At 43.1% G+C, this 136,763-nt stretch overlaps 2 protein-coding genes across 7 annotated transcripts in view; both read right to left on the bottom strand.

Moving 5' to 3' along the window:
• Nkrf (NFKB repressing factor) overlaps positions 1-8,496 on the bottom strand; it is a 13,877-nt gene extending 5,381 nt beyond the window's left edge. Inside the window, exon 1 of the mRNA XM_051178396.1 lies at positions 8,228-8,496. Coding sequence (XP_051034353.1) covers positions 8,228-8,496 — 269 coding nt within the window. The remainder of the gene's footprint in view (positions 1-8,227) is intronic.
• Positions 8,497-16,204: 7,708 nt separating this feature from the next.
• On the bottom strand, positions 16,205-88,967 carry Septin6 (septin 6). 6 transcript variants are annotated; one of them, XM_051178405.1, is made up of 11 exons: positions 88,567-88,966; positions 73,400-73,514; positions 64,393-64,588; positions 49,075-49,261; positions 44,965-45,126; positions 39,615-39,711; positions 35,499-35,667; positions 32,225-32,357; positions 27,782-27,972; positions 24,435-24,479; positions 16,205-17,211 (listed from the first exon to the last, which is right to left on the bottom strand). In XM_051178405.1, the coding sequence occupies exons 1-10, from the start codon at positions 88,594-88,596 to the stop codon at positions 24,476-24,478; spliced, it is 1,284 nt and encodes a 427-aa protein (XP_051034362.1). In that variant the 5' UTR covers positions 88,597-88,966; the 3' UTR covers positions 16,205-17,211; positions 24,435-24,475. The 6 variants fall into 6 exon arrangements, with proteins under 6 accessions (XP_051034362.1, XP_051034359.1, XP_051034361.1 ...); XM_051178404.1 differs by lacking the exon at positions 16,205-17,211 and adding an exon at positions 17,403-19,530; XM_051178403.1 differs by lacking the exon at positions 16,205-17,211 and adding an exon at positions 20,333-20,754.
• Between the last annotated feature and the right edge of the window lie 47,796 nt (positions 88,968-136,763).

The following is a 136,763-nucleotide window of genomic DNA, read 5'->3' as shown; positions in this document are numbered from 1 at the left end:
CCAACCTAGCCAAAATGGTGGGCTTTGGGTTCAGTGACAGACCCTGTCTCAAAAAATAACTAAAGAACAACTAAAGCTGACACTTGACATCCCACCCTGGCTTCTGTGGGTTCATTCACCCACACACATAAATGTACATGTATATATGTACACACACACCAAGTATAGACAGATTGCAAATGAGTACATAGAAGGATGTTTAATACCACTAGGTACCAGGGAAATGCAAATGAAAGACACCACTGACCTATCACCAAATGCTGGCAAGAATGCAGAGAAACTGGATCTCTCAGACATTGCTGGTGGGACTACAACATGATAGTTCCTCTAGAAAACAATTTGGCAGTTTCTAACAAAACCAAACATTAATTATCACATGACCTAGCAACTGTACTTTGGGGCATTTACCCCAAAGAAATGAAAATTTAACATTCATATAAAAAGTTGCATATGAATACTCACAATATCTTAGGCTTAACTGTAATCTGCCCAGATATCTTTCAAAAGGTGAACACTGGTTAATACTCTGGTACAAAAATATTAGAAAAACTACATAGCAACAGAAAGAAAACAAACCACAGATATAGGTCACAGTGAGTGTGTGTGTGGGGGTGCTAATTATTTTAAAAGAACTGGGAATACTAAAGGTCTTCTTAAAAAAATGTATTCCAATTGTTTATGGCTGACTGCACACACCATGGTACCTGCTACATGTGGTGGTCAGAGAACAACTCTGGAGTCATTGTCTCCTTCCACTTTCATGTGGGTTCCAGATATCAAACTTAGATCATCAGGCTTACGCGGCAAACACCTTTACCCACTGATCCATCTCACCTGTCCAGAAATATTAAATATATTGACTATAGTGATAGATTAAAAACCCCTGCAGTTTTGGGGTGTCACTTAGCGTTGAAATGCTTGTGTAACGTACATGAGATCTAGGTTCCATCCTCAGTACCACAAGCAACAACAACAACAAAAAACTATACATAATGAAATACAAATATACAAGTAAAAACTAGAATGACTACCTTGCTCATTGTTTAGCCTTGATACAAGGGAAGGGGCTTGGTCCTGCCTCAACTTGGTATGCTACACTTTGTTGACTCCCCCAAGGGAGGTCTTATCTCCTTTGAGGAGTGGATGGAGGGGGTGATATAGTGGATAGGGAGGGACAGGAGAAAGGGAGGGAGGGGGAACTGGGATTGGTATGTGAAATGTAAAAAAAGTTTTTTTTAAAAATAAAAAACCAAAAAACAAAAAAATAAAAACTAGAATGAAATACAAACATACAAGTAAAACTACAGAACTCTGAGTAAGATCTGTTGGTGATGACAACATCATTATCCTAATTGTGGTATTTTATCATCATTGAGGGGAACTGATAGAGCACTACTGGGCTGTGTTTGCTTTATTACATTGATTTTTTTGTGTCTGGAGATGGCTGCACATGCGCTGCATTGTGCATATGGACGTCAGAGGACCACTTGTAGGAACTGGTTCTTTCCTTCCACCTTGTGAGTCCTGGGGACCAAACTCAGGTTGTCAGGCTTAGTGACAAATACCTAAGGCATCTCACCAATTTTGTAAGTTTCTTGTCATTTTTTTCCCACCCACCCCATCTTTCTGTTTTGAGACAGTCTCAATATACAACTCATATGTATCTCAGGCTAGCCTCCCATCTTAGCCTTCTGAATGCTGGTATAGGTGTGACCACAATAGGCTAGATTGGTTTCTTGATAATACAATTTTATTGCATGGCAATTAAGAAATGAGCTCAAGCAAAGTTCTGTTAACATGAACACCTGCTTACCCTTCCTATTTTCAGAGTCTTCCTTGGCCTAACTGGTACCATTTGAGAAGAAAGTCCTGAAACTGTACAACTGGCACAGCTTTTCATGAATACTTGTGAAGTTAAAGATTAACATCTTCCACTTTCAGTGCAGAAGGCTCCATAACCATCAGATGGCTTTCCTTGTAAAGCACAAATCAAAACCTAGTAGTTTTCATTGACAGATTATGGGGAGCTAGCTATAACATATATTTCTTACAGACAACTGCTATCACAGAACTTGAATACCAAGAGTAATTATATTTTTATTAACTCTTTCATGTGAGCATCAGAAAAGGTATTTTAAAGCATCATACATTCTACACATCACTTCCTTTCAGATGTGGGGAATGCGATTTCTAAAGTATGGGATGAAAACAAAAAGGTGACACAACTTAAAAACATTCATTCATTACTTTAAAAAGTTATGTATGTATATGGGTACCCACATATATGTCTGTGTATTATGTGTGTTCGTGGTGCCTATGAAGACCAGGTGTTCAATCCCTGGAACTGCAGTTACAGATAGTTTGTGAGATGCTATATGGGTGCTAGGAACTGAATCCAGGTCCTCCAAAAAAGCAGATAGTGCTCTTAGCCACTGAACCATCTCTCCTATCCAAAGTTGACAGTTTTTAAAAAACACTAATCTCACACTTGCAAAAATTGGTGGTACAACCAAACCACTTGCCTTGGGTCCAGTCAAAATTCTCTAGACCTTCAATCAGAGCCTGACTCTGAATATGCAGTATAACTGAAAATGGTACAGATACCATATGACACACATGAGAAATATACCTAGGGCTCCCTCTATTCACTGTCTTCCAAGTTTCTTCCAGCTCCAGTAATTATTGTACCTATTTATTGCTCCCTATTCATTACAACTGTTACAGAATTCACCATCTCCCAGAGGCTATAAAAATAAGCCCTTGCGTAGGTTGCCAACACAGCCAGATTCTGTCCTTTGTTAGGAAGTCACGATACAAAAGGAGCTCAGCAAGCTTAAATAAGAATGGAAAAGACCATCATGTTATCTAATGCTTGACTATTCAAAATACAATGCAAACATTTTAGAGCCCTTAATAAGATCACTAGAATTCTATTTCTATTCCTAAAATTCCCCAAATAACCCATCCAAGGATAAAGGTCAAGTTATTACTATCTTCCATAGTGATTTTTCATAATGCACTAAAAATGATACCTCTAACTCCAAAGTAAATCGATAAAGAAAAACTTCACATCTCAACCAGTGATAACTTTAGTATCATTTAAGGAGTTACTTTATAATCTTTTTGTTTGTTTGTTCTCTAACTGAATACCTGTATTGATCTGTTATCTATTATAAGAGTTTTCTTTATGTTGCTACCATATCTATTCTATTTTGCTTTTACCATATTGAAAAATGAACTCACAGTCTTGAGCATTACCAGGCAAAGACTGTACCACTGAGTTACATTCCCTAGCCTGCTACCATATGGGTTTTAAAGGTTATACAATGTTCTGTATTATAGAATATGAGGTAAAATATTAATAAGGAAAGTCAAGTATAATTTTTAAATGCATGCATATTACATATTTGTATGTCTATTATATTATGTTTGGTTGTAAACATTAAGGAAAAACTGGAATTACAACAGGTCTTAAAGTTTTTTACATAGCTTATAATGTACCAAGCTTTTGGTTATTTTTCAACTACCATGTCTAGCATATTACTAAAATATTATTTATAAGGGGCAACATACTTTTCTTCATAGATATCAGTGTCATGGTCACAAGTTGTATCTATGTGCACAGCTACAAGAGAAACATAAGTTATTATACACAATGGCACCTGAAATTTAGTAAATATTCAATAACAGATGCTTCTTGTATGTTATTTGCAAGTATATTAAATAGCTCTACTAAATCTAAATTTAAAATGCTGAGATTAGAAACTTAAAAGTCAGATATAGTAGCACACACTGCTTTTGTTATCATCATCATTATTATTATTATTATTATATTTGCCTGTATGCCATGTCTGTGTACCATATGCATGTCTTGTGCCTGAAGAAGAGATAAACCTCCATGTGGGTGCTGGTATTCAAACCCGGGTCCTTTGCAACAAGTGCTCTTAACCACTGAGTCAACTCTCCCAGGAGGCAGAGGCAGGTCGATCTCTATGAGTTTCAGGTCAGCTTGATCTACAGAGCGAATTCCAGGACAGCCAAGGCTACACAGGGAAACCCTGTCTGGAACAAACAAACAAACAAACAGCTGAGGCAGGTAGATCTCTGTGAGCTCAAAGTCATCCTGATCTACACAGTGAATTCCAGAATAGCAAGGGTTACACATTAAGACCCTGTCTGGGGGTCAGGGAGGACAAAAAGAAACATACAAAATTTAGGGCTTCAAAATACAAAATGTGACATTCAAAACTACTTACAAGATGCTTAATGGCCCAACATAATAATAATAATAAATGTATAGATTAGAGGTGAATTTTTCAAAAGTCTCCCACATCTTTAGTGACTTGTGTATATATGTGCAAAGTTAAGTTTCATAATACATATCTACCTGGAATCTACCTTCCTAATTCTCCAGAAAAGAAGTCAAGGTAGCAAAATTGATTTCATGTTATTTCTCTATTAACGTATTAATATGTTAACAAAGATAATCAAGCCAGGGTTTGTACATCAGAACTCTGCTTCTAAATCCTATGGATCAAAACTGGAAAACTGTATACTCCAGGTAATCTAGACATTGTGCCTTCTTAAACGGCTGTGGGTGGAACATGGTAGTATACTTTATAGCATGCACGAAGAGTATAGGTTCTACACTCAGTCCTACAAAACAAATACAGTAGTAAACACACTAGCTATAATCTGTAAATTAAAACTGCAGATACTCTAGGCCTTCATATGCATAATTATTTATGTGTCATATATGTAGTTGATCAAAAGATTGTAATAAGTTTTCATTAGACACAAGACCAATGTTTTGAAATGGTTTTAGAAATTTCTCGGAAAATTCTTCCTGTCCCAGACTCCTAATTGCTGGGATTATAGGCATGAGCCATCACATCCAGCAACATTTCTTGATAGGCTGCTTACTTTTATAAAGCAGAGAAAGTGAAGGCAAGGTTCTTTGAGCTTTTTGGTTGTTTGAACAACAGGAAAAGATTATTAAAAGGTAGAGTGGAGGGCTGGAGACATAGCTCAACTGATAGAGGGCAGAGGGCTTGCCTAGCATTTTTCCTCAGCGTCAGATAAAACTGGCCATGGTGGTGTACCCTGTGATCTCAGCACTCAGGAGGTAGAGGCAGGAAAAGCAGAACTTTCAGATCATCCTCAGGTACATGGCAAGTTCAAGGACAGTCTGGACTGCATGAGACCCTGTCTCAAAAAAAAAAAGTAGATTGTAAAGCATCACTTTATCCTATAAAGTAGAATTTCTCACACTCTGGTCTCCAAATAAAAATATCAGCACCATTTGGTAACCTCACCAAAAAAAAAATTGAGGTCATTCCTCATATCTTCTGATTTCAAAGCCTTGGAGTAGGGGTCCAGGAACCTGTCTTTTAATAAACCTAACAGGTGATTATTATTGTTGTTATTATTTTAGACAGGGTATGCTTATATAATGCAGGTAAGCCCTAAACTCACCATTCTGCTTCAGTCTTAGGTCCTGAGTACTAGGATTAAAGTCTTGTGCTACCACATACAGTATCCAAACAGGTGCTTTGATGCATGCTTATGTGTAAGAACCACAATTATAGGATCAAGATGATATTCAAAGGTTGTGGAGATGGTTCAACACTTGCTACAGAAGAGGACCTGAGTTTTAATTACCAGCACCATGTCAAACCAGGGCAAGGTGACACATTGTATGGTTTGTAATTGCATTGTAAAAAAGACAGACAGATCCAAGAGGCTCAGAATCCAGTCAGTCTAAGCTAACTGGTGAGCTTTAGATTCCATGAATTTGCATCAAACAAATAGGTAGACAGTGATAGAGGTGACCCTCAACATGGGTCTCTGGCCTCACAGTCAAGGATACTCACCACATAAACATCTCTCTCTCTCTCTCTCACACACACACACACACACTCTCTTTCTCTCTCTCTCAAATCTGTTCCAAGGAAATGGCCACTATCACCAAAAGGAATGATACATGCTCCGAATCCCTGCACATCCTGTGCTAAAAGATACAATTTCAGAAATTCTTTTCATCCCAGCTCCTAATCAAATGGAATTCCTTCAACAACTAATTAACAATCTGAGTTTACAAAGGGCTGTGTCTGCAGTTTACTTGAGAAAAGAGTACTCTGTCACACAAAACAAGAACCCTGCCAACTTTGAGAACATAGATTTTATTCACCCAAGGAGAGAGCTAACAAAGCCTACTTAAAGTGAAGACCACACAGAATTGCTAATTTCCAAAGTTCTCTTGGGTTCTTTCCATTCTCCTATTTCTAATCATCAGACATAATGCAAACAATGCTTTTCAGCTCATCTATTTCGAACTCTATAGTAACTGTTGTAAAGATATAGGTATATCGCAACACACCAAGTTCTAAACAAAGGATTTGCAGCTACACATCCACACATCCCGAGTGCTTGAGCTTTTTAAGGTCAAATACTATTGGCTTGGTTTCTGTTAATACCGTGGTTATGCATGAAGCTGCTATTCTCCGGATATAAACCTGAGATTTAGAGATTGGACTTATGTCAGTTACTTGCTTTTATGGTTCATCCTTCCCAAACATGGCAGCTGTGTCTCAGTAGAAAGAGCAACAGACTGGAAATAGTTATGAGACTTTGCACAGTAACTTAACTTCTTGACCTTCGTTGATTTTGCTGTAAAATGGAGATACCTCCTAACCTCTAGGGTGGTTAATATAAGAAAGTGCTGGTAATGTGCTATACAAATCTGTATACATCTATCACTCTCCTTTAAATGAGCAGCTATTATCCTAGAATATTGTACAAGATGTCTTCTAGACAAAAGTGTGAATATGAAAAACAGTGAAGTCTACCCACCCCCCAAACTTGCATTATTGCAGGAAGGCAAGTTTAGTTATGAACACAAAGGATGGTTGTCCTCCCTATTCAAGATGTTTTAGGATTTTGATTCCCTGTAGATTTTTGTGATATTAGGACTTAGGATTATATGATAAAGGTACCTTTTTATTGCAAGAATAACACTGTTAGGCAAATTAGACTGATCTGATGATTAATCGTTGAGGCTTTCCCAGTAGCAACCAGCTCCTCCAGTGAAATAATCATTATCTCTAGAGGTAGAAATTATGTTAACTTAGAGAAGATAAAAAAATAAAATTCTGTGACAGGGCAAAGCAAAGTTTCACACTGGCTGTTAAGGTAAAAACAGACAATTTCTTCTACGTTGTTTACAGTCATTCCTAGAACTGATCTGGCTGAATTGAATGCGACCATTTTCCAGAATTTCTCATCTTCCTAATAAAAACAAATTGACTATTAGGCAGGAATATTAAAAAAAAAAAGGAGCTTCCCAGTCTGCTGAAGCAATTAGTCTAGGATAAGGCCAATTTCGAGGTTCTGAAGGACAGAGGACCCAAGCATCCTGTTCAAAAAAAAAAAAAAAAAAAACTGCGTTGGAATCATACCGCAGTCTCCACAGAATGCAAAGTGCTTTCCAAGCCACCAGGTTCTAGGAAGGGAGGATACAGAGAAAGACACATATACACCCCTAAAACCTCACACAGAGGCCAAATGTTAATTCTTCCTATCCCATTTAAGGTGAAAAGAGGGCAATCCATTTTTACAGCGGATAGATCCATCTCTTTGTTTGAGTACATTATGCGCAAATCCACAAGCAAGCCTGACACTGCAGCTCAGAGATCTGACACAACACCTCCCCAGGAGAAGACTGTAAGACCTGGCTAGGGGGCTGCAAGGAGAGGGGGGGGTGTTTAATATAAGGAGTGATGGGAGAAGAGAGTGGCCAAGAGACTAGGATTAGAACTTCGGAGTTCCTTGTCCTCCCCCTAAAGCCCCATCGAATATCCTCTGCGGATGCCGCATCCTTGGAAGACCCTATGCAGGTCCTTGTTTCTGCTATTTATCACCAATCACCACGACTAACTCAATAATCCTCTTCCAGGAGCTACTTTATCTCCATCTCTGGTCCCGGAGGGGCATCTCTGAGCCCTCATGCGCTATCATGTCATTGACTGCCAACACGGTCGCCCACCCCCCCCCCACCATCAGTGAAGCTTCTCCGTGTCCCCTAGCAAATCTTCACACCTTAAGCCTCCAAGCTATCATCCGCCTCCTATCTGGATGGCCTCTGGTGACCTTCTCCTTCCCTTAGGCTGTCCCTCACCCTCATCCCGAAGCCGACCCTTAGACCCCTCTCCCAACGCCATCCTCTCACCTGCAGCCCAGGAAAATGTGGTTGGTCCAGGCGGCGGAGAGCGCCAGGAGCTGGTCCAGGGCAGCCCCGGGATAGCTGTGCAGGTGCCGACAGATGAAGCTCCGCCGCAGAGCCCACTGCCAGTCACTTTCGTGGCTGTAGCGCCACTGCTCCAGCACTGGCTCAGGCGGGGGCGGCGGGAGGGGGGGCAGCGGCGGCGGCGGCGGGAGGGGGGGCGGCGGCGGCGGCGACAGGAAGTCGCCCCCCAGCAGCAGACGTCCTCCAGCCATCTTCTCTGCTTCAGAGTGGGGACTCCCACCTCTCTCTCCCTCTCTCTCTCTCCCCCCCCTCCCCCGGGGGACGAAGCCGACAAAGTGGCCGCGAGCAATGGAGACGGCCGCGGGGAGGGGCGGACCTGTGTGAGGGACGCTGGAGGCTGAGTCTCAGGGGACGGGAGTGTGTGCCTGGGGGCTACGCTCACAGGGGAACGGGAAACAACGGTCCCCGGCGCCGCACCGCTCCAACGAGTGTGGGGACGGGCAGGCTTTTCTTATATATACCGGGCGCCCGCGACAGCGGAGTTGAGTCGCGCTACTCCGCGCCTCCTCGGTGCCTCAGACCCGCACGCTGAGACGGGAGAGCGGCAAGGAAGAAGAAGAAGAAGAAAAACAACAACAAGAAGCAGCAGCACCGGCACGCAGGCTTCCCCGGCTCAGGTACCTCTGCCTACCTCCCCGCGTGCCACCCCGAGGTTGTGAGGCTACCACGCACGCGCCGCAGCCGGTCTCCAACTTCGAAATCCCGCCGCGAAATCTCGCGTGACGGGCATGTTTCCCTTCCTATGACGATGGCTCTCCGTTGACGCAGCCTAGTGACAGGCAGAGGGCGGGGACTCCGGGTCCAGAATTGCAGCCGGCTCCCTGAGGTGCCTGAACACCGTGATTCCACTAAGCCCCTGCAAGGTGCCCTTAGGTGATTAGTGGGCGGCAGTGCTTGGCTTGGCCACTGCCTGGGATTCTAAGCGGTCCTTTGGAAGGGATTTAGGTTTCGGGGGGGATCGGGCATGTTTTTCCTCTTAGCTCTCCGAGCTGTCTCTTCAGAGAATAGCTTGAAAAACAAGCGCGCCGTTCATCGTCAGCTTTGGAAAGGTCGCGAAGAAAACAACAGTGTCACTTCTCAAGCTGATCCTTTTACCTTTTTTTTCTTTTTTTCTTTCTTTTTTTTTTTTTTTTTTTTTTTTTTTTTTTGATCGATCGCGGCTGCAGACAACAAATGTCGTGTCAACTGGGTCTTAATGTAGTAACCCAGGCTACCTTCCATCTCACTATGTAACCAGGGTGACCTTGAACTTCTGTCTTCCTGCCTGCAGCTTCCAAGTTCCAGGATTACCAGGTGTATCATCATGCTCTTATATTTCAGGGTACTTAGAAGCCAAAAGACTGGTTAAAAGCTGCTGGGCAGCATGATGGCCAAAACATCATATACTTTATAATCTCGGTGATGAAAACTAACCCTGCATAGATTTAACTCTTGCACTAGCATCGGGACTACTGGATAAGGTGTCTTTTGATCCATTATCCTTAATTTAAAAGGGTGATGGTGGTGTCTTTCTATATAACCAAGGCTAGCAGAGAATTAACACTCCTTCCCAGGCCTTTTGGGTGCGGGGATTATAGATACTAATCACTGTCCTCAACTTAGATGGACAAGAATGACAAATTTAACTTCTAATATTTATATACATATGTTTCTGTGGAGGTGAGGGAGGGCAGATGCCAGGAAACTAGAAAGGGGCCCATGAGAGGGAGAGAATTACTTCCAACAGAAAATTGCGCTATAATAAAATCTCAATAACTGTTACCTACCTATGCTTTATTTAAAATACCAAGAACTCACGATTGGAGGGGTCCACACCTAATCATTTATGAGAAGTCTTAAATTCCTGATTATGTTCTGTTAAGAATTGCTATTCAAATTTCCTTCTAGGTGTATCTCTTCTGATTAGTAATATCACTGAGTATTTTGTTGTATTCTCTTTTTGCACATTTCTGCACATTTCTGTCCATTCTCAATGGGGTAATTTTTATTTTGGCCTTGGTATCTCTCATAAGTTAGTATTGTGTCTTTTAAATCTAATAAAAAATCGAGAAAGAAAAATGTTAAAACATCTGACTCCCTTTCCCTTGATAAAATATCTGACTCCCTTTCCCTTGATAAAATGCCCCATCTATGAAAACAGAGAGTTCCTCTTTTACTGTCAATGCCTGCACTGGCTTCCGTGGGCATATCATAGGTTACTTATATGTTTTTCTCTTTGCACCATCCTAGTTTCTTAGAGTGTACATCTTAAGCTGATGTTTAATAATTGGATGAATTTAAGACTTCTATAGTTATGTTCCCTTCAAAATTCTGTTGCTGAAATTGAGTAGCCAGTGTGATGGTATTAAGTCTTGGGCCAGGCGGTGGTGTCACATGCCTTTAGTCCCAACACTCCGGAGGCAGAAGAAGGTGGATCTCTGTGAGTTCTAGGCAAGCCTTATCTACAGAACTAGTTCCAGGACAGCCAAGGCTACATAGAGAAACCATGCCCCCCCCCCAAAAAAATTAGGGTCTTAGTGCTGAAGAGATGTCTCAGTGGTTAAGAACATGGGTCACACTTGCAGTGGACATAAGTAGTATTCCCAGCAACCACATGATGGCTCACATCCATCTGTAACTCTAGTTCTAGAGGAATCAGATGCCCTTTTCTAGCCTCTTTGAGTGCCAGGCATGAAATGTGGGCTGCACACACAGAGGCAAAACACTAATGCAATAAAATACATCTTTTAAAAAGAAGAGAGACATAGGGACTTAAGCTAGGTGTGATAGTGCACAAGTGTAATCTTAGCATTTGGGAGCTAGCTGCTGCTACAAAGTAAGTGTAAATCCAGCCTGGGCTGAGTGACACCTCATCTTAAAAAAACAAAACCACAGGTGGTGGTGGCACACACACCTTTAATCCCAGTACTCAGAAGTCAGAAGCAGGCTAATCTCTGTGAGTTCAAAGTCATTCTGGTCTACAAATCAAGTTCCGGGACAGCCAGAGCACTCTGTCTTGAAAAACAAAAAAGGGAGAGGAAAAACAAGAACAGAAAAAGAGACAGGATCTTTAAGAGTTAATTAGGCCTTGTGGGCGACTTCCTCCTGAAAGAAATTAAGATCGTTATAAAACATTTTCATATAGCATTTGAACTTGTATCTTCCCCCCATATGAGCACACAGTATTTCTCCCTTCTGATAGATACAGCAACGAGAAACTGTCTTGGAGCAGAGAACATTCCTCACGAGACAACCACATCTATTACAGTCTTGATCTTGGGCTTCCAGCCTCCAGCACTCTAAGAAATCAATACGTTCTTTAGCAGTTATGTAGCCTCGGGTATAGAAGATTAAGTAAATATCTATCTTATTTTCAAACTACAAAATTGCGGGTAGAATCACAGCTCCTGTGATGATTAATTTTGCTTGTCAAGCTATGTCCATACTGACTGAGCAGATTGTGTTTATTTAGGTGTGTGTGTGTGTGACAACATTTAAAGAAAGAGGCCAGAGGTCATGAATTTGAGAGATCAAGGGAGTACATAGGGAGACATGAAGGGAGGAAAGGGAATAGGAAAATGTGATTTTATTTTAATTTCAAAAGATAATAAGAGAGGCTTGAGAGCCCCTGGCTGGACTTCCAGAGGACCTGGTTTGAATTCCCAGCACCCACATGGCAGCTCACACCTGTCTGGATCTGACACCATCACACAGACATACAAAACACCAATGTAGATATATAAGAATAAATAAAACTTTTAAAAAAGAGAAGAAGAATCACCCAAGGCATTAAAGCAACACTTCTTTGAGTATATCTATGGGGATGTTTCCAGAGAGTATTAGTTGGGGGTGAGGTAGGGAAACAAGCAAGCAAGAAAACAAATATAATCTGAATTATAAAATTAAAAGCAGTGAAACAGATCTAAGAGGTCATCTAGTGGGCTGTAGATGTTGCTGGGTGGTACAGTACTTGACTAGCATGTATCATGATGTCCTGGATCCAATTCTCCATATTCCCAGATATCCAAGAAAAAGAGGCTAGAGACCATTTGTCCTGGAACAATCATGATGGTGTTCTGTTTATGATTCCCACTATAGAATATAAACCATTTTGTCTCTAGAAAATAAAGAAGAAAAACCTGCATGATCTTCTGTGACCTCCTCTCCCTGGTATTTCTTTCTTTTCTTTTCTTTTTTTTTAAACAATAATAATATTCTACAGCCAATCTGCTTTAACCCATTCTCTCTCACAAGGCACAGAATCTCTCAGGGAGCATCTAGGATACCTAAACAGAAAGAGATTGTCTGAATAAAGAGTGAGAACATGGCAGAAGGAGACTCTAAAGGCAGCCCAATGAAATCCTGAACCATACCACAAAACTGTTACCATCTATCTTCCTATTCTCCATTATTCTCCAACACAGCCTTGAGCCACTCTCTTTAGACTATATGCACACGCACAATCTGTTTGACTGACCTTTCTTGTAAAGGAGTCAGTAATAACAGGAGGGAACCTCAGAACCGGATTAAATTCTATTCCTATTAGCATATCAAAATTAGATGATCCAAAATTCCTCTGTGTGTGTGTGTGTTAGAATAAGTTACATGCTTATTTTGAATACACCCACCCATCACTCCCTATTACTGTAATTCTCTAGTTTCCCTCCCACTACCACCAACCCTCTTCCTAACTAGCCTTTCAACTTTCATGGATTTGATTTTGGTGACACAATGAGTTTCATTAGGGTAATTTACAGTAGCATGGATCAGAGTTTGTTTACAGGAGCATGGGCATTTTACCATCAGCTACACCACTGAAGAAAGCCTCTCTCCCTCATCAGCCATTATCTGCACATAAACCCTTAGGGGGGCTTTTTGGTTTGTTTTGTTTTCTTATGTATTTATTTTTATTTTATGTGCATTGGTGTTTTGCCTGCATGTCTGTATGAAGGTGTCAGATCTTGGAGTTAGACAGTTGTGAGCTGCCGTATAGGTGCTGGAAATTCAGCCCAAGTCCTTTGGAAGAGTAGCCAGTGCTCTTAACCACTGAGCCATCTCTCCAGCCCCTTGGTTTGTTTTCTTGAGGGAGTCTTGCTCTATAGCCCAGTCTAGCTTCAAACCTACAGCCATCTTGCTGTCTCAATCTCACTCAAAAATCCTTTAAAAACATTTATTATTGTTAAAATTTTCCAATGAATATATATTGTACATTGAGCATGCTCTCCCTCCCTTCCCATTAGTCCTCTATGTTCTAGAGGATCACACCTTGACTTTCATCCCACAGAGTACTTGACCTGAATGCTCCAGAACAGAAATGCACTTGAGGAATGTTTACGAATGGAGTCAAAGCAATAATTGGGAACCTCCAATTAGGCAAAATTTGGGTAACCTGCGCTCCAAAATAACCATTGAAGTGTGTGCGTGTGTGTGTGTGTGTGTGTGTGTGTGTGTGTGATGAAAATCCAAAAAGGAATATGAGGAGGGAGGAAAAATCTCAAGGGGGGGGCAAAGGAAGAAAAGAAAATGGAATAAGTATGACTTGAACACAGAAGGAAGAGGCCTTGGGAAGGAGGGGGACCAACAAGATAGGAGCAGGGGGAATGTGATGGACAGTGAAGGACAGGGACAAATAAGAACAAAGTGTAATGACCTGGATCTGTGAAAATGTCACAATGAAGCCCACCTCTGTGTATGCTAAGTTTAAAAGTTAATAATTAACGCAGACAATCATATAAAACATGTATCTTATAAGACCATTAGTCCGCAGTGATGCTAAGTAGACAATGAGAGGGAAGAAGAGGCCTGTGCTTACCGTGGAGCAGCCATGCACTAACTGGCAGCTGTGGAAGGAGAGCTGAAAGTGAAAAATCATTTTGAAGAGTCACGCAGGCAAGAGCTACCAGCCGATGCTAAACTAGGAGGAAGTTTTTGATGAGGAGCAAGGTGTATGTAGGGACTTAGTTCCTGCACATAGGTTTTTAGTAGCAAGGTTGTTAATGGAAGAGGGATGAATAAGACTAGTAATCATATAGTGGAGGGATGAGGCAACATCTTGACCCAAATTGAAAATATTTTATTACTTATGTGTTAATTTACTGTATGTGTGGGTGCATGGATGCCATGGTGCATTTGGGAAAGTCAGAAAACAACTCTGAGGAATTGGTTCTCTCCTTAGACTCAAACTCAGGCTGTCAGGCCTATGTGCAAGCACTTTTACCAACAAACCAACAAACAGGACTTCAAAAAGATCAATTTTGCAGGTTAAGAATGCATACTACTGAGCCGGGTGGTGACGCACACCTTTACTCCCAGTATTCTAGAGGCAGAGGCAGTCGGATCCCTGAGACTTTGAGGCCAGCCTGGTCTATAGATCTGGTTCCAGGATAGCAAAGGCTATTACACCAGAAACACTGTCTCAAGTGTCAAATACTATTCAAGGACCAGAGTTCAACTCACAGCACCCTCACATCTACTCTAACTCTAGTTCACAGGGCTCAGACACCCTCTTTTGTCCTTCAGAGGCATTGCCTATATGTACATTCGTGTGCACACACATTCATAATTTGAAACTAAACTATCAGAAAAAAAGATCAGTGTTATAAAAGGCAAAGGAATTCTTTTCCAAATTAAGGAGACAAGACATACAAGACAAAATCATACAAGACAAAATGTATGATTCTAGACTAGATCCTGCATTTTCAAGGGAAAATGATGCAAAGAAAATAATTTGGTAGATTAAAATGGTGTAATAATGAGTCATTTACCAAAGTTGACAATTGTGGTTATAGAAGAGAATGTCCAGAAGAGGAGGAGACTGCCCTTATTACTCATAACTCAAGTTGCTATTGCATATGATACAATAGCCAAGGCTGGCCTTGAACTCCTGATCTCCTGTCTCATCTTCTCAGTGCTGTATTACAGGCACATGCCACCATTTCTGATTCTATTTGGTGCTGAGGGTCAAACCCAGGGCTCTGAGTACCATGCAAGAATTCTACCAACTGAACTACACCCCCAAGGTAAGGACATTTTAAAATAAAGCCATGCCAAACATGGCAAGCAGTAGTACAAAATTGTGATGGTTCTCAGTGGGAAGTGTCCAACCAAGAAACCCCATTTACTAAATGCCCTGTTTTTCTTTTTAAGAGATATCTTTGGCATTTTTTGTGTGTTTCATTTTCAGTGGCTTGGGGGTCGCGACCATGAGATAACTTGTAAGGAATCAGGCCTCTCCTTCCATTATATGGGTCCCAGGGATTGAACTCAGACAGTTGGTCCTGGCAGCAGGCGCCTTGCCCTATTACCAGGACGCGTTTGGCTTTCTTATCACAACTTTCCAGCTGTTCCAACAGGCTAAGTAAGGAGTCTGTATTTTTCCACACCACAGGATCATCGGTGTTCAACTATGTCATAAGGGAGTATAGCTTACTCTGCTGCCCCCTAGTGTGCGAACTGCATAGAGGCAGGTCAGCGCTGTTTGCTCCTGTACTGGAGCACAGGCTTAGTAACTCCAGAAGGCCTTTCAACGCATGAAACTGTGAAAATGTTTACATCACAGGAATAAATGAGAAGTAACACAGAACTGCTTTTGTTCCATAATTAAAACTTACCTGGGCGCTGCTCTGTGGATGTCATTTTCTGTTCTCCTCTTCTGTCTGATACTTAGTTCATTTGATTAGTCGACCCAGTGCTAATTAAAGGGAAAGCAGGAGACTGCTTGCTAATACCCACCCTGCCCCTGGAATTTCAGGGCCAGGAAGAAGAAAGAAGGGATGAGGCAGTCCACTGAGGAAGACTTAGTAGGCTCATGGCATCTCCCTGAGTCTCCCAAATTATCCACTTGGGCGGAGGGCACCCATTTCCTAAAGCAAACTGTGGAGAGCCATGCCACCAACTGGTGGGGTCACATCATAGAACCAGTGAGCATTTCTTTGAATTTTATTGAAAATTGACATGGACATTAGAAAGATAATGAGCTAAACAGTGCTGGTTTGGGATGGATCTTGTGGAAAATGAAAGCCCCAGAGGGGCAGTAACTGGGCACAACTTTGAGCAAAAAGAACCCCAGAAAAGAAAGGAAAAAACAAACACAGATTCCGGAAAACATGCAAAGAGGCTCTCTCAAGAGACTGGACAGCAGAATGGCGATGTTTGTGGCATGGCTATATGGGAATGAGCACACTCACATGGTATTCGGATGTTAGGTAAAGCCAGTAAATCGAAGGCAGATTTACCAACATCAAAGCTCTGCTTATAGATACCAAGTTGAGTAGAAACCTCTTGCAAAGCCCCCAAATCTCCTTGGAAGGTTTCATGGAGAACTTTGCTCTCACTAAATTGAAACCCCTGCAGTCTCTTTCTCCAGCTGAAAGTTAATGCTCCATTTCTCCCCTTGCTGTGGTCTGCAGAAGGTCTGTGAATGCTGAAGATGCAAATGCCACTCAACTTTCTCTTCCATGTTCACAATCAGCTTAATAGAGGCTGAAGACGTTCAACCCAATGAAACAGAAAATTGTTTTTTAAAAAAAAAAAAACCCATAAAACTCAAAACCTTGTGAACAGCACTTCCACACCCACAGCTGAGGTCTCCTGCCCCAGTCACTGAACACCTGGGTGAGTGGTCCTGTCGTCGTCTCTCTGAGGTTGCATTTGGTCCATTTCCAGCTCTGATGATTCTTTTCCTGCCTTGTGAGTTTAGGACAAGACACTTCCATGTAAAACACCATGTAAGTCAGAAGAGAGCTTCTTGCCTGGACACAGGGACACATGTACACTTGAGTGTGGTGTATGTGTGCACAGTTGCAGGGGAAGGGAACTGGTTGGTTGGTTTCTTGCTTGAGACAATATGGAGCCCTAACTAACTCTTCTATAATGGCAGTCTTCTCCCTTAGACTTAGTACAGCTGCTGCAGACAAGGTTAAAAAAAGCTGGAAAGGGAGAGAGAAAGAGAGAGAAAACACGAAATTAGCGAAGAGAAAGGACATTCAAAGTGGCATGCAAGGGGAGTGGGCAGTGGGAGGTAGCATAGATTAAATGCCAAGAAGACAGGAACAGGTCGCGGAGGGGCTATCACCATGGGGAAATCTGTTGAGAAGGTTTGAAGAACACCACACACCAGTTTAATGAGTCTTGCTTTAATTAAAAAATAAGCACATATTAACAGCCACATGTGAATGCCAAATGACTTTAAAAAATCCAAACCAAGTGAGGAAAGCAGACTTCTTGGCTTCAGAGAAATGAAGGGTGTGTGTGTGTGTGTGTGTGTGTGTGTGTGTGTATTTCAGGAAAGCCATTCTAGTCTAGAAAAATAAAAGCACAGATCATATCTAATTACTGGTTTTTGTTTCACTAGAAGTAAACAGAGTTTAGGGTATTTTTTTTTTAATAGTAACAACTGTACTAACTAAAAAGACTTTTAAGTGAAGAAAAACAAATACCACCACCAAAAAAAAAAAAAAAAAAAAAAACAACATGCAATTTACAGTAAGAACGGCTATTCAATGAAATTTAGTTAGCATCATCTTAATCCCTTTAATAGGTCCGCTTGCTTTTTATAGCCATCCAAGTTCCCTGATTCCAAGATGCCACACAGTGCAGCACTGAAATAGACACTGGCCTGGTCCTGCTCCAGACTCATAGGAAAGCTAACTGAGCATCAGGCATGGCACCTGGCCTGGGACCTTCTCTTCATCTGCCCCTACTCAATCCATCCTATTTTTCTATGTGAAAACCGTCAGAATGCCTCTAACATTGGCTAGTTTCTCTGAATATAAAAAAAAAAAAAATCTTGTCTCCAGGAACATACACAAATGTTTGGGTTCCTTGGTGAAACGGATTGGGAACCCTGAAACATGAAATTTTGCTTGGGCTATGCCAAGAAATAGTAGTGGGGCCTTGAATGAGTCCCTTTATTTCTCTATGTGCCAAAATCCTCCATAGGGGGTTACAATAGCCATGCTGACCCAAACGCACCCACTTTATATACAATTCCTGCTTGTTTTTGGAAGGTTGTGTAGCTCAAATACTTGTGAAGCATTTTGAAATCCTCAAACCTCAAGTAATAAATTTATATACCAATTCACATGAGAAGCCTCATTTCTGGGAAGGTGGATTAAACCCCCTAGGGCAGCTGGATGTAGGGGTGTTTGCCTTTAACCCCAGCACTCAGGTAATTCAGGCAGGCAGATCTCTGTGAGGGCCAGCCTAGTCTCCATTGTGATTTCAAGGCTAGCCAGGGCTATATAGTAAGAGCCTGTCTTAAAAACAACAGAAAACCCACAGAACCCCATGGTTACAATTAAGGGGTCTTTCTTAAGGAGATCCAGACAGCCTTAACTCAGTAGCCTGACTCCACCAACTACTGAGTGTGTATCTGAGGGTATCTGGGGATTTTGCGTTGGAGCTTTCTATTGTTCTGTTTTACCTCCAGGCATAGGGTTTCCTGAAATTCTCTACTTCCAGTTGGTTTTTCCGAGAAACTAGCTTATGCTTTCCCATTGTCACCCTGTACTTGTCTCTGGTCATTGGCCAGTACATATCAAAATTGCCTTCTCTCTTTGCCCACAGAGAGAGGGGGGGAGGAGAGGGAGGGAGGGGAAAGAGAGAGAGGAAGAGAGAGGGAAAGGAGAGGGAGGGAGGGAGGGGGAGAGAGAGAGAGGGAAAGGAGAGGGAGAGAAAGGAGAAGGAGGGAGAGAGAGAGGGGGGAACGGAGAGGGAGGGGGGAAAGGAGAGGGAGGGAGAGAGAGAGGGAAAGGAGAAGGAAGGAGGAAGGGAGAGAGAGACAGACAGACAGAGAGAGCGAGAGAGAGAATGCACACTGACTTGCTTGCTTTTAACTAATTCTGCTTTGGGCTTAGTCTTGCCTTCCAGGTATTAATTATGATTGTAGAGAAAGGAAACCTCCCTTTTGCAACAGTTCAGACAGCCTGTAAATTGATTATCACCTTGTGTGTTTTAGAGGTAGTGACCATACAACCACCTTTAAAATATGAAAAAAGAAGAAAGCCATGGTCCATGCCAGTCAGACTGAGACACAGAAGCAGAACGAGAGAGAGAGAGAGAGAGAGAGAGAGAGAGAGAGAGAGAGAGAGATGGGGCTTAAAGTACCAGAGTGGGAGTGGAGAGCCCAGCTGTCTGGCACCATTAAAAAAAGTTGTCAGTTAAAATAAGAACCTTCGCTTAAAAGGCTAAGTGGAGTCCAGTCCAGCTGTAGCAGGGCATACTATTCAGTACACAGCCATGGATTACTGCAAAGGAAGGGCAGAGAGACGCCATATTAGCCACAGATCATTGCCAGGTCGCCTCTAGCTGTTGTTGCTCTGTTACTAGTCAAACACCAAAAGCCATACTGTGCATCATGGCCCTGACAGTGGAAGGCTCTGTACTTCAAAGGGTTTCCAAAAGCCATAATCAGATGGGACCCATTATAAAACTTAAGACTAGGGTATTTTTAAAATATCAAATCCTTAGACCAAAGTAAATGTCAACCGCCAGTTCCTCGTTTCATCCCTCCAGCTAATGGTCTCTCCTCTTTTAAGTGGCATGTTTGCAAATGCAGATTCAAGCCATCATTACAATCATCAGGGAGACTAGAATACTCATCCAGGCAAGCTCCAAGCCTAGCTTCTTTGACCAGCTCACCAGTGTACAGACTGGATTATTCTTGCTATTACACCTCATTGGGATGGCGAGAAATGATCAATGACATGCTAAAACCCCCACGGAAAAATTCTATAAATCTATCATTCAAGACTCTAGGCTGATGTAACATTCTGGTTTATTTCCCCTTCTGTATCTGTGGGCTACCCAGAATTAGAGAGAGGGGAAATGTACACTGTCTTCCCCAGAAAACTGTGTTTTATAGGAAGGGCATGGGGCAAATAAATGTGTGGCTGACTTTTAACACAGCTTGTGTAAGGTGACTTTGAGTGAATGGAATCAGAAAAGGGCTGGGCTAAGATGGTAGAAGAAATAGGCATCACTGACAATTCCTTTGAAGTCTATGAGAAGGGGCTATGACTCCTGAGATTAGAGAACAATACCATTAACTAGGATGCAGGAGCATAAGGGGACAGCTTTGATTCCTGACTTTTATTCAGCCAGGGTAGATGGAAATACCCCAAGGAAACAAGTACCAGTCAAATTCCAATGGGGAAGCTGGTACATGAAAAGTAGCAAATAGCAACCCCTGAACATGTGACCGTCTGGCAAAGATGGGGATGAGGGGGGCACAGATGACTGGGGGTACTAGGAGAGGGCCTGAAGTATGGAATGTGTCTCCAAGCCAGGTCATTGTTGGCTTCTTGGTCTGAGGCCAGACATCATCATTTGACTCTCAGGCTTCTATAAACATTCGCAGGAAGCAAGGGGGGCATGGGTTGTATGCCCCCCTAAACATGGTAAGGGGGGAATAAGGAGAGGGAGGCCCAGTTGTGTTGCACAGGAAAGGGTGCGTCTACAGGAAGCCCAAACTGAAAATGAAAAGAGAAGGGGGTGGGTTAATGAATGGATGGATGAATGTACCCCTAAAAAAGCCAGAAGGAAGTTAATTTATAACTAATAGATAAAGTACAATAGACATGCTAGAGTGGTCTTAAAAGTTTTATGCACTGGCTCCTGGGAACATGCTTTCTCATATGAATGGCAGCAGCAGAGGCATTAAAAAGCAAAATAAAGATCAAAACCCACACAAATAATTCTTAAAAATCTGTTCTTGACATACAATCCCACATACACACATCCGGATAACTTTGTCTCTGGTGACCTTAGGCCACCAGGGACAGCAACCCTCTCACAGCCCCCTTGCCCCACACGACAAGAGGCTGAATTTGCAACTTTGGTGTCCTATGTAGCAAGCTTAGCTGGCTAACTGCAACCCTAAGCCAATACCTGTTTGTTGAGTATGTGATGGGGTGGGGTTCCAACCAGTGATCTTTACACCTGAACAACAGAAGCCCATCACTGGTTTGTGTTAATGTAATATGGTTGATGGGAGATGCCATCCCTACACATGGTGACCTGTCTCCTGCTGGGATTTCATTCCTAAGATATGAGTAAGTCCTATGGGTCCCTGTGTCACATATGAAGAGACTGACATGCCTTTGGCCATAAAGTATTATTATATCCAGGATGAGAGATATCTATCTAATCAAGACTCTCTTATCACTCGGAGAGTATCAATGGTGTCTGAGAATTTCTTTGCTATGTATGGAAATCCTTGTTTATGATCTGAAGAGCAAGATGTTTTTATGGTTTGGATATGGTGTGTGCTTCAAAGACTCACATATTGAAGGCTTCCTTGCCAGCTAAGGAGTTTTGAGGAAGTAACTAGAATCTGAGGGCTCTGATTTTACAGAGTAATCCCTTGAAGAATTCCTACTATGAGGGCATTACTGGAAGGTGGGCCTGTTGGAAGAAGTAGGCCACTGGAACAAGGCCTGTGATGCTGCATCTTGTCCCTGCCTCTTTTCTCTGCTTCCCAGCCGACATGGAGTGAGAAGCTCTGCTCCAGTTCACCCCGCTACCATGATGCTCTGCTGAGATCGACACCACACCAGTGAGGCCAAGTGACCACGAATAGAATTGAACTTTTTTTTCTTAAGTTGATTTTCTTAGGGACTTTTGGAAAAACAGACACAAAAGTCATCCCATTAAATGAGGGCTATTTGTGGGGAGTGGAGTTAGAGGATCATGACTATATGGGGATATGCAATCCATTTTCCACAATGAATACACCTGCTCTCACGTATACATAATTCTCCCTTAGCCTGCATTCCAGGTGGCTTTTCTGATTAACCCTCCAAGTGAAAGTTTTGGGAAGGAAGCACATAACCTTGGCTCCTTTCAGATCCTAGGCAACTAAGGCCCTCCCAGACCAACTGATCTAGAACTGTTTTCTCGGTCTACTACAGAGAAGCTTGCCAAGAGGAGACAACCAAGGTGGGGTTGAAATTGGCTATTCCAGCTGTTTATAAGCCATGGCTCTAATGATCATTTTCCAGGGCTCATTTTAAGGATGGCCATTAACAAGGATACACTCAGGGAACTCTGAATGAAAACAGATCAGTATGCAATGAAATCTGAACTAGCCCAAATAGAATTCACCAGTATACATCGTTCCTGCGCTCACTGAAAATGGTGGAACAAAGAAACGCCATATGAACCGAGCTCCTACTATGTTTCAGACACTTGGCGAGGCACCTAGCAGTGAGCAGATATTCTAAGAATTTAGTCTGCCTAAATAGAAAGCTGCCATTTGATGCCAGTGCCCTAGCAGGGGCTCCAGGGCTTGTTTTTAAATCAGGCGGTAAATCATCACTTTGTTCTTTGAGGACACATTTGTTTGGTTGTTTCTGCTTCAGAAGCCTGGATGGACTTCCTTGCTGGGATTTGCTTGAAAGGATGATGCCTTAGCCAGCTGCCTGAAGCCTCTAGTGCAATGGCTGCAACCATTGGTTTGATGACTAACAGCAGGCTCTCCATATAAACCACTGCATGGCTGAGCCAGGGGACATCTTCCCAATATTTCAGTCTCCAACCCAAACAAACCAAAAGTAAGAAACGCAATTTATGAGACCAAGGGCGTACTTTAAAAACCAACTAGCATTTTATGTTAGCCAATTATTATTAATTTTGTAGGTGTGATAATGATGTCTGTGTTTGTTTTAAAGATCATTATCTCCTAGAAATATATACTATGTATTTTACAAATAAAATGATATAGCTTTTGCCTTACAATAATCCTGCATGTCTGGATAATTGAGGAAACAGGATTAGCTGTATGTCAATGACTCTTTGATGGCCAGCTTCCAGAAATATGGGGCTGAATTATACTATTACCTCTTCTCTACATTTGAAAATTTCTATGTTTGTTTTAAAAAGAAAGGTGTGTATTAAAAATATTTCTATTCAAAAAATATTTCTATTCAATCCCCCCCCACTACCTGATTGGTAGAGTATACAAAAGCAAACACTGCTTTCATTCATCCTATACTGACTGCTTTCACTCACTTTAAAAGTTATGTGATAGCAAGAACTGTTCTGCTTACTCCTGTAACACAACCACTAGCACTCAGGGATTCTTACTAAGAGTTACCTGCTAAATCCTTAGCAGAGGTTTTCATGAAGCTTATACTCAAAGAATTAATTTTAAAAGATTTATAGTGTGTGTGTGTGTGTGTGTGTGTGTGTGTGTGTGTGTGTGATGTGTGATGTGTATGCATGTGCCAGAAGAGGCTGTCAGATCCTCTGGAGTTATAGACAATTGTGGGCTGCCTCGTCTGTGGGTGCTGAAAACCAAACTCAGCTCATTTGGAAGAGCAGTGAGTGTTCTTAACCTCTTGAGCCATTTCTCCAGAACCAGAATTAAATTTTTAAAATTAATGTATTAATACTGCTTATGGGCACACATTCCATGGTGTAGTGTGATCACAGGAGGACTTTTGGAGTTGGTTTTCTTCTTATAACTATATTTGTGTTCTAGGTATTGAACTGAGGCTGCTAGTCTTAAATGGCTTTCTGTGAAAGGGAAATACTGCCACTGAAACCAGCCAAGCCACCTTGTCAGCCCTTACAGAACTGAATGTAAAGTTTTCATATAGCATCTGAAGTCTCTTCATTGTCTCCCACTTTGGTTATATTTTGGGTGGTGGAACATGTAATCAAAACAAACTGGAGAACTTGAACCCCTCAGATAAGAAGCAGTTATTAGTGGGAGACAGAGAAGCAATTTCTCATGGCACATTCCTAAATCTGGAGTATGTGTGGGGGTCAATACTGACTGTGGACCCAGCAGTTTCCTACATCACCACAATTCATTTTGAAAGTCATGATTATGGCTCTGTATGAAAAAAAAGTCTGAACTAAAACTTTACATGTTGGTCAGATGATCTATCTACCTATGCTACAGCAGCAAAGGTCTGCAAATGCCATCACACACATAGCTCCAATCAGGCAGGCAGGCAATCCACATGTAGCATGCCCACTTAAAACAATGACAGATTATATCCTCATACTGTAAGTCATGGGAGGAAACTAGCAGGTTCAACGAAGCCATTTCTTTTATGGTTAATTATATGTGTCACAAGTGTGGGGGTTGGGGGGTATGTTCTAGAAGCCACTGCCAGTTCTATTTAGAGTTAATAAAGCTTACCAGGACCCTGGGTCTCATGCAGCATGCAGCAAACAGCAGAGTTAACTGTAAAACAGTAAGAGCTGATGAAGATGGAGTGAGCATGAGGAGAAATCCAATACTATGTATTGACACAAACATGAAGTGTTAGAGGTCAGAGGAGATTAGGAGAAATGGGGAGGGGACAGGTGAGGGTGGCTTGGTAGACACCCCTGAAACACGGGTATTATTTCTTAGTTTCTTTAGGGGCACCCAGAGGAAATTCTGAAGCTGGAACTTGATCAGATCCAACCACAATCTGTCTAAAAAACATTACTATTACCATTTCTACCCTCCACCCAAACCATAACCAGCAAAAGCACCATGGGAGCAGAGTAGCATGAGTTTAGTGACACATCTTCTAAAAATTAACCAATTGCTTACAGAGATGCATAAGGAGCCCAGACCTGGGGGTCACTCACATGTATTAGAGTGTGGATGTGGACAGCCTATTGTGCTGACTCTGATTGCTAGTGTAAGGTGCCATATTCCAACAAGGTTTACACCCATCTCAGAACTGGAAAGGGGCACTGTCACCAACCCCAGATATTTCTAGAGAGTGGGGAAAATTGTGTCCCTATCCAGTCTTCTGCATGAGATGGGAGGAAGTCAGTTTGGGGGAAAGTCTGGTCTGGGAAGAGTTTGCACTGAGCATTCTGAATGGGGGGGCACTGTACACACTAGTGGTTCTCAACCTGTGGGTTCCCAACCCCTTTGGAGGTCACCTAAGATCATTGGAAAATACAAAATTACAGTTAAGAAGTAGTAACAAAAATAAGTTTATGGTTAGGGATCACAACACATGAGGAACTGTATTTAAAGGTCACAGCATTATGAAGGTTAAGAACCACTGATCTATAGCATCAGTACAGCCTAAACAAGCCAGGTGATAACAAAATTATTTCATTTGTTTATTTATTAACTTCTTTTTAGTTTTTGTTTGTTTGTTTTTTGTTTTTCAAGAGAGGGTTTCTCTGTGTTCCTCTTACTGTCCTGGCACTCGCTCTGTAGACCAGGCTGGCCTTGAACTCACAGAGATCCTCCTGCCTCTGCTTCCCAAGTGCTGGGATGAAAGGCGTGTGCCACAACCACCCAGCTACTTTTGTTTTTTGAGAAAGGGTTTTCTTGTGTAACAGTCCTGGCTGTCTTGGAACTTGCTCTGAAGATCAGGCTGGCCTCGAACTCAAGTGCTGGAATGAAAGGTGTGTATCACCACCACTCAGCACCAAATACATTTTAAAAAGGGAAATATGTATCATTTCCTGCTAGTATAACTAATATGCCATGAATGATAAGTTAACAGATGGTGCATCTAGAGACATTTTTCATCTGTCTAGATGAACCTTAGTACAAAAAAAAATCAGTGAATTTGATATGTAGTTTTAAGATTTTGTTCTGAGGGTGGTGGTGGATCATGGCAGGAGTATCTCTGTGAGTCTGAGGCTAGAATGGACTATAAATCAAGTTCCAGGATAGCCAGGGCTACACAAAGAAAGCCTATCTTAAAAACATAAATAAATAAAAAAAAAACCCAAATATACAAAAAGATTCTATTCTGGAAAAAAATATCTGGACAAAGCTAGTGAAAATATTCAAAATATATCTTAGTTAGTTAAACTGGATAATAAGATTGTAAAACTCAGTACCTTGAAATATAAAACAGTTTACATTTTTGATGTGATTCCTAACTGAGAAGCCAGGCACAGAGGCAAAAATATACTTCTTCCTTCTGAAAAGTATCCAGTGGCTGAGTCAAACCAGTAGCCTAAAATAGAAGGTCATAAGCATGGGCATCTCTGGGATCTTATGGATCTTTTAGTAAGGATGTTGTCAAAGACTGCATTTCGGAATTCCCCAAGTCCCACTGCACAAACAGCCAGAGAGCACAAGGGAACCTCTGGATGTTTTCTTGCCAGAAAAATTTTCCTCTTCTCTAACTCTAAATGAGGAATGGGCAATTTCTGCAAGAAGAGACTGGGGTAGGGTCAGGGCTATTAATTCACCAAACACTTGGAGAAACAAAAATGGTTTCTGAATTATTCCCCAAGCTTGAAAATGGCCCATGCAGAGGATACTGGCATCTGAAGGCTCCCCACTAAGTTCTTAGTACCCCAGGCTGGGCAGAATTAAGCAGCCAGCAGGAAGAAGTGTAGCAATGTGATGGGGGATGGGAGGCAGGGTGCAGCCTTCGGTGGTAGTGTTTATCTTTCACAGATTGCAGCTCTTGAAAACTGAGGCAAAATAAGGGATAGATTGTAGGCCTCTTCCCTCAAATGTGGGATGAATAAGCACACCTGTATGCTGCATGATACTGAAAGTCTAAACAGTGGTTCTCATCCTTCCTAATGCTGTGACCCTGTAATACAGTTCCTCATGTTGATGGTCTAGACAGTGGTTCTCATCCTTGCTAATGCTGTGACCTTTAATGCAGTTCCTCATGTTGATGGTCTAGACAGTGGTTCTCACCCTTCCTAATGCTGTGACCTTTAATGCAGTTCCTCATGTTGATGGTCTAGACAGTGGTTCTCATCCTTCCTAATGCTGTGACCTTTAATACAGTTCCTCATGTTGATGGTCTAGACAGTGGTTCTCACCCTTCCTAATGCTGGGACCCTTTAAGAGAGTTCCTCATGTTGATGGTCTAGACAGTGTTTCTCACCCTTCCTAATGCTGTGACCCTTTAATACAGTTCGACATGTTGTAGATCACTACAACCATAAAATTATTTTCGTTGCTAATTCATAACTGCAATTTTGCTACTGTTATGGATTTTAATGTAAATATCTGTTTTCCAATGGTTTTAGATGTTCCTTGTGAGAGGGTGTCTCAACCTCCAGAGGGGCCTCTACCCACAGGTTGAGAACCGCTGGTCTAGGCTCTGGAAAAGTGCATAGAACTTCTGCTAAAATGGCCTGCCCATCCTTTCATTCTTCTCCTTCTGTGTCTCTCACAGCTTGTTTCCTAGTGTCTAGCCCGTCTTCCCTTACCATCTTCTCTGAGTTTACAGAGCTTTCCCAGGTGGGACAAACAGCAAAGCTACACACCTGGGAATGCTCTTCCCCTCCTCTCAGTAACTCAGACTTTGGGTGCCACAAACTGAACACTACTTTGAGTCTAACTGCCAGCCAGCAGTTCACACCTGCCCACCAACCCATTTCGCCTCTAGGTCCTGGATTACAGGTGGTGGATGGAGTGTGTGTGTGTGTGGGGGGGGGTCTGGGCAGGAAAAGAAAGATGACACGCACGCACGCACACACACACACACACACACACACACACGCACACACACGCACACGCACCTACATACACACCAATAGCCTGCTACTTACTTCTTCTTCTCTTTGTCCCTTTTCAGAGTCTGGGAGCCCCCAGCCTGAGAACCCTGAGATTGGAGCAGCTCAGCCGCCGTCTTTCTCTGTTTGAAAGCATTCACTTCATCATCCAGGGATTTCTTCTTATCCTCCAGCTTCTTCTTCTCCTCCTGGTGCAGTTTCTTCAGACGGTCAAACTTCTCATGCAGCTGACAGAGAGGCGCAGGGAGGTTAGAGGGCATGTCTCCCGCCCCCCCCCCCAGCAATGAGCAGTCCCTGAGATCAGAGCCAAGACCAGAGTGGGTGGGAACCACTGTGACTACAACCCTGCAGGACTCTGGTACATTAGGAGACATTTCTGCCAGTGACTGCCATGATGGTGCTAAGGGTTGTGGTAAATTGCTCTAAATTGTTCTCAGAATCTCTGCTCCTGAACTGGTCAAGGAACAACGTATTGTGCATAACCAAGCATTTTATTTAAAAGTATCCCTGTAGCTGTTGGGGGTAGTTCATAATATTTACTTAGTTACAAGCCAACCACTAAATCTAATATTTCATTAATACAGTATTATATTTGTTTTCTTTTTGAGACAGAATCTTCCTGTGCAGCTCAAGATAACCTTGAACTCATAATCCTCCTGTCTCTGCTTTTTGAGTACTGAGATTCAGGTGTATGGCAGCACGTCCAGTTCAAAACACAGTTGAGGTAGGCTCTGTTATCATATCTGCTTCATGAGGACACTGAAAGTCCCATAACTGAAGGTGATTGCCCAAGGTGAAGCCAATCTTTGGAGATTATAAAATGGGCTCTCCTCCCGGTTAAGCCCACTTAGGATCTACAGTCTCTGCTACCCAAGGCTCGATTACAGACATGTGCAGCCATGCCTGGCTCTTCTGTGGGTATAGCTCTGAACTCAAGCTCTCATGTTTGCACGGCAAGCACTCTTATTCAGTGAGGTGTCTCTCCAGCCTCCGTAACTCCTGCTGCCTCTTCTTATCAACCTCTAACCAGGAAAGATCACCATGGACCATGAGAAAAAAAAATTAAACCATAGCAAAGCTGGTCAAAAGAAATGCTTGGCCTCGAACACAAAAAGAGAAAAGATTGCGTAAATTTGGATGAGTGTTGAGAACTCAATCTTTTCAAACAATTTTTAAAAGATTCATTTATTTTATATGTATGTATTACATGTATGTTTTGCCTACATGTGTGCATATGTACCACATGCGTGCCTGGTACGCTCAGAGGTCAGAAGAGGACATCAAATCTCCTGAACTAAAGTTAAGGATAGTTGTGAGCCACCATATGGGTACTGGGAACTGAACACAGGTCCTCTGCAAGAGCAACTGGTGTTCTTAACTGCTGAGCCATCTCCCCAGCCCTGAGACCTCAGTCTTAACCAGAGGTAGGGCTTTGTTCACCTTGGATGGAATCTCAGACTCAAAGAACAGTAAGCATATTCTGGCATGCTGTTGTGACAAGTGGATTAGAGTACCAGAAGCATGGACAGTCCAACCACTGATGCGCACAAAATACCCTAATACACAGACCAAGAATAATTCTATTTTCTTCTGGGGATTGAGGAGGAAATTTTGCACTCTAGTCCTTGCAGGGCAAGCTAGAGGCCAGTTCTGAAAATACTAAGGACATTTGGGACCGTTGCTTAGTAAGGTATGGCAAACGACAAGCTTATTGTCTAAACTAGCTTCACCTAGTCACTTGAGGGGACTGTCAGTTGGAAGGGGTGACATTTTTCCTCTTCAAGTGAAACTGAAATAAAACCAATACCTGTACCACAGTTTTGGTGACAGCTGTAGAGAGTCCTAGGGGATCAAAGATGAAAAGATTTGGGGATTAATTGTTTCCCTTATTTATGTTTGAGGGGTGTGATAGTTAATCTTGACTGTCAACTTAATGGGTGATTTGTAATCACTATGGAAATTAGCCTCTAGGTGTGTCTATGAAAGTGTCTAGATTGGGCTAACTGGGGTGAAAACACACACTCTGAAGATAGATAGCACCGTTCTATGGGCTGGGGTCTTAAACTGAATTAAAAGGAGAAAATGGATTGGGTACCAATAGCCGCTATCTCTGTCTTTCTCTCTTTATCTCTCTCACCCCCTCTCTTTCCCTCACTCCCTCCCCACTCTCTCTTTCTCTGCTTCTTGTACAAAGTGACCAATTGCACTAAGCTTGTGCTATCATGCTTTCTCACCATGATGAACTGTATCTCTAGAATTGTGAGCCAAAACAAACTCTTCCTTAAGTTGTTTTTGTTGAGTAGGTCTTTGATAACAACATCATAAAGAGTTAACTAAGGCCCAGAGAAGTGAAATGCTGGCTGCTATTCCAAAACTGTACTGTAGGCCAATTACTCTGGCATCAGGATGTGAATTTGTAGAGGGGCCTTGCAAGCCAAGGCCATTGCTTAAAGGAATAACTGCATATGTTTAATTCTTTTTAAATAATTTATTATTAGGGGCTAGAGGCATGGCTCAGGGATTAAGAGTACTTTCTGCCTTCCTAGAAGACCCAGTTTTTGATCCCTGTCATCTACTTGGCAGCTCACAATCATCTGTAACTCCAGTTCCAGGAATCAAGTGCCCTCTTCTGGCCTCCTTCGGCACTGGGCATACAAGTGGTACACAGACACATGCAAAAATATCCGTGCACATGAAATAATATAAAATATGATGATGATGATGATTACTGCGTATGTACATGTGTCTTAGCATGCATATGGAGACCTGAGGATAACTTTTGGGAGCTGGTTCTCTCCTTCCACCTTGTGTCTCTTCTGTCCTGGCCATGCTAACTGCTTGAGAACTTACAGGTGATTCTCTTGTCTTGGCCTCCCATCTCACCATAGGGGTGCTAGGATTACAGATGGGTGCCATCATATCTGGCTTTTAGGTGGATTCCAGGAATTGAACTCAGGTTGTCAGGCTTGACTGACAAACACTTACCCACTGAGCTACCCAGACAGCCCAAACTGCATGTGCTTAGAAAGGACCATCAAATCGGTTAAAAAAAAAAAAAAAACAGCTAGAACTGCACTAATGCTTTTTCCATTCTAAACCAAAGTAGGGGTGTTAGGGGTGGCGCTCGGTGTAGCATGCAGAACGCCTGGGTTCCATTCGTAGCCCCACATTGAATAAATAGACACCCAGACAAACAAACAAAAACCAAGAAGACAGAGTTGGAAATCTAAGTGGACAAGAATCCCACTGTTGCCAATTTATATTTCATCATTTTATCTAAGATGGTCTGGGACTACCTTTCCCTATAGTTATCAGAGAGTGTAGGATAGGGCAGGCCAGCCATGAAAATATCACTTGTCTCTACAGAACTGCAAATTTCCAGGAAGTGGGGGAAGGATCAACCTTCCCCTGACTCAGAGGGCTCCACTGCGCAAGAGCACCTGGTGTGATGCTAGTGCCAGAGAGGTTCTGTATCTGTGCTGTTCAATACAAGAGCTGTATTAAATCAGTTGTGTGACTATTGGACAGCTGAAATGGACTGAGGAATTGAATTTTAAATTTTATTGTATATCTAAAAATGGCCAAGAGTATAGTTTAAATGCAACCCAGCAGTGCTGGGGATTTTGAACCTTGGGCCTCATGCATGCTATACAAAAGTTCTACCACTGAACTACATCCCTAGTCCCCTTTCAAGTTTTCTTAGTTAGACACAGCATCTTACTAAGTTGCCTAGGCAGGCCCTGAACTTGTGCTCTTGCTAGATTATAGGCCTGTGTGGCGACTTGGCTTAGATTTAAATGTTTCTAACAGAACAAAAAAGATAAACAGCACTCGGGAGGCAGAGGCAGGTGATCTCTGTGAGTTCAAGGCCATCCTTGTCTACAGAGTGAGTTCCAGGACAGCCAGTTTACACAGAGAAACTCTGTCTCAAAAAATAAATAAAATAAAATAAACATATAAAATGAAATGACTGATTTATTTGCTTGATTTAATAACTATTATCAACATGAAAACTGTCCATCATATTCCACAATTATATGCAATTAGTAAAATATTTTTGAGCATTGTACTACATTCCTATAATCCTAGACCCATGAGGCTCAAGCTAAAGGTTCTAAAATTTGAGGCCAGCCTAGGCTATACAGTGAGTTCTAGTCCAGCCTGGGCTATATAAAGTAACCTTGCTTCAAAGCCTAAATAAATTAATTCAGATTTTCAACAACAACAACAACGAAATACCCACCATGTTGGATGGAAATACCTCTAAATAAAGACAGAATGAGAAAATGCCCCAGCCTTAGGGAATGAAGGCCAAGAACACACAGTTGTCATCAGATTCTCTCCATTCAAGCTGCACTCCAGTCCTGCCCAGAGGCTACAAGCCCCTCTCCCCTCTAGCTGCTCTGCCAAGTCCGAGGCCTTTCTCACCACACTCAGTCTCTCTCGTCCTACCTACTTGGTCTCCAGGCTCGTATTTACCTCTTTCTCTGCCTCCTTGAGCTCGGCTTCTTTCTCTTTGACTCTCTGGACAAACATCTGTCTCATCTCCTCTTCTTTTTTCTGGAGCTCCCCTAGGAACTCATTTCTTTTCGCCTCATAGGTCTCCTGTAAACTGTAGATATGATCAAGTCAATTACACGGCTTCCTGGGCAACCCCTGGTCCTGAAAATGGGGCCGCAACCATCCTGAGTCCCCCTCATCCTCTCTTCCCTAATTCTAATTTTGACAGAGTAATGTAAAGAGAGAACTACAAAAGGGGAGGGCACAGCTTGGCATGCAACAGCAATATTACAGTTACTGAATACTGGTGAACTGGATATCTGCTAGATCTCTCTCTCTCTGTAGAGATGAGGGAAGTGTGGCTCACAGGTGACTCGCTGAAGATTATACACCTAATTAGAGGCAAAACTGACAGCAGAAGCTGGGTCTCCTGTTTCTTCATTTAAGGCCTCCCTCCCACTGCACGGCACTGCCAGGCCCTGGCTCTGAAAATGACCAAACATTTGCTGATTATACCTACCACGTGAGTGAACAGTGTGAATAAGACATGCTAGTTGCTCAGCAGCTAGACAGCAGATGCCTGGATCAAGACCACCCCCCTCTTTTTTTTTTTTTAAGTAAGATAAGAGTCAGCCTGGTGAAGAACAGAAGGGCTGTGCTCCAAAAAAGAGAGCAGCATGTGGGAAGGCACAAGCATGGAGTGGTGTCCCTGGGGATGTGGCCATACTTGAACAGGCTTGGGGGAATCTTGTGAACCGTGGAGGAGTGAGAGGGGTGGTTGCGAGTCTGGAAGAAGAGGACAGGCTTTGGGTGCCACATTAAAGAAGTGGACATGTGACCACCGAGTGGTTTCCATCAGTCAGAACATAAGAAGTGCACTTGCCTATTCTGGGAAGGAAACTGCAGCAATTCCAGTATGACATGGCTGGATCTTCATGTTAAGGGCTGGCAGGGACTCTAGAGGAACAATAAGGGCTGCAGAGTTTCCAGGACTTGGGGGAAATCAAAGCTGATTCTAGATAGCTCTCCTGAGTGTAGCTTAGAGTTACTTTCTCAAGGGTATCTTATTTTCTTATAGTATCATTCTTTGAATCTTACGATCTCCATTAAACTTTCCCAATATACCTGCAAAGAAGCTGGTTCTAGTCTCTGGCTTGGGCCACTAGGTAGATGGTAGAACGTGAACAGCAGCAGGAGATGCTAGAAAAGGAAGGAGGAGGAGGAGGTCTAGATGGCAGATTCACATTAGGCATCCATAGGATGTCTGGGTGCAAATGCCTGCAATGCAGTTGCATCAATGGGTTCAGAGTTCAATGGTAAATTTTAGCTTTGGAGTAGGTGGTAATTAGGGTTGTGTGAATAGAAAGAACCAGAGCAGAGAGGCAGGAGTATGAGAGAGCAGAAGCCTATGGAAAGAACCCTTAGGGAGCACCAGCATTTAAAGGAGAAAGCTGAAGAGCAGGAGCCTGAAAGAGAGACCAAGGAGTAATAAGACAGAGAGGGGTTGGATAAAGTTGGCCAGGCCAAAACTGGAAGAGCTGAAGGCAGAGTATCACAAGAAAGCCAAATGAATGGTTCACATTAAAGTCAAAGATAAAACTCAAGTCACAGTGAAAACAGCCGCCAATCTACAACTGCAGGCCTTGGACACAGGCCCTTGTGTGGAGAGCTGGAGGCAGAAACCAGATTGCAGTGGGCTGAGGAAGTAAGTGAGGGAGGAGGAAGAGGAACAGTAGATTCAGAAATGTTTCTTTCCTGTCAGAGACAAACCTCTTGACAGGGGAGGAACTTGCAAGAAAGGGCAGAGCTAAAAAAGGGACTTGATTGGGCGGGAGTATTTGCAAGCAAGGTAGACAGGAGCAGTGGAAGACTGTCAAGAGGGTGAAGATGCAGGAACACAAGTAACGGAGTTACTGCCAGGACTGAATGGCCAGGTAGCGGCACACCTCCTTCCGGATGCGCATGAAAGCTGTGGAGATGAAGGAGAAACAGAGGAGCTTCTATCACACAAACTTGCTTTCTCCCAGATCAGGAGCTCGGGGGCCCTGACCTGCCTTTCTACACAGGGGTGGGAAGCTACCATTCCTAAAGCCGACGACCCCCCAAAGAACGGCTTGTACAGTGTCCTAGGCCCCATTTCTGCTATGAGCAGGTTCTGTGGGATCCCGGGGGCCATTTGAATGCCTTTTCCTCCCACAGATATTCTTGCTGTCTTGCTCATGGGTGTCTGACATTTCCTGAAAGGAGATAGAATTATGGTAAAGGGCAACACGTGGTAATTTGAAATGCAGGGCTGATGACACATATTGTGTATACAGAACAGATGCTTCCATTGGTCTATGGCTCCCACCTGCATAATAAAAGCACTTTTGATTCTGGTGTGAGGAAAACACCAGTGATTATTCATCTTCAGTGGCCCAAACAAAACTCACACAATGAAATGCTTAGGGAGTGGAGGAAGAGCATCACCAGGTCACCGATACAAGCCAAGTGACAGTGGTCCTGTTTTGTATTTTCCTATTTGTTTATTTGGTGTTAGGGATGAACTTGGGGACTGTGCATGCTAGACAAGCATTCTGCTACCAAATCAAATACCCAGATTTCCTTTCTTTCTTTCTCTCTCTCTCTCTCTCTCTCTCTCTCTCTTTCTTTCTTTCTTTCTTCCTTTCTTTCTTTCTTTCTTTCTTTTAAGGAATGTTCTTGCTATGCACCCTTGACTGGTGCAGTACTTGCTAGATAGCCCATAGCAATCCTTCTGCCTCAGCCTCCCCAGTACTGGGAATGCCAGGCATATACCACCATGCCTGACTTTTCCTATTTGCTTTTTGAGAACGGGGAATAAAGGAAAGAACATATTGGTAACCCATCTTAAGCACCAGGAGAGCCAGATGAAGAAAGTGGGAACAGAGGACAGTTCCTAACTGCCACCCAGTAGAAAGAGAAAGCCACAACTCAGGGTCTCTGTCAGCCTGGTTGGCTAGAGCAGCTACATATGGGAGGAAGGGGCTAAAGCACTGGATGACCAGCAGAGTGGTTTCTCGGGGCCCCCTCCCTTCCCTGCTTTCTAAGCAGGATAGTATCTCTTCTGGCAGATGTGCAGACACAGAGAGGGAACAGTCGAGCAGCACTGCTGACCCAGGAATTAGTCTGGGCCCTCTAGCTAACCCCCGTGCCTCTCCTCCTCCCCTGCTGATTCTCCAGGGCAAGGCTTCGTGAGCTGGGCCAGGTTGGACTGGCCTGGCATGAGTGGTACCTGAATGGTTTGCTGTCAGGGTCGGTGTCCTTGAAGCCCATCTCCTCCAGCTTACAGCGGCGGTACAATTCATAGTGCCGGGTGTGGGTTTGCTCCCGCAGATCTTCCATATTGACCCGAATCAGCATCTCCCGCAGCTTCACAAAGTCGCAGTGGGCTTCATTTTCAACTGCATAGCAGGGATTGGGGCATTGGAAGTATATTGAAAGGAAGGCCAGCAGCAGAAAGAAATGGATGAAGTGAAACATAAAGCATCTAATGGTGACATCACCTTGCAGCCTCTTTAATACAGCATCTACAAATTTAACCTATTTCCATTTTCTGTGAAAATGGGAATGAAACATTATGAAACGGCAATACTAGTATGCAAATACCTCAGAACTTTCATTAATGCCTCAACACAAATTCGCCAAGCAGACTTCCACAGGAATATCTGCTCTACACTGCTCTGCAGATGACAATACAGGCACAACTATCTATCCATCTGCCCAGTAAGTATTTGTGGAATCTCTGTTCCCAGTATTCTCTGGGGCGCAGATAATTCAGAAACAAAGTCTTGGGGCTGGCTATTCCTTTAGAAACCTGCGGCTTGGTGGGAAAGCACATGTAAACAGAACAATATAATGCAATGCCAAAATCACAAACATGGACACATGACTGCAGTGCAATAAAAGCCCAGAAGAGGGGGAGCTATGAACTTCCAGGAGAGTATAGGCTTCCTCAAAGACAAAACCTCTTGGGTGACTCTGGAAGCAAGAATAGAATTTATCAGGCAGACAATAGAACACAATCTTCACAAGGTCTCCAGAAGGCTAGGCAAAGTCACATAGTGAGCAAGTTGCAGAATTAGACTTCAAACCCAGGTAGTGTAGGGGAGAGGCAAAGACCATAGAAGGAGTCTCTACAGAGCAAGGAAAAAGAACTAGGGTAGCAAAAGGTGATGGAGACAAGGAGGGGCAGACCTCAGGTGTGGCCCATGAGGCTAGTAGAAGCTTCCAAGGAGGTGTTTTTACCAAGGGTGGATAATGGCCTGACCCCCGCAATCTTAAGCAGGAGAGAGCGGGTACCATTTCTTTGCTTTGTGGGCAAAGGTTTGCTTTTTGGGTAGTAGACAAGAATGTAGAGTAAGTGGACTAAATCACAGCAAAGTGGACTTCTGGCCAGAGCAATTCTGCAAGTAGGGCTCTGTCAGAATGTCTCCAGGCCTGGATCCACGGTGTTGGATAGGAGTGTTTGGCCATGTAGAAGGGGATGGTGGTGTGTGAGATGTTGAACAGGTAAGTTATCCAAGATTCTTTCTCTCAGGTTCAGGGAATGGACAGTAGGGACAGAGGAGGGGTTCGGGAATGACAGAGTTGAGTATCTTTGTACCATTATAGATAGTCAGATATGTTCATCAGAAGTATTTGTCCAGAGTCCAGAGTGGTCCATGTAATCTTTCTACCTAAGGCCCCTTACATCCAGGACTGAACTCTACCTGTTACCATAGAACATAAACTAATGTGAATAGCTACATCAATAAAATAACTCCTTGGAGCAAGCTATATGTATATTCTAGAGGCAGACATGGTGGTACACACCTGTAATTCCAGTACTTAGGAGGTAGAGGAAGGAGGGTCAGGAGCTCAAGGCTAGCTTCAACTACAAGTGCTTACAAGGTCAAGCTGGGCTACATGCGACCCTATTTTTTTTAAAGATAGACAACAAAGGAATAATTCTAAGTCTTTTTAAGGCTCCCAACCAATGTCCAACTGCTTTTTCACTCAAAAAGAATAGTCAATGTAGGAGTTCAAAACAAACAAAAACAAAATTCAATTTGGGATAAGAGCAGGGTAGTCCAAGATGGAGGAAGGAAGTCACTGGAACTATATCTGCTGGTTTGTCTCCTCTCACCTCAGGTTCTTGTCTTTCAGTCCCCAGACTACAAAGGTGTGAGTGTCGGTTCAGAAACCACTTCCCATGTTCCTAGTGTAGCATCCTGTCGTAGTTTGAATGTAATTGGCCCTCATAATCTCATAGGGAGTGACACTATTAGGAGGTGTGGAATTGTTGGAATAGGTATGGCCTTATTGGAGGAAGTTTGTCACTGTGGAGGCAGGCTTTTAGGTCTCATGTATGCTCAAGTTATGCCCAGTGCCTCAGTTCACTTCCTGTTGTCTGCAGGTCAAGATGTAGGACTCTCGGCTTCTTCTCCAGCACCATGCCTGCCTGCATGCTGTCATGTCCTGCCATGATGATAATGGATGTAAACCTCTGAAACTGTAAGGTACCCCCAATTAAATGCTTTCCTTTATAAGAGTTGTCATAGTCGTGGTGTCTGTTCACAGCAATAGAACAGTGACTAACACGCATCCCCAAGTCGAAATGGTGGAGAGAAGCAAAGCTTAGCATAGTTCTGCCAAATAGTGCTCTCCCTCCTATAGGACATCCGGACACGGGATGTAGCTCAACAGTTGTTTTCATTTAGTGTGAGGCCTGGTTACACTCAGTTCAGTGTAACAAAGAACAACTGAGGACATAGCTTAGTGACAGAGCACTTGCCTAGCATGCATGAGACCCTGTGTTTTATAGTCAACATCAGCACCACAAAAGAAAGAAAAGGAAAGAAATTCAGCTACTGTGAGTGGGGCTCTGCTGCGCCTTGAATCATGCCAGCCTTTGTATGTGAGGTGGACAACTCACCATCAACTCTTATTTTGGCTTTTTGAGACACAGCCTTCCAAGGCTGCCTTTCAACTCACAATCCTCCCGTGTCAGTTGCCCCCTCCTCCCAGTACTGGACTTACAGATGAATGCCTCCCTTCTTGTGTGCCCACTCTCCTTGATCTGCCTAAGGATTGGGATGGATTTACAGAGAAATTGCCAGCCACGGCCCAGGTTATAGCTACAGACTCAGGGCCCCAAACTTCTGTCCATTGCAGTGTCCTCGGGCTCATGTTACCTACTGAACTAACTAGCATAATATGTGTGGGACAGGCCCCAAGAAGAATTACCATGAGTGTATGTAGTATATATCTGACTCTTTAAAATTATGAAATAATCATATATATAAAGGTACATAAAATAGGTATGTGCGATTTAAAGAAATTAAACTTTTCAAAATATCTCCACAACAGGAGTAATGTTACCTTGGAAGCCCCTGCTGGCCTCTTTTTGATCTCATGCCCCTCTGTCTATTCCCTGCCTCCTCTGCTAATGAAACTTAGGCACTGTCCTGATTTTGGGATTTACTCTTCATTTGTGTATATTTTTTAAAATTTTAATTTGTTTAGTGTGAGGGGGTATTGGTGTGTATGAGTATACTCCTGTGGATGTTGGTGTTTGTTTGAAGGTCAGAGGACAACTCTTAGAAGTCAGTTCTCTCCTTCCACTGTATGGGCTCTGGAGATCAAACTTGGGCCATTAAGCTTGGAGGAAAGTGCCTGTACCCTGCCCCCACAAGCCATCTCACTGGTCCCCTTTTTTAAAGGTTTATTTTTATTTTGTGTGTATGTGTGTGTGAAAACTGGTTCCATCATTCATCACTCTTGTAGGAATTTATAAAAAAAAAAAAGTACCATATTATTTTAGTCTACTTTTGGATTCATACAATAGAAACCTATCATATGCATTCTTGTGTGGTTTTATTTAGCTCAGCATTGTGTTTCTGAGTTCCATTCACACAGATGTAACTTCAATTCATTCATTTGCATTGCTGTCTAAGATCCCATTACATAACCATTTCACAAATTACCCCATCTATTTTTATGGACACCTCATTGTTTGTAATAATTTATCATTATGAATAACACTCCTATGAACATTCTTGTGCCTCTCCTAATGACATACTCACTAATATAGTCCTTTCTATGTGATGCCAAGTCCATTTGTCTTTTGCTGTTTGTGGGGGGGGGATATAAGGGAGTAATTTCTCCATTACAGACAAAATGAGTCTGCTCATGTCATAGAATCTGGGCATGGGGCCAGAGCTTGCTGCTAGTGACCCCTATGGCTGTTTGAGACCCAAAATGAGTTGTAGAGGCTGGGACAAGCTAAGAACTTGTTATATCATGGCAGGGGGCAGCAGACACACAAAGAAGGAGCTTTCTGAGTGCAGCCCATCTTCAGGAGACTCACCCTGCACAGTCCCCCAAGGATACTGTCGTGCCCTCATCATCTTGTTGCCGATCTTCACTTCTTCTGTGCTGCCAACAACAGCAAATGGCAGGTGGGCCTAGAACAGAGGCAAACAAGCACTCAGAACTGTAGAAGAAAGGCATTGAGCACCCCACGATGCAACTGCTGCTCATCTCCAGGCTGTTGGGTCTTTCCTCTGTGATGCCACTCTCTGCTTCAGCATTGAGAAGCATTTATTAAGCTCCACAGCTCCGTAGCCATGCAAGGATGAGACCTAATTCTTGCCTCTCTGTTCTAGATAACAATGACATGGTCGAAAACATAGGGAACAGAGAAGAAACATAAGCAGATATATGACCTAGCAACCTATATTCACCAGTCACTGTTGCTAGGGAATGGGTTTCTGAGCACCAGAAGGGGTTGGGTACAGAATCTGGCATCACTACTGTCTTTCTAGAGTTTGAGAGCACAGTCTAAAACTACTGAGCTACACTGTCTTTGTTTTTGCCCACCATAGACAAGAGCTCAAAATGATCCCATGAGCCTAGTGGACAAGGCATCAAATTTTCACCTACAAGTTCTGATGGTGCACTATAAGGGGCATAAGGAAGTAGAAGATACTTCCTTGAACTTTGGGAACTTGTACTCTTGTTGAGGAAGCCTGAATTACACACTCAAAATCCTGTTATATGACCAATGGCAAATAGTAGGTACTTTATAAATACTCCTTGAATAGAGGATGGCAGGGCTATCTGAGTAGGGAAGAGGATGAAAGGGACAGTTCAAGCAAGGTCATGAGCTTGGTACTTGCAGGAGAGACGAGGGACAGTGAATACAGAGGGCTAGACTGAGGGATGAGGTGAGAATGAAAACCATGTTGTATCATCATCTGCTTGTATCCTGGGCTCTCTGCTCAAAGTGATGGGGGAGGATTGTGTGTGAAGTGGGAAGCACTTCTCTAGACTCAAGAAGAAAGAAAAAAACACAAGAAGAAAATAAAGGCATAGGAAATGCCAGTCTTCCCTTGGGCCTGTTATTTTTATCATCAAGGAACACTCAGAATGACAGGGTCACTCGATACTCCTCTTCCTCAAACTGCTGTCATTTGATCCTCCTAGCTCCCTGACTATTCTCAAATACACAGCCCTCACCAAACTGAGTTCTAAGGCTTCATAAAACCTCCCTCAGCACACTCCTTTGTAACTGGCATCAAAGATGGTTCTGGAAAGTACAAGCAAACAGATAATCTCCAAGGGCCAGAAATATAAACCTTATATATTATCGGAGGGAGCCAAGACAGAGCTTAAAGGAGCCATGCATGTCCTAAACTGTCTTCCCAGGAAGTATTGAGGCCACCACACTTTGGCTGCCAGTCTTCCTGAGCCACCTAGAGTAGTCTTCATTTGATATCCTGGCTAAACAGCATCTGCTGGAAGTCAACTAAACAGGACAGGAGTCACTGGAAATGAGCCCTAGCATGCTGCTCTTGAAAGACGTGTGACTATGACAACCAGAATGGAATCAAGCAAGAGAGAGAAGAGTTTTAACTTTCAGTCTTACTACCAATCGTACCTATGATATCCCCAAATGGAAGCTAGACTTTCTCCCATTTTTTCAGGTCCCTTCGGGGGGTTGACAGGTGATGTTTCACATATGTGGCCCAGGGAGGAGAATCTTGGTAACTGCAAGACAATGTCCCTGCTGACACATGACTAATGAGGGGAATTCCCCCTCCCCCGGTGACTCTACCTAAAACTATGATGAGAGACACCAAGATATGTGACCTCCCAGGTGCAGAGTCTATCACAATACATAGCCTCAAGCTTGTCTTGGGAGTCTGGCCCCAGATTCACTTAGTCCATTTTGTACAGCTACAACAAAATACCGGAGACAAGCAATTTAAAAAGACATCAATAGAAGTTCCATAGTTCTAGAGGCTGGAAGTCTAAGTTCAAAGTAGTAGCACATTTGGATGTCTGATGAGAGTCTTCTTGTTACATTCTCCCATTGCAGAAGGTAGACAATCAAGCTAGCTCAATTCTACATAAAATCTCTCATAAAGGTCCTTGACCTCATTAGTGAGGGAGCAGCCCTTATGGCCTACCTAACCACTAAAGGCCTAGTTTCTCTTCTTCTAAAAAGAGGTTTATTTTTCATTGTGTATGTCTCTGTGTGCATATGATCATGTGAGTGCATGTGAGTATGTACATGTTGTATTTTTCTGAGACAGGGTTCCTGCCAGCTCTCTGTGTTACTGAGGATGACCTTAAACATCAAATCCTTCTGCTTCTATCTCCCAAATGTTGAGATTATAGGTGTGTCATTATGGCAGACCAACAACAATGCATCTAAACAATAAGCTGGGAATGATGACTCAGTCCTACAATGGCAGCAATTAGGATGCTGAGGCAAGATGGTCACAAGTTTAAGGACAGCCTGGGTTACCTAGTGAGACCCTGTCTCAAAATAATGAATTAATTTAAATAATGTTACAGTTTTGAGATTTAAAGCCTATAGCTTTGAGAGCAATTCCAGCATGGGTTGAAAATAGCATGCAGCAAACTCTCTCTCTCCTTTAACTCCCCCATGTCCTGCCCCCACAATGTGAAATAAGGTTTTCCAGAGTCACCAGAGCAGGCCGGGCCTGCTCACCCATGAATATCTGTTTTTTGGGAATAACAGGGCAGCTGTACAGTCTTCTCTAACTAGGTAAAAACCTCCGGCCTCTTCTATTTCCCATGACAATGGGCAGAGGCTGGGCATCTGGAACCATATCTAGAATGGAAAGGCCAGCACCCAGTTCTCATGAGCACCTGAGCACCCCCTCCACATCTCTGTTGATAGCACTGAATATATTATGGTTTCTCTGGAGACTTTGACACAGTTGTAGTGTTGGCAGGTATGCAAAGCACCTCTATGTTTATTACAGTAGTTACTCCTGCCTCCTGTTCCCCAGTTCAGCATCTGGAACACAGAGGATTCCCACACAAGCCCCTCACGTGGACATGTCCAAGGCCAGGCATCCTAGCTGCTTTTCTTCCCTTCACATTCAAAAGAGCATAATGGAATGCAAGGCAGGGAACACCGAGCAATGCTACTTAAAGGGACAACCCCAAACCTACAAGATTTAGCCAACTTTTCTTTTGGAGGTGAGGGATTGCTATATGTAGCCCAGGCCAGAGTCAAATATGTGATCCTCCTGCCTCAGTGCTGGGATAACAGGCATGCACTACCACAACTAGTTTTTTATTTAGTTGTTCAAAGTGAAGCAGGGGCAAACCATGGGCTGTTATGTATAACATGGGGCCCGGCAATCTCTTCACAGCATGGTTGAGAACTGCTGCTTCATTGCAATGGAAAGTTTCCAACTCTGAGGTTGAATCTGCTCTAGGCTGAGCAGGAGGCCAGAGTTGAGCTGAGAACAGAGAAAGGGTGATTGTCACTCCTAACCCATAATGTAGTGGTGTAGCTTGGTGGGACGCCTTCATATTGCTGAACACGTATTTCCTATTTGTTTGTAGCAAAACAAACTGTGAGGCTGACCACTGCTTGATGACTCAGAGAATGAGTCTGGAAGCTATCTATGGAGACTCAAGTCCCTGAGGTGACTAGATGCGTCCAGACATCAGCGCAAGCAATACCCAGAAAGCACTTCCTGTTTTGCTGCAGGCTGGACAATTCTTCCGGTTTTCTCATCTTAAAAGATCCTTATTTTCACCAAAATGCTCTAATTCCTGGAGGGGACAGCACTGTTTTGCTTTTTAATTTTTGTCCATACCCACAGTAGGTCACAGAGAATACAACTCTACCTTATATATGGGACATAGACTTAAGCCAGACTTGTCAAGGCTGATGAAGGGCTTCTACTACCAAATCTATCTGGGGTGGACCATGCTGATAGGCAGGCCATCAGGCGACAGTGACTTGCTGCCTGGCTATGCTAATTTGTTGGCCAAGTCATAAGAGGTGGCAGCTGATGTTGTAATGATAACTTAGAGGGCACCAGCAGCAGGAAAAGTTTGCTAAAAATGGCTTTTATTACAAGGCTTTCCTGAGTTTGGCTGTCCCCTGACATTATGTCATTAGGAAAAACTGATGCTTCTCAATAGAGAAAAAGAAATCTGTTCCCGAAGCAGAGGCTTGCTGAAAGCTATTAGCTGTCTCCTGGAAATCACAACATCCAAGCTTTCACAGCAACAGCGTCAACACATTGTAAAGAAGCAGGGAAGTGTTTGACTCTCAGCCTTCCTTATTACTCATTCCTCTAGTAGGGGGAGGTGGCGGAGGAGAGAAAAGAGGGCTCTTTTTGTAAATTCATTCACACTTAATAAGGCAAAGCATAACCCTGCTGCTTAAAAATAACATCACTGGGACTGAGAGATGACTCAGTGGTTAAGAGCACTGGCTGCTTTTGCAGAGGATCTGGATTTGATTCTGGGCACCCACAAGGCGGCTATCAACCATCTGTAACTCCAGTCCCAGGTGATCCAATACCCTCTTCTGGCTTCTGTGGAGACTGTACACACATGGAACACTTACATACATGCAGACAAAACACTCACACACATAAGATAAAGTTAAATTAAATCTTTTTTTTTTTTTAAATCACGGTGGCCATTTCTCATTGTACAGTTCATGACAACGGGGCGTACTTCTTGGGCAACAGTTCATCCCTGTGCCTCTGAAGCCAACCAATTTTTTCAGCCTTTATGTCTTTTGCTGTGTCCACACTTCCAGTATTATTGGGGTCAGAGACAAACATACTTTACCTTTGTTGCTGCCCAGTCTGGAAGGTTGCCTGGTCTAGATTAAGGAGGCAGTTTGGGGGCTGCAGAATGGCACAGTGCATAAAGTACTTGCCTGGTAATCTTGAGGATTTGAGTTCACATTCTCAGCATTCACACAAAAGTTGGCCTGGGCATAGAAGCTACCTGTGATCATAGTACTTAGAAGGCAGAGATGGGGGAAGATCCCCAGGGCAAGCTGGCCAGCCAGACTAGGAGGTATGGGGAGCTCTGGCTCTACATACCACAGTAGACACAGTAGAGAGTGATTGAGGGAGACACCCAACGTCAATCTCTGCTCTCTACACACATGAACATATACACCTGTACACACATATGAACATATACATGAGTCAAAACCGGGGAGGAGGAGCGTGGAAGGAGAGGTCTGACTTCCTGCTCCACACCCAGCCTTGGGTCAGTGATTTAGGTTCTGAATCCTCTGTCACCACTACCTGAGACTCAGGCAATCAAGAGCTACCACACTAAAATGGTTGATGATGGTACTTCACGGCTCTGTGCCAAGAACACATGTGTAGAAAGTCGAACCCTCTGCTCCCACTCACATTCATGGTTCCATTGATCTCAGCCACCGACTCATCATCTGTGGGGAACTGATAGATCTGGACTCCATTGCTCACAAGTTCACTGGTGATTTTGATCTTGAACTTTGTCAGCTCACTCTTAGAAATGGCATCCGATTTGGCAATGATGGGGATAATATTCACCTAGGAAAAGGAGGAACAAAGCAGGACCAACTGTTGTTAACTAGCAACCGACAACTACAGGACCTAAGGCTCTCACCAGCTCCCAGAGGGGATAGCTCAGCGAATATGTCTAGCACTGTCCACCTTTAGCCAATAACAATATAATAAACAATAACAAGTACTTACTATGTGTTGGCTACTGAACTAAGTACCCTATGAATGACTTAGCAAAATGAATCCTAACAATAACTTTCTCAGAAGATGTTGTTGCTAGTGTTTTACCAATGTGAAATTGAACCACATAGAGGTTAAATAACTTACTTTCCCAGGGCCACGGGGCAGAAAAGTAGCAGAACTGAAATTCAAACTAAAGTCAGCCTCATTCCCAAAGCTAGTAGCAACTATTTACCAGTTTCAGATCTAATTTGGGGAACTGTGAGATACCTTGGAATCAAGGTCACTGCTGGGGTGATTCAAAGAAGAAAAATGTGACAGGTAACCTCTGGATGACAAGCTGACATTCATTGTAACAGTAAGTTATCCCAACCCATCCAACCTGGGCTTGCCCCAGTCAGCTATAACGTGGATCCACATGAAGGGTCAGAAAAAAGAATCAGGGACAGAATTTGATGAGGATGAACAGCAGTTAGGCACAGAAGACCCAGTATTGCTAATTTGATATGAAACATATGCAGAAATGTTAGACTGGGGCTGAGGATAGGATACAGCTTAGTTGCTAGCTTAGCATGAGCAGAGCCCTCAGTTCCACCTTCAGCTTCCCCTGTAATCCCGGAACTGGAGAGGTGTTGATGGGAAAATCAGTTCAAGGTCATCTTCAGCTACATAGTGGGTTTGAAGGTAGCTTAGGCTACACGAGATCCTGTTTTACCCACCTCCCCACCAGTTATAATGCTTGAATCGTAGGATTTATTTCTGAGTAAAGAAAGTAGGCCTGAATGCAAGAAAAAGGCCTAGTGCCACCCTGATAGTTCTACTCACCTGAACCCTGATCCTTGAAATGCCTCCAGAAAAAGGGAGCACTTTTATTGCCAAAGAGGAAGAAATCTGGTGTGTGTGTGGCGTTGGGAGACAGAGCACACTGAAGCTCAGGTTCCTGCAGAAAATGGAGTCGTTCCTGCTTGCAAACCCCATTGGGGAAGCATGAATGGTGCTAAGGCCTGAAGGCTGAACGGAGAGTGTAGGAACTCTAGAACTGAAGAGGTCCTATGTTTTTTTGTATTTTCAAAGACCTTAAATACTCATACTACATGGCTTTGGATGCTGGTTGAAGACCATTGTAGTTATCACTCTTGAAGTCTCTGGGGTCAAGTTATCAGAATCTTTACCAGCAGGCAAATACAAGTCTCCTTTTCACTTTTTTTTTTTTTGCCAAGTTCTCATTAGTCTACAATAAACATAAGCCCAAACTACTTACTTAATGCAGACCACTCCACAGACTGCCCGCCACATGGCATACTGCTACCCTATACAGAGCCATGCTGGGCACGAAAGCATTTCAGGAGCAGCCTATTATTCACGAGCAGTGAGCTCATTGTTGTAAAAATGGAAAAACTGCTCTTATTCTGATTATAGCTGACATTCAGCTTTTATAGTGGCTATGCTACCAAATGACTACATGTAAATTAGAATTTGGTATGCCAAAATAACTTGCAGTTAAAGCTAAAGGCAAATTTCAACCTCTTTTCAAGTTGTCTGACCTTGAGCAAGCTACTTGCCTCTCTGTGCTTCACTGACCTTCATATGTAAAATGTAACTAACAGTACCTAAATGCCCTAGATGATTAGAAGGACAAAACAGGGTCCAGTCCTTATTGCTGAACACAATATTTACATATCTCATCCGCACATGGAGAAGTTGAACTGGTGCCTAACTAGAGCCTTCAGCCCTACTGACTAGTGTTCATGGTACTAGAATGTACTTTGTACACTACCAAAGGAGAAAGGCAATCACCTACCCAGCTACAAACCCTGCAAACTAAAATGGTCACCTGCCTATGTAATATGCTGATGCATATTACACTACACAACAAATGTTGTGGAGATAACCAAGTACTTTCTAATTGGATTTAAAGCCCACTCCATGTGATGGATAATTGTCTTCCACACAATGGGACTGATGCACATATTAACTGAAAAGAGACTGTATAGCATACACAGGTCCAAGTCATACAGGATCTCATGGCTGAGAGATGGGACATAAACACATGCTCCATTCTAACAAAGAAGCTATCTGCAACCGACACCTACTTGCAAAGGAAAAACTGGTTTTTCCTAATCGATTCTCACTGAGTTTATTAACTTCAGGATACCCCGCATGCACAAAGTAGATGATCAACACAAAGTGAACTCAATGGTGTTTTTGTAGACTTTTTGTCTCATACTGTCTTGTTTGCTTTTTTTGTCTTATTGGTCTTATATATTTGATTTCTTTTTTCATAAAGTTTCTTTCAATATGTATTTTGGAGGCATTGTTTTTTATTTTTAATGAGAGGGAGAGAGACATGGAGCTGTGTGAGTAGAGAGTTGGGAAGGATCTGGGAGATGTTAGGGAAGGGGAAAAGCATGATCAGAATATATTGTATGTTTTTTTTGCTTAAAAATAAAAAATGTAAAATTTAAATGCAACAAAACACCTTTTGTTAAAAACAAAAATAAGCCGGGCAGTAGCTGTGCATGCCTTTAATCCCAGCACTCTAGAGGCAGAGGCAGGTGGATCTCTGTTAGTTCAATACCATCCTGGTCTACAAGAGCTAGTTCCAGGACAGCCTCCAAAACCACAGAGAGACCCTGTCTTGAAAAACCAAAAAAATGAATGAATGAATGAATGAATGAATGAATAAAAATAACAACAAAACAGTGCCCTCTTGCTTTCAGATCCCCAGCACCTACAAACATGCTGCCTGGCCATAATTAAGCTTCAGAAGACAGAGACAGGGGATTTCTAGAACAAGCTAGCTAGTTAGCAAGATGAGCCACATAGTTCAATTCTGGTTTGGCTGAGAGATTCTTCCTCGTTGAATAAGGTGAAAGATTGAGGATGGAGAATGATTCTGATTGACATCAGCCTTCAGTCTCTACATAGCACCCATGAGTACATGCATACACACACAACCAACATGCACACATATACAAATGGAAAAGAAAAAAATAGGATGAAACAACATATGTAAGTCTATTGTGTTTAGCACATGACAAATGTTAGGGAAGAAAAATTGTAGGAATTAGGCATTTTGTTTTGCTTTGTTTTTCAAGACAGGGTTTCTCTGTGTTGCTTTGGAGCCTGTCCTGGAACTCGCTCTGTAGATCAGGCTGGCCTCAAACTCACAGAGATCCTCCTGCATCTGCCTCCCGGGTACTGGGATTAAAGGTGTGAGCCACCAATGCCTGGCTAATAATTAGGCTTTTTAAAGAATCCAGTGTTGAATTTATCTTGTTTTTATGGTGCTAGGAATCGAATCTAGGGCCTTGCACATGGTTGGAAAGATAGCTCAGCAGTTTAGAGCATTCCTTGCTCTTGCAGAGGACCTGTTTGGTTTTCAGCACCCATGTGGTGGCTCACAACTGTCCCCAACTCCAGATGGAATGTAAGTGGTGTACAGATACACATGCATGCAGGTGAAATACTCGAAAACATAAAATAAAATAAATCTAAAAAATTAAAGGAAAGAATAACACTTTTCCATTGGCAAAATCAATACCTTTAGACTTAAGCAGCCACCTTGCTTACATTTGTTCTTATTTCCAAGACACAGGACACATCCATCCTAATATTAGGAACCCAGATGGCAAAGCATATGACATAAATGCAGGATCTGTAACATCATCCTTATGGAGGAAGGGAGCAAAGGATTGGATTAGGATGCCACAAAACCTCTGCTGGAATCCAGTATCCCTTGTATATTATATCAGCAAGAGTCCAGTGTCCTCAGCCCCAGCTCCTGCCTCATACCTTACTGTCCAGCTTCTTCATGGTTACTAGGTCCAGAGACTTAAGTGAATGTCCTGTAGGGGCAATGAAGTACAAGCAGACATGGATTCGAGAGTCATGGTAGGTGTGTAGTACTCTCCGGATCTTCAACTCCTCCTGTAGATAGGCCTCAAACTGAGCATCTATGAATTCCACAATGGGCTTATAGCTAGAGGGGAGAGGAAAGCAATGGCATTAAGTGTTTAGATTTTGACATAGTCAGTCCAAGTTAGAAATGCAAAGTGTCCTCTGTAATTGGACCTCCCACATCTAGTTGGACTTCTCCATATCTTCTCAGTGGACTCTTATACTGACAGCGTTGGCTACCTTCTTGGTCCACATATGAGCCCAATTTATTTCTTCACTGTGGAATGTCCATTAATCTTTCCTCATCCCATCCTGCCTCTGCACACCTCAGGGCTCAGTTTATTTCCTATCTCCTTCCTATGGCCTTCTCTACTTATACTCCAAATCTCTTCTGTGACCCAGCAGTGTAAAAACCTACACATGGCTTTGGATTGTTTGCTGGTGCTTCACGGGAACCAATACTCTCAAAGATTCACCATGTCTTCTTGAAGGACAGGACCTGTGAAGGAAACTTCTCTGTCTCCCAGCAGGCCCTGAAGCAATGTGGAACCCACTGATGGGATCTGTAATTGGGTCCTCAATCTAAGTCCATTGATACTACCTGCATCTCTCTGTCACACCCTGCCTTTGCACTGAAGCTGTGGACACATGACCTCTCTGAGACCATGCTGGGGGATTTTGTCACAGTGCTGTGGAATCTTCGCTCATTCTTGTCAATGAACAACATTGACAGTCACATATTTTTCTACTTCTCTTCTAAGTACCAGACAAAATTTGATAAATATACTTCCTCCAGCTTCTACACAGTAACCCCACCTCACTGAGAATACATGGAAAGCTCCCCTAAGCAGCCTCCTTGATTCAATAAGGCATTTGTTTGTTTGCTTGCTTGCTTGTTTGTTTTGAAACAGGATCTCATTATAGCCTTGGTTGGTCTATAACTTGCTATGTATACCAGGTTGGCCTTGAACTCACAGAGATCTGCCTGTCTCTGCCTCCCCAGTGCCAGGATTAAAGGCATGTGCCACCATGCACAACTCCATTTGCTTATTTTTTGAGACAATGTCTTGCTACATAGCTGTAGTGGTTTGAAAGAAAATGTCCCCCAAAAGGAGTAACACTATTAGAAGATGTGGCCTTGCTGGAGTAGGTGTAGTCTTGTTGAAGGAATGAAGATGGGCTTTGAGGTCTCATATATGCTCAAGCCACGCCCAGTAGGTCAGACCACTTCCTGTAGCCTGCGAGTCAACATGTAAGAACTTTCAGCTCCTTCTCTATCACCATGTCTGCCTTCGTGTTGCCATGTCCTGCCATGATGATAATGGACTAAACCTCTGAACTGTTATTGAGCCACCACAACTAAATGTTTTCCTTTATAAGAGTTGACATTATGGGGCTGGAGAGATGGCTCAGTGGTTAAGAACGCTAGCTGATTTTCCAGAGGTCCTGAGTTCAATTCCCAGCAACCACATGATGGCTCAAAACCATCCATAATGAGATCTGGTGCCCTCTTCTGGCCTGCAGGGATACTTGTAGACAGAACACTGTATACATAATGATGATGATGATGATGATAAAATATTTGGTATTGCCATGGTGTTTCTTTACATAGAAACCTTGACTAAGACAATAGCCTAAGCTGGTGTGGAATTCATGTAGCTCAAGCTGGCCTCAAACTCACAAACCTTCTACCTCTGCTTCCTTACTACTAAAATTACATATGTGTACCACCACACCTGATTCAGCAAGGCCTCCTAAACAACAGTGAGCTGAAGGTCTATAGTAGTTGCGAAGGGAGGGAAAGATATTTTCTTCAGTAGTGTAGTCACTGGCGAGTTTCCCAGACTTCTGTAACTAATACTTTATCTATGCTCCTATAAGTAACCCTAATTAAACTTGCTAGTTTGCACATACACACAAAGGCATAGAACTAGAAAAGGGATCTGGAGAGATGGCTCAGTGGTTAAGGGCACCTGCCATCAAGCCTGAGGACTTGAGTTTGATTCCCAGAGCACACATGATAAAAGGAGAAACTAGCTCTCACAGTTGCCCTCTGACCTTTATACATGTACTGTGTGCATGCATGTGAGCACATGTGCGTGCGCACACACATATACATACAAATAAATGAAAATGCAATTAGTAAAATATCTCTACTACAAAAATAAAAGTAAAAGAGGGGCTATTGGGAAGAGAAAGGAGATCAGTGGGAGGGGGACAAAAGAGGGTAATGGGGATTGAATATAACAAAAAAAATACACTAAATGGACAAAAGTCTCATAATGAAAGCCATTATCATGTATAATTAATATGTTAATTTTTAAAATTTCAAAAGAGGATAGTCAGCCCACTCCTCCTCCCTGCCCTGTGCCTTTCTGGAAACTTCTTTCTTCGTAGCCCTACCTGCACTGAAGCCACCCCAGTTGCCTTCACATTCTTTCTTTTTCTTTTTTTTCCAGGTGAGCTTTCTTTTTCTTAAATACACTTAGTTATTGGGTATGAATGTAGGTGTGTGGTATAAATGTGGAAGTCAGAGGACAGCTTGTGTGAGTCAGTTCTCTCCTTTCACCCCGAGAGATCCAGGGATGGAGGAACTCGGGTCATCAGCTTGGTGGCAAGCATCTTTACCCGCTGAGCCTCTGCTTCACCCTTGACCACATCATCATCTTTCTGCTCTAACTAGGTCATCTCAGTTTCAGCCCTACGCCTCTCCTCGTCTCCTCGGTTTGCATGCTGCCTCTCCACTGGAGATGCTGCCTCCCTTCAAGGAAGAAGAGGCTCATTACCTCAGGCCAGAGCAGGGAGTTTTCAGATCCCACTGCCAGAAGAGAACATGATCAAAGGAAGGGTATGAGGCCAAGCAACACCTCCCACCTGCAGCAGCTCCCAACCTGAGCCTTTGTGAAAGAGCCCCCCCTAGGAAAGGGGAGGAAAGCAGCATTTAAAAAAAGAATCACAGAATCCTGTATCCTGAGATCTGCATTCAGGAAGAGACCCAGGTGCAGGGTAGCTCTGGCACCCCAAAGAAAAAAAATCTAAAAATATTGCTCTTTCTTCCTTTGATTTCCCCCCACCCCAGCCAAGACTGTTTTGAAGCACAAATGATCCCTTAGCAGTAAAGAGTCTTAGAAGGTTCTTGAAGACTTCATAGTGAAAATAGAGGGTGCATCCTTCAGACACAGGTAATTTTTAGATGGGTAGCTGCTTTGAATTATATGATCAGGGCAAGACTTTGCTTTCCTCTATTACATAACTTTTTTTTTTTTTAAGTTTTTGTTTCACACAAAGCGGTGGAGGAGACAGAGCAAATTTTTCTCAGCTTCCTTCTTCTTGAACCTTTGAAATACCGTGTTCATCTTATTCTCACTGACCCTGGCTCTCAGAGTCTTGGAAGAGGCACAGAGATCAGACCAGTCAAACCAGCCAATCAGCCACCAGGATTTGGTTTGAAGGGATCTGAAAGATGGGTGACTCATCATTGTGTCAGTCTGCTTTGTATCATCAGCGTCTGGCCTGCTGTCTGGTATACAGTAAGGATCCCACCTACTGCTCTGAGATTTTTCACCCCCTGCCCCTATGGCTGATCTTCCCTTCCCACAGTGGCCAACTCTTTCCCATATGTTGCTATTCTTACTGAATTCCATTCTGGGACAAAGAAAATCCTCACTTTTCTGTATGCAGCTGCATTACCACCTGTTTCCCCTTTTCTTCAAGGCATTGCATTTCTCACGCCCCTCCCAAGAGTATGTTTCTAGATGATCCACACCCTAGTTCCATGGAGGGCTATAAAAGATGGCTTTCTTTTTTGCACTGTCTTCCCTGGCAGACTCTATCCTTCCTCATCACTCCAATTTCTCTTTTCCCCTTTTAAGGCAACTAGGTCAAGACTTTTATGGACCATCCACGTTCTTCTTTTGTAACATATATAGGTGTTTTGCCTGCATATGTCTATGCACCACTTACATGTCTTGAGTTCATGGAGGCCAGAGAGGGTGATGGATCCCCTGGAACTGAAGTTACAGATAGTTGTAAGGCTCCATGTGAATGCTGGGAATTGAACCTGGGTCTTCTGCAAGAGCACCCAATACTTTTAACTGTGGAACAAGCTCCCCAGCCCTATCCATACAGTTTTAAACATGGAGTCCACACAACTCCAATGAGCTTATAAATATAATTTAGAGAATCCCCAAACTTGGACAGGAACAAAATACACCTCTAACTGCAGTTTGGCCGTTTCTTCAGTTAGAAAGCAAGGCAATAATCTATAGTGCTGTTTGCAGCACCTGTGATTTTCCTATCCGTTAAGAATCACCACGTTTTCTTTTCCTAATCCAGTGGCTGCATATCTGTCAAAAGAGCATCTACATCTGTCAAAACTTCTATATTCTGGTGATTATGAAGCTTGCAAATAAAAGCTGTTATCTCAGTACTTCACAGAGAATTGTATGGGTTACTTAAACATAATTTTAAAATATTTTGGTAACTGTAACTTTTAAGACAATTGGTATATTTTAGGCATTCAAAAGTTATTTTGAGAATGAGTCCACAGTCCATAGCATATTGATAAAGGTGCCAATTGTCCAAATACTTCTTCACTTCTGGCAGTGAGATTTACTATGGAGACACTATAATAGTGTACTGAATAAAAAGTACTGGAAGTTCAGTTACTTGTGATACCCTGACCAAGGACAGCTTCTCTGAGATGCAATACCTGAGCTGCAAGGATGAGTACTACTAGCAAGCCATTGTAAGGCCCAGGAGAAGGGCGGTCCAAACAACATGAATATATTAATGGTCCCAAGGCAGACACCAGCCTGACAGGTTTAAGCAACAGAAAGAAAGGCAGGGTGCTAAAAGTTTGTGAATGAAAGAGGAATGAGAAATTATCAACCACAGCTACACAACAGAAACTGCCTACATGTCCATCAACTGATGAATGGATAAAGGAAATACAGACTACTCATACAATAAAGTATCTTTAGCTATAAAGAAGTTCTCATATAACCTGCCTAATACATGCTAGGCCCTGGCTTCAAACTCCAACACTGAAAAGGGGGGAAGACACTCATGCATGGACAAATTCCTCATATGAGGCACCTAGAATAATGAAATCCATAGAGACAGGAAATATAGTGGTTCCCAGAAACTGAGGTGGGAAAGGAATGAACAGCTGTCCACTAAGTTTCCTTTGTAGGTGAAGCAAATGTGTGGGAACTACACAAAAGTGATGATTGAACAGCAGTGGTGGTGGCTGGTGTATTAAATGCCATTGGACCATTCATCGTACCTGAGTTTTGTCAAGAGCCTCAGTGGCTTGGGTACACATTAAAGTTTGACAAGATCTGGAATCTGTCATCTACCTGTTCACCTGCCAAATTCTTCTGGACACACTAGCACCCAGCAGCCATCTCCAGGATATGTGTCTTTCCCCCAACACCCATGCACCTTGCTCTTCTACACAACTCCTCCTCCTACATGCCAATGCAAAGCCTCTCTTCATTGGAGACCTAATCCATCTTCCTTTGGCCCAATCGTTCTCCCCACTCTAGGTAACTGCAATGTACCTGCTAACAACTGAACGTTCCGTCTCCATCTGCTGTGACTGCCTTCACTTCGTACCTTCAGCTCCCTGTGATACCTACCCAAGAAATTCTTCTGTGACACCCAACTCTCTGACCACAACCTGGTGTCTACCTAGCTGTCTTATGTCTTTGGTCTTCCTTTACATGATTTATCTCCTAAGGATGCTAATACTCAGGAATCTGGCCCCTTTTCTTATTTCACAGGATATAAATGTCTTTCATCTTCCCGGTCTCAGCTCCTTCAACAAAGCTGAATCACATGACTGGTCAATTGAACCAGTTTTTTTGTTTGTTTGTTTGTTTGTTTGTTTGTTTTTGTTTTTTGTTTTTGAGACAGTGTCTTGCTCTGTTGGCTAGGCTGGCCATGAACTCTTCGGTTTGAGCAATTTTCCTTCCTCAGCCTTTCTAGTAACTGGAACTACAGATGTGCAACACTGTGTCCATTACGAAACATTCTTATCAACACCTTCATCTGTGTTCAGCCCCACCCTGTTGTCCTAGTAAAATTAGCCAACTGAGTAAATGTCAGATGCTGACTACTCCATTGCTGTCAATGTTGGCTGAAAGTAAATACAAAACTATGTGTCCTGATGCTTTTATAAATGCATGGCCTTCCAAGTCCCACATGGCCTGGGTTCCTGAATCCCGGCTAGGGGTAACAAGGGAATAATGAAAGGACAGACACACAGACACATGTGCAGTGGAAGCTGGGATCAGGTTGTGCTCTGCTATCTGTATCCTCACCACCTGGAACCTCTGTGTTATTAGGTACAGCACAGGTGCAAAGTCTAGCAAGTCTCTGTAGATGTCTCTATAGGAGCAGTGTCAGGCTGTAAACATCTGGGAGGAGGAAGCTGCAGTTGCTAGCCTTTGCCCACACTGATAAACCATTGACACTTACATTCAGAGTCCCACAAGGAGTTTTGCCATTTCTTTTGAGCCTGAACCACAGGGATAACAGCTTTTCCAATTGCCCTGTGGATCTGAGGCCTTGGGATATCATTGGCATGGCCATGCTCATGTCAAAATACGCATTCAATCAGTACTTTACTCACTTAGGGTTTCTTCTGTTCCCTACTAACTTCATGTGAACCTCCAGAGGTTAATAGCCCTTTTAGTTGGCCTTGATTGGCTCCTTTCCCACTGTTCTCATTGATCATCCCAGACTTCATTTGATTTCTCAAGCTCCTATGATTCCTGACTTTTCCGCACAGGATAGTTTGACAGCTTACTTTACCAGCAAATCTGGGGCCACAAAGCTTCTACAACCTCCTTGCCCTATCTTTAAAAGTGGACCCATCATCCCACTTCCTTCTAATGTGAGGATGAAGTATCTCATCTTTTCAAGGCTTGTTATCCCTGTGCCCATGGTATCATCCTCTTCAAGTTCTTTTGGAACCCTTGCTTCATCTCCCGCCTTTCCATCGGCTCTTTCCCTTACCAAAGGCTGTGCTTTATATTTTAGTTATGGGCTGGTGGGATTGGTAAGAGGGTAGAGGCACTTGCTCCTGACCCTGACTACCTGAGTTTGATGCCCTGGGCCTACATGGTAGGAGAGAACCAACTCCCACAGGCTGTCTTCTAACCTTCAGGCATATACCATGGTACCAGCTCACTAACATAGCTGCTGTTGTGTAGCCATTTCCTCAAAAACAGACACATTCCATACTGTAGAGAAGTGCCTTAATCCAGAAGGTAAACAATTCAAAAATAGCTTCAGGAAGTCCCTGAAGCTGACCAGATTCACTAGGCTCCTCCCTTCAAAGAATAAGTAATAAAGACTGCCAAGAGTCACTCTCAGTCTACCCAAAGAGGAAACAAGCCAAGCTGTAAAGATGACTCTCAGACCACACCAGCTGCCTGGAAGAAGCAGAAATCAGCCGAACTTCCTGGAAGGGGGTTAGACCAACTGAATCAGTCTGATAGGACACTCGCCAACCTACTAAGCCACCTACAGGCTGTGCAGTGTGTTCTAGGTTTCCCGGGTTTTGTGAGGTATCAACTATGCTGGGGTGGGCTTTGGTGATACAACTGTCCTTGAGTAATTTCTGCTCCTATAAAGTAACCTCCCACTCATATTCCTGTAAGTAACCCCAATAAAGCCCATTAGTTTACCAAATTGGTCTTTGGTGTTATCAATGCTTTGGTCTGTCGGGGTTTGTTAATCTGGGCTGATTAGATGTGTGTACTGTATCTACTCAGTCCTACCATACAACCTTGACCCCTCCCCCACAATAAATAAATAAATAAAAAGCAAATAAATAAGTGCAATGATTCTTAGTGTCACTAGCCTCTCACACTGTTCCTGGCACACTATAGACATTTAGCAGTTGATACACTGAACAAGATCCTCCATATCCACTTAGATGCTATTTTGTGAATTCTTTCTCAAACCTGCCCCCTCCTCTCTATACTATGACTTTCTGGTCCTGTTTAAGCCTTCATCATCTCACCTATTCTCAATTATTGCCCCTGTCCTCCTTATCTCCCTTCACACACTGCCTTATCTCTTTTCCTCAGCTTTTTAACTCCACTGTCTACACCTACTTTATCTATTTCCTCTTTTAAAACAGCATCCTTTACATTTCCTTTCAATTATACAAACAATCCATGTATGCATTCTTCCTGCATCATTGTTAACCACTATTTTATTTCTGTTGAATATCTTTTCAGGGTTTTCCTATGTATTTATATGCAGATATAGAGAGGATTATCTGTTGTGTGGGGAGGGGTACTTTCCACAAATGACACCATGATACAACTTCTCATTTCATAACAGCATGACCTGATACTGTATCCATGTGAATACTAACTGCAAATACAGTCCCATGGTATGGTTGAATCACAGCTAATGTAGCTGTGTCAGGTTAAAGATTTCAAATTTGATAGCCAACACTGCAGTGAACACTATTGCTTCCTATAAGCATGTGTTTTTCTGGGAAACATAAAGGAAAATGGAATTGCTGGGTCATGAATTATTCACACTCAAAAATTTAATGGACCCTGCCAAATTTGCCCTCCCAAAAAATCTGTATCAATTCATACACCCACATGAATGAAACTCCCTGGTGGTAGTGTGGCTATGATATCATCTTTTATTTTTGCAAATCTGGGAGGGAAAAGAATCATTGTTTTATTTTGCATTTCCCTAATTGCTGGGGAAGCTGAATGAGCATCATTTCATAATTTTGATTGTTCCATTTGTATTTCCCTTCCAGTTAATTATCTGTTTATCACTCATGGAATTACAGAAGCCCTCCTTACATTTAAAATCCTTTTCTATTACATAAGATACAAATATCTTTTGTTCCATCTGTAGCTTGTTTTCACTTTTGCTTTATGGTATTTTACATGTTGAAATGTAAAATACTTTTTGGAAAAATGTCATATTTTATCATTTTTATTGACATGTATGTATTTGGGTATGTGAGTGCAAGTGTCTGCCACAGAGGCATCAGGTCCTTTGGAGCTGGAGTTAAAGTAACTACGAGCAGCCTGATGTAGGTACAGAGAATCAAACTCAGGTCCTCTGCAAAAGCAGTCAGTATGTGCTCCTAACCATGAAATCATCACTCCGGCCCCAAACTACTTTTCCTCTAGTTAACTGAGACCTAACAGCTCTTTTCTCCTGTGATTTTTAGACTTTGCTTCACAACTCAAAACGCTTTCTGTACTCTCAAAGTTATAAAAATATTCGCCGACATTTTCTCTTTATATTTTTAGAATTTGTTTTTAGTCCAACAGGAATCTATTTTTGCCTCGGTGTTTGTGTGAGAGGGTCTCATTTTATTTTTTTCTAAAAGGATGGCCTATTTTTCTCAGCACCACTTCTTGGACAGTCCATTCCATCCCTGCTAACTTATAGATGCAACATTTCCATGCAAATGTGCATCTGACCTTGTACTCACCTTCCTGTTCTATTGCCTTTGCCCCCTGTTCTGATGCCTTATGGACCATTCAAACGTAAGAATGGCAACCTAATTTTTACCTATAGTCTACTGGGAATTATCACTTCTAAGTACAATGGTCATGCTGCCAAACCCAATACTTTTTTTTTTTTTTTAATTCTCCTTTTCTTGGACTCCATTTATCATTTCTTCCTAAATGCTATAGAATGCTACTCCCCTTTGGTTCTTATCAATAAAAATCACGATGATAATAATAATACCTTCGATTTAATAGGTATTTACTCTGTGCCAGGCATGGTTTCGGCATTTTTTTTCCATCATTCATGTCAAATATGTTATACCGTAGCCTGATATCGTAAAGGTTATCCCATTTTACAGGTGACTTAAAAACCAAGTCATTGAACTATTTTGCCAAAGGTCCCTGATGTAGCAAATGGCAATATGAGATCTGAACCTAGGCCTGTCAGAGACCTAGGTTAAATTCCCAGACCCTCTTCTCTCTAGCCTATCTTGAAAACTCTCACCCTTGGGTTCCCTTTTCTCCAGCATTCATTATTTACTTTCTTCTTTCATTAATCAGCAGTATTTGGGGGTTTTATGTGTTGGTTGCTTGTTTTGGTGGTGTTTGTTTATTTTGAGACAAAGTCTCACTATGTAGTCCTAGCCGGCCTTGAATTCAATAAGTAGACTAGGCTGGCCTCCAACTCACAGAGACCTGTCTGTCTGCCTGCTAAATTGTGGCATTAAAGACACATACCACCATGCCCTACAAGTTTGTTGTTGTGTTCATGTGTGTGTGTCTGTGTGTGTATGGATTTGTGTGTGTTTAATTTTAGACAACCTCCCATGATGTAACCAAGCTGGCCTCAAACTCCCTGAATTCCTAATCTTCCTGCCTCCATGCCCCATGTGCTGGGATCCCAGACATGCATCAGTATGAACATACAGTATTACCAATCCATTTGTCTGTTTTTTACAGGGTCTTACATACCCTAGGCTGACCTCAGATTCACTATACAGTGAGGCTGATACTGAATTTAAGATTCTCGGGCTTCTGCCTTCCTGATACTGGAATTACAGGTGTGTGCTATCATGCTTGGATGAGTATGTGACCCAGGATTTTATGCCTGCTAGGCAAGTACTCTACTAACTAAGGAATACCACCAATCCCTATTTTAGTATTTTTGAGACAGGGCTTCACTGTGCAGCCCATGACAGCCTCAAATTCTTCATCTTTCTGCTTCGGCTTCCTGAGGGCTGGGGTTACCAAGTACTGGAACTAAAAAGAGTGTAACACCAAACATGACTTCCACCATTTTGGGGTTTTTGGTCCTTGTTTAAACATATGCCATAGAAAGCACAGGGTCCTTTTCAGTTCTGCTGCATTTATATGTAAAAAACACTATTTTTATAGGGCCCAATGCCACTGGCCCACTGTTAGAGAGGCCAAGGGAAGATTATAAGGAAGGGGTATTCAAAGGAAAAGCCTGCCTGTGCAACAGATAGAGTTCAAAGCTAGTCTGTACTCAAGATATGGAAAAAAATTAAATGGCTGGGGATATAGCTCAGTATTAGAGGGCTTGTCTAGCATGTGAAAGGTCCTAGGTTCAATCCCCAGCCCTTGAAGAAAGAATAGATTTTTTTTATTCCAGAGGATTGTAGCTTACTTCATTCCCGCTCTCTACCCTAGTCCTGGAGAAGTTTCATCATCTCTTATTTGTGCTTCTACTATTTGCATTTTAAAATATGCATCTTTCATATATTTTCTTCATTTAGTTTTTTTTTAAAGACAAGTTCTCAGTATGTTACCCAGAATGGCAATAAACTCTCAATCCTCCTGCCTCATCCTACCGAGTGCTATGATTGCAGACATAGTCACCATGCCCAGCTATCAATTTTAAGATCATGAAAAAACTGATAAGGACATTCTAGAAATAAAACAGAAGCAGATTAGTGTCTAAGAGGCAGTGTCTGTTCAGTATTCCCAACCATCATGATTAAGACACTGACCATATGTGGAACGTCTAAAACTGAAAGGACTGGGAGAAATTTCAATGAAGACGTCCTGAAACATTACAGCTGAGTGTGATTCTCAATTGACAGGGAGTAGGGTCTATGTGGTGCTCAACAAACAAGATAAACATAATAAGCATAAAAAAGAATGGTTGGGCCAGTGAGAGGATGCAGCAGATTAAGGCACTTGGCTATAGAGTCTGATGACATGAGTTCCAGCTTAGGGTCTCACATGGTAGAAGAACAGAGTTGACTCCCCAAAGTAGTCCTCTGATCTCCACATGTATGCTATGCTACAAGTACAAGGTGCGAATGTGCATGAAGACACACAATAAATAATTAGTATGCAAATGTAATTACTTTAAAAAGAGTGTCTTCTTTTTAAAATTTCATACAGAAAACATAATTGGTTTTAGTTCTCAAGAAAATACATGTGTACCAGGGGTTAACCGTTTAACAGGGAAATGGTAGAAAGATTGGGGAAAGGAGGGAGAAGAGAGCATGGGGAAATCAAACTAAGGATGTATGGAAAAGCTTTATGGAAAGCTACTAGTTTGTAAGCTAATTTCAAATAGAATTCAGGGCTTCAGAGATAGTTTAGTGGTTAAGAACATTGGTTTGGCTCTAGCATCCATGTGGCAATTCACAACCACCTGTAACTCCAGTTCCAGGAGAATTCAACAGCCTCTTCAGGCTTCAAAGACATTACGTGAACAGGTGCACATGCATACAAGCAAGAAAAAAATTCATATATGTAAAACAAAAATAAATTAAAATTCATTTTTAAAAAACTAGTTATAGGCTAGAGAGATGGCTCAGCAGTTAAAAGCACTTACTGCTCTCATAAAGGACACATGTTCAGTTCCCAGCACCCACTCTAAAATGTTCACAAGTACATGTAACTTCAGTTCCAAAGGATCCAATGATCTCTTCTGGCCTCTGCCTGGACCAGTACTCGCATGCATATACATGCTATGCGTGTGTGTGCACTCGTGCGCGCGCGCGCGCACACACACACACACACACACACACACACAAATGAAACCAATTTTAAAGTGTTTGAACAAAGCTGTGCTATATGGGTGGACAATGCTGCTCCTAAAGACATGGGTTATAAGACAAAACCTCAGTTCCAGGCATGATATACCTCCCTCTGAGTTATTGGTCTCACAGGCCCCAGAGGCTATTAGCAATGTTCTTGGCTGCTTGTCATAAGTAGATATTAAGACCTGGATGCTAAAGAAAACACATTACTTTGCCATATACAGAGAAATCAATGGGGAACTGACCTGAACACTTCTCCTGACAAGCTGCCATAGGACTACGAGGTGTGGCATAGGCCACTGGGGAAGAAAAGACACCAATGATCTTACCCATGGCTAGAGCCCACAGTACTGATCTGCCAGGCAAGAGGTGTCCACTTCAGCCATGGCATAACCGTTACAGCGCAACTAACTACTTTATGATTTGATTTTAGGCTGATCCATAATTCATGCCTGTTGCTGTATGCTTGGTCAAAGCATGTGCCTGGGATAGCAATAAGTCATGGGGGGGGGGGTGGAGAACCTACTGCTGTTCTTTTGCTGAATGGACATATTATTGAACCTTCTAACTATTTATGCTTATGTCCATAGATCAGTGCTGCTCTCCCCCTTGCTCAGGCAGGTTCTTCCTGCAGTGGGCAGTGTTAAGACAGAGACCCATAACTGCTCCGAGTGCTAAAGTGGCTGTGAGTGTTCCACCCTATAATGGGACTTGGGTATCAGCCATCAACAATGGTTCAGGGAACATCAAAGAAGAGATGGAAGAATGGAAGAGCTGGAGTATGGAGAGGGTTGCTGGGAAATGCTGTCTTCTGGATACAACATAAGTCCAAATCAGCTACAGGTATCTGCACAAGATCAAGCCAGTCAACAACATTCCAGTACAGAAGGGAAAAGGGTTCATGAGGGCCCTCCATTAGCCGAGGAGCTACAGTAGATGAGGACAACCTGGGCTACAGAGAAAGTTCCAGGACAGTCAGGGATACACAGCAAGACCCCATTTCAAACAAAACAAAAACCAAAATAATACAAAACAACAATAACAACAACAAAACAAAGTCAGGTGGTGGTGGTGCACGCCTTTAATCTCAGCACTCAGGAGGCAGAGGCAGGTGGCTCTCAGTCAGTTCAAGGCCAGCCTGGTCTACAGAGTGAGTTCCGAGATAGCCAGGACTATTACATAGAGAATCAATGTCTCAAAAAACCAAAACCAACAAATGAAACAAAACAAAACAAAAATACAAGTGTAAGCTAGGTATACTTTTAGTTCTAGGAGACAGAAGCAGATGGATTTCTGTGAGCCCAAGGCCAGCCTGGTTTACCTACAGAGCTCCAGGCCAGCCAAAGATACGTAGTGAGACCTTACTTTGAAAACAAACAACAAAAAACAAAAATCAAAAACACCAAATCCAGATGGCTATGGCTCAGCAATAAAGAGCTTGCCCTCCTCTTCCAAAGAACCCAAGTTTGTTTCCCAGTACCCACATTGGGCTGCTCTCAAAAGCCTGCAACTCCAGCTCCTGAGAATCTGGTGCCTTCCTGTGGCCTTTACAGGTAGGTATCTGTATTCGTATGAACATACCACATGCATCCATACACATCAATCTTAAAAAATAAAGGGCTGGGAAGAAGGCTCAGTGAATAAAGCACTTGACACAAAAACACGAGGATCTGAGTTTAGAGCATCAGAACACATGTAAAGCTGCAGAAAGCAACACACATCCATAATCCAAGAGGTTTTACGATGGGACTGGAGGCTGAGATAGAACCAACTTTCTGGCCAGCTAGTCTGTCTTATGCACAGAACAGAAAGAAAAAAAAGAACAAGATGAAAAACAAAACAACAAAACCCTCCCAAACAAGACTGAAGATGACAACCAACAACTAAGAGGTTTCCTCTGACCTCTACACCATGGAACATATGCTATGGCATAGGCACCTGCACTTGCATACACGAACACATACATATGAAGACTTCTTTAAAGAAATGTTGAGTGACCCTTTCTGTCAGTGCCATGCAAGCTTCTCCTCCCCAACCTCAGCCTTTATCACATCCTCATCTCAGAGCCTCATTCACCCCTCACATGCATCCCGAAAGCCCTACAGCTTCTCATGGCTCTCCTCCTTCCTCTCTGCTTAGACTTTCTTGGTCCTTCTTCACAGTCTTCCCCTCTACTTGCTGACTTCATTGAGATCCTGAGGTTTCTGGGAAAGCCCCTCTGACTTCCCTGCATAGAACTGAGTGTTCTCTTTGTGGTCTCATTGCAATCTGTCCTTCACCTCTTCGTCCTCTGTCCTTCACAGAACATACTCCTCTCTATGGAACTTATTTGCTTAAGACAGGCCTTTCCTATGAATGGCTCGAGCAGAGATTAAGCCATTACCTTTTAGATTGTTAAAGTGTAAAAGAGCCTGGCACAAGGCTGAACAGAATCAAGGCTCCAGCCACGTCTATTAGAAAGGCACCCTCCTTTTGGCAAAGGATATAGAGTGGCACAGTTGTTCTGGACAGGGGACCTGAAATGATGCCATGCTTACAAGCTGCCTGCCCACACCATTCTAGTGGGACTGGCTGAGACCCAGATTCTGTGCTGTCTCCCAGACTCCCATGGTAAGCGCCTTTCAGTGGTTCCTCCACTCACCTTCCCACCCCACTGCTTTCCTTACCTGTCCTCCTTGTTGATCTGGTCCCCAAAGCCCACAGTGCTCACAATCGTGAGCTTCAGCCCCACGTTGCTTTCCTGGAGGTCATAGGTATTAGATCGGAGCTGAACGCCTGGCTGTGTGTGGGTGGCTGGTTCCCCCTCGAACTTGGTGTTGAACAGGGTATCCATGAGGGTGGACTTGCCCAAACCTGTCTCCCCTGAAAAGCAAAAGATACCACACCGTGACTATGTAGCCATTACAAATCACATTTCACATATGTGTGTGAAGGGAGAAGTGTATATACGAGAGCACAAAGTAAAAAGTCATGCACAGGTACATAGTATGTACAGCATCAATTATATGAAAAAGGAAAGCAGACATGGGCCACCAGCATACAGCTCATAATCCCAGAGAAATAGCCTAATTTCCATTTCAGCCTTCATAGTGCTTTTCTGTTATTTGAAGCTTTACCTTGAGCATATGATGCTATTAGAGGCAGAGAAACAAACGACATGTGAACAGATAGAGGGGTATAATTATCCCTAGAAATAGACTGTAAAGAAATATATTCGTATTAATGCTTACCTATGAGTGGTACACTCATATGTAGTTCTCACTTGCCTTTAGTTTTTCTGTATTTTTGAAGTAGACTGTGTAAATAAGTACCAAGTGTCAAATAAATACCCTTTCCTCTCATGCCCTGCCTCAGGTTCTGTCAGGCCTAAACAGTGCTCAATTCCACAGATGTCACAGCTTTGTCTCCCAGTGGGGAGATGGTATCTAGCCTTGGCTTCTCCCAGCCTAGATGACCTTTCAGTGAGACCATTTTTTTAATCTACTGAGGAATGAACTTAAGCCACAAATTCTTCTTCACTTTCAAACAAAGCAGGCATTTGTTTGCTTAACTAACATGTCAACTGTATGCTTCTAATAAATACAACCACTAGAATTTCACACTTGGGTGATGAATGGGAGAAGGGTTATGCTGGACTGCTAATGGTTGAGGAGATTATTTGTGGGAGAACAAGGGGTACCAAAGCACTGTCTGGAAGCAAGGAGTCTCTGGAGAGTGACAATCACAATCACACATTGGAGAGAAGCTGGGGGCATGGAGTTAGGCAGGAGTCTGTTTGAAGCCACAGCTGGGTTAGCCACTAAAACCCCTTAGAATCTCTATGGCTTCAGATTGGATTTGGCTCCTCATCCCACTCCGAGTGAATCAGAAAGCCTAGGAATACAAGTGAGTAGCTAAGCTGAAGATGTAGCTCAGTGAGTAGAGTATAGCGTAGCATAACGGAAGCCCTGTTTGATCTGCAGCATTGAAGAGACTGAGCAAGGTGACACACATCTATAACCCTGGCACTTAGGAGATGGAGGCAGATAGGAAGGATAAGATCAATGTGTCACATATCGAGTTTGAGACCAGCCTGGTCTTTGTATATGTCCTTAATCCCAGCACTTGGGAGGCACAGACAGGTGAATCTTACTTCAGAGTCATTCGGGCCTGCATAGTAAGTTCAAAGACAGCAGGGGCCATGTAGAGAGACCCTGTCTCAAACAAACAAAAAAACAGACAGACAAGTAAATGACCCTGGACCATTCTTTGAAAGTCTCAGACCACACTGATTTTTACAAGCATCATCCCTCTTCTTCCTATCCCTTCCCAACCCAGAAGAGATTCTGTGACCTTTGACTTACCCTCATGGTTGAGATTAGGTTTACTCTGGGTAATTCCTGGCCAAGCAGATCTCCCCTTGGAGAACGACAGTACACATTTGCACGGCAGTGCGTAGAACTGCATGATGGGAAGTCAAAAATGTTCCCGCTCTCCCTACCTTCCCACTGTGTGTAGCTTTGCATCTTCCAAGCTCCTTTATCCTAAATAATGATCTACAAAAATTTTACCTATGATGAGAGCTTTCTATGTACACAGAGAGAAAAGAAGATTCAATTTATCCTGGTTCCCAAGGTCCCCGGCCCTATTTCTTACTCAGGCATTGTGGGTGCCCATAAAGATGGCTGCACTCCATGTTGGCACAAGGGCAGAGAGTTCAAGGCTGTCAGCAAGTCACAAGACCTAAAGGCCAAAGGTGTGGCTACAGAAGGATGCTTCAGCCGTCTTAGTCTAAATAACAGACCTGAATCTGAGGTGTGGCTACTCCCGACTGTCAAGGCTAAGGGAGGAGAAGTTGAATCTGAGGTATGGCTATTCCTGACCTCAAGGCTAGGGAACAAGAGGTTAGAGCTAAGGTGTGGAAGTGAGGAATTAAAGTCTGTTCGTTCCATATACATGATACTGTGTTCCCCTTTTTGGTTAAAGTATATAAGAGTGTGAAAAATAAACTCATGGCGTTTCAGTATTGACTGATTTGCCCTCCTGACCTTTATTCTGTCTCTCTCTTTCTTTATTGTCTATAGCTAGCCTTTCCTTCATCCATAATCCCCCACTCAGGTACAGACTTGGGAACGCTCAGCTGGCTCCGATTGCAGCCCCAAAAAGACCACTACCAACAATGAGGTGGACTGGCAGGGTATAGAGATTGTGTTTCCAGCCAGGGTCTGCTATATCCATCAGGGACGATGGTTGTCTAAGAAGACGCCCCCCTTTTTTGTCCTCCCCTAAAGAAAGTATTTGGGCCCCAAGAAAATATGGTGCAGTGAGGTCTTTGCATGCATCAGAATTCAGCACCCATTATCCCACCAAAGGACAACAGGACAGAATCTCTGAGGTGGGAATGCAAGGATGCTCCAAGTCAACTTCCCTGTGGACATCCATATTTCAGGTACATTTCAACCAGATTTTGTATGTCTAATGGATTTTCCATGTACATCCTCAACTTCATCCTCTTTGTCCTTGAGCTCAATACTGATGGCCCTGCTACTCCTAGACAATGATGCGCTCCAGTCTCCAGAGCCTCCAGAGTGGGATCCCTTACTCCACATCCTAAGATTTCTTGGATACTCCTCTGTATCCTTGCCTGGAGAAAGCCTCCCTTACAAGGTCTCAGGAACAGAGCTACAGAGCCAGAGACCCACCCTGTTTGCACAGCTGGAGAAATGGAGGCTGGATAGGGTAGGGCAAGCAGCAAGGAGGAACAGCAAGGAAACTGACCACCCAGATGCCTGCCAGCAACAAAAGGGCTGTGGCTGTGGCAACTAGATGTTAAAGAATGAAGGGCTGGAAGAGAAGAACTTGTCATGTCTAGGGAATTGCAATAAATGCAGGCATTGGAAGGAGTCAAAAAAAAAAAAAAAGGTGGCCAGCTCCTCCAAAGATCCCTGAATGCTTCTGCTCTCATGGGGGACCTGGAGCTGGAGGGACACCCTCTCTCAATAGCCTGAGACTACAATGCATCTCCTCCTGTAGCTGCCTTGGGTCCAATAGTAAATGTGCATGGGGATATGACACGTGGCCTAGCTGGGATCAGGTCAGCAGATTCCACCATGCCTCAGCAAGAAGGTAGGAACTTGGCAACTGGCTTCCAGCAGGAAACTCAACGAGTCCCAAGGGCTCGATTTCCCTCCCCTTCTCCCCCGCCCTCCCAGAGAGTGTCACAATGGAGAGCAGGGTTTCTCATGTCTTTGAACTCCTGTCCTACTTCTCACTTTGCTTATTGTTGACATTGCACTGGAAACAATGATTTTTAAAAAAATAACGGAGCTGGAGAGATGGCTCAGTGATTAAGAGCACTAGCTGCTCTTGCAGAAGACTTGGGTTTAGTTTCTAGTATCCACATGGCAGCTCACAGCTGCCTGTAACTCCAGTTCCAGGGGAACTAACACTGTCTTCTGGCCTCTGCAGCCACCAGGCACACATGCAGTATGCATATGTACACACCGGCAAACATCCATACACATAAAATAAGTAAATCTCTTTTAGAAACAATTTAAATTTGTCAGGCAGTGGTGGTGCACACCTTTGATCCTAGCATTCCAGAGATAGAGGCAGAAGGATCTCTGTGAGTATGAACCCAGCGTAGTTCCAGAGTGAGTTCCAGGACTACATGGAGAAACCCTGTCTCAAAAAAAAAAAAAAAAAAAAAAAAAAAGGAAAGAAAGAAAGCTACTACTATTTTGCCATGTGACAAAATCAAATCTCAGCCCTGTACCCAGTCTGGATTCTAGTCCTTTATCCTATAAAGGGGGAAGATTAAAATAACAATAGCGGGTGGGTTTTTTTTTTTTTCTGGGGCAGGGATGTTGGCTTGGTTTTGAGATGAGGTCTTGAACTCATAAGTCTCCTGCCTCAGCCTCCCAGGTGCTGGGACTTCAAGGCACACAAGAAATACCAATAGTATTTTCTTATAGTAGCACATTTCTGTGTTCTGTGCTGGGATTGCTGTGAATAAATACATATTTTCTATTCCTTGTTGGAGTGCTGGGAGTGGAACGGAGGGCCTCACACTTGCAAGGCAAGCTCTCAACTACTGAGCCACACTCTCACTTTCCACAAATTTTGTTTGTTCCTTAGAGCAAGTGTATAAGGTAGACACTACGATGTTTTTACTTTTGGTGCTGAGAATGGAGCCCACGGCCTCAACTCCATCAGCTTAAACAAGAGCTCTACCCCTGGCTGGCATCTGGAGGCAGAGGAAGGCAGATGCGTGTGAATGCCAAGCCAGCCTAGGCTAAAAAATGAGACCCTGTCTCAAACAAACACACAAGCAACAAAAGAACTCTATCCCTGAACTACAACCCAGTCAGCCCCTACACAATACAATTTACCCTTAATTTCTAGTTAGATTAAACAAGTTACCCACCCACTAGCTTCATGAATTTGCAAATCCTCCTCCTCTCTGAATCCAGTTTTCCTCCTCTATACACTGAAATGACAGTCCAAGGTCACAAACTAATAAATGGCAGAGCCAGGATTTTCATCAAGGCAGGCTACTTCTGTAGCCTATGCTTTGAACCAATACTCTCTACTGAGGCCCACAAGCGTGGCATATTGGTTCATTTAGTCACTCAACAAGTAGTTACAAAGCCTCTGATAATAGCCAGACACAATTATAGGGGCTGAAAAATACAGCAAAGAGCGAGATAGCCACAGTTCACACGGAGAGAAGTCTCACTCAGCTGTAAATGGTGGAATAAGCCAAGAGAAAATGCTGCTGAGTTCAACAGGGAGGTGTCCAAAAGGAAACACTCCAGGAACTACAGTTGGCCATGGGAGTCTATGGAGAGTGACAAGGTCATGCCTGGCTATGTAACCTTGTCTTTCCTCTTTCCTGTTCTTGCTGGGGCCTGGCAGACTAGTGTGTTTCAGCCAGCACATGCAGCTTCCTGTACCTTGTCCCAAATCAGTGTTCTGTGACATTGGTAGCTGAAAAATCAGATGTGATAGAAGTAATGACACCCTGGAACTCAGTAGATGCCATAAATCATGGGCCATGTTCTCCCATGGTGCCTTGTTGGCCAGTGACCAACCACTGTGGCCGCTTATGGCTAACAAGTGTCTTTCCCAGAGATAGAGGGATGGGAATGTTAGCCCCTGACCTTCATAGATTTCTAGCTGCCCTTTACACACGTCCTGCAGTAAAGCCTCAATCCTGCTTGTCCTGAGTGTTTTCCAAGTTCAACAGAGCCCAGTTGAGCCTGGAATCCTGAGCAGCTTCAAAGTAAATATTATCATTATGAGCCTTTGTGTTCCTCATGGCCATTAGTGCTGCTAGCACATTTGGATGCACAAGTCTCTTTGGGGCTCTTTCCCAGAAGTACAAAGCACCAGGCCGAAAAACATTGGGATTGTTGGCTCATGTTTTTCTTTTAAGGTCTCCTATGTGGATATTTACAATCATGGGATACTCAAAATTTCCAAAGCTAAGGGATTGGGATATGTTTTTTGATGGGATGGGGATAAGGGGATCTCCCCTCACTTGGTAACTACTGTTAATTTTAGAGAATCTATCAGACAGGGGTCATACATGCTTACATCTTTGTAATAATATTACATCTTTGTAATAATAATTATGGATGGAAATTATCGGTACAGTCAATTTATTGCACTATAATTTAGGCTCTGGATTCATAAAAGTTCCCTCTTTTCTCAATCTTAACAAGCACACATGCACATAGGCACACATAAATGTACAATACTTACTCTTCTGGGTGTGGGCATAAGATCAGCAGGCCAACAACAAGATAAATAATAATGTGAAAAAAAAAAAAAAGAACTATCCTAGCTCTCCAGCTAGCTCTCAAGCCTAGCATGGTCATAAATCGACACTAAAAATACTTCAGTTAAACAATTTCGATGGCCAAACAGAACCATGTTATAACGGTTGCCAAGGAGGTAAATTTGACAGCCTTACACAGGTACAAGACATAAGAACACAGTCACTAAAATTCCTGCAGGAGCAAAGATCACCTTCAGTAACCTCATTGTGGACTCTGCCAAGTCAGTGACAATTCCCAGCACTATAGCTGGCCTGAGATGGCAGTCTCAGAGCCACTTGTGACCTTGATGCAAATTAAGGGTTCTCTGGCCATGGCAAAGTTATGAACACAAGAGAGTGGGATGCACGCATTGAAGGTAGCTTTTGATCCAGTACAGGGGTTGGGTTATCTACTGGTCCTATCTATGGATTGTAAGAGGAGAGACATTTCCTCAAACTTGACAAGTAGAGGGCGAAAGAAAAGATACAGGACTCCTTGGGCATAAAAGGGTCCTATGTTCTTCCCCCCTTCTCTTCTGTGAGAGTCTGCTCCAGGCCCATCAGCAACTTCGTGACATCAGGTGTATGCTGAATCGATTTAGAGATTAATACCCTGGTGGGAGCATGAGTTGGCTATCCCACTCACCTTGTCTTGATCTTGACTGCTTCATCCTGGGGACTCTGAGGAGTCAAGATTCATATGAGCAATTTCCCCACACTTTGTTATCAGAGTGCCGTTTGGACTCACAGGGCCTTACCAGTGCAGTCTACTGCTCTAGGTTGAAAGGTTGCTTACAGTGGGTTTGTCATCTTGCTTTAATCTCAACTTCAGTACAGGGTCATAAGGCACTCTGGGAGGAATGCCAAGGGAATCTGGTATGTGTGTGCACTGGAGTATTTCAGTCTTCAAATATTGTGTGAAATAAGTTGGCCATTAGCCAAAGATTGATCTTGGTAGCTAAACAGAAGTTTGGTAGTGCCAATATTAGACGTGATGCCATTTGTTCTTGAGGTTGATTACCCTGTCTTGCATTTATTTTCTATCCCTGTCCTAATTAACACCTAAACATGACTGCGAGTTAGACTTTCAGCACTCAAAGACTTGGCAACCTTTATGCAGACTCTAAGGCCTCTGAAGTATAATTCCACAAAGCACATATTTTTGTCTCATGGGCTCCAAAGCTGATACATGGGAATGAGTCACTTTTGCTGATGAGTGAGCCTAGATGGCTGCCTGTCACCCATATTTAGAAGTGACCTTACTGCTCTATTTGTCCTTACAGCGAATTCCTTACAGAAAGTGACCTGGTAAAGAGGACTGGAGAAGGAGAAGGAAAAAAAAAATCCTAAGAAGATGAATGACTTCAAAGAAATTTGAAGGACATTCTATTTATTTATTTATTTATTTATTTATTTATTTATTTATTTATTTGAGAGAAGGTTTCATCATGCATCCAAGGTTAGATGAAAATTCACAGTTCTCCTAACTCAGCCTCCTAAACCACCACACCCAGCAGAAAAAGAAATTTTCAATACATCAAACAGTAAAGTACATAATTCAGTAGTGGTTTAAATCTATGATGCGAATGAGTTCCCCATATACTCTATACAAAAATAAGAAAAGGAAAATTACCAGAAGTGTGTAAGTGTTCCAGCCAGTGTGAAAATTGGCTTTATTATGGTATTTATGCAACCATTAAGGTTCAGAAGGGGGTCACTGCAAATATGCAGGTATACTTTTCTTGCACTGTGGGGTGAAAATTATATGCTACTACTGTGTTTGTAAATTGGGGATTTTTAAGGTTTCAAAACACACTCGTAAAGAATAACAAGGTACTATTGTCTCTCGTGTTTGTTTGATGGCACTCAATGGTTTCCAAAATACTTTCATGGTCTCTGGGGATGTGGCTGGTACTTAGAGCAGTGGGAGGAACAAGAGGTCAGGCTGGCTTGTATCCCTGGTTTTGGCCCTGCCAGTTTTTCCATGTTGCCTCAAGTAAGTCCTTTGTCCTCCTCAATTACCCTCTCTGTGTGGATAAGGATACTACTTCCAAGCCTCACTTTGCAGACTGGGAGCCAGAACAGCTGATGTGAGAAACTGTTGAGAAGTATAGCAAGTGCCTCCTGTGGACTCAACGTATTCACTCACTTCAGAAACACTATTCAACTGCCCTTGTGCTATGATTAGCATGCCACGTGGACTACAACAGTGCCTCCCCATGTAGGTGTGGTGGTGTGGGACCATAGCCCCAACACATGGGAGGCTAAGGTAGGAAGACCGAGAGTTAGAGGCTCGCCTGGGAGGCCTAGTGAGTCCCATGCCAGCCTCGGCAACATAATGAGACTCTGTCTTAAAACATAACAAAATAAAGCCCAGGCAAAGATACAGGTAGGGGAATAGAAGATCTTTGTACACAGCTGTGTGATTTCCTACACTTAAGCTCCAACTGTACCAAGCCCAGACAAACCACAGAGACCCAGCCAACTACCCACAACTGGAAGGCAGGCAGCTTTATTTCCTCAGCTACCACCTCCCTCCCAATTCTGCCCTGGTTCTCATCGTCTGCAGTCAAAAAGAACCTGACAGTAGTCATCAAGCCAGCCAGCCCCCTTTAACAAAATTTTCCACTGAATCTCACAAAGCTCTGTTTTCCCCCGAGGTATGGCCCCAGATTCTGGTCTGGACAGAGAAAAAAAAAGTAATTGCAGCTGGATGCTTACAAAAATAAACAAAGGGATAAGAGAAGAAGGAGAGGACAAGCCTGCAACTAGATGAGAATGACACATTATTTAACCTAATTACCTGCAAAGCCACATCTCGCCATTAAGGATCTATATCCTGTAATAGAATTTCCTGCCATGGAAATACTCACCCACGCACAGGATGTTGAAGCAGAAGCCCTGGCTGACTGACTTATTCACCAGCTGGTCAGGCAAGCTGTCAAACCCCACATGTCCAGCCAGGGGGACAGTTCGGCAACCTTCGCCCTAATTTGAAAAGGGAGGGAGGAGAGAAATGACAATGTGCTTAAAAGCCATTTGGATCTTCATACTCCATCCACATACACTCTATCCTGTGCCAGGAAGTAACAACCACATGGACCCAACGTATCATCTCTTCCCTCGGCCATCCCACAACACACACACTTCAAAACAAAATGGCCCATCAGCTTGGACATCATGGGTGCTTGGGTACAGGTATCCAATAGGTTCAGTAATAAATACCGTTGTAGTTCTACACAGAACAAAGTATGTGGGCAGCTTATCCAGGTTGGCACTGGATGTTCCAAACTTGGATGAAGTCTCACCTCAATCATTTATAGGCTAGGGAACCTCTCTGAGATTTGATTTCCTTCAACACCTATCATATGAGGCAATACAATGTATTTTAGAGGTGACAAGAGGATAAAATCTGTTTACTAATACTTATAATGAACTTAATATGTGTACACACATTCAATAAATATTCCAAAGCCCTAGAAATCATTGACTCTTCTCTCTAGGACATTTTGGAGACCTATAAAGGTGGCCCAGCAGAGAGGTTAAGAGCACGGACTTGGGCAGGTAAGACGGCTCAGTGGGCAAATGTGCTTGCTGCCAAGCCTAATGACCTTAGTTTGATACCTAGGACTCACATGGTGGAACGAGAGAATCAATTCCCTTAAGTTGCCCTCTGACCTCCAAACTTGTGGTGCACCAGTACACACACACACACACACACGCATACCCTGAACAAATGTAAAAATCATTTTTAAAGTACTGATTTTTGAACCATGTAGGTCTGAGTCAGAGGCCAACCTATGCATTTCAACCTCTAACAAGTTACTTAAGTTCTTAGTCTTCTTCCCATTAGAAAGCCAAGCGTTAGAGCTTAATGTGCAGATTACATAGGACAATACACCTTATGCATATAGTGTACTGTCTGACATGTGAAAGGCATCCAAACAGTAGTTGACCTTATCGCAGCACTGTAAGGTTATCTTTGGACTCCAAACTGACCCATCATGCAGTAAAACATTTGTAGCTCTCTGTGTAGCTTAAAGGGACCTGTCTGTCTCCAGGCTTCCCCTGGTTCCCTTGACTCCACAGGGGTCAGCCAAGCCACTCCCAGCCCTGGAAAGCATAGAGCCAAGATTTCTTATAGTTAATGGTTTTACAAACAAGGAGAGTTTCAAACTCAGGCAAACTTCCAAAGAACCAACAGGAAGGACGAAAGGGGCCTGCATGTACTGAAGAAATATGCCAACCACTAATGGTCACAGCCAAGGGTGGGGTGTCAGGAGAAGGGTGGGGAATGGAAGCTGGAGAAGACGAGCTTCACAAGAATGATGGGCTATGGAAATAGGCAGAGATTCTGTGGGGTGAGGCTGCACCAAACTTTCCGTAACCAGCAAGATGCCAAGACCAACCCAAAAGGTCATGGTTTGTGCCAGGAGGCCTGGACCAGCATTTCAGGCTGTGCCAGCAGGCAGCTCTTACAGTGACTGGACCTGCTGCTGGACTGGGTGTCACACCAAAATAGATTGGATGTGATGGTGGAGGAGCTGCTCAGCTGTTGATGTAGTCAGATGGCCCCCTCACCTCGTTGGGGGAGGGGGAGTCTCCCTGATCCATCCCATCAGTGCCCACGGATCCTCCATGAGCTTCTGCTGGTGACTACCATCTGGTATGTTCATTCCCCTCTCACTTTTGTCCACATAAACTTCCAGCAGAGCACACTCGACAGACTGCAATATGCCATCATTGAGTCAGGTTGATGCATTCCTTGCTCACCTAAAGATGAGTTCCTTGACGGATGCTCAACACATTGCTCTGCACTCACTTCACCCCTTTCCACTTCCCTTTGCCTATTTCCCACCTTTCTTCCTTCTTTCCTTCCTTCCTTCCTTCCTTCCTTCCTTCCTTCCTTTCTTTTTTTTTTCTGCTTAAAGCAAACAACAAGCTGGACGTTTACCATTGTTGGTTCTCAGCCCTCGGCAAAGCAAAGAGACTTAAGAGCCAATATGCTCTCTCCAGGGAGCCTCCTACGTAGCAGGCTTCAAAATTGGGACAGACTCAGAGTTGAGGTTTCCTGAGCCATATTTTATCATCTCTTCCTGTCTCCAAATTCAGCACTCTGAAACTTCAAGTGCTCCAAAGTCCAAGGAATTCTCAAACTAAAGATAGCAGGCAGTTGGGGGGGGGGAGCCTTACCTTTAAATTTTACTTCACTGTGAAAGAATTACCAAATATGGGGGCCAGGGGGTATTTCTGTGGGTAGAATGCTTGCCTAGCACACACGAAGCCCAAGGTGTAATTCCCAGCACCATATAAATAAGGCAAGGTGGCATACAACTGGAATCCCCACGCTCAACTATAAAGCTTTACAATGAAGCTATACTCCCAACCACAGTTTCCCTCTTTCGAGTCTCAGGTCAGGTCACTTGACTTCAACCAGCATTTCTTTTCTCAAGGTATGTGGATGTCAGCCCGCCAATTCAATACCACTGGAGGCATATCCTACCCCTACTTTCTTGTTCTTTCAATCAGTCAAGCGTCTGTAGATAGAATGAGCTTTTACAACAACTCCTGTTGTGGGGCTGGAAAGATGGATCAGCAGTTAGGAGCACTTGCCGTTCTTACAGAGGCTTGGTTCCCTACGCGCCAGTTCCAGAGAATCTGCTGCCTTCTTCTGACCTCTGAAGGCCCCAGGCACACACATGGAGAGTATGCATGCATGCAGCAAACCCATGACACATAAAGCAAATCTAAAAAAATATTTTTAAATATTGCATGGATCATGGCACTCCCTGCTCAAAATACCCCAAGTTCCCCAAGCCCATTGCTTGTAGAGTAAAATCAATGCTCTTCCTTTTACTGTTTTGGGTTCTTTATACTGCTGTGGGAGATAATGGCAGTCACACGGTAGGCGTTTGGTAAATTTTCATTTGGGGACAGGGTCTCAAGTAGGCCATGCTTATCTCAAATTCAACATATTGCAGAGAAGTCACTTACATTTTTAATCTTTCTGCCTCTACTTCCCAAATGCTCAGATTAGGCCTGTGCCATCATACTCAGCAGAAATTATTAGACAACATAGAAGTCATCAGGAAGAGAATAAAAAGCATCTATCATATTCTCATTCTCCCAAGATAAGCAATATGTGCATGTATTTCTTGCCATTCAGTACAAAACAGGGATACTGTTATGTCTTCCTTTGCACATCTGATTTAATACCCTGATGCTTAGTGCAGATGTCTTCTTGAGTGTTTGGCTATGCTTTGAAATCATTAATTTCAGTAGAATAGTGTCTTTTTTAAAGATCCGTTTTCTTTTCAAAGATGTGCACTTGTGTGTGTCTGTTTTGGGGTATGTGTGCACGAGTGTTGGTGCCTGCAGAGCCAAGAAGGGATTGAATCCCTTGAAGCTGGAGTTACAGGCAAGTGTTAGCCACCTGATATGGGTGTTGGGGATCAAATGCAGATCTTCTGCAAATATGGTATGAGCTCTTAACCACTGAGCCATCTTTCCAGGCCCCAAATCACTATTTTTATTGGCCATATAGCATACCCATGCAGGAATCTGCCACATATTCCTAATAGAACTTCTACTACTGGACATTTAGTATCTCTAAGTGTGTCTACATAAAACAAACTACAACAACAAGTGGGTTTTTGTTTTTGTTTGGGGGGGAGGGTTGCAAATGTCTCTATTTCCTAAAATTGAAGCTTCCTGGACCAAAGCGTCCATCTATTTTACATCTATTTGTTTGTTTGTTTGTGGCAGCACACATATCATAGTGCATATGGCAGTCAGGAAACAAACTAGAAGAGTCAGTTATCACCTTCTATGTGGGTCTTGGGTGTCAAACTTAAGTTTTCAGGCTTGGGAACAAGTACCTTATCCACTGAGCTATCTTGCTAGCTCAAAAGGGTCCCACATTTTAAACCCTGATACATCATTTAACAGAGGGCAGTACTAGTGTGTACTTCTTTCACTAGTTTGTATATGTTTGTGTACCCAAGTGTCATGGGCTTTTATCTACTGTGAACTAATTCATTGGAAAATGGTATCACATTCTGTAACACAAATAATAAAAGACCCAGAGACTGATATTCAGATTCAAGCTTCAAGCTGAAGATCAGAAAAGCAAAGCAGCCATCCACTAGCTTCTTACTTCTACCTCAGACTGAAAGGTTGATCCTGCCTCCACGAGCTCTCTTCCAAGCCTCGGACTGCTGCCTTTCCTCAATGTGGCTGAAGACTAAATCTCAGAATGTAGCCTGAGACACTGGGTTCCTGACTTTTATATACCCCTCTAGGCCTGGGATTAAAGGCATGAGCTCTAATTCTCTTTTAGACTGATTCTATCTGATGTAGATACGAGTGGCCTTGTACTCACATAGAGATCCATCTACCTCTGTCTCCTGAGTCCTGGGACTAAAGGTATGTGCCACCTCTGCCTAGCTATATAGCCTGCTAGTATGGTTGATGGAATTAAAGGTACGTGTTACTATTTTCTGGACCTCTATGGCTGTGGCTAGCTTTGCATTCTGAATCCTCAGGCAAGCTTTAATAAATCATAAGTAACATCAATATAACATTCTTTAATTTGCATTTTATTAGTGATAGAAACATTTTTAAAAACTTTCAACTGGTATATGGATTGTGTGTGTAAATTATGTAGTCATGATTTTGCTCATTTCAAAATGCTTGTCTTTTCTCTTTAATTTGTAAAAGCCTTACACGCATGGAGGAAAATAAGATTTGATTTCATAGTGAGATAGCTAAGAAAGTCAATAAGTAGTTAGCAACATGAGGTCTTAGGTGCAGACAGCATTTAAGGGTAAAATAGAAATTTTAGGGGTGAGAGATATCAAATTGGATGTGCCTTCTGAGAGGTAGGAAAGGAAAGCTAAAGAATAAATATAGGAAATACCCATGAGCAATGGGAAAATGAAGGGGATTTTACCATGACAGGGAAATATTCAGAAAAGTGAAAGATGACCTGGTTCCTGTCATCTAAAGCAAAATAAAATAAAATCAAATAAAATAAAAATAAAGTACTAAAAATTACAGTGAAGTAACAATAGATTTGCATTTAATGATGTCACTGGTGACTTGGAGTGTTTATTTCTTCCGTGTTTTTCACCCAGTGTCTGCTCTACCTAAATTAACTAGAGAACCCAGAGCCTTGGGACAGGGGACTTGGTTGATGTGTTTTTCTTGCTATTTACTAGGTTGAAGGAGGCAAATTTTGTCTCAGTCTCTGCAGTTAAGAAAGCATCCAAAAACATTTGTGCAGTTATTGATTTAAGAAATTCAGTCTGGAGAACACCTGTCTTGCTTTGATTAATCTTACATCACGATCATCCTTGTTCAGAGTGAAATACGTACATGCAAATTACAGACAAAATACTGGGCTAATTGTTCACTGACCCCAGGACAACCCCTGGAAGTGTCTTTCCTTCTCTCTTACAGCACCTCGGATGCCTTATCTCTTTAGTCCTTCTCCTTAAGGTGGTATAATTAATTGGGATCCTAATTACTCTGATTGCAGTTAATTGAATGTTCACTTGACTATAGTGTACAGAAGAGGAGTTGGAAGTGGCGACCTGGCCAGCACATCTAACACTGAAATGTTCATGACCACAATCACCAAAATCATTAATCTACCACAACCCTACAACCACCTCTTAGAATCTGTTCTGTGGAACCTCACACAGCTGTATAAAGATTTCTGTGTGAGAAAATACATTATAGCATTGTTTATAGTAATGGAAAACTAGAAACTCTTTAAATTAAGCTGGACAACTGAAAAGTAAATTATGAACACACATATTCTGGACCAGTCTGTAGCCACAACACAACAGGTCCATATGTACTGATGTGAATACCTCCAAGACATAGTATAAAAACAGAAAACAGAAGTTGTAGAATTGTATGCATAATGAGCACATTATGTACAAAAGGCCTGTATATGTAACATAAATATATGGCAGTACCTAGACAGATGCATGAAAAGACACTAAACCAAAAGATACCAGTAGTTACCTCAGGGGACAGGAAAAGGAAACCAGGGGCCTAATCAGAGGCACAGTCATCTTTTGTAGTATTTAATTATTTTATTAACATGGAAGAACTAATGTTAACTGCAATAATTTATAGATTTTTTTTAATATGAAGAAGAAAGGTCTTGCTTTGCAATAGAGGCAATTAGTTAGGATAGTGAAACGGCAAAGAGCTAAAGGAAGGCCCAATGAAAAGGTGCTCCTGAGAACTGTGAGCCCCACCTCCCTCCTCCCAATTCCATTTCCTGTTTGCTCCTCATCTGCAGTCACCTGCGGTTTTCAAATACGTTATACCACATTTTGTATCAGAGACACAAACGCTGCTCTTGTTCTCTTCCGCCTCCTCCTGAGGACACACCAATTTCAGTTTTTAATTGAATATTCGTATGGTACATATTAAGAACAACAAGTTATGGTGTCTCCAGCTGTGTATCCTTCTCCCATTGCTGTTTTGGGGAAAGTAAAAAGTCCCAGAAGCACCCAACAGGCAACTGCTATCCTCCACTGCCCACTGCCTCTCCAACATCCCAGGCAGAGAAAGCAAGTCGTTAAGTGAGGCCTCTGGGAACTGGGCCCACCTGTGTCAATAGAGAGCTTCCTGTCTCTGTTCAAACCCAAGGTAGCTCAGCTAGCATGTGGCATCCTGAAGGATGAGGGGGAAACGTTTGGAACTCATGACCTATGACTCGGCTTTCCCGTACCTTTCTCCTCTGACCTTTTGCACTCAAATGTTAGCAAAGGAGGCAAATGCTGAAATGGGATTTTCACAAAGCAGGAGTAAGAGAAAACTACAGTTATAATGCTTAGTAGTGGGCCCAATCCTTTACCCCTTCCCTCCTCACTCCATCATCATCATCTGGCAGTGAGAAATGGCAAATCTTCTACACTTTCAAAACCAATTCATCTATCTAATGACATAGGATGGAATAGTAAGCAACTAATGAAAATATTTTCTAAGAGTGCCTAATGACATGAGGAAATATTTGCCAAAAACTATTATATAAAGCAAAGCAAAACAAAACAAAAACCTAACAGACACAGGATCATCTCAGGGAGGAGAGATGGCTAGTGTTAACAGGTTACTTTGGTGGTAGCTTTTCTGTTGTCTATTTTTCTCTAGAATAGGCATACTTCAGTTTCATAATCTGGAAAAAATGTTTTGTTTTGTAAAGAGACTCTATGATGATACATTCCTAGGCAGGAGAGTGGCCTCAGATATTTTAGAAAAATGTTCAACTTCAACCAGAAAATGCTTCACACGCAGATAATCATTAAGCTTGGTGAAGTATAGCCTTTAACATCTGGGCAATATATAAAACATTTGTTTTAACCAACAATACAATAAATTCTTATTATCTTCCTTTATTATGACTTGTTAGTGCATATAATATATAACTTACTATTAAACACTGTAACATAATTATGGAGTCGTATAAACCAGGAAACAGATCATATGTCCTGAAGTATGTGAGAAGTTCTGACATCTGGAAACTTCAATGTTGACAGAGGAATGGAAAGTACTATACCAACAGCCTTGAGAGCCACAGAATACCATAAATCAAGTGTACCCAACACATCAAATGCCCAAAATTTGGATGGACAGACAAAGCAGGAGTAAGAGAAAACTACAGTTATAATGCCCTGGGCTGGAAGAAAATTTTAGGGGCCATTCTAAGGAGAAATAAGTTTGCCAACACTTCAGTGGGGAGGCAGTTTAGGGAACCTCAAGGAAACACAAAGGAGACCGACCATTTTTACTATACAAGGATGAACACCGATAGATGAAACTGATTTTAATACCAAAGATAAATTCCAAAGTGGCTTCTCGTTCTATAAAAGGATTCACACAGCAGGACTCCATTAACTAGCCAGCTCTCCTAGTGCATTTAAAGTGGGATTCCAGACAAACATTCAGTTGTCATGAATCTTTCTTTATAAAAAGCCAATAGCTATATATATACCTATCCAGACAGGCAATCTTCAAGTGGTTGTTTCTAGTTCAGTTACAGAGACCCTGCTGAGCTAAAAGCATAGGTTCTTTCTCCAAACTCACTCAGCTCAAGGCTGAAGGAGGAAAGGGGTGGAGCTCAGTTCTGCCTCATTCAGAAGCAGAAGCAGAAGCAGAGGAGGACCTAACACAATTGAGTCTGGAGAACAAGGAAACATGAGGATAGCTCGGCTTGAGAGCTGGAAACTCCCTTAAAGATCACTTAAGCCAAGGCCTCTTTTTGCAAAGGGGGAAATGGAGAGTCACAGTGGGGGGAAGTGACTTGTCCTGAGCCATCCAGTGATTTAGTAGCAGAGAATGATGCTGGGATCCAGGCACACTGCTTCTCTCAGATGGAAAAGCTGACTTAAATACCAGATGTATTTCTTCCTGCTGCTAAAATTCCAGGCCATGAGGCTCCTGGCTTGATGCAGGTAGGAGTGAGTAAGGAGAAGGCAAATGAACTGGAAGCTTGTGGGCTCACCACGATAGCTCTGGGCAGCTGAAGAAAACTGAGGCAACCCATGCTACTGAGGTCTGTGCTCCAACTCTTTCTCCCGCCTACTTTTCTTTTCTCCTTTCCTTCTCTCTTCAACTCTAGCTTGATCCTAGGCTTGGCCAGCTGCCCAGCTCTACTCAAGAGCCCCAGAGCTAATTAGTCTACCGAACTCAACAAGCCATTGTCTAGGTAAAATATCTCCACTCCAGGCCATGGGTGACCCCTGCTCGGGGTGGGTCAACTTTCCCACAAAAGCCACACACATTTCCTTCAAGTCAGGCAGTTTGAACAGTTTTCTAGGTGTTCTGGTCATTGTTACCTCCAGTCTGTTTTTTTTTTTTTTTGGAAAGAAAAGGTTTACCCATAGGCCTCTGGGTAAATGCCCAACTACCCTCTGGGGAGCCTGAATTTGCCTCTGCCTCCATCTGGTCTCATTTAATGCAGATCTGAAAAAAAAGAAAGAAAGAAAGAAAAGCGTTCTTGCTTCTGCGCCAGTGCTTAGAGCTGGGGGCCTCTGCTGTAAAAGGAAACTGAACACCACCTCGCACCTCATCAGGGCTGTGAGAGCAGAGCTCTGCTCCTGTTACCCCAGGGCCCTCGTTAGGGGTTTGAGAGAGTCCTGGCAGAGAGAACCGGAACCCTGAGGCTTGTCCCTGAGACAGCCTGGAAAGCTTTCCCTGGTCACAGGAATGACCCAACTCTAGGGCCAGCTGAGAGCCTGCTGCATAATTCAGCAGATGGCTGTCTCTAGTGGGAAGACACTGGAGAAGAGGGTAGCATTAGTTCTCACTCTCCTGAGCATGTGGCCTCCTTCCTCTGTGCAGGCAGCCGAAAAACCCACGGTTTCAAATCCCGGCAGCAGAAGCAGCCTTCTGCCAAACAGAGGAGGAAAGGGGTCTGTGTTTCTAATTTATTCTGTACCCCCTCCAGTTGTTACTTAAAATAATCCATCATTACATGGCTGGTGGCTCCAAGATTTTTATTTAAAGCAATATGAAGATAGAAGAAAAAAAAAAGAAAGGAAAAGAAAAAGAAAGCCCACACAACCCGTGACTGTGCTATCTTGGATTTAAGCTGAGACTCTTTTTAACATGTGAGAGTCCTCCACATCACTCAAGTCTGCTTTTCTCTGACCGCTTTGGGGGTGTTGGCAGATGCAAGATGAGGGGAAAATGAGGATGTGGTACAATTTTAATTTCTTAGAAACACCTTGGGAAGGCGGGTACCTTTAAAAGGGGTGTCTGTGTGATCTGGTAGGTGTTTCATTGTCCCATCCACTGCAATAACACTCTGGACTAAGTCTCTTGCTTGGTGCAGGCATAACATGAAGAGACCAGGAATACCTGACCAGGAAGTTGTTGGGGCAAATGAAATCATACAGATGGAAGCATTTGGAGAGAGCTAGTCATGTTACATCTACACAAGGTCTCCTTTCTTCTTTTTCTTTCCTCCCTCTTCTTCCTCCCTCCCCTCCCCATCCCTTTTATTTCTTTCCATGTGTCTTGGATGTAGTTTCAATGAATAAAGGTCTTCTCAATTTTTCATGCTAATATTAAGTCATGGCTTTGACAATCCAGAAATCCCAGCAAGTTTGGAAGCCAGCGTTATTTAATTTTATAATAGTGATTCCTCCCCCCACCCCGCAGACTAATCCTAGTTTTGTTCAAGTTAAAGCAATGAATGAGGTTGTTTCCTTACAGACCACAAGGTATGGGACCGTGCTAGTAACAAAAGCAGCAATTAATAGACCATTTATATCAGACACTCCACAAAGTAAATACTATGCATATGATTGCAGAACAAATTCTCATTTTATTATCCAGACCTATTAGTCTACTGTAATGAAGTTTTGTGACTAATACACCACTAACACATTTCCTGGATTTAAAATGTCAAGAGGAAACAGGGCCCATTCTTGCCTCATCTGGCAGCTCTGAGAAGGGGCAGAGTTCCTCCATACTTTGGCCACCACTACATCCCAAGCACTTGGCATAGGACCTGGCAGAATGAGTGCCTGATAAATAAACGTTGAAGAATGAATGAAAACAGCAGTGGGTGAATTGACATATGAACTGTTCCCAAGCAAGTAGCAGATGTGTGATCTCACCCATCTTCACACCTACCCTTTTCCTATCCAGAGCTCCTCAGGAAGCCTCTCCTATCCTTACAGCCTTCATCCATAGCTGAATTAGGTCCCCTATAATGACTTCTCATGGCAGGCAGAAGTTCTCCTCTTTAGCACTTAGGATAATGATAAGTAAATAGGGACTTTTCAAACTTTATTATTGTGTAAGTATGTATGTATGCAGGATGTGTGTGTGAGGATTTGCATGCCATGGCATGTGTATGGAGGCCAGAGGGTTTCGTTGAGTCTAGAGATCACCTAAAATGTCAGGCTTTCATGGTGAGAGTTTTCCCCTCACTGAGACTCTCCCACCAGCCCTACATAAAGATTTGTGTCTGCTTCACCCATTAGACTGGGTACTCCTTTGAAAGAAGAGGCTTACAGGGAGGATTGGCACTGTTATTATTATTACTATTATTATTATAATTATTTACACACAGGGTCTTACTATGTAGCTCTGGCTGTCTTGGAACTCACTCTGTAAACCAGGCTGGCCTTGAATTTACAGAGACCCATCTGCCTCTGCCTCCTGAGTGTGGGGATTAAAGGTGTATGCCTCCACACCCAGCTCCTCTAATGTGTTTTGTTGTTGTTGTTTGTTTGTTTGTTTTGCAGGGGAACTGTTTGAAACAGGGTTTCTCTGTAGCTTTGGAGCCTGACCTGGAAGTTATTCTGTAGACCAGGTTGGCCTTGAAATCACAGAGATCTGCCTGCCTCTGCTTCCCAAATTCTGGGAGCAAAGGCATGTGCCACTACCGCCCACTACTCTAATGTTTTTGACAATTTTTTTTAAAAATTTTTATTAATTTATTGTTTACATTCTAATCCCAGTTCCTCCTCCTCCTCCCTCCACTCCCCTCCCCACCCCCACTCCCATCTGCTCCTTGGAGAGGGTAAGGCCTCCCCTAGAATGTCTAATAAGTCTATCCCATCATTTTGTTGAGGCAGGACCAAGGCACCCCTCCACCACACACACACACACACACACACACACCTGTGTGTTATTGACGAATCTTAAAGGTACAAAGAAGTTAGGAAACTATATTATGGCTTGGGATTTAATAGTTTTTCAGCACTATAGCCTCAGGTAGGTCTATGGGGTTTGGTTTTCCTTTTTTTTTTTTTTTTTTTTTTTTTTTTTTTTGAGTACAATTATTACTTTCAGTGATTAAGAATTAAGGAGGAGTGTCAAGAGGAAAACCATGAGGAAACTGCTATCCAGAGCATCCAAGGCAGGAGTTCAAGACCAACCTTGGTAGACAGGTGAAAGTATCTCAAATCAAACAGACAGACAATCAAAAGATAGAGTGGACAAGGGTTACTAATGGTAAGGCAGGTGCTAACTTGAGGAAAGCTCCTCCAGGCCAATCCTGGCAAAGACAACTCTTTGTAGTCCTTGCAAGGTCTTTCATTAAGGCAATGGCTTAATGGAATGTAAGTGGAAAAGGCCATGCTCTTCACATTGTGGGAAGGATTTGTTCAAGCCAGACTCAACCACACTGTGCTTTGGCAAGCACAGTACTTACATTCTGAACTGAAAATACAATACTGAATGAAAGGTAGATGTAAGTGACAGTAGATAGAGCTTTTGGTGACTATGCCATTCCTTCCTAGTCACCCTGGATGAGTCAGTCATGTAACCCTCACAACACAGAGCAGGTACAGTTCGGGTCACTTCACAGGTGGAAGCACCCTAAGGATCTTCTACTTCTTTAATCATGTCAGTATCCACAATTTGTATCTTCAGCAAGGCTGGAAGTCTGAAAGCCATGAGCTGTATCTAGTACTTTTTGAGGGGAGGGGGTATGGTTGATAAGGGCTGGCCATAGTATTATTCACATCAAACAGATATTCGTGGCAATGGCGGATAAATGGTGCTGTCATACAGAATCCTTTGTGGTATTCATTTATGTGGGATGCAACTGGATAATAAACTTCCAACATGCATTCACACCCAAATGGAAGCCCTACACAACCACTCCCACACTATTTTACTACCAACAGTATTTGGCCACAGTGATCCTCCAGTGACCCGGTGAAGACACCCAAATATACACACCAAGATACTCCTTACATGGTATCATGCCTCAGAATTTATTAAGAACTTCTAAGCTTGCCACACATAGCCTGACTCTCTAGTCTTCTCTTGCCGAGCCCTAGACACTTACTCTTTTGAAGAAACCAGAATCAACCAGCAACTCCAAGTCTCTTGAATTAGTTCCAGCCTCCCCTGGTGAATTACAACTTCTTGCAGACACAAGGAAAATCAGAGAGACAAATGACACATAAATAAGAGCTTCACTGGTTTGGGGGGAGGGAAGCATAGAGAGTGACGTCAGTTTTCCCAGAAACCCATTTATCATGACAACAAATTCTCAAGTGCTTGGGCTGCTTCAGAATTTACCATACAATTATGTTTTTCAGTATACAATGTGGTAAGGCCAGCCAGAGAAAACTGGAACCACCTAAAGCAAATCAAGAGGCCCTAAACCATCCCTTACTGCATCCCCATTTGCAGAACAAAGGTGATCTCTAGGTTGCCTGAGTTGCACCTACCGTGAAGCAGCCTTGTGTAATTTTCTCCCTGGCCAACATCAACCTTGCACTCCTAATCCAGGAAAGGGAAACTGGGGAGGGCAGGTTGATGCAAATTCATTATGACAAGAATGAAAATCTGTAGTGTCATTTTTTGGGGGTCACTAAGGATAGAACAAGTGTAACCCAGAAAACTGATGCATCTGCTTAAACCTATTGCATCTTTAAAATGCAGATAAGAAAATCATCCTGGTTGTCCTCAAAATATTAGTGTCAATCTTGAGAATCTCTTCAATTCCATCAGCTTCAAAAACTGTCTCTTATCTGCCTCTGCCTTCCACTCCATGCCTGCATAAGGACATCTGTGCTCGGATATACAAGGGGTAAGGTTTCAAATAAACGACTCTGACCTTCCAAAGCCAGACGGGAAAAGGAATCAATTTCTTTATCTGTAGAGAAAATGCTATCAGATTATGGATTCAGATTTAGAAAAACAATCAATTGCAATTACACCAAATACCTAGAGGCCGCTTCCTACTCCCTCCTTTTGTACTGCAGTCACATTGCACAACTAGTTTTCTAAATAAATGTGAGGTTACAAGGTTATCATTTTTCATCCAGTAGTATTCGGGGTAGTGGGCTATGCTTGCCCTAATTCGACTTCATTCTGCATCAGCTCATGGTGTTGGAGCGATGGTGGAATGGAAAAACTAGATTGTTCCCACAAATGGAATCATCTCCCTTTGTAACCAAACTTCTGATCTAAAAACAAACAGACATGGAGCCTCAGGTTCTTGGGTATGATTTCTCTGCACATCTCAGGCTGGAAAAGTTTAGTTTTTAAAATGTTTTTTTGTTTTTTTTCCAGACTTGGTCGCCACCAAAAGAGAGGGAACACTCCTTAGGCAGGTCTCATGCTATTTTCCTCAGCCTCTACAGAAAGATGTCAGCTCCACAGGTTTTAGCATACAAGCCCATGCAAACTGAACCCAAGACCGACCCTCAGAGAACCGCTCAGAAACGTGGCAAAATACACAGCCAGCCACATACGGGCCGGGTGAACGGCACACTCCCCGCACTCTCAAACAGACGCACAAAAGGGACCCTGTGGGACTTGGCACAAGTGAACACGGAGGCATTCGTAGGCAGGAACAAACCCCATAGAGGTGAGCACAGAGAATCAGGCCAGACTCATTCAGGGTCACATTACTCTGCCATGGGCAAGGCGGGAGGGCGCACATGCACATATATGCACACACGCTGATAGAAACACAGCCGCGGTCACATATGTAATGCATATGGAGAAACCCTACTCTAGCCATTCATCTCCCCGCCCCCTCACCACACTCTGCCTTTGGCCCCAGGCTACCCCCAGCTCCGCGCCCCTCTTCCTGAGCAAGCTGGAGTCCCAGGAGGCAGCGTGCTCGGGGTTTCTGCCAAGCTAAGGGGACAAGGATCAGGAGGGCTCCGTACTCATGCTGCCATTCATTCGGCAACGCCCCAGCAGCAGCGGGGCCGCAGCTGCAGCAAGGGAGGCGGAGGCGCTCACTGCAGCTCTCTCCCGCTATTCAAGTTCAGCTGCCCGCCGGTAGGCTTTGCCAATCGCCCACCACCCTCCCGCCACCACAGGTCTCCAGAACGTGCTAGGGAGAGAGGCAACTGAGCTAATGACCCTGGGAGCAAAAGTCCCGCCTTGCCTCTGCTCCTGGATGCTACCCCACTGCCCTCCGCGTGGTAGTGGTGGTGGCTGTGGCCAAGTCTGCTTTCGGCCGTCCCCAGCGCCCCCCCCCCAAGCCCACCCTCACTTTCCAGCGCAGGGACTGGTACCCAAGCCCCGTACTCACCACCTGGCGAGCTATATCGGCCGCTGCCATCGCTCCTTCGTCCGCCAGGGCTGCTGAGGGTGCCGCCGCAACGGGAGCTGCTGCACAGGAAACAGAGGAGCTCCTCCGACAAAGAGAAAGTGTTACACTTCGGGCGCGACCAAGTCTGGTGGGGGGAGGTGCCAGGGAGGGGCCCCTCACTGCTGCTCCAACCCCAACCTCTTCTCTATCGCCCACCCTCTCGGAGCAGGGTGTGGGGAGGGGACGGATTGGCCGCGCTGCCTTCCCCTAGGACGAGCCCAGTTCCAGTTCTCTCTTCCACCCAAGCCTCGGCCTCTGTGAAGGGGGCGGGGGCTCCCCTCGGTGACCACGTCCTCCACCCCCCCTCCCCGTCGCCACTGTGCTCCGTGGTATGTCCCGACCTCTGCTGAATTGACACACACACACACACACACACACACACACACACACACACTCACTCACTCACACACCCCTGTTCTCCTTACATCCCTGAGCCCCCAGACTCGAGGTTGGAAGGGAGTCCCAGCCCTTCCCCCTCCTTCACTCTGTTCCCAGGCTGAGATCTGCAGCCCTTCTCTCTCTTTTCCCCGCCCCCATAACCCCTCGTGCTCCCCACTGAGAACCCCAGGTACATGGATGGGGGCACTGGCCTTTCCAGTCTCAAAGCTTCACTGTGGTTTATCGCAACCAAGCAAGTTATCTCCCTGGCCCGGGAAGGTTGGGGGTGCGGGGTAAGGCAGGGGTTGCAGCAGGGCAGGGGTTGCAGCAGGGCAGGAGTTGCGGCACCTGCAGCGCCACCACATTGGAGCTCAGAAATGGAGCGTTAATGGGGGAGCCGCACTGCAGCCCCACAACTGAGCTATATCTTGTGGAGGATGTCTTTCCTGTCCCGAGGTTCCCAAGCCTTGGTCTCAGTAGGCTGCAATTGCCATGGAGCCCGGGCTTCCCACTACTGTACCTAAAAAAACTGACCTCCCTGTTTCCTTTCTGGTCCCTGCCCTGAGTGGGAACAGGGTAAACCAGGTTGCAGAGCATACAACCTTGTAGGGTAGGGAGAAGGAAGGGAGTTTCAGAGAGGGAGCTGAAGGTCTCTAGCTCTGTTGAGCCAGATGGAGATACAGGAGGGGTAATCTGTCCAGCCCCTATTGCTCCTTGTTCCTAATACAGCCCAAAACCACATGACCAACCTGGAAGAGAGGACATAACATCCAAAATCTAGAACTATGCCTTCTTGCTTTCCTTTTCCTTCTAGCCAACTATTATTGCTGGCCCTCTCCTCCTCCCCAGCCCTGACGTCCACCCCTTCCTTCCCTTTCCCTCTTTCTTGGGATTGGCTCTTTGTTGACTCCAGGTGATTGATGAATTTGGCATGATAGGGTTTGTCAGAGGCCCAAGAGGGACACCCCATTCCTCAAAGTGATAGGATCTTAGGTCTCTTTCTTGAGGAGACATCACCAAAAAAAAAAAAAAAAAAAAAGAGGAACCCTGGGAGAGGGGTCTCACACAGAGGCCAGGCCTATAAAGTATGAGGAGAGAGGAGGCAGGGAATAGCATGACCATAAACGAACTCCCCTGGCCCTTTATTCCACCTCGCAGTGAATGCTTCTCAAATTCTCTTGGGGAATTCTTTATGCAATTTATACACCTTGACAACAAGGACTCTATGAAACATGTGTCCCCAGTGCCTACTGTGCTATTCCACTAAGTGATTCCAGAACAGAAGAACGTGGCCTAAAGAGAAGATAGCCAGAGAGGCAGCCATAAAGAACTAAGTATTCAGGGGGTAAGGTGACTGTGGTATTCCATCATCATTTTAGAGACTCAGAGTAGGCTAAGGAGAAGGGTCTGGAACAATCAGAGACCACAGGGTGGGTGACCGTATAAAAGAAGACAAGCAGCTGTATTTTGTGAGCCCCTCAGGAACTCTTGGGGAACAGTTAGGCCCTGGACTGTTTATAGCACAAACACATAAAACCAAGGCAAAAATTGAGGAACTGCCTCAAGGCTTGGGCCTCAACCAGATGGGGGTGGGGAGTCAGAGGTGTTGCCTGCTTCCAGGCTAGGCCTCCTGTAGGAAGTCCTGAGACTTTCCTGACAAAGGCTAGGGTATGGTACCTGACAAAGGCCCAGACCAAGCTCTGTTACTGGCTGCACTGCCTTCCCTTACAGTGAGCCAATTCACTCCAGCCTCAGTTATCTCTGTGAAGGGGGTGGGGACACCCCTGACCATGTCCTCCACCCCACCTCCCCGCTACTACTAGGCTCTGTAAGTGTTGCTACCAGGAGGTTGAGCTGGAGGCCATAATGGGATTGCGGGGCTCCCCAAGAGTCCTACCAGCCTTTACCCCCAATACATGCATCCTACATGCTATCTCACAACACTGGGGATGCTTCACCAGGGTTGGCATGCTACAGATGTGCCGCACTCAGCTGTCTGTCCCTGGAGACTATCAAAACCTGAACAAGATCTCTTTAAGATGCTGGACCTCCCAGCCTGGGATACAGTGTGGAATTCAAATCTCCTGCAATGCCTTTGTTCTTTCCTTACCTACCTGCTTTACAAAGAATACTCAGTTCTGCCAAGGTTGTGGAAACTGCTGGAGACTGTGCCTCCCAGTCTTTGGTCCTGGTCACCTTCTCAGACACAGGTCAGGCAGAAAGGTTGAGAAGAGATATCAGAGGTGGTTAGTTAGTACGTTTTCTTCCTTCTCTCCTCCTTCTGGAGTTTTGAAAAGATCTCATGATAGGAAAAAAAAAAAAAAAAAAAAAAAAACAACTTCAGAGGATAAAATAAGAAACAGAGGTTAGGGAGAAAGACTGGCCAGTTAATTTAGTTGGTAGAGCACTTTCCTAGTACACAGGAAGTTCTGGATCTGGATCCTAGCAGCAAATAACTCAGGTGTGGTATAATCCCAGCATGCCTTGTGTTCTTAGCACTCCAGAAGCAGAAACAAGAGAATCGCACATTCAAGCTTATTCTAGCTACAAGTTAAGTTCAAGGCTATCTTGGGCTAAGTGAGATTCTGTCTTAAGTTTTTCAAAGAAGGAAGAGGAGGATGAGAGGATTTGTATTTAACTCATAAACACTACCATGAACATATGTGCATATATGATGTGGTGTCCTTGTGGCATCCTGGCTACCAAGGCCCAGCACAGTTCAGTGTCTGGCAGGTACACAGTCAATGGTTGCTGAGTGAAGATATTAACAGAGGCATATAAATGAGTTATTTTCGTATTTCTACTTTCCTTAAGGAAGTTGGAGCAAGTTACAGCTTCCTTAAGGTCAGTAGGTGACTGTAAATGTCCGTGAAGCCACAGTCTTCTGCCTAGGAAGGGAAATGGCTCCCCTGCTAATAGGAATAGGTCCTACTTGGAGCCAACATTTACAGACAAGCTTTACAGAGATGACTGTGACTGATGAGGGAGGATGCTAATACCGGATAGGAACGGGGGAGGGGGGCACATAATAGTGACATGCAGCCAAAGGCTCAGGAAAAGCCATCATCCTGAAATTATCCTGAAACTGAGGCTATATGAAAGGAGAAAATAAGGCCAGCATAACTGGTCTCAGGTAAGTAGAAAAGCATGTAGAATGACCTAAGATCAGAAAGTTGGAGGAGAAAGCAAAAGCAAATGATCAAGACAGCATCAATTGCATAAAAGTCAGTTTTAAAAAGCTGGAAGCTGGGCATTGATGGCACACACCTTTGATCCCAGCATTCAGAAGACAGAGGCAGGCGGATCTCTGTGAGTTTGAGTCCAGCCTGGTCTACAGAGTCAATTTCAGGACAGTTACACAAAGAAACCCTATCTTTAAAACAAAAACAAACAAACAAACAAAGCTAAGCATGGTGGCACACAACTTTAATTCTAGCACTCAGAAGGCAGAGACGGGTGGATCTCTATGCATTAGAGGCCAGCCTAGACTACTAGGGAGTTCCAAGACAGTCAAGAATACACATAGAAAGGCCCTGTCTCTTTTGGAAGAAAGAGAGTAGTTAAGAGGCTGAACTAAAGATTCTTTTGTGCGTTAACCCATGCTGTTCCTGGTTTTACTTTAGACCACTGGCACTCAAAATGTGATCTTTGTCTAACAGCCTGTGTTTTCTGGTACATTATAAGGAATGCAGTTTGGGACTGGGAATGTAGCTCAGTTGGTAGAGTTTTTGCATAGCATGCACAAAGCCCTGGGTTCTAGTCCCCAGCATTGTGGAAAAACAAAAACATAAAAAAGGCTTGGTGGCTTGTACCTATAAATCCCAACACTTGGAATGTGGAGGCAGGAGGATCAGAAATTTAAGATCATGATCGGCCAGCCAGGGATACTGGACACCTTATCTCAGATCATAACAAGAATATGAATAAGAATAAGAGGGCAAACAAAGATGGCTCAGCAGCTAAAGGAAGGCTCCTCGAATCCCAAGTCCACTCCTAGGATCCACATAGTAGAAGGAGAGAACCAAGTGATGCATTTTCTCCTCTGATCTCCACATGCACACCATGGCATATAGATACTACAAACACACACACACACACACACACACACACACACACACACACACACACACACCTTTTAAAGGAGAATATCATAACTAAGGAAGCCAGGCAGATGGGTTAGCAGGTAGAGGCACTGATGACTTGAGTTTGATTTCTGGATTCCATGAGTTCATAAGAGAGAACTGACTCCTGAAAGTTGTCCTCTGACCTCCACAGGTGTGCCATGGTACAAGTGCATCTGTGCATATACATGCACTAATATAAGAAGAAACGGAGGGAGGGGAGGAGGGAGGAAGGAAGGAAGGAGTTCAAGTTGTAGGTATAGTTCAGTGTTAGCATGCAGGAGGCCCTGGGTTTGATTCTCAGTGCTGCAAAAGAAAAGAAATTAATTTTTTTTAAAAAAAAAATAAAAAAGGAGGAAGAGATCATTTAGGAAACTCCAGAACTCAGACAGAAGGGGTGGGAAAAGGAGAAACTGAGAAACTGGCTATAGAGACTGCAAGATGAGATGGGACCAGGTCTCAAAGAGCCATGTTAGTGGCAGCAAATTGCTTGAGCTTTTTGCTCTAGCGTAGGGCTGCTTAGGCTGTGCTGTCTAAGGACAATGACCTTTCAGTGTCTGGAATTGTGCTTGGCACAAATGGGATGCTCATAGAGCAAATGAAAAAAGAAGTTAATGGGCTGAATTTTCTCTTTTTTTTTTAAGTCCCCCCCCCCCGTAAATCTTTCCTAAATCTTTGACAGATGTTCCTGGTTATCAGCTAGCAAGCAATGAAATGAATGAACGAGTAGCAAATGAATATTAAACAGGCAATTCCACCACTGATCATGCTTAATTCAACAGTTTATCTTTTTCATGGACATCTGTGCTTGTGGCTATGATTTTATATTGCACACACATAATGTAGACATATTTCCCACTCACAGAAGTGTTCTTTAGAAAATCATTTTATTTCATATGGTGGGATTTAGTCTATCAGTTATTTCGTGGCATCCTGGAAAGGACACCATGATATCTAGATGCTGTGCTACCTGAATCTGTTGGAGAAATGATCCTTTAGATGGTGAGGAGTTGTTGAGGAGTTCGGAGTGAGGAAGTGACAGGAACCCATTTGCAATTTGAAAAGGTCACTGTGGCTTCAGCTAAGAAAAAAGAATCTGGAGCAGAGAGTGATTGAAGCACTTAGTGCTCCCAAGCAGAGTGACAGGTCTCGGGATGCTATTTGCTGTGTTTGGTGCCATCCAAGAACTTATGTTGAAATGCAGTTCCTTTTGTGAGGTACTGAGAAGGTGTAAATGCAATCCCAATCAGTACAGTGTTTAGAGGTGAGGCCTTGAGAAAGTGACTAGGAGTAGATGAGGTCATGAATGTGAAGCCCCCATGACAATGAACGTTTTTAGAATGTAATCTAATTATAATATTGATTTTTTTTAATATTTATTTTTAAGTATGTGTATGTGTCTGTGTGATTGTATGACACATGTGTGCAGGTGTCCTCAGAGGCCAGAAGAGTGTTGGGTCCCCTAGAACTGGAGTTAGTGGCTGTAAACGTGGATACTGGGGACTGAACTCAGGCCCTCTGAAGAGCGGCAAGTGTTCTTTACTGTTGAGTCATCCATCCTGACCATAAAATTCTGATGCTCCTATCTGTACTTGAGTGCTGGAATCATGGGCATGAGCCACCATGCCTAACCTATCCATGTTTCTTAAAGAGTGATACTTAATGTGAATTAGAAGGGGGAAGGGTTCAGAAAGGCCAATAAACTGGGTAATAAGTTATAGTTCGATAGAAGAAGTAAGATGTTCTAAAGCTAGGCATTTGGTGCATACCTGTAATTCCAGTGCTTGAGAGTGAAGGCAGAAAAATCAGGAGTTCAAGGTCATCCTCCACTACACAGCAAGTAAGAGGCCAACTTTGGCTACATGAGATCTTGCCTAAAAATAATCAACAAAAAGTACAAAATTGTTAAAAGAAAAAATTCTAGGAGGAGTACATTTCATTAGTAGAGCTTTTGCCTAACATGAACATAGACTATGGGTCCAATCCCAGCACTGCCCCCCAAAGTTACAGTGTGTTATTATACAGCAGGGTTATTATGGATAATAATAGTGTACTATACATTTCACAAAGATAAATTATTTTGGATTTTCTCACCACATTTGAATAAAAAGCAGTTGAGGGGATATATATATATATATATATATATATATATATATATATAATGTTTACCTAAATTCAAACAATGTATACATGTATCAAAACATCATGGTGCCCCATTACTATAGTTAGATCTTAACTGCCCCCTAAAGGCCAATATGTTAAAGGCTTAGTCCAAAATCATTATATTATTGGAGCATGCCCTCAAAGGGGATTGTGGAACCCAGGTCACATCTTTTACTTGTTTTTCCCTGGCTCTCCATTAGGTGAGCAATTTTTCTGTACTTTCCATAGGTCCTTAAAACAATAGGATCAACTGATCATGGACTGAAACTTCAATCCCCACAATCCACATGGTGGAAGGAAAGATCAGGCTCCTGTAACTTGTCCTTTGACTTGCACATATGCATTGTAGCATGCTCATATCTAACAACCCCACACACAAATAAATAAATAGAACTTTAACATGAGTAGGTAAATGAACAAATAACCAAACAAAAGAGATATTTTGGCTACCTCGAGAGTAGATGATGGCAGAGAAAGGGGTTAAAGACTGATGGAACTCAGTCTGGTATAAGGCTCCATGGAAGAAGTGATGTTTGGATTGAGATCTGAAAAATCACACAGGAGTCCGCAAGAAGAGTGGCAAGGGCATTCCAGGTAAAAACAAGAGCATGTATGAAGTCTGTGTTCAAGAAAACAGAAAGAAGCCAGGCAGTGATGGCACACGCCTTTAATCCCCTCCTGTTACACTGGAGGGGCAACATCAAGTAGGAACTTACAACTCAGAGGGGGTTATACATAAGAAAAACATTGGTGTACATCTGGCATTTGAGCCCACCTAGGGGGAGAGTAGAGAAGACTGAAGACTAAATTCTAGAGGATACCAATACTTAAAAGTGGAAATGGGGCTGAAGACAGAGCTGAGCTGACACAGTGTTTCTCCTATCCCCACCAGAAAGGGAAAAAGAAGTAGAAACGGAAGAAGCTGAAAAGACAGAAACTGGAGTCCAGCCAAGATCATGTGTGATTGGAGCTCAGGGACGACAGAATTTCAGGAAGAAAGTAATAATAAACAGAACTGAATGCTTTGAAAAAACCTGGGCAATCTGGATTGTGGCTCAGTGCTTGCCTAGCACGAGAGAGTCCTTGGGCTTCATACCCAGAAACACACACACACACACACACACACACACACACACACACACACAGGGGTTGGGGGAGGCAGTCAAAGAAAATAACACACATCCATAAAATAAAATTCCAGCCTCTTGGAGATCTTTCAGCTCAGCAACAGCTATTGCAGAGACAGAATGGTGGCCTCCAAACTATTTTAGTGTGCTGAAGAATGACTAAGAAATGAATAAAGGGATTCAGCACGTACAATTGACTGTGAAGGAAAACAGACTATGTAGGGGTCAGAGTTTCTTTGAAGACAGAAGACATGGGTATGTTTCGGTGTAGTTGGGAAAGGTCCAGGTGACAGGCAGTGATTGACTGCACACAGTATTGAGCCAGTAAATATTTAATAGCTAGCTCTCCAAGAAACAAACAACAAGCCTGCTCTGCGCCACTTGCTGATTTCCATGGGGTAAATAGTCTCACCACGACTGATTTCGAGTTATCAATATGACATCTTGAGCCTGGAAAACAGGTGAAAGCACAGTACACACGGCTGGCAGCAGGAGGACTCAGATGTTCACTTGGCCAGCTGTAGTGCTTGTTCTCATGGATTTCCTGTACGTGTCTTCTGCCCACTTTTGCACGAAAACACTTGTCTCTTTCTCTTACTAACTCCTCTATGAGGCCCCTCCGTATGGATAGTCATCCTTTGCTATTAATTTTGTTGATAGTTAATTCTGTGTAAAGAGATTGAAATATTTATACGTCCAAATCTATTACCATTTTTCTCAAAGATTGTCGCCCCTGGTGTTATACATTTTTTTTGTAAACTATTAAGTTGGTGTTCTGCTTTGATTAGTGTGTACTTGCCTAGCGTAAGTAAAGTTTCTGAGACTGAGGGGTTCAAATTGCAAAGGTGAAGAAATGGCTGTGAGTCTTAGTAACACTCACCAAGATGGTGTTTTATGAAGTGTCATGCTAGCCAGCTAATACCCTTCACCTCATCCTTTTCACTAAATATTTCATCCCCCACACACAAACCCCCAGCCCAGAATCTCGTCTGAGGCTGGCCCTGAACCCCCTATGGAGCTAAAGATGACCTTGCACTTTTAATCTTCCTGCCTTTACCTTTCAAGTGCTGGGGTCACATAAGTGTGTATTAAAATATCCTGTTTATATAGCGCTGGACTGAACTGAGGTCTTAGTGAAAACTAGGCAAGCACTAAAGCAGAGGACTTGCATCCCTAGCCTCTCAGCTAAGTATTTGAAATATCACAGTGGTGCAGAATAAGGCACTCCTAAATAGCCTACTTCCTTCTTTTCAAAGTTGAATCTACGTTTCAATCAGGTATTTTACCTACATAACAAATGCAGTTTAAGTGCTTTGGGTAAGCTGGTGGCTGGTGTCCTAGTTTGTTGTTATGGTCAACTTGTCATGACCTAGAATCACCTGGGAAATAGGAATGTCAGCTGAAGAATTGGCTGTGGAATGTTGTCGTGATTGCTGACTGACATAGGAGGCCCAGTCCACTGTGGGTAGTACCACCCTTGGGAGGTAGTCCTGAGCTGTTCGAGAAAACTAGATGAACATAAGTCAGCGAGTAAGCCAGTGAATGGCATTCCTGCATGGTTTCTGTCTCAGTCCTTCTTGAGTTCCTGTCCTGATTTCCATCAGTGATGGATTGTGTGGCCTGGAAGTGTTAAGTGACACAAACCCTATCCTCCCCTAAGTTTCTTTTAATAGCTGTGTTTATTAGAGCAACAGAAAAGCAAACCAGAAGCCATGGTTTTATCATTACCTGATCGGGAGGACCTCAAGGTAACTAGTTATGGTATGTTCCTATTGGAAACAGTTAAGATAAAATTGTAACCATTGACTTGGACATTATTATTATTTTTTTTTTTTTGTAACTTGACGGCTCAATATTAAGTAACTTTATAAAGTAGGTCCCATCACCAGGGGGCATATTGACTTGCAACTAATTGGTGAAGCTGACTCATAAGGAAGTCATGCCATTTTAAATCTTCTGGAATGTGGATCTCTAGCAGAGGGAATTAGTCAGAGATCCAGTCAGGATTCAAAGAGGGAAGATAGCAAGTGGAATGAATTGATGTATAATCATTTATTTCATGAAGTTTTCTAGAGCACCTTCTGTGTGCTGAGCATCTTGTGCAAAGGATCCAGCCATGAATGTGTGTCATTATGCAACTTACAGTCTGGATAGGAAACAGGGGACAGAAAGACAGTCTGGCTGCACCAGTACAGAGCAATAGAGACCATGCCCTGTGTCCTCAGGAACGGGTACCTTAAGACAGACTCAAGCAATAGAATAAGACTTTACTGATGTGATGATACCTAAGCTGAGATTTGAATAACAGAAGTACCACTAACCAGAAATAGGTTGGGAAATACCAAATGGGGTGAGGGGAATAGCCACAGAGGTGGCTACGTGCTGGCATTTAACCCTGAGAGAGACCATGAATGTGTGTGTGGAGGACAGGGAGGGGTTGAGTTTCCAAACTTAGAACCATTAGTTCCCCTGTGGAAACATGGACCAGAGAGGTATCTTTGAATAGATCTCTAAAGTATTTGTAGATCCAAAATACTTTGCCTCAAGGATGGATGGATCTTGTCAGTTGTCTTAGGGTTGGTTACTATTGTTGTAATGAAACTCCATGACTAAAACAACCTGAGAAAGAAATGGCTTATATCCACATCAAAGTCTGGGTGTGAATTTAAACAGGATAAGAACTTGGAGGCAGGAGATGGTGCAGAGGCCATGGAGGAGTGCTTTTTACTGGCTTGTTCCTAATGGCTTGCTCAGCCTGTTTACTTATAGAATCCAGGACCACCAACTCAGGGATGACACCACCCACAATGGTCTGGGCCCTCCCACATCAAATCAATAATTAAGAAAATACCTCACAGGCTTGCATACAGTCTGATCTCATGGAGACATTTTCTCAGTTGAGGTTATCTCCTGTCAGATGACTCTAGTTTGTAAGTATAGCATATAAAGAAATTGCATCCGTGTTTTCATACAGTATGGAGCAGTCTGGCTCCATGCAGGGATCCTCATGTGGCCTTTGTGCTGCTGTTTGATGTGGAGCTTAATCTGCCATCATACAAGTTACCTGAGAATACACTTCTTATTGTGGAACTTGGGGACTTGATATACTCACTTTGTGACAAGTTGGCAAAGAGGCAAAGCTGCTTCTGGGGCATGATATGGAGTTTACTACAAATGGCTTCCTGGCCCACCTCAATGTAAGGAAGGTCCTGTGACTGTTCATTCAAGTGAGACCAGAGGCCAAGCTTCTCAACATTCATAATTGGACACTTACAACCATCTCCTCTCCTGGTTTCCAAAGGAAATCCATCAGCTTTCAGCAGTGATAGCAATACAAATATTAGTTCTCAAATCCCCTGTCAGAAATTATGGATTTAAATAAACTGCCATGGGGTAAAGTTGGGTGGGTGGGGAATGTGGGATGGATCTGGGAGGAGATGGGGGAAGATGGGTAAATATTATCAAAATATACTGTACAAAATTCCCAAAGAACTAATGAAAATATATTAAAAAGGAAAAAAAATAATTAACTGCCATGGGTCTGATCACAAATCCAAGCAAGATACCAGAAATTTTAGGAAAGTTTGTTTACACAGACTACTTACATTTTTGCCATTGCAGGCCACCTAATAAAAAATACAGATAAATACATATGGAATAAATTGATGGTCAGTGATGGCTTATTGTCTATTCAACAATGTGTATTGTAAGAACAATAAAGCAAAAGCATTCCCTATGAATTAATCAACTGTATGAATTTGAAAGGGCACATTTCCAAACTCGTTGGGTCATTGACCAATATTGATTGACCCAATAAGAAGAATAGAACAATAGAATGAACTAGGCAGTAGGAGCTATTTTGTCTGGCTCTATTCCATGATGATTCCATTTAGAGATTTGTGATAGGGGTTTCAATTTTGACAAGTTTTTAAAAGTGAGGTGCTGCTGAGCATGGTGGCACTCACTTTTAATCCCAGCATTTACTTTTAATCAGGAGGCAAGGGCAGGCAGATCTTAGTGAGTTCAAGGCCAGCTTGGTCTACATAATGAATTCCAAGAAAGCTGAGGCTACATTAGAAAAATCAACAACAAAAACAAAGCAGGGGGTTTTGCTGGAAAGATGGCTCAGCAGTTACCAGCACTTGCTTTTTTTTTGCAGAGGACCCACATGGGCACTCAAAACTATGTGTAACTGCCATTCCAGAGGGTCTAACCCCCTTTTCTGGCCTCTATGGCCATTAAACACATATGTTGCACAGATATATGCACAGGCAAAACATACATCCACTCAAAATCAAAACAAAGAAAGAGGACTTATAGTCAGAATTTTTTTTGGGGGGGAGACCCAGGATCATTGGCTCCCCAGTAATGACACAGAGACACGTTATTAATTATGAAAGCTCAGCCTTAGCTTACACTTGTTTAATTAGCTCTTATAAATTAAATTAACTCATTTCTGTTAATTTACTTTCTGCTTCATGGCTTTATTAGTTCATCTCCATATTGCCCATCCATCCAGCTTGTTCTGTGTCTCCTGGCATCTCCACCTTCTTCTTCCCAGTGACCACTGTCTGGAAATCCTGTCTAGCTATTGACTATTCAGCTCTTTATTAAACCAATCAGAGCGAATCATCTTCACAGCATACAAAAAGATTATTCCACAAGAAGGACTAGCAATAAAGCTTAGTAGTTGAGTACCTGCTCTAGATGCCAAAGGCTTGGTTCATACTCCCCATCACCCTGACACCCTCACCAACTCATAAAAGTTTACTTTTAATTTCAAAGCTGAACTTGATGCTATATAATTATAATCCCAGCATTTGTGGTAGGTAGAGGCAGGAGGATTGCCTCAGGCATGAGGCCATGATGCTCTACATAGTGAGTTACAAGCCAGCCAGAGCTACATAGCAAGATCCTGTATCAATAAAACCAGAAAGGAATGCGGAAGGAAGAGGAAGAAAAGGGAGGAGAAAGGAAGGGAATGGAAGGAAGATATAATTCAGGGACATTAGGATGACCCCCTGTAGTGAGATATTCACCTTGGCACCTGTGTCATAGACCACGCCCATGGGGGTGGAGACAGGGCCGGAAGTGACCTGGGGGAATTAAGGCTGAGGAGGGGGATCTGAGAGCTCTTGCTTGCAGTAAGGGGGCAGGAGCACTTCCGGAGGCATCCTTGGGACCAGGAGCCTGCTGGTGTTCACCTGTCTATGTTGTAGGTTATTTCTCCCTGAATAAACATCTGTTCTGTTTATTGGTTTCTCCTGATCCTTATTAAACATCAATAACCCCCAACTTTGCATAGCATTTCATCTTGAGAAGCTTAGACCACATTCACCTGTAAAATTCTTTGGTGGGGGTAAGGGACAGTTAGACAGGGTCTCAGATAGCTTAGGCTGTCTTTCAGCTTGCTGTGTAGCTGAGGCTGGCCCTAAACTCTGATCCTCCTACCTCTCCCTTCCACATGCTGGCATGATGTTACATTTCTATAAATATCTGAGCTGAAGAGATGAGACAGCAATTAAGAGCACTTACTGCTCTTCCAGAAGACCCAGGTTTGGTTCCCAGCACCCACACTGGCTCACAAGCATCTATTAACTCCATTTCCAGGGATGAACACCTTCCTCTGGCCACCTCTGATACTGCATGCACATGGTGCACATATGTATGTATGTAAAATCAAACACTCATACACATAAAAAAATAATTTAAAAATGTCTGACGCTGGGTGGTGGTGCACATGCCTTTACTCCCAGCACTTGGGAGGCAGAGGCAGGTGGAGCTCTGGGAGTTTGAGGCCAGCCTGACTTACATAGTGAGCTCCAGGACAGCCAGTGCCTCCCCTGTTACTCAGAGAAACCCTGTCTCAAAAAAAAAAAAAAAAAAAAAAAAAAAAAAAAAAAAAAAACCGAAATGGCTATGAGCCTCATCTGCCTATCTCATCAGCTGGGCCTCTGCACCCTACCATTGCTGCCACACAAAATACAAAACAATCAAATGTTCCAGACCTCTGCTAGGCGTGGCACATTCCTTGACTAGCTCTGTCCATGTTGATATGACTCCGTTCATTTTGGCTTGTGAATTCCTGGCTCTGTACATCTAAGCTTTTTCCCTCCAGGCCTGAGGTCTCAGGACCCTGTGGTCTAAACCCTCTTTTGCATCCTTACCCCCATCCCTGTATCAAGGGAAGGAAATACCCACACAATCATGATTTAATTTCCTCCAAGTTTGGCATAGCATTCTTTAGAATCTATGCATGTACTGTGCACAAGTCAGCTCCACAATAAGAAATGAGAGACTTCCAGTTGACATCTGCCTAATCCTCAAAGCCAGTTGGAGTCTGCATTTCCTTGAAGGAATCAGCAGAGCTTTACTTTGCCTGCTGTTGTTTCAATTTCAGTGTGTTCAGAAGTATTGTCTTCCATGAGAAAACACAATCTTGAGAATCCTTGAAGTCTAGCAAGTTGGATTTGAGAAGTCCTTCCCCCAAAGTGCTTAGTTAGTGGTGGCAGTTGAGTAGATTTTCAGATCTGGTATCAATCTCTTCCAAACAGCCCGTAAGCTGATTGCAGGTGGTTAAGGCCTGAGGGTGGAGAAAATTCATGCTCTTTGCTGTTTCCTCCATCACATCATACAGTAAATCAGATTTACAAAGTTTATGGCACGAGAGTGAATGACAGCTGGACTCACCCAATTTCTCGTGACTTAAATACATTGTTTAAATCTTTCTTACCTTTTGATGCACATACCCCATGACCATTTAGAAATGTTAATGGCACCTCTTTGAGCTGGTGGAACCTATTCGTCCATGTGGCTTGTTATAAAAAAAAATCTGAAGCCAGACCCCTTATGTTTAAGCCTCACGGAGCATCTTGCTAGCTATGTGGCTTAAAGCAATATACTAAACCTCTTTGTGTCATAGTTTATTTTCTTATATCATTGAAATAATGACAAGAAGAGAGCCTATAATATAGGGTCATATAAATATTAAATACTTCCAAAAATGTAGGATGCTCAGAGCATCCTAAATCTATGCTAATAACCTTTCCTTCTTTTTTAAGACAGGCTTTCAAGTATCCCAGGCTGGCCTCAAACTTTCAATGCAGCCAAAGATGGTCTTGAACTTTTCATCCCCCTGCTTCCATCTCCCAAATGGTGACATTATAGGCACGTGCCACCATGCCCAGTTTATGTGGTTCTTGGGATCCAACACAGGGCTTCACAAATGCTAGGCAAGAACTTTACCAACTGAGCTACATCCCCAGCCCTATCTACATTATTTATTAAGTAAATGAGTGCATTACCAATATGTATTATATGTTTATACCCCTACTAAGTTAACATGCTGAACCCCAATCTTTAATATGACAGTATTTGGACTTGGGACGTCTGGGGGGTAATCGGTTCCTGAGGGTGGGGCCTTCCTGAGGAGGACTAGTGTTCTCCTAAGAAGAAACCAGAAGCCTGGGGTCTCTAACCAGGAAAGAGGTCAGTAACACAGTTTCATTAGTAGCAATGGGCCAAAGAAGAGATGACAAGATAAAAGAAGAAAATTCCTCATATGATGAATGAAAATAATGGCATATTATACCACCAGCTAAAGGATGAAGCTAGAGCGGTGCATAGAGGGAAATGTGTAGCTATAAATACCTACATTAAAAAGGGAAAGAAAGCTCTCAGACCTATAGCCTATCCTCCTACCCCAGGAAACTACAAAAGCAAGGTCAAATAAAATTCACAGTAGAGGCTGGAGAGATGGTTCTGCAGTTAGGAGGCTCTTCGGTTAAAAGCATTAGCTACTCTTACAGAGGAGCTGAGTTCAGTGCCCAGCATCCACATGGTGGCCCATAACCATCTGTAACTCTAGTTCTCCAAGATTCAACATTATTCTGATCTCTTCGGCTATGATGCACACATGTGCACACAGGCAGAACATGCATAAACATAAAAATAAACATTTTCAAAAATTAAAATGATAATTCTTGAAAACCCACAACACCAAAGAAAAGAGTAATAAAGATTAGAGCAGAAGTGAAAGAAATAGAGAGAAAGGCAAAAAGAGAAACTTGATGGAACCAAAAGTTGATTCTTTGGAAAAATATAAAGTTGACAAACATTTCTTTAGGCTGACCAAAAAAGAAAAAAGAAAGAAAAATAAAAAGCATTCAAATTATCAAAACTATAAGTGTAAAATGAGACATTCTGACCAATTTGTACAGAAAAAAAGATTACAAGGAAATACCACAAAAAATCATGAATGAACAACTGAATGTTAGCTATTGGACAAATCAAATGAGAAACAAATCCTAGAAACAGTAAAAATTCACTCTAGGAGAAATTGAGTCGTATGGGGGTGGCACACACCTTTAATCCCAGCACTTGGGAGGAAGAGACAGATGGATCTCAGTGAGTTCAACACTAGACTGGTCTACAGAGCAAGTGCCAGGACAGGCTCCGAAGCTATACACAGAAATCCTGTCTCAAAAAAAGAAAGAAAGGAAGAAAGGAAGGACGTTTTATGAGTTGCTTTTGTTTTGTTTTATTTTGAGGCAGATTTCAAGTAGCCTGGAATATATGAGAGAGAGAGAGAGAGAGAGAGAGAGAGAGAGAGAGGCACCACAAAATTACAGATTATTGGACAGTGAGGGGCTACAAAGATTGCCCAGTGGTCAGTGCTTGCTGTGCAAACATTAAAACTGTGAAGACTAGAGTTCCAGATCTTCAGAAACATGTGTGGATTCACAGTAGGGGCATGAGCCTGCAAGTTTAGCTTCAGAGGGTGCTGAGATAGGATCCCCAGACCAAGCTGGCTAGCCAAACTAGCCATATATGTGAGCTCTGGGTTTCACTGAGAGATCTTGCCTCAGCGAATAAAGTAGAAGAGCATCAAGGCTATTTCCTGACATTAATGTTGCCCTCACATGCACACATACAAATCATGCCCCCCCACATACACATACATGTACTCAACACACACAAAATGGAAAAAAAAAGACAGAACGGTCCCAGCATAAGAACAGACATAAAGATCAATTGAATAGATTTGAGTACAGAAATAAACCCTCTGGTTTATAGTCAATTGATTTTCAGCAAGAGTGTTGTCTTGTACATTCAGGTTGCTATTGACAAACTATCATACACCAGGGAGCTTATAAACAACAGAAATTTGTTCTCCTTGGTTCAAGAGGCTGGGAAACCTACCATCAGGGTACTGGCAGGTCCTCTCTGGCTCATAGATGGCACCTTGTTACTATGTCCTCACACAGTGGAAGGGGCTATCTAGCTTTCTCAGCTTTCTTTTATAAGGAAATTAATCTCCCAAAGACCCTACCCCCAGTATCATCACTTTGTAGTTAAAATCTCAACATAAGGATTTGGGGGAGGGGACACAGCATCTGTCAAGATAATTCAATGGGAAATTAATCTTAAAAACAAATTATGTTAGGACAAATGGATATCCACATACAAAGAATAGCTGGACTCCTACCACACCCTGTATATGAGAAAGCAAACTTCCTATGGTGCTATGTGCTTGTATTCCCAGTACTCATAAGGCTGAGGCAGACTCAGATAGCTGTGAGTTTGAGTCCATCCTGGGCCACACAGTGAGAACCTGTCTCAAAAACAAAGAAGTCTGGAGATGTGGCTCGACAGTTAAGAGCACTCGTTGCTCTTTCAGAAGACCTAGGTTTGAATCCCAGAACCTACAAGGTGACACACAACCATCTGTAACTCCGGTTTCAGAGTATCCAATGCCCTCTTCTGGCCTTTGTGGGCAGAGGTCACATACACACAGGCAAACACATACATAAAATAAAAATATATAAACTATTTTTAAATATTTACACTTATTTATTTTACTTTATATGTCCGAGTGTTTTGCCTGCATGGATGTATGTACACCATATGAAGGACTAGTGCCAAAGGAGGTCTAAAGAGGACGTCAGATCCCCTGGAACTGGAGCTATAGACAGTTGTAAGCTGCCATAAGCATGTTGGGAATCGAACCCAGGTCCTCTGCAAGAGCAACCAATATTCTTAACTTCTGAGCTGTCTCTCCAGACCCTTGATAAAAACTTTTTTTAGTTTTTCTTTTTTTCAAAATAATTATTGTTTTTTACCTTTTTGTGCATTGGTGTTTTGCCTGCATGTATATATTAGATCATGGAGTTACTGGCAATGTGAGCTGCCACATGGGTGCTGGGAATTGAACCCAGATCCTTTGGAAGAGCAGTTAGTACTCTGAGCCATCTCTCCATTCCCCTTTTTTTTGGTTTTTCAAGACTGGACTTCTCTGTGTAGCTCTAGCTGCCCTGGAACTCACTCTGTAGACTAGACTGGACACAAACTCACAGAGATCCATCCACCTGCTTCTGACTCTAAAAGGACTTTGTGAACATATCCCCCATGGAGGGATAACTGCCTTAAACTAGAGACAGGAGAGAAGTCCTAGTCCCTACTTCAGATGACCTGTCAGATCTACATGACCCCAACTGGATGGCATTCCCCTACATATGGAATTGGGGTGGAGGGATGGGAGGGGAGGGTGGTTAGGGTGCATGTGAGAGGGCAGAGAGGGTAAAAGGGAGGGAGGGAGGGAGAGAAGGAGAGAGGGAGGAAGGAAGGGAGAGGGAACTGGGATCGACATGTAAAATAATAAATTAAATTAAAAAAAGGAAAAAAAAGGTGTGTTCCACCACCGCTAGTTTTATAAAATATTCTAAAGAATTAAATTTAAATTACTGAAATGTAACTACTATGCTGAGGGCATGGCTCAGTGGGTAAGAGCACTTATTGTGCAAGTATGAGGATCTGAGTTCAAATCCTCACTACCTGTATATAAGAAGTTAGGTATGGCTACATATGTTTGTAACTCCAGCACTGGGGAGCAGACACATGTTTATTTGTGGAGTTCACTGGGCAGCCACCATAGTGAAACATCAAATTTCAAGTGCAGTGAGAGATCCTGTCTTTTTTGTTTGTTTGTTTTGTTTTGTTTTGTTTTGTTTTTCAAAAGAGAGCGTCTCTGTAACCCTGGCTGTCCTGGAACTCACTCTGTAGACCATGCTGGCCTCCAACTTAGAGGAGGGACTCTGTCTTAAAAGAATTAGGTAAAATGACAAAGAACACATCTGACATCCCCATCTTGAGTTTGCATGTAACACACAAGTGCTACATGTAACACACTCACACACCCATATGCATGCCATACACATGCACGAATCAAAAAATTTTACAACTAATGCTATAAGGCTCTTAAATGTAAAACTTTGTGATCATGCATTAGCCAATGGGTTCTGATATGACACCAAAAGCACAGATAGTATTTAACAAAATTTAGCACATCAACTTGTAAATATATAGAAAAATTAATATACCCAAGTGATACATTCCCCAGGAAGGCAAGGGTGGTGTATTCAATCCTGGATTTGTGCATTTTTCCATTTAGCCCTGTCATGTTTTGGTTCATGAACTTTGGAACTCTTTTATCAGGTAGACATATATTTAAAATGTTTTATGTCTTAATGAACTGACCTTTTCCTTATTACTAACTATCTACCTTTGCCGCTAACATCCTTCCTTGTCTTGACATTTATCACACAGCTATGCTAGTTTTCTTGTAATCATTGTTTCCCTCCACTTTTTTACTTTTCACGGGTGGCTCTATAAAGTATAATCCTCACATAGATGATGTCTTCTTATTTGCTCTGACAATAACTGTCTTTATTTACATTAAATGTGATTGCTGCTATGCCCAAGTAAAAGCAACATGATTTTCATAATTTTGCCAGTCCTATGTGTACTTTTTAATGGTTTTTATTTTTGAGATTATAATTATCATGTTTATCCCTTCCATTTCTTTCCTCCAAACCCTCTCATATATCCCCTCCCTATAACCTGCTCAGTCTGTATAATATTATTTGTATGTATATTTTCATGGCTGACTGTTTGACACTGGACAATCACTTGGTGTACTGGGGAAGAGGTCTTGGGCTATGTGAAAAGCAGAAAATGAGCTGACCACAAGCATCCATTGCTCTTTCCTTCCTGACTGTGGTTAAAATACAACCAGCTGATTCAAAGTTCCTGCTGACTTGGCTTCCCTACGATGATGGACTGCACAGTGAACTGTGAGTGGGAATAAACCATCCCTTCCTTAAGTTGTTGTTCTTGATGGAGAATTTTAGCACAGCAACAGAAAATCAGCTAAGACATATCACAAGGATCTCAGCACACTACAGAGTCAATATGCTCATCCATTCATATCATAGAATCATTCATATTAGCCAAGATATGGGATCAGTCTAGATGTCCCTCAACAAAGGAATGAAGATATGTTATGTGATATACAGCCAATGTAGTTTTATTGGGCCATACATAATGAAACTGTCACTTTTCAGAAAAAGTGTGTCATCATGTTAAGTGAAAATAAGCCAGACTGCTGGGAAGTGGTGGCGCAGGCCTTTAATCCCAACACTCAGAAGGCAGAGGCAAGTGGATCTCTGTGAGTTCAAGGCCAGCCTGGTCGACAGAGAGAGTTCCATAACAAGCCAACACTACACAGAGAAGCATTGCTTGAGAAATCTTAAGTCAGACTAAAACTATATATCATATTTCCTATCATGTACAGAACCTACACACACACACACACACACACACACACACACACCACATGAAAACAGAATGACTACTTGACAAGGGAACAGTGACTAGCAGAAAAGGCTGGGACAAGAAAGGGTAATGAAAGTCTGGATGAGCAAAGTACATACTATACACGTATGAAAGTATAACCCATAACTATGTATACTAAATATATAGTATTCAGAATACCATATATCCATACAAAAATTTGTACATAAATGCTTGTGGCAGTGGCATCACTAATAATAATAGCCAAGATGAAAATAACACATTCTACTGATGGATGGATGGTTTCAATTAAATATAGTATGTCCACATATTACAGTATGTTCTGCAACCATCCTTGAACAAAGTTCTGATATACACCACAACATGGGTGAGCCTTGAATACAGGCTAAAGAAAGAAACTGAAAAAGGAATAAACAGGAACCCACATACTGTATGATTCTAATTTTGTGAAATGCCTAGAATAGAGAATTCTACAGAGATAGACAGTGGATTAGTAACCACTAATTATAAATTAGTAGTAGTGATTAGTAATTATAGCCAAGAGCTGGAGGGCAGGAAAGGAATGGGGAGTGACTGCTGGCAGCTATGGGGTTTCTTTTGGAAGTGATGAAAATGTTCTAAAAATAGGTGATTGTGAAAGCCACTCATACCTGGTTAAATAGTAAAAGCCACTGAGTTGTGCATTTTTTCGTTTATTTTATTTTATGTGTATGAGTGTTTGCTTGCGTGTATGTCTGTGCATCATGTACGTGCCTATTGCTTGTAGAGGCCAGACTAGAGCTTCAGAATTCCTGAAACTGGAGTTATAGAAGGTTGTGAGCCACCGTGTGGGTGCTGGATGTTGAACCTGGGACACTACAAAAGCAGCCCATGCTGCTAACTGCTGAGACATTTCTCCAGCCCTGAATTGAATATTTGAAAAGAGCCAGTTGTGTGGTATATGAATTACATTTTAGTCAGGTTGCTATTTTGTAACAAATTTGTAGAGGCAAGAAGGGGGTGTCACAGGAGTGAACAGTGTGAGCAATCTGAGCAGAATGGAGATACCCTGGGACAGGATTCATTAGCTAGAGAGAATCAAAATAGATAGGACAGAACTTGTAAGCAATTAGTGTTTGGGGGGGGTGGCACTGAAGATGGGTATTACGGATTATAGAGAGAGAATGCCTTACTATATTAACCCTGTCTGGTCTTGAACTTAGGATCTTCCTTCTTCGGCCTCCCAAATATAGGAATACAGACATATACCACTATAGCCAACTGAAAAGTAATTGGGTGTTTTGTTTTGCAGTTTTGCATTTAATTTTTTTATTTCATCTAGAGCTGGAAAAATGACTCAGTGATTAAAAGTGCCACTTTCCCAGAGGACCCAGCTTTGATCCCTGGTACCTATGCTGCGGTTCACAACCATCTGTACCTCCAGATCTAAGGAATCCAACACCCTCTTCTAGCCCTTGAGGGTACGTGGTGCACAGACTCACATGTATACACACAAATTTTTTATATCTCAAAAACCAGTTTAATTTTCTGTCTTTTCATTAAATCATATTGATGATGATGGGTATGTATGGGTGTGTGGAGGCAGTGTGGGTGTGGAGGTCAGGGGATGACGTCATGGAATCGGTTCTTCCATTCTACCTTTTATGTGTGTTCTTGGGATTGAACTCAGGGCACTATGCTTGCACAGCAAACACATATACCTACTGAGCCATCTTACTGGCTCCTAATGTATTTTTATTCTTTGAATAAAAAAACATGTGTGTGTTAACTTCACCCCGTCACTTTCTCATATCCCTCCATCTGAGCTTTTTATTCTTCCCAAGTCCACCTCATACTTTCATGTTTGTTTGCTTTGTTAATTCAGTGAATTTGTTGTTTTGTCTGTCTGTTTGGATACAGCATCACACTGTATAACCCTGGCTGTCCTGAAACTCACTGTGTAAGCCAAGCTGGTCTCTTAACTCACAGATATCCACTTGCCTCTGCTTCCCTGGTGCTGGAATTAAAGGTATGTGTCACCACACACAGCTATTCACTAAGTTTAATTAAGGTTGCTTGCAGGAACACGGGTAAGGGTTATTTAGTGGCGCATGGGTAACCTGCTGATGTCTATACCACTGAATAAAGCCATTTCCCCTTTTCCAGCAACCATTAACTACCGTTAGCTCCTTAGGGAAGACTCTTCAACCCAGTTCCTGCTTCCATTTTATCTGTCCTAATACAGCCAGATTCTGTGTCTATAAATTGATTTCCAGCTGCAAGACCACGACATGGTTCAAGTCTTATTGCTTAGTCTCCCCTCCCTCCCTCTTGGATACTCCTGCCTCATCTGCTTCTGTTCTGTCCCCCACCAAATCTGCCCTCTACACTGCAGCCATAGGGGCAATTTCATACTGTAAGTCTGATCATGATATTACCCTGCTTTCTTCAACATTTAGTATAAACACAAAAACTCTTAGCATGACTGACCAGCCCTAAAGTCTTGACCCTGCACGTATCTCTGGACTCACCCCCAACTCACTATGCTGAGCACATCATATTCCCTCCTGTCAGTGGGCCTTTGCATGTGTTGCTCGCCCATAGCATCTTTCCTTTCCCTGACAATGCCTATTCTCCCTTCAGTTACCAACTTAATTTCCACTTCCTCAGGGACGCCTTCCCAGAAAGCCTAAAAGCCTAAGTCCCCTTATTTTAACTTAGAGAGCTCTTTGTACTTTGTCCTTCGTGCTCTCTCTCTCTCTCTCTCTCTCTCTCTCTCTCTCTCTCTCTCTCTCTCTCTGTGTGTGTGTGTGTGTGTGTGTGTGTGTGTGTGTGTGTGGTCTGACCCCTCTGTTCATGAGATCATTTCATTACCGTCTCTTTCATCAGATTAAACCTTTTTAAGATCAACATCTATGGCCCTTTGCCTTCCCCATTGTATTTTTGATGTCTAACACAGTGTTTGACACACAACAGGTTCTGAATTATATTTGTTAAATAAATGAATAAACCTCAGGAACAATTTTAAATGCTAATTAAAGCAACAATAACCTATCATTGAGCCCACGGATTGGCAAAGACTAAAAAGACTGAAAATATCCACCATGGACAATAACTGAAACAAATGAGCACTCTCCTCCCCCAGGAGGTGGGGTGCAGATTGACATCTCCTGCATGGAGGCCAATCGGCCCTTCAAATGCTCACACTGTTTGACCTCACTCTGCCCATGAGAATTTATTCCAAGTGAATGATCACTCGTGTGCACAATGATATACTTGGGCCAAGGCTAACTGGGGCACTATTTGCAATAGGAAAACACTGGTAACAACCTCAATGTTCAACAATAAAACTCTACTTTAAAAGGTCACAGTGCATTCATGGAACAGAATACTGTGTGGACATTAAAAATGGTCATGTAGGGCTGACTTGGAATGCCCGGAATACACAGAAATCTGGCATGGTAGCATGTGTCTGTAACTTGTGTTCCTTTGACAAGAGGGTGAGGATTGACACCTAAGGTCTGCTCCCCCTAACACATATATGCCATTGCACACACAAGATTAGAAACAATAAATAACAATAAATATATCAATTGGAATCATTGTTTACTATATTTATGAAAAATTATGGGAAAAAATAGCTACCAAAGATAATGAAAGAACCCTAAGTTCTCTGTTTTAATAGCATGTAACATAGCTGTCCTTACATTTTTATTTTGTATAGGGGGCTGGGGGTTGTATTTGCCACAGCAAATATATGGAGGTCAGAGGACAAGTTAGAGAAGTTAGTTTTCTCCTTCTACCTGGAAGTCCTAGGGCTCAATCTCAGGTCATCAGTCTTGTTACCTGCTGAGCCAACTCATCAGCTCTTAATATTTAAAAGATTAGAAAAAATACAAAGCAGGGCATAATGACACACACACCTACAATCCTAGCACCCAGGGGGCTGAGGCAGGAAGATTATCGTGAGTTTTAGGCTACCCTGGGTGGGCTACTAATGAATTCAAAGACAACCTGAGCTACTTAGCAATATTTTATATAACAAAAATAAGTAAATGAGGTTCAATGCCCAGTACCATTAAAAACAAATAAAAGTGAAGTCATATATAATTTATACAATTAAATAAATTACCTAAGCAAACAGAAAAGTGAGTACTGAATATGAAATGTAAATATTCAGAGGAGCATATGTATGTGTTGTAGGTACACAGCCACCTGAAGAAGATCTGGGCACACATGAGACTCTTGACAGCAGCTGTTCTGTGTTGAAGGATTATTTGTGATCATTATGCCCACTTTTTTTGCATGTCTATTTCCTCTATAATTAGCATATATTAGCGTTGTAATAAGAGAATGATCAAATACATTTCACTTTGAAAAAAACATGTTGAGAAATAAAGGTCAAGAGAGAAGAAGAACTCAGCCTATTATTCCTGAGAGGGAGATCCATGCAGGGGGCCTCAGTTAATCAGGAGGTTGCTTAGTGACCACAAAAACAGAGCAGGGCTTAGCTGGATGGCTCCAAAGATTGGAAACTTGCAAGGAGACACTGATACATCATATCTACTAAACTGACAAGCTATCCGCCTTGGATAATTCAGCCTTTGTTTTACTTTCTTCATTAGCATCACTTTTGTTATTATTGTGCTACTGTTTGGGCAACCCAGAGCTTCAAGCATTGCTATGCAAAAAGCTCTATCACTGAGTTACACCACCAGCTCAACCTTAGCATCTATGACAATTCAACATCTAATGCCCCAGGAACCCACACCCCAAGTATGTTTGATGCCTTGCTCAGGATTCTCACTAGTGTGCAGTTTGACTTCACCCACCATTAGCATCTCTAGCTAATTACAAACCTTTGCCTCCACAATGAAGCTTTGCAGCCCTTTGTGGCCTGCTTTCTGGTTCTCTATCTCAGGATCAGCTTTTGATGTCCCTGGGACATAATTTGCAGCCTTTCTCTGATTGATTGACTTATCTTACTAATTTTCTGTAGCTGTAGAACCCCAGTTCCTACTCTCCTGTCTCTTGTTGTCCAACTCCCATGGTGGAGACAAGCTATGGGGATCCAGATACACTCCTATTGAGGTTAACCCCAACATTTGAATAAACTGGGTGGGACCCCAGATTCAACTACACTGGGTAGACCCTACTAACTCTTTTTTTTTTTTTTTCCATTTCCCATTTCTCCGAGTGTCCTGATGATTGTGCACCTTCGGGTATCTTCTTTCCCTAGCTTAGGACTTTCATTTTCTGCGCATGGTGCCTGGGGCAGGCATGTGCCCTACCCTCCACTGAGCCCTATCCCTAACCCTTTTTTATTTTTTGAGAAAGGGTTTTGCTAAGTTGTTCAAACTGCCTTTGAACTTACTCTGGTTCCATCAACCCATCTACAGTTGATTTCTTATTTCTGCTTTAGGCCTGGAAAATATTTTGCTCCTAAAGCTTTTATTTGAATATCAGATCGTATCCATAATGTGCTACTTTCGTTACTTTGAGGGAAAGGTGCCCTGTAATTCTCCTATATGGCTATAAACTGGTAATCAACTGATACCAAACCATATTTTTTTGTGATACAGAGTTCTACTCTGTAGTCCAGACTAGCTTTGAACTTGTGATTCTCCTGCCTCAGCCTTCCAAGTGCTGAGATTATAGGAATGGGCCACGAAAGCCCATAAAAACAAACCATATTTAATTCTTCATATACTCACTGCATCTAATACAAGGCCATGTATGTAGCAAATATGAAACAATAAATGACCAGGGGGGCTGGAGAGATGGCTCAGCAGGTACGAGCATTGGCTGCTCTGGCAGAGGACACAGGTTCAATTCTCAGCCCCTACATAGCAGCTCAAAACCCTCTGCAAGACCAGTTTCACAGTATCTAATACCCTTTTTTGGTCTCTGAGAGCACCAGGCACACATGTGGTACACAGATGTACATGTAAACAAAACACTCATACACATAAAAATAATAATCAACAATAGAAGTGAATTAAATTAATTCATATGGGAAGGGTATGTAGCCAATGGAGACCTCAAATAACTTCTATTGAAGTTCAAATTTTTCTGGGCATGGTGGCACATACCTGAAATCTCAAACACTCAGGAGATGGGGCAGGAAGACCACCTATAAGTTTCAGATCAGCCTGGTCTTTCATGTTCACGTCTCTGTAAACAAAACAAAGCATAAATAAAAGCAAACCAAAAAACAAATAAAAAACCCAAACTCTATGTAACTCCAGTTCTAGGGGGACCTAATGCCCTCTTCTGGCCTCTGTGGGCACCAGTCATGCATGTATATATTTCAAAACAGGCATGGCCCTGGCAACCACTTGGTAAAAGGACAGAAGCAAATCATGTAAGTTGTCCTCTGACCTTCATATATATGTTGTGGCATGTAGTGACATATGAGCTTTGGTATGCATAACAAGTCCATAAATAAATGGCAAGCTTGAACTACATAGCAAGCCCAAGGCCAGTTGTCCCATATAATAACATCCTGTCTTGGGGGAAAAAGAGAAAAATTAGCTTTTCTTGGATGTGTGTGTGTTTAGTGTATGTGCCCAAGCAAGTCCTGAGTATGCATGCAAGTATGTGCAGGTGTGTATGGAAGCTGGTGTTGAATGGTTTGTTCTTTTGCCCTTCACCTTGTTTTTTTTTTTTTAAAGAGATGATCCTTCACTAACGCTGGAGTTGACTAACTGGCTAGACTGGCTGGCTAGTGAGCTCTAGGGATCCATTGTCACCTCTTCCTCCACTGGGGTTACAGGCACACAATACCACAGCTTCCCTTTTACATGGACCTAGGGGTCTGAACTTATGTTCTCATGCTTACAGAGCAGGCCCATTACCAACTGAGCCATCTCCTTAGTCTAAGAAACTGCATTTTAGATGATTCAAATAACAGGTTGTTTTTCTTTCTTTTTTGTTTTTTGGTTTTGGGTTTTGTTTTGTTGTTTTGTTTTGAGACAGGGTTTCTCTGTAATCTTTTGGAACCTGTCCTGCAACTTTCTCTGTGGACCAGGCTGGACTTGTACTCACAGAGATCCGCCTGCCTCTGCCTCCTGAGTGCTGGGATTAAAAGCATGTGCCACCAACGCCTGGCTGATGTGACAGCCTTTTGATACCTAGTTTTTTCCACTCTTGAACACAGTGTCTTTCCAAAGCCAAGCTTTCATTTCCCTTAACATAACACCTTGTATGCAATTAACAGACAACAAACCATTGCTGACAATTTTCTGATAAGTGTACACTTGGGAACTGGAGATAGAGAGACAAGGTCTCACTATGTAGCTCTGCCAGCCATGGAACTCACTATGTAAACCAGGCTGGCCCTGAACTCACAAAGATCCTCTTGTATCTGCCTCCTTGGATTAAAGGCATGTGTAACTACACCCAGTTTCCGTTGGCTTTTAAATTTTTACATGTATTAGTATTCTGTGTGAGCATGCACTGATTGATATGTGTTAGTAGGGACTCACATGCGCCACGGTGTGAGTGTGGAAGTAAATGACTTTTGGGCATCAGTTGTCTCCTTCTACTGTGGGTTCTAGGAATTGAATTCAAGCCATTAGGCCCTTCACAGCAAGTGCTTTCAACCGCTGAGCCACCTCCTTGGTCCCCACACTCCCTTATCTTAAACTCCTGAGCCTAGTGCAGAATCAAGGAGCTGGAGGTATTAAATAAACACTTGGCAAGAGATTTTAAGTGGCTGTGGCATTCTGGAAACAGCCTTCTTCTAGCGAGTCCCCTTGAGGACCACTTGCAGAGGACACTGTGTCACTAAGTGTTATGGGTTCATTCTGAAAAGAGAGTGGCTGACAGTGAAGGGGCTTGCTGCCATGGAACCTGGAGAGGCAAGATAATTCACTAGGTCTTCAAAGTGGACAGAAGTCAGTCCCACGTGATCTGGAGGGCAACACGAAGATGTGGAGCTTGAGAGCTACTAGGTTGGGAGGGGCCACTCAGGGTTGAAAGTATCAAAGGTCTACTGCATGCCTTAGCCCTGTTCAAGGACAGAGGTCATGACATTCATGATCATCATTCTTACCCTGGCTCCTAGAAAAGGGAACTGGGGTCTTGAGGTCTGACTTGGATGATATCTAAGAGTCTCCTGTCTCCAAATTGGTCCCTAATTCCCAACATAGCTAAAGTGTGACAGTCACTCTCCCTATCCCTCTTTCTCTACACCTCCCTCCCCTTCCTTTCCCGCTTCTCTCTCTCACATTTTTTTTTTTTTAGAAACAAAATCTCACTATATACTCTAGCATGGCTTGCAATTGTATCTCAGTTGCAACATGTGTCTCAGACTAGTCCCAAACTCAAGTTCCTCTTGCCTTCCAAGTGCTGAGAATAAAGACCTACAAGGCCACATCTGGCTATTTTCTTTTTTCTAATACAAACATGCTAGTATTACTCCTTGGCCCCATGTATATGGCTCCATCTATCAACCCATTCCTCTTCCTGTCAGAAATAGGCCAGAGTAGCCAGTTTAGTGGAAATTAAGTAGCATAGCCAATGGTAAAAGTTCAGGCAAAAGAAAACGGTGTCTAGAGCTAGAAAGGTGACTTAGGGGTTAAGAGCACTTGCTGCTTTTTAAGAGAACTCGGGTTTGATTCCCAAAACCAGAACACACAAAACATTCTGTCCTCCGTGGACACTAAGGCATGCATGTGATACACAGACCTACACATAGTCAAAATACCCAAACACATAAAATATAATGATGATGATGATAAAGAAAATAGTGTCTTTTTAAAATCCCCTTATGCCACAAGTACTCAATGAGAAGGTGATATATACCCAGCACTGTGCTAGGATCTGGGGACACAGCTGTGAGAAGTACTGACATGATCTTGGCCTCAGAGAAGTTGCAGATGAGCAGAAGTCAGTTATGAATAGGTCATGCAGATATATGAAGTGACAGCTGTAATCAATGTCAGGATGCAGAGCAAGGGAAAACTCTCAACCACTGCTGGGAATGTAAATTAGTATAGCCATTATGGAAAACAGTATGGGGTTCCTCAAAAAGAAAAACAAAACAAAAAGTAGAACTACCAGATGGTTCCGCAGTCTCACGGATGGGGATACACCAAGAGGGAATTGAAATCACTATCTCCATGAGACATCTGCACTTGCATGTTCATCTCAGCACTGACCACAAGGGTCAAGAAATAGGAAACACCTGTGTCCATTAGCTGACGAGCTGATGGAGAAAATGTGTCAGATATGCGCAATGGAATGCTATTCAACCACAAGAGGGAAACCCTGCCACATGGGCCAAGAGGAATAGAATTGGAGATCATTAAGTGGTGGGTCATCTCACTCATCACATATTGAATTTGTACCACTTGAACTCATAGAAGCTGAGAGGAAAATGGTGGTTATTGGAAGCCAGTGAAAGTAGGGAGGAAGGATGGGAGAAAACTGATCAGCAAGTCAGGTGTGATGGTTCAGGCCCATAATCCCTGCACTTGTGAATGAGAGGCAGGAAGATTCCCTGAAGACACAGGTCATTTTGGACTACAAAGACATGTCCAGACTCAAAAAGAAGACTGCAATATTGACTATAATAAGGAAGAAGAAGGGTACATCAATCAACAAGTGGATTGGCTGGCTTGTTGGCGAGGGGATTGAATGAAGAAGCAGGAAGATGGAGAATTAGAGGGAAGCCTGAGCTACGTAATGAGTTACAGGCCAGCCTGAGCTATGAGACTATCTCAAACAGGAAAGCATTCTAGAGAAGAGGAAGACTTTCTGGTGTCTATTCCACAGTAAGGTAACAATATGTGATACACTTGAAAAAGTTAGGAAGATCATTGTGTATTTTCACCATAAATGAACGATAAACATTTGAAATGGATTTGCTTCACCTGATTCAAACATTGCACAAACTGGGTGTAGTAGCACGTACTTGTAATCCTAGCACTAAGAAAGATAGCTATGTGATAAAAAAAAAAATCCTGCCTCAAAAACACAAAATAAGGGCTTAAGAGATGCTTCAGTGCTTAAGAGCACTTGTTGCCCTTGCAGAGGAACTGGGTGGGTTCCCAGCACCCACATGATGGCTCACAACCATTCCTAACTTTACTTGCAGGAGATCTGACCCCTCTCTTCTGACCTCTGAGGGTGCTAGGCACAAATGTGGTATATATACATGCATGCAAGCAAAACAGTCATATACTGCATAAATAAATATAGAACACAAAATTTTAACACAAAACAAAATGTTGGGTTCACACTATTATTGCTGTGGTTCTCAATTCATTTTAGTACTTAGGTTCACTAGCTATCACAGATAAGAAAAAGGATACCACAAAAAAATTCATATTCAAGATATGGCATCGGATGCCCCTAATTGTAACACTAGTGAGGGTGAGATCTTTGTGAATCCGAGGTCAGTCTAGTTTACATAGTGAGTTCTACTAGGCCAGCCAGGGCTACCTCATGAGAACTTGTCTCAAAAAGAACAAAACAAAATTGCACAATGTTGGGAGGGCAAAATGGTTCAGAATGTAAGGGGTCTTGCTGCCAAGCCTGATAAAATGAATTTTATTCCTGGATTCTACATGGTAGAAAGGAAGAACTAGCCAGGCAGTTGTGGTGCACCTTTAGTCCCAGGAATTGGGAGGCAGAGGCAGGCAGATCTCTGTGAGTTCGAGGCCAGCCTGGTCTACAGAGTGACTTCCAGAACAGCCAGGGCTTTTACACAGAGAAACCCTGTCTCAAAAAACAAACAAACAAACAAACAAGTAATAAAAAGAAAGAACTGACTTCTGACATACACACACACACACAATACACTACAAACATACACATATATACACACACACTTAAATAAACAAATGTAAAAAAAAATCTTAAAAATGATGCAGTGTATATATGTATTTCAACATATCACACAGGGAGAGGGAATCATAAGGTTGCACCTTTTCCATGACAATATGAGGGCAATTAATAATTGCAGGGGGAGGGGCCTTCATCAGTGGTGGCAGGTTCTCCTATAAATAACCCCTCCCACATGCTCAGGTAAGCAACCCTAATTAAACTCACTAGGATGCACACAAGACAAGAAGAAGGGGGACAGGTTGGGAAGAGAAAGGAACAATGAGGCTGGAAGAGGGACAAGAGAGGGTAATCTTGGGGTAAATATTGTCAAAATACTTTACATACATATATTAAACTGTCATAATGAGCTGGTTGTGGTGTCACATACTTTTAATCCCAGCCTGGACTACATAGTGAGCTCCTGGACAGCCAAAGCTAAACAGAGAAACCCAGTCTGGAGAAATAACAAGGCATAATGAAATTCAAGATTATGTACAGTTAATACAAGCTAATACAATATGAATGAGTTAGTGCAATTACATGGCATACCAATGATATGTAGAATTTTATCTATTACTTTTGAGACAGGGACTCACAATGTAGCTCCAACTGTTCTGGAACTATTCTGTAGACCAGGCTGAGATCTACCTGCCTCTGTGTCCCAAGTGCTGTGACTGAAGGTGTGCGCCACCACTGCCCAGCTAGCTGAAGTTCAGTTTAAATATCATCTCTGCTAGATGACATCGTAGCCATAACTCCTATGCTTCACCATCAAAGCTTTCCTTGCTTTGTTTGTTTTTGAGACAAGAATCATATACTCCAGGATGACTTCAGATTCATGGCTGTAGCCCAGGCTTATGTTTAACTACATAATCTCCTGCCTCCGACTTGTGAGTGCAGGGATTACAGGTATACATAATTACATCTGACTCTGTCTTGTCTGGGCCCATAAAGATGGCCCCTCTTCATCTTGCCTCAAGATCAGAGAGTTCCCAACTATCTTTAATAAGTCAAAAGACCTATAGGTCTAAGGCTTGGCTACTGCAGGATGTTTTGGTCTTGGTAGCAGATGTCTTTGCTAAATAACAACAGACACAGGCTCAGGTGTAGTTACCAAATGACCTTCAAGGCCAAATGACAGGTGTAGTTACCAAACCCTTGGAGGGTTAAGGGAAGAAAGTCTCTTTGCTCCTTATACATGATAATAGAAGTCTTCTGCCATGTTCCCCTATTGGTTGGGGTATATATGAATGTTGAAGAATAAACTTGGGGCATTCAGTATTCACTGGATTTGCCTCCCGACTCTATCCTGTGTCTCTGTCTTTTTTAAAGCATCTATACCTTCCCTTTCTCAATCTACACTCCCCCTGTCAGGTAGGAACTGGGCAAGCTGGCTGGATCTGACTGAAGGACCACAAAGACAGGTTACCACCTGCCTCAACTTTTCCTTTCCTCCTTCCATTTCTTCTTCTTTCTTTCTTTTCTTTTTTTCGTGCTGGAGATAGAACTCAGGGTCTTGGGAAACATGTGTCTGTTATGCCCAAATTCTGAACCTCCAAATCACCAAGGGACCCATTCTGATGCAAAAGCAAAGAGCCTTTTATTATTTAATGAGTTAACTCCATTAACTCAGTCCCCCTCATCCATCCAACACAGTGGAGTGTCTAGGGGTACACAATAGTCTCAGGATTGGTGCACCTCCAGGCTTGGGTGATCTATCCTGTGTTGATTGGTCAACTGGTTGTTATGGCCTATAGCCCCCCACCCAGGTCGGTTGCTATGCTCTGCACGTCACTTTAATGCCACTTTTACTGTAAAGCACATCCAGAGCCCGCCACCTGATTGGTTCCTTGCCACATGAAGGGTATCTGACCTTCTAGTGACTAGGAGGTCCTGCAAGGTCGGAAACTAAGCAACCTGTGCTGAGTCAGAGGCCCATATGTTAGTGGATCTTTTCTGCAGCATGTCATGGCTGCTAAAGCAGGGGGACGGGTGAGGGTCTGGTCCCTTCAGTGTCCTACAATTGCTTCAGCTCTCATTCAACCAGGTTCTTGTTCCGTGGTTTTTTGTTCTGTCAATTGGGCATAATAAAAGTACCTACAATATCAAATCACTGTAAGAAGTGAGAAATGTCATGCCAAGTGCTTACAGCAGTGAGTGCCTGGTGCACAGTAAGTGCTTGCTGGTATTGGCTGCTGTTATTGCCAAAAAAAAATGTAGCTTTGGGTATGTCATATACTTACTCACCTGTCATCCAACCTCTCATTTAACCTCCAGTCGTTCTTTGCTTAATCACTTTAATGATTCACGGTCCATGATGCATAATAGATATTCACTAGCAGATCCTTTGACTCTGCACAGCAATATTTGGTTTTGGATCTGAGAATGTTACCTATTATTTTATCTCTATTACATCTGGATTGATTGTGTGTGTGTGTGTGTGTGTGTGTGTGTGTGTGTGTGTGTGTGTGAGTACCATGGTGCAAGCAGGGAGATCAGAGTACAGTTTGCAGGCATCATTCTCTCCCTTCCACTATGAACGTCATAGGTATTGAACTGACGTTGTCATTCTTGGTAGCAAGTGACCTAAACCATCCTGCCAGTGTTATCTGTTGTTTTGATCATTTCCTTTCATTGTCAAGGCAGCAATATAAATGAAAGGGCTGTCCTAGTTTATAAATAAAGACATTAAAGATTGAATAGGTCATAACTGAGTCAAAACCATATAATAGTTGAACTGAGATTTAAAATACTCCTTTTCATATGCTGCCCCTGGTGTGAGTAATAACATCTGTTGGTTGATCTCCATTTGCTGCAATGATTTAGATGTCATCACTAGCTTTCAACCCCAGGCCACCTAGCTTTCCTCTGAGTAGAGAGCTTTATTGCCCCCTTGTGGCCAAACCATGCACCTACCTCCAAGTTCCATTCATTAGAAACAAAACAAACGACCAAAAAAAAAAAAAAAACAAAAAAACAAAAAACCTCTTTCCTGTAACAATTATTTACCTCCAGGAAAAAAAATGACCCCCTTCTTTCATGTCACATGAATATATTATGTGTCATGTTAGGTGGCAGAGAAACAATGTGGAGAGAAACAGTGCTAGTGATATTAATGGAGGAGGCGGGACCAGACGGGTATTTCTTATAGGGTCCTCCTGAGCAGGTAGCCTTTGAGCAGGACAGAACAAAGTGAGCAGGCGGACCTCACAAAAGAATGGAGCATGCCATGAAAGGGAAACCTCTTGCACAAAGGCCATGAGGTAGTTGAGGCTGGCTTTAAACTCCTGCCCTCTCTGCCTCAGCCCCCTGAGTGCTGGGATCATAGTCATGGGCATGCCTAACTGGGTCACGATTTTTAAAGAGGGGTAGGGCTACAGGTATATCTCAGTGATGGTGCACCAGCATGACGGAGGCCCCGGCTTTGATCCCCAGCTGAGAGAGCTGGGGAAGAAGGAGAACAGCCGGGTTTTGTGGGTGGGAGGGGAGGTGAATGCCAGAACAGGAGGGGCACTTCTTTGTGTGAACTTAAACACTTACAGAAGGGTCAGTAGTGACCACTATCTGCTCCCTCAAAAAGAAATCTGTCATTTAGGACTTAGTTGAAATGCTGCCTCTCCCACCTCTGAGCAGCTGCAACAGCTCTTGTCCTCACTGTTCGACCAGATCTAAACTGATCTAAACTCCCCAGAATCTAGTAAAGCTAGAAAGCCCATCTTTGGTTTGTGTCTTTTCAAGACAGGGTTTTTCCATGTAATAGCCTTGGCTGTCCTGGAACTCGCTCTGTAGACCAGGCTGGCCTCCCACTCACAGAGATCCGCTTGCCTCAGCCTCCCGAGTGCTGGGATTAAAGGTGTGCGCCACCACCCAGAGAAAGGTGGCATTTTCAGATGGGGAAATGGAGGCTCAGAAAGATGAAATAATTGCCTAAGGTCCTGCAGCTGATGAATGGAAGAACCTGGACTCCAAACACAAGCGTTTCCCCCACTCCACCCCCAGCCACCCATTCTAGCCAGCTTTTAACACCCAAGGGAGTAACAAATTCCTGAGGGGCAACCAACAGCAAGTGTGGAAATCAATGTCTCCCCTGGGGAGTGGGGACCATGGTTCAGGGCCAGTGGTCCAGGCCAGCCCTTGGCAGCTCTCCTCCATAGTCATTGCAGGGCTGGCCAGCTGGCAACCAGCTATGCTCACAGAGAGGCCCCACTTGGAGCCAAGTATTCCATGAGGGATTCCACGGGCACTGTGGTGGACAAGCGGCCTGCTTCTGCCCAACAGAACAGGGGTTGTTATACTGTGGCACCATCTTCTGAGCCAAATTGCTGCCATCTTCATAAGACCAGCTGTGTCTGCTTGCAAGAGATCATCACAGCTGGGCTTTATGATGGTTCCCCAGCGGTGGGGAAGGAATTGGGAGAGTCATGGACCCCTCACCTAAGTATTCAACCATTCCTCCCAACCAGCTGTATGCATGTGGCCTTGGGAGTCTGAAGAAGGATATAAGCTGAATAGGACTAGGGGTAGGAAGCTCCACCTAAGCAGCCATGGAGGAGACATTATTCCTCCTGGATGCAGCTCTTCTAGTCAGGCTGCTTTAGGATCACCCAGGGTGTTGCCATAACTCCTCACCCTTGTTCTATGAGTGAGCCTAGTAGCCCCATTGGTCCCTAAGGGAGAACTTCTGTGGGATGAAACTTTAGTCTGTTGGTTTCTTAGAAGGAGAGAAACAGATCTTTTGTAGTCGTTCTTGATCCCTACTGGAAGAAAATTCTAAGACAGTGATACTGGGAGAAACAGCAGTCACTGGCAAGGGCTGCTCTAAAAAGAATTAAGACCCTTTGTCTAGTGGCTGGCAGAGTAGACAAAGTCACCAGGTCGGATCATGGCCAAGGGCAGCAGCTGTCTGCTTGATGCTGCATCAGGGTGGCAGTTGCATATCTGCTTTGGTCAACTTTACCTCCCCAGTCCCATCCACCAATAGCTAGGAAGAGTGATAGGAATGGGTAGGAGGGCAAGCTAAGACCTGGAAAAACGACAACATTGTGATGGTGAGCTGATGAGAGATGTCCTTTAAGAAATCATTGGGTGGGTAGGAATGAATTGGAAGGTGGGATTAGGGAAGTAGAGTTGACCAAAACACAAATGCATGGATGAAATTCTCAGACTGGGAAAGAACAACTTTGGGGCTGAGGAGATGGCTCAGTGGTTAGAAGCACGGGCTGCTCTTCCAGAGGACCTGAGTTCAGTTCCTAGCACCCACGTGGTGGCTTACAACTTCCTATAACTCCAGGTATAGGGGTTTTTGATGCCCTTTTCTGGCCTCCATGAGCATTCACACACATGTGGCATATGCTTACACAGACATACATAATATATATATATATATATATATATATATATATATATATATATAAAGAAATACGCTATTGGGGCAAGGTCTTTGTGTAAGTGAAACTGGATAGAGTGAAACACAGAAGTAGAGGCTAGGTGAGTCATTCTAGTGGCTAGACTTTGCTAAATACAATGTAGAATCTTCAACCCTAAAGGCTGCAGGAGCACTTAGAAGTGACACTGTGATGATTCATATTGATTATTTGACAGAGTCTAGAATCACCAAGGAGCCAGGACTCTGGGCATGTTACAGTCACTTCAGGCACAAATCCATGAGGCTGAGAGACCATACACTGAAATATCAGTGCGGCACACAGCATAGGGTCTAGCTTTGCAGCATAGAACTCCACCTGATTTGGGTTATGTACACCCTCACTTCTAATAATGTACCACTGTGCACTATGCACACACACCCCTCTCCAAACAATGTGCCTAGTAACCATGGACCCATACTTATATCAGCCTATAATGCATCCCTCTCTGAACAATAGAACAGCTCGTTTTCCTCCTCAACAACCAAACTTAGTTTCTATTCAGATCTATTGCCAGTGTGTCTGTATACACAGAGTGAAAGGTTGCTGTGGCCTGAATTGGTTTGGAGTGCCTGTGCAGTAAGCAGAACTGTAGCCTCAAGTGAACTTTTGTGGAGAATCCCCTATTTATCATATTATGTCCATGCATAAGGGTGTGCATGTGACTAAAATAAGATGCTTTATGAGAAAGGATAAGAGAAACCTAATCTATCAACAAAAATAGAGAACCACCCAGACTATGACCTTTAGTAACCTGCTCCTCCTCCTCATGAACCCCATAAAGGAAGCTCCAATTGAGGCTCACAACCCTTCAGTATCTTCACTGATAATAATGATTGATGTATGAGGGTTCCACACATTGTGGGTGGTGCCACAATGGTGGTCCTGGAATGAATAAGAAAGCAGGCTGAGTAAGCCAGTAAGCAGCAACCCTCCACAGCTTCTGTATCAGCTCCTGACTCCAGGTTCCTGCCTCTTTGAGTTCCTGTCCTGACTTCTTTCAATGATGAACTGTGACCTAGGAGTTGTAAGAATCTATCAATTCTTTCCCCTCCAAGAGTTTTTGGTCCATGCTTTATCAAAGCAATATAGAAAGCAAACCAGGACACCAAGAACCTGGAAACACCCAGCCTGTACCCTGGCTACTGATACCATCTGGAACAAGAAGCCCAAATACATCCTTTCTCCTTTAAGTTTTCTATGACAGGTATTTAGTCACAGAGTTGAGAAACTGATTGATATGATCCCCACTGGTTTAGGTCGCTCTTCTTAATGGTACTGACTCAAATTTGCCTCTTTGTCAGTTTCACCCACAGGACCAGGCTCTGTACTCTGAGACTTAGGGAATACAATTGCTTGTGGTGATATTTTATTTATGAACTAATAAAGCTTGCCTGAAGATCAGAGTGTAGAGCTAAGCAAGTTAGTCACACATCTAAAGAGCAAAGCCACTAATTAGACACACACACACACACACACACACACACACACAGCCACTAGTTAGCCATAGAGGAAAAGCAGTGGTGGCCACAACTTTAATCCCAGCACTCGTGAGACAGAGACAGATGGATGGCTGTGAGTTCAAGGCCACCCTGAGCTACAAGAGAGTGAATCAGTCTAAAAGAGAAACAGAATTCACACCTTTGATCTCAGCACTTGGGATGACATACCTTTAATCCCAGCACTAGAAAGGAATATAAGGCAGGAGGAGATAGATACAGTCAAATTTGATCTGAGGATGCATGAAGACAGGATCGCCCATTTCAGTCTTAGGTAGAGGTAAGTGCTAGTGGCTGGTCGCTTTGCTTCTCTGTTCTTCAGCTTTAACCGCAACATCGGTTTCTGGGTTTTTATTATTCATGCTACAGTTGCTGGTTTTGGTTTTGGCTTTGCAGATCCCAAGTACTCTTTTACAGGCATCCTTTACAGGATCCTCACAAATAGCTCAGCAAAAAAAAAAAAAAAAAAAAAAACTATTATCCTACCCACTCTACCAGTGGGGAAACTGAGGCTAGGGAAGACAAAGTTATTCAGCAAAGGGATGAGGCCTAGGAAGTTGCAGAGCCATGGATTCAGCCAGACTCCTGAGTTCCAAGCCAATGATCTTTGCAGTCCTCCACTCTGCCCCCCAACTACCCACCCTGGCCATCCCTCCCATGGGCTAGCCATTCTGTTGAGGAAAGGCAGCTGCCATGTTCACAATGCATCTTCGCTTTCAGTTAAACATGTTCAGGGTTTTCTATCACTTCTTATCAAGAGGCCCTTCCCTTCCTGGTCCCTCCTACAGTTGAACTCCAACCCTTGAGCACGATACTCCAGGTGAAGCCTTGCCAGACCAATAAAATACAGGTCTCCTGAGCCTCTACCCCCAGACTCCTGGTTTTCCTACAGCTTAGGTGTCAAAGTCTCATCCATCTGTGGGCTTACTCATTGTTCACTCATACATATGAATAATTTGCACGTATGTTTGGATCCGTTTTGTTCCTTTGCAAAAAAAAAAAAAAAAAATCGTCCTGGAGCCCTGGGAAACAAGTGTTATGTGAGCTCAGAAGGAGATGCAGGAAGAAACCCTAGCATTTAATGAGTCTTTGAAATGTGTGGATCAGTTTGGAACCTGCCCAGCTCGCTAGATCAGATGCACGGGCCCTATCTGCTCTGGAAGGAGTGGATCCTGCCCCAACCCCACCTCCAGATCTGGGCGAGGGAAACCATGTTGAGTTATTGCATCTGCACGCACTTCCAGCAGCTCCAGGCGTCTGGCAGACTGAAAACAAATCAAGTGACTATTCTTCTCAGACTGCTCTTGCCAAAGTGGCTGCCAGGGGGCCCTAGGAACAGAAGTCTGGATGATGCCAGCTGGCAACCAGAATGGGTGTCCGAGCTGGGCTAGATTCCTCAGGGAGAAGCTGAACTTGCAAAAGAGCCGGAAGCACCTCCTGACAGGTGGGGAACAACTGCAGGCTTCTGGGTCTTAGAGTGCCCAGTAGGCTGTTGACCCTGATCACTCACTAGCCCAGCAAGGCCAGGCGGGGCTAGGGGGTTTTGTTGTTTGTTTTTTTTATGATGCATTTAGTTTTTTTTTTTTTATGAGCTTGTGTGTGTGTAGTGTGGGTATGTACACATTTGTGTGGGTGCTGGAGGAGTCCAGAGGAGGGTGTCAGTTGTGAACTGCCAGACATATGAGTGATTAAACTCTAGTCCCCTGGGACAGAAATGGATGGCCTTAATCACTGAGCAATCTTTCCAACCTTTATTTGTGTGTGTGTATGGACATGCCTCTAGATGCTAGAAAAGGGCACAGCTCTGAAGCTGGAGTTATAGGAGGCTGTGAGCCACATGCTGTGGGTGCTGAGAACTGAACTTGGGTCCTCTTGAAGAACAGGAAGTACTATTAACCACTGAGTCATCTCTCCAGCCCCAGATACAGCTCTCTAAGACCACAGAAGACACAGGTAACAATAACAGAGTCAGTGCTAGTAAAGGCACAGGCCCTATCTTTTGATGATCTCTAGATGAAAAAAAAATACAACCAACAATACTTCAAGTGGAGATTTCACCAGATTCTTCACATCTGAAGTCAGAATGGTTTAGGTGAACTCAACCTATACACATGCAGAGTGCCATCAACAAACACACCATGCTATGTGTGTTGTCACATTTGGGAGACAGGTGGATCTATGTAAGAGGCCAGCCTGGACTATATAGTGAACTCTAGAACAGTCAAAGCTACATAGAATGTCTCTGTCTGAAAAAAAAAACAGCCATATAGTGGTGGCTCATGTCTTTAATTCCAGCTCTAGAGAGCTCAAGAGGTAGAGACAGGCAGATTGAGTTCAAGGCCAGCCTGGTCTACTGAGTTGCAGGACAGCCTCCAAAGCTACAGAGAAACACACATTTGAAAAACAAAATCAAACAAAAAAACTGTGGTAACCTGTCTTTGTGGTCCTTCAGTCAGATCCAGCCAGCTTGCCCAGTTCCTACCTGACAGGGGAAGTGTAGATTGAGAAAGGGAAGGTATAGATGCTTTTAAAAAAGACAGAGACACAGGATAGAGTCGGGAGGCAAATCCAGTGAATACTGAATGCCCCAAGTTTATTCTTCAACATTCATATATACCCCAACCAATAGGGGAACATGGCAGAAGACTTCTATTATCATGTATAAGGAGCAAAGAGACTTTCTTCCCTTAACCCTCCAAGGGTTTGGTAACTACACCTGTCATTTGGCCTTGAAGGTCATTTGGTAACTACACCTGAGCCCGTGTCTGTTGTTATTTAGCAAAGACATCTGCTACCAAGACCAAAACATCCTGCAGTAGCCAAGCCTTAGACCTTTAGGTCTCTCTGATCTTGAGGCAAGATGAAAAGGAGCCATCTCTATGGGCCTCAATAACAAACAAAACCTAAAAAATACCCAAAGCACCTACTAGCAGCCTCAGGTCAGCTGGAATGATAAGGACTCCAGTTAGAGTTAATCTCCTCTGATTTGCACCACATGAGGCAGCTGTGGTCTTCCAGATGAGAGTCCACAAACCCAAAGCCTGGATGTACTGCCATCTGTGCCACCAAGAAAGATATGTGTGACCAGAATCCTCTCCCCATTCAGTCCCTCTGCATCTGGGATGCCCACCATCAGAACCACTCCATCACGTCAGTGCAATGAAGGCACTGACCACAAGGTGACTATTTCAGCAATGTAAAGTCTGAGCTGAGCCTGAACTAGAGTCACACTGCCTCAATATATGCCAGCTGTCAGGTAAGTCACTTAACTACTCTTCCTCAGTTTCCTCATCTAAAAAATGGAAGTAATAGGGGCACCGATTGGAAAGGTTTGTTTGAAGATTTAAAGCTGGAGCAGTGGCAGGTTGGAAAAGCTTACCAGACACAAGTTTGTTTTTGTTTGTTCGTTTGGTGGTTGGTTGGTTGGTTTTTCGAGACAGGGTTTCTCTGCGTAACAGCCCTAGCTGTCCTGAAACTCACTCTGTAGACCAGTCTGACCTCAAACCCATAGAGTTCCATCTGCCTCTTCCTCCTGAGTGCTGGGATTAAAGCATGTGCCACCACTGGCCAGCCAGGTACAAGCTCTTAAAAATTGGTTTTTTATTACATATTTATTTTTATTTATTACATATTTATTACATATTTATTTTTGTTTATGCATGTGTATTGTGTACTCCTGCATATCATGGGACACTGCATGTCAGAGGACAGCTAGTGCCATTTGGTTCCCTCCTTTCATCATGTTGTCCCAGGGATTAAACTGAGGTCGTCAGGCTTGGCAGCAAGTTGCTTTACCCAATGAGCCATCTCAGCAGCGTTGGTGTTAGCTTTTATCAGTATAATAGAGGCAGGTCTTAAAGAGCTTGGAATATGAGGCTAAGAAAGAAGACATCATCTCCTCTCCATTCCACTCTGGAGCTACTTTTGATAAGCAAAGAACCCTTAATTGAAGGCTCGGCATTTCCCTAGGCTCTAGCCCAAAGGGAGATCTGCAGCTCCAAGGAACTCGCCCTCCAGCACTGTCTCATGCCATTCTTAGCATGGACTGTCCATGCTTTCAGTCTGAACTGGCAGCTGCCCACCACCACCACCCTGCCCTCTCTAAGTCCTACTCCCCTCTCCACTCCAGTTCTGGTTGCTCAATCTTTGCCTTTCCCTCTGTGCTCACTTGGTGACACCAGATGTAGAATTGAGACACAAGTCATTGGAGACCCACTCAAGGTAGGAAATGATAAAGTGTGAGGCTGAGTGTTCAGACTCTGGGGTACTGTGAAGAGAAATGAAATTAGGGTAAGAGCGATCAAGCAGAGCTGTGGTGGGAGGGGATGCAGGGCTGGGGTGCCAGCATGTGCGTGGCAGAAAGTAGAAGGGAAATGCTGGTGGTCTGGACACATGCTCAGACCCTGAGCTCCCTAAACCTTAAATTCCACTTCCTAGGAATGTAGTCTCTGTCCTGTGCCGTAGCCATCAGCTGCATTGTGTCCAGTCATGTCTAGAGAAGTGGTGATGTGCAGCCGACACTGGGGACATGGCAGCATGTTGGAGTTGGAGGGCAGCACCCTGGTGCCCTCTCTTGCTGGCAGCTGACTGCAGCACTACAGAAGGAGCTTGGGAAATGCAGGCTAGATTGGCTCTTCAATCTTTTGTCAGTGAAGGCCAAGCATTCTATTCTTCAAAATCTTCTGAGAGGAACAAGTCCAGATCTCTCTGCTTTTCCCAAACCCTGAGGTTCAACTCATTGGAGATTAAATTACTCCTGAACTCCTTGGGGGACCACTGTCAGGGAGCTTGCTACTTCCTTTCCTTGGTATTGACTGTTCTTGTTCTCAGAATGACAGAGCAGGGCCACTGGTAGCAGATGGAATCTGTCGATGCTAGTGCTTCTCTAACTGAGTAGTCGAAGACAAAGTTTTTGCTTCATCTCCTAAATTTCCAGTGTCAGCAACAGATACTTTTAGAAAATAATGTTTAAAAGTCACAAGCCAAGTATAGCAGCTCACACCTGTGATCTCAGCTGAGGCAGGAGGATTGCTATGAGTTTGAAGCTGGCCTAGACTATGTAGTGAGTTCCACACCAACCTTGACTAGAGAGAGATTCAGAAATAGCAAATTTTTTTAAATCTCAAAAGAAATCAATAATGCATTTGGACGGTACAGCGTTAGCACATTTCTATAATGCCTGCTGGTTGCTCATGGACCAAACAAAAGCCAGAAAATACTGAAGGTAGGTTTGGCTTCATGCTCCAGTTGGGACTTGGCAGATAAGTCTTTGTCTTGGAACCTGGGACCAGGGATTCTGAGAGTAGGTATTTTCATTCCAAGCATGTTATTCCCTGTAAGGAACTACAGAACTTGCTAGAACTCAAAACGATAAAATTTTATATATATATATATATATATATATATATATATATATATATATGTTTCTACATCCTAAGTTTGAGATCCAGTTAATCTCCTTTATTTATTTTTAAAATTTATATGTAGTATGAGTACACATCTTTTGTGTATATGCCTAAGAGTGAAATTACTGTATCTTGAGGTGGACTGATTCCCATTTTCCTGAGGAACTGCCATACTGGTTTCCAAAGTGGCTGTATGAGTTTGCACTCCCACCAGCAGTGGAGGAGTGTTCCCCTTTCTCCACATCCTCTCCAGCATAAACTGTCTTTGGTGCTTTTTGATTTTAGCCATTCTGACTGGAGTAATATGGTATCTCAGAGCTGTTTAGTAGCATTATTTGTAATAGCCAGAATCTGGAAGCAACCTAGATGCTCCTCAACTGAAGAATGAATGGAGAAAATGTGGTACATTTACACAATGGAATACTACTCAGCAGGGGAGGGGTGGAATCTTGAAATTCGAAGGCAAATGGATAGAACTAGAAGAAACCATCCTGAGTGAGGTAACCCAGTCACAAAAAGATGAACACGGTATGTACTCACTCATATATGGATTTTAGACATACAGCAAAGGATTACCAGTCTATAATTCACACCACCAGAGAAGCTAAGGAGGACACTAAGAGAGACATGCATGGTCCCCTGGAGAAGGGGAAAGGGACAAGATCTCTCAAGCAAATTGCAAGCATGGGGGTAGGGGAGAGGGAGTTAGGAGGGAGAGGAAGGGAGAGGTGGGCATGAGGGAGCAGGAAGATTGAGTCAGGGAAAGAATAGAGGAGAGCAAGAAAAGAGATACCATGATAGAGGGATCCATTATAGATTTACAGAGAAATCTGACACTAGGGAAATGTCCAGAGATCTACAAGGATGACCCCAAATAACAATCTGAGCAATAGTGGAGAGGCTACCTTAAATGTCCTTCCCCGATAATGAGAATGATAACTACCTTATATGCCATCCTAGAGCCCTCATCTAGTAGTTGATGGAAGCAGAAGCTGACACCACAGCTAAACACTGAGTGGAACTCTTGGAATCCAGTTGCAGAGAGGGAGGAGTGATGAGCAAACAGGACAAGACCAGGCTGGAGATACACACAGAAACAGCTGACCTGAACAAGGGGGAGCTCATGGACCCCAGTCTGATAGCTGGGAAGCCAGCATAGGACTGACCCAGACCCCCTGAATATGGTGTTAGTTAGGAGGACTGGACAGTCTATGGGGCCTCTGGTAGTGGATCAGTATTTATCCCTAGTATATGAATGGACTTTGGGAGCCCATCCCACAGAGAGAGATACTCCCTCAGCCTAGACACATGGGGGAGGGCCTAGGCCCTGCTCCAAATGATATGATAGACTTTGAAGACTCCCCATGGAAGGCCTCACCCTCCCTGGGGAGCAGAAGGGGGATGGGATGAGGGTTGGTTGGGAGGGGCAGGAGAGGACAGGAGGGTGAGGGAACTGAGATTGACATGTAAAACAAGCTTGTTTCAAATTTAAATTTAAAAGTATATAAAGAAAAATCTGTATGTCATATATAATACTCAGCATTCTAGTTTCTTTTGAAAAATTACATTTGTATGGGGGTAGTGCCACTGAGTGTGTGTATAAGTCACAAGACAAATTGTGGGATTTGGTTCTCTCCTTCTACCATGTGGATCCCAAAGGTTGAACTCAGGCCATCAGGCTCTGTAAAACCCTGATCTATCCTGCCAGCCCCAGTTTCCTTTCTTACTTCATTAGTCACACACCGATCCACAGTCTGTACCACTCTAGATGTGTCTGGGGTCCATTTCCCTGAAAAAGGCAATTCTGTTATTCTCCATCTAAGCAATGATTGAAGGCTACCAGATCTGTGAGTAGATGGCCTGCCCCTTGTTATCACTGGCCTTGGACAAGTTACTCTCTCTAAACCTCAGTTCTGCATCTATAACATGGGAATAATACACAAGGGTTGGTGGGTGTGCATGTACACGTGTATGAATGTGCATGCTCACAAGTTTTTGGAGAAGGTATTATATCCCCTGGAGCTGGAGTTACAGGTAGTTGTGAGCCACCTAATGTGGGTGCTGAGGACCGAACTTGGGTTGCCTGCAAGAGCAGTACATGCTCTGAATAACTGAGTTATCATCTCCCCATCCCTGACAACACTGTTCTGTAAGGAGTTCAGGTTTTTCCGCCCGCCGCCCGGTCTTGTCCTGCTACCGCGCCAGCCCCAAATAATACACAGAGACTCTGTATTTGATACAATGCTGTTGGCCCGGTTACTTGTTTCTTATCGGCTAGCTCTGCCTTTAATTATTAACCCATTTCTGCTGATCTATGTATTTCTCTTACCGGGGAGCCGGCGGCATACTGCTTTCCCCGGGCTCTCCATCTTGACCCCTCCTTCCTACTTCCTATTTCCTCCTTGTCTCCTAGTCCCTCCTATCTTCCTTTCCTATTGGCCAACAGTGCTTTATTATTAACCAGTATGAAAAACATATACAGAATGACATCTCCCATCACTGTTCTTATGAAGCCATTGTGGGAATTCAGTGAGATAGAAACAGGGAAGGCAGTACAGTGCCTGGTACAAAACTAACACTATTGATACTCCTGGGGCAGATGGATGACAGGCAGTTCCGGGTATGGCTTAGGAGACATTGCATTTTGGGTCTGTGGGTAAGCCACTTCCCAGAGGTTCTACTAGTAGATGTCTCCGGGACACCTGAGGGGATTGAATGGTTATCACTGTGTCACACACATAGTGAGAGCATTGCCCACACACATCCTTGCTGTGATCCTAATCCCTACTCTGCCATATTCTACCCAGAGGGAAAGGCACTCCCCGATGAGACAATACAGTTAAGAAATCTTCCTCCATTCCAGTGTCAGAAACCAGAAACGTGTAGTGTCATAGAAGAGGCAGAAGCATTGAGGCCAAACACAAGTTAGGGATGCTGGCACCGTCACAACCTAGTATACGTTCATGACTGAGTTTCTCCACTTGTCAGCACCCAGTTTCCTTACTTGTTGTTTGAGGCAGAGTATGGCTGTCTACCCCAGGCAAGTCTGGAACTTGCTATGTAGCCCACGCTGGTTCAAAGTCAAGGTCCTCCTACCTGTACCTCCCAAGTGTTGAGATTACAGGCATGTGCCACCATGCCCATCCATATTATTTGAAAATTAGTTTTGATGTAATAAACTGTCTCCAAAATGGAGCATAAAAGAATGGATTTATTGAGGTGTAGACTATTTACTTATATGCATTTGGTAACAAAAATATAAAAGGGCTGGAGAGATGGGTTTAGCAGTTAAGAGCACTTGCTGCTGTTCCAGAGGACCTGAGTTTGGTTCCTACCACCCATGTTGGGTGGCTCACCAACCCCCTGTAACTCCAGCTCCAGGGATCCAACACCCTCTTCTGACCTCCATGGGCACCTCCATATACATGTGCATGTCTACTAATATAGCCATAGACACATGTATACATACACATGAATCTTTAAAAATATATAAAGAAATTAAATAAAACGTGAGTTGCCAACTTTCCCCTCATTCAGTCCCTTTGTGATATGGTCTTTGCTAGACATGGTGAAGGGGGACCAGAAGTAACAATATCAAAGAGAATGGGTGCCCATCCTCTTTCATTTTCTCTTCATCATATCCCAAAGTTGTGCAATTTTTTCATTAGGCTGCCAATTCACAAATTATGTCATCTGGTTTTATCAAAAGCACTAGTCCTCAAATGGAAAAGTGGCTTGGCAAGATTCCTACCAAGAAACCCCAGCCTACACGAAGATACTATGAAGAACACTAGTGAAAGAGGAAATGGCAGACAGAATACAGCTCCCATTTCTGCTCTGAGCTCTTCAGGAACCCCATTACAAAACACAAGTAGTAAGCAAACTGGTTCTGATAAGAAATCAAGTGGCTGTGCTGGCACACATTTATGATCTCGCGCTGGGGGCAGAAGCAGGACGACCAAGAGTTTGAACCCAGGGACCAGGGATAATGGCTCAGAAGGTAAGACAGACTACCTTTAAGTTTGATGAACTTTGTTTTTCTGAGACAGGGTTTCTCTGTGGAACTCACTCTCTAGACCAGGCTGGCCTCGAACTCACAGAGACCAGCCTGCCTCTGCCTCCTTAGTGCTGTGATTAAAGGTGTGAGCCACCACTCTCTGGCTGCTTGCTGATCTTTATGCCACAGCATGTACATGTTCATGTGTGTGGGCATAACCATGTGTGAATGTTCACACACATACACACAAATAATAAAATAATATACAAGTTTTCATATTCACTAATTATTTTTAAAATCATAAAACATTCCTTGCTAAAGAGCATTACGTTCTGCACACTGCTCTGAACAAATGCCATGGACAGGTAGACTATTACTTTCCTCCCTGTCCTGCCCCCCAGCATTACAGTGACCATAAAGCAAGGTGTTCACAATAATTATATGGGGGTATCTTTTAAGGCCCCAATATTGAAAAAAAAAATAAAATGCATTCACTCTGCTGCTGCTCCAAAATGTCAGTGTTAGTTTTGCATGCTCTTCCTGTGTGTGAGGTCCTAAAAC

This window comes from Phodopus roborovskii, unplaced genomic scaffold, assembly GCF_943737965.1.
Source record: "Phodopus roborovskii unplaced genomic scaffold, PHOROB, whole genome shotgun sequence".
In the NCBI taxonomy this organism is placed as follows: domain Eukaryota; kingdom Metazoa; phylum Chordata; class Mammalia; order Rodentia; family Cricetidae; genus Phodopus; species Phodopus roborovskii.
This window is presented reverse-complemented; position numbering and strand designations above follow the sequence as displayed.

What these genes read in the sequence shown, in the direction of transcription:
- Septin6 (XM_051178400.1), bottom strand. Translation starts at nt 88,596, where the DNA reads ATGGCAGCGGCCGATATAGCTCGCCAGGTG. An exon ending in CCGATATAGCTCGCCAGGTG is followed by an intron (nt 73,515 to 88,566) that starts GTGAGTACGGGG and finishes TTTTCAAATTAG; the next exon opens with GGCGAAGGTTGCCGAACTGT. An exon ending in TCCTTGGGGGACTGTGCAGG is followed by an intron (nt 35,668 to 39,614) that starts GTGAGTCTCCTG and finishes CCTGCTATGCAG; the next exon opens with TTGAAAATGAAGCCCACTGC.